At 52.6% G+C, this 127,685-nt stretch overlaps 25 non-coding genes across 25 annotated transcripts; 11 read left to right on the top strand and 14 right to left on the bottom strand.

The window, feature by feature from the left end:
* The first annotated feature begins 34,368 nt into the window (after positions 1 to 34,368).
* TRNAS-AGA lies at positions 34,369 to 34,450 on the top strand. Its single transcript has one exon. It is a non-coding gene; the product is annotated as a tRNA-Ser (tRNA).
* A 1,808-nt stretch (positions 34,451 to 36,258) lies between these two features.
* Positions 36,259 to 36,352, bottom strand: TRNAI-UAU. The gene is made up of 2 exons: positions 36,315 to 36,352; positions 36,259 to 36,294 (listed from the first exon to the last, which is right to left on the bottom strand). It is a non-coding gene; the product is annotated as a tRNA-Ile (tRNA).
* Positions 36,353 to 49,461: 13,109 nt separating this feature from the next.
* On the bottom strand, positions 49,462 to 49,534 carry TRNAF-GAA. Its single transcript has one exon. It is a non-coding gene; the product is annotated as a tRNA-Phe (tRNA).
* Positions 49,535 to 50,753: 1,219 nt separating this feature from the next.
* On the bottom strand, positions 50,754 to 50,835 carry TRNAS-CGA. The gene has a single exon. It is a non-coding gene; the product is annotated as a tRNA-Ser (tRNA).
* An 11,730-nt stretch (positions 50,836 to 62,565) lies between these two features.
* Positions 62,566 to 62,681, top strand: LOC120375959. The gene has a single exon (XR_005586890.1). It is a non-coding gene; the product is annotated as a U5 spliceosomal RNA (small nuclear RNA).
* Positions 62,682 to 64,580: 1,899 nt separating this feature from the next.
* Positions 64,581 to 64,744, bottom strand: LOC120376137. Its single transcript, XR_005587046.1, has one exon. It is a non-coding gene; the product is annotated as a U1 spliceosomal RNA (small nuclear RNA).
* Positions 64,745 to 68,447: 3,703 nt separating this feature from the next.
* Positions 68,448 to 68,563, top strand: LOC120375981. Its single transcript, XR_005586909.1, has one exon. It is a non-coding gene; the product is annotated as a U5 spliceosomal RNA (small nuclear RNA).
* A 1,923-nt stretch (positions 68,564 to 70,486) lies between these two features.
* On the bottom strand, positions 70,487 to 70,648 carry LOC120376201. Its single transcript, XR_005587107.1, has one exon. It is a non-coding gene; the product is annotated as a U1 spliceosomal RNA (small nuclear RNA).
* Positions 70,649 to 74,330: 3,682 nt separating this feature from the next.
* On the top strand, positions 74,331 to 74,446 carry LOC120375980. Its single transcript, XR_005586908.1, has one exon. It is a non-coding gene; the product is annotated as a U5 spliceosomal RNA (small nuclear RNA).
* Positions 74,447 to 76,365: 1,919 nt separating this feature from the next.
* On the bottom strand, positions 76,366 to 76,529 carry LOC120376132. Its single transcript, XR_005587041.1, has one exon. It is a non-coding gene; the product is annotated as a U1 spliceosomal RNA (small nuclear RNA).
* A 3,697-nt stretch (positions 76,530 to 80,226) lies between these two features.
* Positions 80,227 to 80,339, top strand: LOC120376080. The gene has a single exon (XR_005587002.1). It is a non-coding gene; the product is annotated as a U5 spliceosomal RNA (small nuclear RNA).
* Positions 80,340 to 82,255: 1,916 nt separating this feature from the next.
* LOC120376211 lies at positions 82,256 to 82,418 on the bottom strand. Its single transcript, XR_005587117.1, has one exon. It is a non-coding gene; the product is annotated as a U1 spliceosomal RNA (small nuclear RNA).
* A 3,686-nt stretch (positions 82,419 to 86,104) lies between these two features.
* LOC120376071 lies at positions 86,105 to 86,217 on the top strand. Its single transcript, XR_005586994.1, has one exon. It is a non-coding gene; the product is annotated as a U5 spliceosomal RNA (small nuclear RNA).
* Positions 86,218 to 88,129: 1,912 nt separating this feature from the next.
* LOC120376184 lies at positions 88,130 to 88,292 on the bottom strand. Its single transcript, XR_005587092.1, has one exon. It is a non-coding gene; the product is annotated as a U1 spliceosomal RNA (small nuclear RNA).
* A 3,694-nt stretch (positions 88,293 to 91,986) lies between these two features.
* Positions 91,987 to 92,102, top strand: LOC120376000. Its single transcript, XR_005586927.1, has one exon. It is a non-coding gene; the product is annotated as a U5 spliceosomal RNA (small nuclear RNA).
* Positions 92,103 to 94,015: 1,913 nt separating this feature from the next.
* On the bottom strand, positions 94,016 to 94,174 carry LOC120376255. Its single transcript, XR_005587157.1, has one exon. It is a non-coding gene; the product is annotated as a U1 spliceosomal RNA (small nuclear RNA).
* Positions 94,175 to 97,850: 3,676 nt separating this feature from the next.
* Positions 97,851 to 97,966, top strand: LOC120375979. The gene has a single exon (XR_005586907.1). It is a non-coding gene; the product is annotated as a U5 spliceosomal RNA (small nuclear RNA).
* Positions 97,967 to 99,889: 1,923 nt separating this feature from the next.
* LOC120376288 lies at positions 99,890 to 100,045 on the bottom strand. The gene has a single exon (XR_005587186.1). It is a non-coding gene; the product is annotated as a U1 spliceosomal RNA (small nuclear RNA).
* A 3,680-nt stretch (positions 100,046 to 103,725) lies between these two features.
* On the top strand, positions 103,726 to 103,837 carry LOC120376083. The gene has a single exon (XR_005587005.1). It is a non-coding gene; the product is annotated as a U5 spliceosomal RNA (small nuclear RNA).
* A 1,917-nt stretch (positions 103,838 to 105,754) lies between these two features.
* Positions 105,755 to 105,911, bottom strand: LOC120376274. The gene has a single exon (XR_005587174.1). It is a non-coding gene; the product is annotated as a U1 spliceosomal RNA (small nuclear RNA).
* Positions 105,912 to 109,591: 3,680 nt separating this feature from the next.
* On the top strand, positions 109,592 to 109,704 carry LOC120376078. The gene has a single exon (XR_005587000.1). It is a non-coding gene; the product is annotated as a U5 spliceosomal RNA (small nuclear RNA).
* Positions 109,705 to 111,625: 1,921 nt separating this feature from the next.
* On the bottom strand, positions 111,626 to 111,789 carry LOC120376131. Its single transcript, XR_005587040.1, has one exon. It is a non-coding gene; the product is annotated as a U1 spliceosomal RNA (small nuclear RNA).
* A 3,704-nt stretch (positions 111,790 to 115,493) lies between these two features.
* On the top strand, positions 115,494 to 115,609 carry LOC120375996. Its single transcript, XR_005586923.1, has one exon. It is a non-coding gene; the product is annotated as a U5 spliceosomal RNA (small nuclear RNA).
* Positions 115,610 to 117,532: 1,923 nt separating this feature from the next.
* On the bottom strand, positions 117,533 to 117,694 carry LOC120376223. Its single transcript, XR_005587128.1, has one exon. It is a non-coding gene; the product is annotated as a U1 spliceosomal RNA (small nuclear RNA).
* A 3,717-nt stretch (positions 117,695 to 121,411) lies between these two features.
* LOC120376298 lies at positions 121,412 to 121,575 on the bottom strand. The gene has a single exon (XR_005587195.1). It is a non-coding gene; the product is annotated as a U1 spliceosomal RNA (small nuclear RNA).
* Between the last annotated feature and the right edge of the window lie 6,110 nt (positions 121,576 to 127,685).

Genomic DNA, 127,685 nt, shown 5'->3' with positions numbered 1-127,685 from the left:
ATTATTATTATAAATCATATGCATTACCTTAGTGCCTAAGGACCAGCTAACAGTGGATCCCCATTGTGCTAGGCAAAGTACAAACACAGAATAGTAGATGGCCCATGCCCTGAACGATTTACAATCTAACTAGACAAGACAACCACAGAATGGGGGAATGGGGTAGAACCACCAGATAACGAAATAGATCTTAAGATGCTTAAAGAAAATTTAGTTTGATAGCATCCTGTCTGGCAAGAAATCACTTATCAACGGTTGTGGTACCCTCATTTCTGTATTGTTTTATCTTTATGTCCACCACTTTTCTGGTTCTCTAATTGTTTCTGCCTGCGGTATAATTAATTTTGCTGGGTGTAAGTTAATTAGGGTAGTATGTATGTATGTATGCTTCACTCAGCAAAACTGAGATCCTCCCATGGACAGGTGACAATTATTCCCTTGTCTCTGTCGGGTATTCCATTGATGTAGGTTGGTCCCAGCCTGTCCTTAATGACCCATTCATATCACCCCAAGACAGCTCCGTGACAAAACACCTCATGTCTCCTCCTCTTTATAATCATAGCAATACCAACCACAGAGGGAAACTGAGGTGTGTATTGGCATCATAGAAGTATCACCAAAATTCCTGCCTCTATCACACACACACGGCTCACAGCCCCTGGAGAGAAAGCAAAGCACGGGAACTGGATGTTAGTCCAGTGAACACAGTGGAGAACAAGCTGCAATCCTCACACCCTGGTCAAACAGGAGAGGCTGGACATAGAGAGGGGCTGGCTAGAGGCCTGATACCCAAGAGGCCATTGCTTGAGCAGACCATGGAGGCAGTTCAAAGGCTTCGCTACCCCAGAACTGTGACATCGCAAAAGCAGATTTGGGGGAATTAGGAAACCTAGTGACTCAGGTGTAATGGGAGGGAGAATTAAACTCCCCCAGTGTGTGGAGAAGGCTGGGGAATTAAACACTAAAATTCAGAAGCAACAGCCCCTAATTCTTCCGGAAAAGGAGAGTGTAAGAAACAAGAACTGGGCCACGCAAGCTCCGGAGGGACAGGCTCAGAGATCCAAGGAGCCTGGAGGGAAGACAGCTTGTGGCTGCTGCAGATGGGGAGAGGGGGGGACAAGACTCTCCAAACTCTCACTCCTGTTGACCCCGACCTGATTTTATCATCTACGACCACCATGTCTTGTGGGCAATTTTATACTCACTAGAGGGAAAATGTCATGATCACAATATTGCTCGTTAGCTTGGAACATGCGTGGAGGGGCAAGGAGGCGATGCAGGTCTACACTACAGCCAGGATCGACGCTCTGAGATCGATCCACCCATGGTCGATTTAGCAGGTGTAGTAAACACCCGCTAAATCGACTGCAGATCGCTCTCCAGTCGCCCCCTGTACTCTATCCAGATGAGAAGAGTAAAGTAAGTCGACCCCCTGCAGCTTACACCCTGTGGTAACGTGATCTAGATGCGCTGACTCCAGCTACTTTATTCACGTAGCTGGAGTTGCGCAGCGTAGGTCGACTGACTGCGGTAGTGTAAACATAGCCAAAGCTTGCTACAGTTAAGGGCCATATATTAGGTGGAGGCTTTGTGGGAGTAGCTATGCTGAAGTCTGGGATTTATCTGAATAGGCCTAAGGAGAGAATCCCAAGTCAGATATTTTGCACCCTGATTTTGAGAAACTAACGAGTAACCACAAACAGGTGCAACACGCCACAGGATTCTGAAAGCGGGGTGGGGGGGAGGGCGAGGGCGGGCTTTAGCAATTAGGTTGCTATGCAGTATCTCAGCAGTTGGACGCATTCATATATTGGAATTATTAATAACTAAGTGATGTAAATCATGAGTATTAATGCTTGATGCTAAATTATGGACTTCCCAAAGGCTACATATGGGTTGGGGCAGCTATTGACACTATTGTAATCAGAGTAAAGGAGCAGATATGGTATATAGCCATCCTATTACCATAATAAAGTGGATAAATTATCTTTCCGAGTGACCATTTTTTCATTTTGTTGGGTCCCTGAGATAGGGTCAACTGAAGCAGGGCCTCCCTTCTGATGGGCTCCCTTGCCCCTTGATCTTCGTTTCCAACGGTGTCCATAACTGGTAAGTATGCACAGGGCAAGACCCTCTTTACTATATAGTCTAATTGTTACGTGTATTGAGCCTTGCCTATGATTTCAGTTATAACTGTCTGTATTAAATCACGTTTCTGTGTGTTTCACCAAATTTCATCCCCTCAATTAACTTTGAAGTAGCCATCTACAAGGACAAGCTGTACCCCAATACGTCATCCTATAGCCATAAAAATTGTACAGGCTACACCACCACCCTGTGACATCATCAACAAAGTGCCCATTTGTGCCTGGGTAGCGGCCCCGCGATGGGAGGGAGGATGCAGCAAGGACTCCGGATTGGTGGCCAGGGTCGCTGTGCACAGAGATGGGGAGGTTATATGGGGAGGGGGGGAATGAGCGCGAGAGGGAGGTCAAGAGTTAAAATAATAATATTTAGGAAAAAAACGTATAATGAAGCGAAACATGCGTGGAGGGGCAAGGAGGTCCTGGCACAGTCAGGGAATTATGATGTAATTGGAATAACAGAGACTTGGTGGGATGACTCACATGACTGGAGTACTGTCATGGATGGATATAAACTGTTCAGGAAGGACAGGCAGGGCAGAAAAGGTGGGGGAGTGGCGTTGTATGTGAGAGAGCAGTATGACTGCTCAGAGCTCCAGTATGAAACTGCAGAAAAACCTGAGAGTCTCTGGATTAAATTTAGAAGTATGAACAACAAGGGTAATGTCGTGGTGGGAGTCTGCTACAGACCACCGGACCAGGGGGATGAGGTGGATGAGGCTTTCTTCCAGCAACTAACAGAAGTTGCTAGATCACAGGCCCTGGTTCTCATGGATGACTTTAATCACCCCGATATCTGCTGGGAGAGCAATACAGCGGTGCACAGACAATCCAGGAAGTTTCTGGAAAGTGTAGGGGACAGTTTCCTGGTGCAAGTGCTGGAGGAACCAACTAGGGGAAAAGCTCTTCTTGACCTGCTGCTCACAAACAGGGAAGAAATAGTAGAGGAAGCAATAGTGGATGGGAACCTGGGAGGCAGTGACTATGAGATAGTCGAGTTCAGGATCCTGACACAAGGAAGAAAGGAGAGCAGTAGAACAGAGACCCTGGACTTCAGAAAAGCAGACTTCGACTCCCTCAGGGAACTGATGGGCAAGGTCCCCTGGGAGAATAACATGACGGGGAAAGGAGTTGAGGAAAGCTGGCTGTATTTTAAAGAATCCTTATTAAGGTTGCAGGAACAAACCATCCCAATGTGTAGGAAGAAAAGTAAATATGGCAGGCAACCAGCTTGGCTTAACAGTGAAATCCTTGCTCGTCTTAAACACAAAAAAACAGCTTACAAGAAGTGGAAGATTGGACAAATAACCAGGGAGGAGTATAAAAGTATTGCTCAGGCATGCAGGAGTGAAATTAGGAAGGCCAAATCACACTTGGAGTTGCAGCTATCCGGAGATGTTAGGAGTAACAAGAAGGGTTTCTTCAGGTATGTTAGCAACAAGAAGAAAGTCAAGGAAAGTGTGGGCCCCTTGCTGAATGAGGAGGAACCTAGTGACAGAGGATGTGGAGAAAGCTAGTGTACTCAATGCTTTTTTTGCCTCTGTCTTCACAGACAAGGTCAGCTCCCAGACAGCTGCACTCTGCAGCACGGTAAGGGGAGGAGGTGACCAGCTCTCTGTGGAGAATGTAGTAGTTCGGGACTACTTAGAAAAGCTGGACGAGCACAAGTCCATGGGGCCGGATGCACTGCATCCGAGGGTGCTAAAGGAGTTAGCCGATGAGATTGCAGAGCCATTGGCCATTATCTTTGAAAAATCATGGCGATCGGGGGAAGTCCCGGATGACTGGAAAAAAGCTAATGAAGTGCCCATCTTTAAAAAAGGGAAGAAGGAAGATCCAGGGAACTACAGGCCAGTCAGTCTCACCTCAGTCCCTGGAAAAATCATGGAGCAGGTCCTCAAGGAATCAATTTTGAACCACTTAAAGGAGGGGAAAGTGATCAGGAACAGTCAGCATTGATTCACCAAGGGCAAGTCATGCCTGACTAACCTAATTGCCTTCTATGATGAGATAACTGGCTCTGTGGATGAGGGGAAAGCAGTGGATGTGCTATTTCTGGACTTTAGCAAAGCTTTTGATACAGTCTCCCACAGTATTCTTGCCAGCAAGTTAAAGAAGTGTGGGCTGGATGAATGGATGGTAAGGTGGATAGAAAACTGGCTAGATGGTCGGGCTCAACGGGTAGTGATAAATGGTTCCATGTCTAGTTGGCAGCTGGTATCAAGTGGAGTGCCCCAAGGGTTGGTCCTGGGGCCGGTTTTGTTCAATATCTTCATTAATGATCTGGAGGATGGCGTGGATGGCACCCTCAGCAAGTTTGCAGATGACACTAAACTGGGAGGAGTGGTTGATACGCTGGAGGGTAGGGATAGGATACAGAGGGACCTGGACAAATTAGAGGATTGGGCCAAAAGAAATATGATGAGGTTCAACAAGGACAAGTGCAGAGTCCTGCACTTAGGACGGCAGAATCCCATGCACTGCTACAGACTAGGGACCGAATGGCTGGGCAGCAGTTCTGCAGAAAAGGACCTAGGGGTTACGGTGGATGAAAAGCTGAATATGAGTCAACAGTGTGCCCTTGTTGCCAAGAAGGCTAATGGCATTTTGGGTTGTATAAATAGGGGCATTTCCAGCAGATCGAGGGATGTGATCATTCCCCTCTATTCAGCACTGGTGAGGCCTCATTTGGAGTACTGTGTCCAGTTTTGGTCCCCACACTACAAGAAGGATGTGGATAAATTGGAGAGAGTCCAGCGGAGGGCAACAAAAATGATTAGGGGGCTGGAGCACATGACTTATGAGGAGAGGCTGAGGGAAATGGGATTGTTTAGCCTGCAGAAGAGAAGAATGAGGGGGGATTTGATAGCTGCTTTCAACTACCTGAAAGGGGGTTCCAAAGAGGATGGATCTAGACTGTTCTCAGTGGTAGAAGATGACAGAACAAGGAGTAATGGTCTCAAGTTGCAGAGGGGGAGGTTTAGGTTGGACATTAGGAAAAACTTTTTCACTAGTACGGTGGTGAGGAACTGGAATGCGTTACCTAGGGAGGTGGTGGAATCTCCTTCCTTAGAGGTCTTTAAGGTCAGGCTTGACAAAGCCCTGGCTGGGATGATTTAGTTGGGTTTGGTCCTGCTTTGAGCAGGGGGTTGGACTAGATGACCTCCTGAGGTCCCTTCCAACCCTGAGATTCTATGAAACTGAACAGAAATAAAACCGGAGTGTAGGCTCTAAAGCTTGGGTAGGGATTCGGGGTTAAAGGTCTGGGATTCCCCACAGCTCCAGATCCCTAAACCTCTCCTCCCTCCCAGTGACCCACCCAGCCCACGTCCTGGGTGCCCTTCCTCCACACTCCCCTCCTCTTCATCCCATTACTCTCAGCCGGCACCACCTCCTGGCACCTTGGGAACTTCTTGCCTTTCCTCCTCGTCTCTCACCACCTCATCCCTCCCTGCTGCTTCTTAGCTCTAACCCTGCACACACCCTCCCCATGTCCTGGCACCCCAGAATTATCTACTCCCCGCTTCTCCTCCCCTCCCATAGCTCTGTTCTCCCTTCACCCATGGGGTCCTGAATGGCAACATTATACGCTCTCCTATCAAAAACAACAAGGAGTCCAGTGGTGGCACCTTAAAGACTAACGGATTTATTTGGGCATCAGCTTTCGTGGGTAAAAAACTTCACTTCTTCAGCTGCATCTCCTATCAAAAGAGGAGCTCATCTGCCTGTCACACAAGCCAGGCATGAGTCACACACCTATTTACTTTAGAATTCTACAGTCAGCAGATTTTCCTATTGAAAAGGCATCAGAGCTACAGTTATTAATGTAGTTACTAATGTAGCCAATAAGGATGCATTCAATGCAATTTTAAAAGGACTGACAGCACCAAAAAAGGCACATGTCCAAAAATGATACTTATGTATGGGAGATAAGGCAAAAAAGGGGGGCAAGGAAACTTGTCAAGACTTGTATGACAAATCAAGGTATAAAGTTATCACTACTCGGGTTCTTTAGAGACCCCACAGCTTCGAATAACCCAGGGGACAGGACTCCTCACCCAGCAAGACCACCGTCTCATAGTTCTCCTGCATGACATCCCTGTAGAGGGCTCTCTGAGCGGGGTCCAGCAGAGCCCATTCCTCTCTGGTGAAATACACAGCCACCTCCTCGAAGGTCACTGGCCCTTGAAAGAGAAAGAGTCCAACACTCAGTACCTGCTGCCCCACTCACAGTCCCATCACTCACAGAACAGCAGCACCAGGTAAATGGAAGCTCCGCGAGGCACATGTTAACAGAGTCCCACCCCACCTTGTCTAGAGCATCCAGGAGGCATCAGAGAGTAGAAAGAGAGAACCTTTGTGTCTCCCAGCTGACAGACGGAGGCAGGGTCTTCACATTTATCACATACCTACTAGCCAGAGCTTGATATAGGAGATGGGGCTGTCTCTGGACCCTGCTGGTGTCTCCCTGGTAGGAATGCCAACACTCTCCAAATAAAATATATGGAAGAAAGGGGAAGTCAATAGTAAAGAATGAAGTGAGAAGGTCAAAATTGTAGAAAACTGGCTATAAGAAATTAATAGAAATACGAAGGAAGTTTTTGAACGTATATTAAGTACAAAATTAATCCTAACAATGGTAGTGGTAAATTACTAGATGGAAATGGCAGAATTATCAAAAATAATGCAGAAGAGGTAAAAGTCCTCAATCAATATTTCTCTCCTGGATTTGGAGAAAAACAGATGCTGTAACTCATATCATAAGATGTTGACGATGACACTCTTTCCATTCCAACAAGAACTCACAAGGATGTTAAACAGCAGCTATTAAAGTTAGACATGTTTAAATCAGCAGGTCCAGATAACTTGTATCCAAGAGTTTTAAAAGGCTTGGTGGAGCGGGTACCCATAGCAGTGCCTCTGTATGCCAACATCTTTATGGCTGACTTAGAACAACGCTTCCTTAGCTCTCGTTCCCTAACGCCCCTACTCTACTTACGTTACATTGATGACATCTTTATCATCTGGACCCATGGAAAGGAAGCCCTTGAGGAATTCCACCATGATTTCAATAATTTCCATCCCACCATCAACCTCAGCCTAAACCAATCCACACAAGCGGTCCATTTCCTAGACACTACTGTGCTAATACGCGATGGTCACATAAACACCACCCTATACCAGAAACCCACTGACCGCTATACTTACCTACATGCCTCCAGCTTCCATCCACGACACACCACACGATCCGTTGCCTACAGCCAAGCTCTAAGGTACAACTGTATATGCTCCAAGCCCTCAGACAGAGATAAACACCTACAAGATCTCTATCAAGCATTCTTAAAACTACAATACCCATCTGCTGAAGTGAAAAAACAGATTGACAGAGCCAGAATAGTACCCAGAAGTCATTTACTACAGGACAGGCTCAATAAAGAAAATAACAGAATGCCACTAGCCATCACCTACAGCCCCCAACTAAAACCTCTCCACCGCATCAAAGATCTACAACCTATCCTTAAAGATGATCCCTCATTCTCACAGATCTTGGGAGACAGGCCAGTCCTCGCTTACAGACAGCCCCCAAACCTGAAGCAAATACTCACCAGCAACCACACACCATACAACATAAACACTAACCCAGGAACCTATCCTTGCAACAAAGCCCGATGCCAGCTCTGTCCACATATCTATTCAAGTGACACCATCATAGAACCTAATCACATCAGCCACGCCATCAGGGGCTTGTTCACCTGCACATCTACCAATGGGATATATGCCATCATGTGCCAGCAATGCCCCTCTGCCATGTACATTGGCCAAACCGGATAGTCTCTATGCAAAAGAATAAATGGACACAAATCTGGCATCAGGAATCATAACATTCAAAAACCAGTGGGAGAACACTTCAACCTCTCTAACCACTCAGTGACAGACTTGAAGGTGGCAATTTTGCAACAAAAAAACTTCAAAAACAGACTCCAAAGAGAGACTGCTGAACTCAAATTAATATGCAAATTAGATACAATAAACTTAGGTTTAAAAAAAGAGACTGGGAATGGTTGGGTCATTACACTAATTGAATCTATTTCCCTATGTTAAGTTCTCCTCACACCTTCTATGGGCCATCTCAATTATCACTGCAAAAGTTTTTTTTCTCCTGCTGATGATAGCTCATCTCAATTGATTAGACTCTTCCAGTTGGTATGCATACTTCCACCTTTTCATGTTCTCTGTATGTATAAATATCTCCTGTCTGTGTCTTCCATTCTATGCATCCGAAGAAGTGAGCTGTAGATCACGAAAGCTTATGCTAAAATAATTGTTAGTCTCTAAGGGTGCCACAAGTACTCCTGTTCTTTTTGCGGATACAGACTAACACAGCTGCTACTCTGAAACCTATATGACATGTGTAATCCTGTGAATAATAGATAGGGGTGGGTATACTAACAGTATGGGTATTTCTATTACTTAATGAGGGTTTGGGGGGTGTTGTAATGGATGTAGGCGTGTATATACTAACTGAGATAAAAGGAGAGTTACAACCCATCATACCCTACATTACACAAGTCTCAGCAGGTTTGTCACATCCTGTCCCCTCCCTTTCTCCACCCTCAATATTTCCTGCCTCCCACCACCTCCAGCAGCTCCCACCCTCCTATGCATTTACTGCTCCTCTCCCTCCAAGCAGAGCCCACCATCAGCTCATGATAATCTCTTACCTGAGCCAGCTCCATTGCAGCCATTTCCTGCCCCCTGGGAGGACGGGATGATCTGGAGCAAACGTGGACGTTAGTCTGTAGCCTGTCAGGGCGAGAAGGGCAATGTGAGAGAATTCAGACGGGGTTTTCATCCATTCCACAAGCCGATTCCCCCCAGGATTTTTCGCTGCTAATGGACATTTTAGGTTCTGCCACACTGTGAAGAACAGAGTGACCTTATTCCAGTACAGGCCTAGCCCCCTCCCACCAGGTGTAACCCTCTGAGAAATCGTGAAACCCTCCTAGTAACAGTCTCTGTTACACTTATCAAGTTTGTGGACGATATCAAGCTGGGAGGGGTAGCAAGTGGTTTGGAGGATAGGATTAAAATTTAAAATGATCTGGACAAACTGGAGAAATGGTCTGAAGTAAATATCAATAGGGACACCTGCAAAGTACACCGCTTACGAAGGAACAATCAGTTGCACACATACAAAATGGGAAATGACTGCGTAGGAAGGAGTGCTGCAGAAAGGGATCTGGGGGTCATAGTGGATCACAAAATAAATATGAGTCAACAGTGTAACTCTGTTGCAAAAAAAGAAAACCTCATTCTGGGATGTATTAGCAGGAGTACTGTAAGCGAGACACGAGAAATAATTCTTCTGCTCTATTTCACACTGATTAGGCCACAACTGGAGTACTGTGTCCAATTGTGGGTGCCACATTTCAGGGAAGATGTGGACAAACTGGAGAAAGTCCAGAGAAGAGCAAGAAAAATGATTAAAAGTCTAGAAAACATGACCTATGAGGGAAGATTGAAAACATTGGGGTTTGTTTAGTCTGGAGAAGGGAAGACTGAGATGGGGCATGGTAATAGTTTTCAAGTACATAAAAGGTTGTTACAAAGATGCGGGAGAAAAATTGTTCTTCTTAACCTCTGAGGGTAGGATTAGAAGCAATGGCTTTAAATTGCAGCAGGAGCGGTTTAGGATGGAGATTGGGGAAAAAACTTCCTAACTGTCAGAGTGGTTAAAGACTGGAATAAATTGCGTAGGGAGGTTGTGGAATCTCCACCACTGGAGATTTTTTAGAGCAGGCTGGACAAACACCTCTCAGGCATGGTCTAGATAATACTTAGTCCTGCCTTGAGTGCAGGGGACTGGACTGGTGACCTCTCAAGGTCCCTTCCAGTTCTGTGATTCTATGAACCAAAGGCCAGAGAAGAGCAGAATCAAAGGAGTCACTTTGGGGGATTCTCCCTGTCATTGGCCCCAAGGCAGCTGTCTCGGGTTTACAAAGTTGTTGGATGCTCCAGCCTTTATACAGTCTCTCCTGGGAGTGCCCCTTTCATGGGCTGGGCCTAGTTTTAGCTTTTGGCAAGTGTGACCCTGGGGGCTTTGAGACTGGGCCTTGTTGCTCAGTACATCTTGTTTCTTTCTGTGCCTCCCAGCGAGTCCAAATGAGCAGATACTCCTCATACAGACTGTGAACATAAAAATGGCCGACTGCATCAGAGCACTGGTCCATCTAGCTCAGTGGCCAATGCCAGGTGCTTCAGAGGGAAAGAACAGAACAGGGAATCATGAAGTGATCCATCCCCTGCCACCCATTCCCAGCTTCTGGCAAAGAGGCTAGACACACCATCCCTGCCCATCCTGCCTCTGACACTGGCAGATGAGGTGTTAGCTCTTGCAAAAGCCCCCATGTCTTAATTGAACATGGACAAACACATAGATGAGTCAGACTGATTCCAGCTATGTTAGTATTGTTAAAAGAGGTATTAGAATTGTAAGAATGTGATTAGACTTTATTGAATCCTTGTGAGTTGGTATTTGACTAGTTGCTGGGGGTTGGACTAGATGACTTCCTGAGGTCCCTTCCAACCCTGAGATTCTATGACTGGCAGTAACCTGAACATTGCTGTGATTCGTGGGGTAGGGCAGTGGTTCTCAACCAGGGGTCCTGGGCCCGCTGGGGGGACACTAGCAGGTTTCAGGGGGGACAAACAAGGCCACCATTGGACTCGCTGAGGCCCAGGGCAGAAAGCTGAAGTCCCAGCGCATGGGGCTGAAGTCCAGGGCCCTGAGCCCCACCACCCAGGGCTGAAGCCAAAGCCTGAGCAATGTAGATTTGTGGGGGCCCTGTGGCATGGTACCCCGAGAGGGGGAGAAAGTGCCCTGAGGCCTCAGCCAGAAGGTTGAGCCCTGACACACGACTGGCTCAGAGGGTCTCTGCCAGTCAGGAAGGGGGAGCAGCGAGGGAAGCCTGGCAACTGATGGCTGGAGGGGTGAAGAGGTTTGGGGTATGGTGGGGGAAGAAGCATCTGGGACTGGATAACCTGGGGCTGGGCAGTCTCCACAGGGGACACTGGCTCCTTCTGTGCCCTTTCCACACCCTCTTGCCAGTCGAGAATGACCCCCCTGTCCCCACTCCCAGCGGCAGCCGTGTCTCAGGACTCTCCCAAGCTGCACCCACTCTCTTCCCATTTGGGGTCTAGCTCCGGGCAACAATTTCCCACCAAGATGAACCCAGCTGGCTGCTGCCTGTTCTGGTGTGACAGGGTGGGTGAAAGGCAGAACTGCAGCACTTCTCAGGCAGAATTTATTTTCTTCATGCAAAAAAAAAGAAATTCTGCACTGGACGTGAATTCTGTGTGTACACAGTGGCCCAGAATTCCCACATGAGTAACTCACACCCGGCACAAACATAACCTGCTCACTCCCATCTCTTCTCCCTGTGCGTCGAGTCCCAGAGCTGCTGCTGTCACTAATGCACACAGACTTTCACTCCCGTCAGTGCTGGCACGACCCAATCCAGTGACAGGACTGAACCCTTATTCTCTCATCACATGGGACAGTCTCAGCTCAGGGGGAGGTGAGAGGGGAAGCGGGTACAAATGGAAAAGACTCGTTGTAGCCCTGTTGGTCCCAAGATATCAAAGAGAGGGATTTTAATTGGATCTAAAAGAAATGACCTCACCCACCTTGTCTCTCCAAGAGATCTGAAAGTGGCAGAAGGAGACGAACAGGAAGACAGAGCTCAGGACTCTAAATCAAACATTTTCAAGCCCCTGGAAGAAACTACATTTCCCTTCTGCTCCAGGTATGTTTGTGTCCTATATGAGGGACCACCCCATTCCTCTCACAGCAGCAAAGGGAGACTGCAGCCAGCCCCAGATGGTCTTTCCCCAGCCTGGGATGTGTGTTGTGAGGACGTTTGTGTGTGGTGGGTGCATGGGCTGGGTACAGCTAGACCCATCTGCAGACTGGAAAGGGCAACTCTAGCACAGCTTGGGGGCCGTGGGCAGGGGTAGCAGTTTTGGAGCTGGGCCTCTGTCCCCATAGGTCCCATGGCAGATGGCTCTGGCAGCATCAAGTGGGTCCGTCACTGCAGGGGAAGGCAGGGGTACTGTCTGTGATTGGGGTGAGGATTGGGAGGGGGGGTCCATGCTCAAGAATGGGGAATGGAATTCACCTCCCCACCCCTCTGCAGAGCCCAGCAACTAGGGATTTATCCAGGGAAGTTAATTTTACTCTGGGTGACTATGAGCCGGCCACAAAAAGATCCTTGTGCCTTCGGTTCCACACTGGCCCCAGGAGTTTACTAGTTCTCCCTCCCCAGACTGCCGGGGGCAGTCAGGGATAATTAGTGGGTTATGGGAATTAGAAGTTGAAAATCCACTAAGAACAATGATATTTGTGTGTTTATTATTAAATCCCCAGACACCCACCAATCCCCGTCCTCCTTCCCATGAGCTATAAATATCTAAGGGACTCAGCTATTGATCCTGCAGCCAGTTCCTGCCCTTCCCCACTTTCTAAAGCAGCACTTTTAAGAACAGGCCAGGGAAACATGCAAATACTTTGAACCAAATTCCAGAAGCTGCTGAGCATGGACAAGTTACAATGAAACCAAGGTTCCGTCTCTCCAAGGACCTGGCCCCTAGTGCAAAATAACAGACACTCCCCAGAAATATGAAACAGCAACTTCATAACTGATAGATTATTATCTATTGACTTCTGGGAATTACCCCAAAAAACCCCCAAAAAACAAAACAAACAAAAAACCCCTAATGACGGTGTTATCCTGAGGAAAAGATTTCATGTGTCTTTAGATCATACCGATTTGTATTCTGGAATTTTATACAATAAAATGCCTAATTCGTAGCCCTATGGCAATTGCCTGATGTCACTACAGAGCAGAATTAAGGCTGGTGCCTTAGTTGTGAATTTCCATCCCCTAGCATATTGCAATTGCTGTTAAGTGGGTTTGACAAAATTCATTTTGTCTATTTCTTACTTTTAATTTCAATTGATAGCGATATTTATTTTTAAGCCCTTTTTTCAATGTTTACAATTTCAATGTTCAGAGCTGTGGGAAGTTATGGGGGTCGTCAGACAACAATTATTTAATTACAGTAACTTTTGAGATTCCAAAAGCCAAATCATAGAACTATTCAAAGAGAAATTGTCAATGTCACATGCAAAATATACAGTGTAAATATCCTTAAATCAAACTGGACTTTCTCCAGAAGCATTTCTGTATATTACCTATATAAATATTTTTTCATCTGTGTGTGCGTACAGTGAAATCAACATTTACTGCAATTTATTCATAAAAATCCAATCCTTTCAAGCATAATTTTAAGTAATGACGTACTTGAATTCTTTCACTTCCTAGACTGGAATGTTTCATTTCAGGATAATTACACCCTCCCTGTGATGTATTTCACTCTCAGTACTGTAACCCCCTCGTGATATAGCTCCTGTCTGGGAGCTCTGCTGAGGCGAGTGACATTATGATCAGAAGATGACACTCTGACACATGAGAAGAGACACATGGGGGAGGGTGGAGGATGAGGTAACATGGAGGCTTCCAGAGTTGAACGTGGCCGTAAGAGCAAACGCCCTCTCAGCCTCTCCTCTCTCCCACCTCCCAGAGTCAGTAATTCTGAGAAATCTTTCCCTGAAATCTAAATAGCCCCAGTATGAGAGACAGTGATTAACACAGGTACCTTAGGGGCTGCAACGCCAACCCCCTGCCTGGACGAGGAGGGTGAAGAATTGCAGTAGAAATGGGTTAAGGCTGGGAGAGGGCACAGCTGATGTGGGACTGGGAGCTGACTTGACCAAGAGGCCAGAACCCATGGGCGGGGGGGGGGGGGGGGGAAGGGAGGAGAATAAGTAAACAGGCATGGGTAGAGGCATTTCAGTGTATTTACCCCATAAACCATTCTGCCATGTATTTAATTTCAGAAACTTTTCATTCACATCTAAACACCTTGGAGCTAAGCTGGGTTGATGCATTTCCACTTACAGTGGTACAGTTTTAATCATGTGTTTAATCAGATGCTTATGCAACACAAAGCAGTCAATAATGGGTGTGATTTCATGAACTGACTTGTCTGTGTGCTGTGCATCGCTTTGAAAAAAAGATGGTGTGAACGACTGTCAAAATTTTAGGCATTAAGAAATGGTAAGTAGGTGTCAGTTCCTTTCTCATGCGTTTCTCTCATAATTTTAGTGTCAGTTTTGAATCAGTATTAATACCATGTTGTTTTAACAGCAGTAGGGTCCATTTGTATAATTGTTTGGAAGATTTCATTGGATATTGTGACCCAGCCGTCTTCACCTTTTCTTTTGAGATTCCTAAATATAACCCAGCGCACCTCTCCTGACAGACTGCAAGCCCTGGCCGGTGACATGCCCCTTAGAGAGCAAACACCTGACGAGTCCTTTCGCCCTAAAATGCGGATTTGGCTCTGACATTGCTTTATCCGCCCCACCAGAAAACGCTGTAGGTAACCAGGTAATTACAGCCGACCTTCACTAGGTACCGTTCTACTAGCTATGGGCCAACATTCAAATGGTTCTGTTTGTTTATCTATCATTCTGCTTTGCAATTCTTAGATCCCATTTAAAAACTGGAACTGAAATAACCGAAGCAAGTTAAGAAGGGAGTGACATCGGGCACAGGTGGGTGTAAAACAATAACGGGAAAGAACTGACAATGGGAAAACGAACATCGCAAACTATCAGAGCCCCAGACCCCTGCCCAACTGAACCCACCCCAGCCAGGCATATCAAGCTGGGCCCCTGAAAAATCGCCCAGCCCCTCTGGCAGTGAATGCTGCGTGTTCCAGGCGGAGCTATGGTGTGTGCGTCTGCTCTGCTGACGTGCTGCTTTGGTACGGAAGGCACCACGGCCACAGGGAGCAGAGACATGGACTCCTACAAAACACAATCCCAGATACACCTCCAATGCCGCCTCCCCCCTGCCTCCCATCTCCTCCCCCACCTCCACATGGCCATTCTCAGCCCATTGCTAACAGTTCCTTCCAGCCTTCAGCACTATAAATAAATAAAATGTGGTGTTACGAAAGGTAGATGGTGCCAGAGAAACCTGATCTGGATGTCAGTAAGGCATTTGATACAGTTCCACATGGGAAACTAGTTGTTAAATTGGAGAAGATGGGGATTAATATGAGAACTGAAAAGTCAATAAGGAATTGGTTATAGGGGAGTCTACAAGGGGGTCATACTGAACGGCGAGTTGTCAGGCTGGAGGGAGGTTACTAGTGGAGTTCCTCAGATCAGTCTTGGGACCAATCTTATTCAACATTTTTATTAGCGACCTTGGCACAAAAAGTGGGAGTGTGACACAAAACTGGGAGGGATTGCCACTATGGAGGACAAGAAAATCATACCAGAAGAACTGCATGACCTTGAAAGCTGGAGTAATAGAAATGGGATGAAAATTAATATTGCAAAATTATGCACTTAGGGACTATTGACAAGAATTTTTGCAATGACCTGGAGACTTATCAGTTGGAAGTGACAGAGGAGGAGAAAGACCTGGGTGTATTGGTTGATCACAGGGTAATTATGAGCTGCCAATGTGGTGTGGCCGTGAAACAGGCTAATGCAGTCCTAGGATGCATCAGGCGAGGTATTTCCAGTAGACACAGGGAAGGGTTAGTACTTCTGGCCTTAAAGTCTGTGAGTCTATAAACTGTGGCTTGCGTTGCACAGACACTGGTGGAGCTCAGGGCCCCATCGTGCTGAGTATGGCAGAGACCCTGACTGAAATCAGCACCTGCATTGTGCTGGGCACTGCAGACAGAGAGGGACATTCCTTGCCCCAAAGAGATCACAGTCCAAGTAGACAATGGGTACAAGGAAAACAGAGGGGGTTGTGACTTCCCCAAGGCCACCAAGCAGGTCAGGGACAGAGCCAGGAACAGACCCCGTTAATGCCTTAGCCCCATCACCCGCAGCTTGGAAAGGTCCCAGACCCCATTGTATTAGGCTGCAGGAAGAGGTGGTTTATCCATGGATGCACAGGCAGTCCCTGCACACAGCTGGGGGTGGGGGGTGTCCTGGGTCAGGAGAAGTCAGTGTCCAGCCCTGTGGGGCTGTGGTCCTGGCTCATACACCTCACTGCTGCCCCTCCATTACCAGCTGCACTGTTCAGCAAGCCCCAGGCCTCAGAGACATCACTGTCCCCCCACATCCCAAACCTTCAAACTGGGTCATGGTGCACCAGTGCCAATCCGAGTGCACCGGTGTAAATTCTGTCTATACTAAGAGTTTGCGCCACTGCCTAAAACCCCAGTGTGGCAGAGCCCTTCAGTGCCCAGACCAGCAGTACGGGGGCACTAGAACTGGGATCTATTTCTAGCTCAGTCAGGGCAGCCTGGGTGACCTTGGACACGTCAGTGTTTCACCTCCCAACTTTAGGCTATTGACCCAGCTGCCCACTCACTGGGGTCTCCTCTCTCTCCAGAGCTGCTCACCACTCAAATCTGTGGAGGGGTCCCCAGAGCTAAGGCAGCTCAGCTCGGGAATAGTCTTACAAGGGGGGCTGTGGAGTCTCTGTCCCTGGAAGTTTCTAAGAGCAGTGTGACGAAGTGGGGCTGTTCTTAATGTTTCCTCTGAATACTGTGTGCATGCCTCAGTTTCCCCTAGGCATTTCTTAAGTCCCCACTGTGCATAAATGGCCGACACTTTGTATCCTAGCAACAAATGGCTGGGGCCCTTCCCCCTGCAAGGGGATGGCTAAAGGTGAACAGAGAGATCAGGTGACCTCCTGGCCCGGCAAAGAGACAAAGCCCAGAGGGGGAGGGGCTGGAGGGGGTTTCAGTTTGGGAGCTGGCTGGGGACGAGGAGTGAGGGCAGACGTGGGAGTCTGGCTCACTGGGCCCAGAATGGACCCGGCTGAGGGGTCCGGTTCTCTGTACCTACAAGCTCTGTTTTAGCCCGTGTTCCTGTCATCGAATAAACCTCTGTTTTACTGGCTGGCTGAGAGTCACGTCTGACTGCAAAGTGGGGGGGCAGGACCCTCTGGCTTCCCCAGGACCCCGCCTGGGCGGACTCACTGTGGGAAGCGCACGGAGGGGCAGAGGATGCTGAATGCTCCAAGAAGAGACCCAGGAGGTGAAGCTGTGGAAGCTTCTTACCCTGAAGACAGTCTGCTCCGAGGGAGAGGGGGTTCCCCAAAGTCCTGCCTGGCTTCGTGAGGAGCAGTTCCAGAGCATCGCCCGGGGACTCCGTGACACGCAGGTAGGACAAAGCTCTGTCAGAGGGAATCTACATAGACTTGGTCCTGCCCCCGCAGAGAGAGCTGGACTTGATGACATCTTGAGCTCCTGCCCAGCACTACATGTCTCTGATGCTATGAAATAGATACGTATAAAACACAACGTACAGAGTAAAACCCACAACATGTCAGGCAATTCAGAAAAAAAACAAAACCACAGCATACAATGACAATACAAAGGAAAAGAAAACCACACAATGCTAACTAATACACCCTAGGACCAAATTACTCAATGAAAAAGAGCTCAACTCAAACCAGCACGACACAGGCACCAAATACACTGAGGCAAAACAATGCACCATAAAACTATGGAACACAACATGGTGCAGTCACAAATGGCACCATGCAAAACAGCTCAGCATAGAACAGGCACAGCACAAAACAGAAATATTTCAGTGTAGGCCTGGAAGGGATCTTGAGAGGGCGTCTACTCCAGCCCCCTGTGCTGAGGCAGGACCAAGTATCCCTAGACATTCCCAGACTGGTGTATCTCTAACCTGATCTTAGAAACCTCCAGTGAAGGAAATGCCACAGCCTCCCTTGGAAGCCAATGCAAGGCAAACACAGACCCCTTGCTCTCTAGAGAGAAAGGGGGCAGGATGGGAGAGGATAGGGGGGTCCAGAGAACCCCAGCCAGACCATCACTGGCAGGCTGGGAATCCTAAAGGTTCCCCCCACCAAGAGCCCCCAACAGCCCGGGGCCCCCCCCCCAGGGGCCCCCGCACTGGGAATTCAGTCCCTCACTGCCTGCCCAGGATTCCCCTACTGCCTGCCTAGGACCCCCACCTGTCCTCCAGCAGGACCTGCCAGGCCGTTTGCCTGGGACCCCCTGATGCTTTACAATGGGACCCCTCCCTCTGCTTGCCGGGCATCCCGACCTAGCTCCTGGCACCCCCCCACCCAGTTCTGTGCATTGGGCATGACTGAGCCCCTGGCACAGCACCAGGCTCCCTCCAGCCCCCTGCCCTGCCTCCCCAAGAGACGCCCACCCTCACTGTTCTGCACCAACAAGTCCCCAGTGATACCCACCTCCAGGACCCACAGCCTCAGGGCTGGGCACGTCAGAAACCTCCCCCTAAACCTCCAGAACCCACCAATTTGATTAGGGTACCCCCTGCCCAGTCACCCAGAGGCCTCCCCCTCCCACAATGCCCCTTCAGCTCCAGCTGCAATCTCCCCACACAGACACCCCACCCCCTACCCCAGCAACAGTTACCTCACTGTGTCTGCTAAGTGGATAGAAAGTTATCACTGCCCCCTGCTGGCCAGTCACCCGGGCAGAGGGATCCCTGGGCGGTGCTGCTTCAACAGGACAATGGAAGGCCTGGAGGGCAAGAAAGGTCCATGCCCTGTCACTAGCTACATCTTCGCACTGCAGGAAGCAACCCCTCCCAGAGACCATTTGTCATGGGCTTTGAGATACTTCTGGACCCACGCTGCACTCAGAGTGACCTCCTCACCCAGTGCCAGCTGGAGAAAAGGAAAGGGTCCAGCCAACTCTCCTGTTACCAGCTGGGAACCACTGATCCCCCAAACAGGGGGAGGCCTCTGGGTTTGATGGGTATTAAATCCGTTTAGAGAGGAAAGTGGAAAATCAGAGGGATTTTATATCAGTTGTTGATACGAGGTAAAATCTGAGTGTTTCACATCAATATTTGATAACTGAATAGAGAGAAAATGGGCAACATTTGCCAACATTTTATATCCATGTTCAGGAATCTGAGAAAAGGTGTAAATCTGAGATTTTCTTAGTATTTTATAATTAGAGAGACAGGGAAAAATCTCAGGCCATAGTCAATTAGAAACAGACAATTAGAGAAAAAGTGGGGCTTAGGATAATTTTTAGATTTGCAGAGAATACATATCAGAAACTACGCAATTGATAACATAAGAGAAGGGGGAGGGATAGCTCAGTGGTTTGAGCATTGAGCTGATAAACCTGGAGTTGTGAGTTCAATCCTTGAGGGGGCCATTTAGGGAACTGGGATAAAAATCTGGGGATTGCTCTTGCTTTGAGCAGGGGGTTGGACTAGATACCTCCTGAGGTCCCTTCCAATCCTGATAGTCTATGAACACCGCTGAAATCTGAGGGGATTTTATGTTGCTGTTAAATAACTAGAGGGAAAAGCAGGACTGTTGGACTGGATTTGATATTACTATCCAATACATATACACAAAGTGATGGTTCCTCCCACCGCAGCAGGGAGCCCTGTGAGGAGCTGCTTTAAGAGGGCAAAGGGGGTGGGGGAGCTGGCAGGTCTCTGGATGAGGGAAGGGGGCAGCAGGGGGGGATGGGCAGGTGGCTGTGGTGGGAGTTGGGGGCAGTAACTGGGAAACCGGGGTCCGGGCAGCCCCCACGGGGGACACGTGCCCCTGCCACCCCCGCCCTGGCAGACAACCGGCATCTCACCCCAGGGCAGCCACGTGCTGGGGACTGACCCAGGGCAACAATTTCCCACCCGGACAAGGACAAATCGCTGCAGGTAAAACGGGGGGGGGGACCCCCCATCGGGGAGATTTTAAATGAACACTTGAGAAGTATGGAGAGACCAGGGCACTATCGGGGGAGATCAGAGAGCTGATCATCGGGGGGGGGGGATCTCCCTGGATTTTATAGCCACATACGATACCGAGAGAAAGGGGGGCAGGGGCGGCTGTAGGATTTCCCCGCCTGCCGCCCTCCCGCGGGACGCCGCCTCACGCGCGTGCTTGGCGCGCTGGGGTCTGGAGCCGGCCCTGAAGGGGGGAGACTTGACAGACTTTGTATGAGGGAGGAAGTGGCACAAACACGGGAGGATTCAGTGAACTGACCCCAACCCAGGGGAGTTTCCTGGCTGCACACAACAGTTCAAATTACCCGCCCCAATGACCCCCGTGAAACCCCGACTCCCCGCCCCACAGCTCAACTCCCCCAGCCCGGATTGTGCCCGTTAGCCCCCCGCAACCCCGCCTCCAGCTGCCTGACCCCCGCCCCACAGCTCAACTCCCCCAGCCCGGATTGTGCCCGTTAGCCCCCCCCGTAACCCCGCCTCCAGCTGCCTGACCCCCCCCTCAATTCCCTGCTCAGCCCCCGCCCCTGGAACCAGCGCCCGGCGGAACGTTCCGGCTGATACGGGCGGGGGGAAGGGCAGCGGCTTCAGCGGCTGTTACTGAGCATGCGCAGTGCTACGGGGAACGATTTCATACCCCGCCGGGCCCCGACTCCATCCCCCCGTTCCCAGCAGGGCCGAGGCGGCTCCGAGGCTTCTCCCAGGTTCCCCGGGGCAGAGTCACGTGCCCCCCCCCCCGGGTCTCTCACTCACCGGCTCGCACGGAGGCGGCAGCAGCAGCTTTATTCTCCCGCCCCCAGCGGGGCTCGCACGGAGCATGCGCAGTTCCAGCTACTGACCCCTCCCTCACCCGGGCTGGAGAGGGCGGACGCGCCCCCGGGGCAGGCTGGGAGATGTAGTTCCGGGCTCTCAGTGGAGCGGAAGTGACGTCGGCGAGGGAGGCGGGGTGCTGCGGTTCTGCCTGGCTCGCGCGGGGCCGTTGGAGCCTCTCCCGGGCCGGAGAAGGGTTTGTGCCGCTGTGCTCTGGGCATGCGCAGATCGCGGCGGGAGAGACCTTCATTAACCCCGTGCCCGGCCCGGGCCCGCCCCCGCTGCGGAGCTGCAGCCTCCAGGGCCCGGCGCGAGCCCAGGGGCTGGGCCGGGCGGTGACTCCGCCCCAGTGTCCGGGGGGACCGGGCATCTCGCAGCGGGGTCCCGTGGGCGGGGCCGGGCGGGGGCTGGGAAAGGGCGGGGAAGTGTCGGTGCAGCCCGGACATGGCCGGGGGGGGGGGGGAACCGGTGACCCCCGATGAGCGGGGAGAGAAAGGGGGGGCTGAGACCCCCTCGGCTTTACCGCTGCCCCGTGGGGACCCCGCCCCCTTTCTCCCTAGAGCCACGAGCAGCCCCAGGGTGACCCCCCCCCAACCCCTGAGAAGTTCCCTGCCCCGATTGTGCCCCATTTTCTCCCCTTCGCCAGTGCCCAGCTCTCCCTGGGGCTGGGGGGGCTCTGGGGGTGTCTGGGGCCCTGGCCAGGGGCTCTGGGGACTGGGGGCCAGGGAAGATCTGGCAGGACCCTGGCTGGGGCTGTGGGGGTGTCTGGGGCCCCGGCTGTGGGCTCTGGGCTCTGGGTACTGGGGGGTGTCTGGGGGCTGCTGCTAACCCTGATCCTGCTCCCGGATCAGTTTGTGCCACAATCCTGGCTCCAAGCGCGGCCAGGCAGCCCCCAGCCAGGCCCACTCACCCTGATAACTTTCTATCCACTTACCAAACACTGTCAGGTGAAATCACAGATTTTGCTTTTCTCCCCTCTTGAAAACTGCAGGAACTTCTGGTCCCGCAGGGAATATTCATGCCCCCCCCCCCAAGTCCTTGCCCTAGATTTGGGGGGTGAGGGAGGTGGGAAGGGGGCTAGAAATGCCACACAATGGTCTCTTCCACAGCGTTCTGGACTCATTCTTCCTGAAATCTGGTTTCATTGAGACCATCGTTAATCCAGAGTCACTGCATGGAAAGACAAGGAGTGACTCCGGATGGACAGTGGGGCAACTGAGATCAGCAGTTCTCCCTGTGAGGAGGGGCTCTCATTAGCTGCTCTCCCCAGAGAGCTAAAGGAGGGAAGCTGCTCAAAGGCTCTGTCCCTCTCTGCTCAGGATATTGGGGTTCAGCTTCCTGGGTCAGATGCTGCAGCCTCCATTGTGATCTGGGAGACCAGGCTTAGCAGCTGCTGTTCCCCCAGTGGGGCCTCTCTGCTGGGAAGTGACCTTAATTAAAGCTTCTTTTCTGCCCTGCCAAAGTGATGACTTTCTCCTCTCGTCCTAGCCCCCTAGGGCAGCCCTGGGCCCTGTTAATACAAATTCTACCACAGACTCCAGGTAACAGACCTCAGGAAAAGTGCTGGGGACTGGCAAGAAAGTGACTCTGCACAAACAGCCCCCTCCCCCCCATTTCTCCTCCCATTAGTAGTTGCCAGGAGAAAATCCAGCCCTGGGAGATCAAAGCCTCCAGGAATGGGACTGTCCCAGCCAGAGGGGCAGGCAGAGAGGACTGGGGAAGGAGACACTGAAAGGGGCAGTGGGAGAAATGAGTGGGGGGAGAGATTTCCAGCTCTCTAGTCCACCCAGACACATGTATTGCAGCATCCCTGGGCAGAACCACTTTCCAGTGAACAAGAAAAGGCTCAGACAGAGGAGAAATCAGTTCTTGACTCCATATTCCCCCTGCTGGGGTGTGACTGCCCTGGGGTCACTGTCTGAGGGAATCCCCCACAGTGACTCCTTTGGTTCTGCTCTTTTCTAGCCTTGTGTTCAGAGACTTTGTTACAGGGTGAGGGGAGGGAGAAGGGAGGTTAAAAATGTCTCTGTGGGCTTAGCCTGGCAGGAGGGGCCAGGTCTACACTGTAATTAAAGAGATCAAGCATGTTCCCAGCATGGCGGAGTCTACGATGTCTGTGTGCAGGGAAAGGGCCTGGGGGACTCGTGATGTGAAATTAACTAAAGCCTGTTCTGAAACCTCCACAACTGCCCTTCTTGCCCTGCCAGGCTGCAGAATGACGTCCATGTTTCACTCCAGCTCATCCCATCCTCCCATGACACAGGGAAGAGAAATGGCTGCAGTGGAGCCAGCTCAGGTAGGGATTATTTTTTTGAGGGGGGGTTGGTGGGTTCCTACAGGAGGGAGAGGGACAGCAAATACAGCGGAGATGGGAAGGTTTGCACAGTCTGGTTTGGAGGTTGGAGTGGGGCAGGAAATGCACAGGGTGGAGAAAGGGAGGGCAGGGTGTGACAAACCTGCTGGGAGTTGTTTAATAAGTGGCCTAGATTCTAGGAACAGACCCATGAGGTTCGGAGGTGGAAATGCTCTAGTCTGTGGAGCAGAAAATAACCCACGTGAATGGGGCTGGGAAAACTGACCAGACTCATAGTGCTGGAGCCTGACCCGACTAACCAGTGGCTGCTGTGAGATATGAAGGGGGCACCCACCAGTGAGGGTTAGGGGAGATTCCCCTCCCTTCATATCCAGCTCCTCACAATGAGGAGGGTGTTGGGCTTCCTACCAGGGAGCTCTCCCTGGTCCCTGCTAGGGGCTCCCTCTCCTCTATCAGTCTGTGGCTAGTAGGTGTGTGATGGATCTGCTGGGAGAGATAAGGGGCTCTCTCTTTGTCCCCTCACTCTGATGTTTCCTGGATGCTCTGACCAGGGTGGGGGTGGGACTTTGTTGACTGCAAGCCACCCAGGGCTTCCCTTTGATGGGCTCTTCTCCTCACAAGTAGTGGGGCTGTGAATGGGGCAGCAGGTATTGAGTGTTGGCCTTTTGCTCTTTCAGGGGCTGGTGACCTTCGAGGAGGTGGCTTTGTATTTCACCAGTGAAGAGTGGGCTCTGCTGGACCCCACTCAGAGAGCCCTCTACTGGGATGTCATGCAGAAGAACTATTCTAGCACTAGAAAAGGTTCAGAAAAGGGCAACTAAAATGATCAGGGGTTTAGAGAGGGTCCCATATGAGGAAAGATTAAAGAGGCTAGGACTCTTCAGCTTGGAAAAGAGGAGACTAAGGGGGGATATGATAGAGGTCTATAAAATCATGAGTGATGTTGAGAAAGTGGATAAGGAAAAGTTATTTACTTATTCCCATAATACAAGAACTAGGGGTTACCAAATGAAATTAATAGGCAGCAGGTTTAAAACAAATAAAAGGAAGTTCTTCTTCACGCAGCGCACAGTCAACTTGTGGAACTCCTTACCTGAGGAGGTTGTGAAGGCTAGGACTATAACAATGTTTAAAAGGGAACTGGATAAATTCATGGAGGTTAAGTCCATAAATGGCTATTAGCCAGGATGGGTAAGAATGGTGTCCCTAGCCTCTGTTCGTCAGAGGATGGAGATGGATGGCAGGAGGAAGATCACTTGATCATTGCCTGTTAGGTTCACACCCTCTGGGGCACCTGGCATTGGCCACTGTCGGTAGACAGATACTGGGCTAGATGGACCTTTGGTCTGACCCGGTACGGCCTTTCTTATGTTCTTATGAGAATGTGACCTCACTGGGTAAGGGTTACTGTCCCCTCGGTTCTTGGAAGGGGAAATGGAGAGAGAAGATTTACGCCAGCCCCACAATGCCACCTCTACTCTGCCCTGTTTCACCATCACCCCAATATGCCAGTGACACACACACTACCAGAGACCCTCCCCTGCTGCAGAACACTTTGGGAACAGAGCACAGGAGCCGTATCGCACAGTGTCAAATATCTCCTGTTTGCTCAAATAAAACTGAGGGTTAAGTGCAGCATAATCAACAGAAGATTCCTAGGGATCACCAGATGAAATTAATAGGCAACATAATTAAAGAAAAAAAAAGGAAGTTCTTCTTCACGCAGCGCACAGTCAACTTGTGGAACTCCTTGCCTGAGGAGGTTGTGAAGTCTAGGACTATAACAGCGTTTAAAAGAGAACTGGATAAATTCATGGTGGTTAAGTCCATCAATGGCTATTAGCCAGGATGGGTATGGAATGGTGTCCCTAGCCTCTGTTTGTCAGACGATGGAGATGGATGGCAGGAGAGAGATCACTTGATCATTGCCTGTTAGGTTCACTCCCTCTGGGGCACCTGGCATTGGCCACTGTCGGTAGACAGGATACTGGGCTAGATGGACCTTTGGATCTGACCCGGTACGGCCGTTCTTATGTCATGTATGTATGTGTGCATTTGGTGCAAGGCGCTCCTGGCCCTCAGAGACCGTGTGAAGGCTTTGGAGGCCAGGGTGTTGGAACTGGAGGAGCTAAGGGAGGCAGAGAAGTATGTTGATGAGGCTTTCCAGGACACTATAGAATTGTCCCAACTCTGGTCAGACGGCCCCCCGCACTGTTGAGGAGGATGGAAGGCCCAGGGAATGAGAGCAGTCAATGGGAGCAGAGGGAAAGCTTCTCATAGTTGGGACCCTCACCCCAACACTATCTGGAAGAGCCTCTTGCACTGAGGTTACCTCACCAGGGGAGGGAACTCCACTCATTAAGAAAAGGCAGCTGTTAGTAATGGGAGATTCGATCATTAGAAACAAAGATATCTGGGTTTGTGATGACCGAGAGAACCGTATGGTGACTTGCCTGCCTGGTGTGTAGGTTGCGGATTTCTCAAGGCATCTAGATAGATTTATGTGTAGTGCTGGGGAGGAGCCAGTGGTCATGGTACATGTAGATACCAATGACATAGGGAAGGGTAGGTGAGACGTCCTGGAGGCCAATTTTAATCTGCCAGGAAAGAGACTGAAATCCAGGACCTCTATGGTGGCATTCTCAGAAATGCTCCCAGTTCCATGCGCAGGGCCAGGTAAGCAGGCAGAGCTTCGGAGCCTCAATGCGTGGATGAGATGATGGTGTAGAGAGATGGGGTTTAGATTTATTAGGAACTGGGGAAACTTTGGGGATGGGGCAGCCTATACAGGAAGGATGGGCTCCACCTAAACCAAAGTGGATCCAGACTGCTGGCACTTAACATTAAAAAGGTTGCAGAGCAGTTTTTAAGCTAAGAGATGGGGGGGAAGCCAATGGCTGCAGAGGAGCTCGTGGATCGGACAGAGACTTCTCTTAGAGGAGAGTGTAGTGATAGAGATTTTTCTAGTTTTAGTCAGGAAGAGAGGCTGGAAGAGGATAAAGTAGGGGCCAGATCAGACGAGAAGCATTCACACACAAAAGAATCTGACACATCAGAAAAGGGCAGACAAATAAACAGTGACAAGTTTTTAAAGTGCGTGTACACAAATGCTAGAAGTGTAAATAATAAGATGGGTGAATTAGAGTGCCTCGTGTTAAAAGAGGATATTGACATAATAGGCATCACAGAAACCTGGTGGAGTGAGGATAATCAATGGGACACAATCATTCCAGGGTACAAAATATATCTGAAGGTCAGAGCAGGTCATACTCGGGGGGTGGGGAGGGGAGTGGCACTGTATGTTAAAGAAAATGTAGACTCAAATGAAGTAAAAATCTTAAATGAGACCGCATGTTCCATAGAATCTCTATGGATAGTAATTCCATTCTCTAATAAGAATATAACAATAGAGATCTATTATCGACCACCTGTCAAAGACAGTGATAGTGAGGATGAAATGCGAAGGGAGATTAGAGAGGCTATCAAAATAAAGAACTCCATAATAGTGGGAGATTTCAATTATCCCCATATTGACTGGGTACATGTCACTTCAGGACAAAATGCAGAGACAAAATTTCTCGATACTTTAAATGACTGTTTCTTAGAGCAGCTGGTACAAGAACCCGCAAGGGGAGAAGCAACTCTCGATTTAGTCCTGAGTGGAGTGCAGGGTCTTGTCCAAGAGGTAACTATAACAGGACCGCTTGGAAATAGTGATCATAATATAGCAACATTTAACAATGGGCCATCAAACAGGCTAGACAGAACTGACACCAACTTGTCTGGGGTGTTTCCCGGAAGCAGAGCACAAGTTTGAAATACGGGCAGCATAGGGCCAATATTCATAAAGTCAACTACAGAAATAATACACATCTAGAGATAGCATCATTATAATCAGCACCTCTCCATAGACCCCTTACACAACAACCTTTCTACAATATTGGCTGCAAATATAGAACAGTGGTCCCAATGGTGATCTATACAGTTACAGATTATGTCAATAACGTCACAGGAGGTGACACGGCATCAGTGAGACTGATATTGGAATACTGCCTCCAGTTTTGGTGTCCTCATTTGAAAAAGATGTTGTGAAATTGGAGCTGGGGCAGCAAAGAGCCACCAAATGTTCTGAGGGCTGGAGAAAAATGCCTTCTAGTGAGCTATTGAACGAGCTCAACCTGTTTAGATTATCAAGAGAAGATTGAAAGGTGACTTCATTGAAGTGTTGAAGGGCCTTAATGGAGAGAAAAGATTGGGTATTAATGGGCTCTTTAATCTAGCAGAGAAAGGCATAACAAGAGCTAATGGCTGGAAGGTGAAAAGAGACAAATTCATATTACAACTAAGGCACAAATATTAACCAGCGAGGATGATTCACCACAGGAACAAAGGGAAGTAGTGGATTCTCCATCTCCTGATGTCATTTGATGAAGGCTAGATGCCTTTCTGGAATGTGTTTGCCCCCAAAGTAGCTCTTGTGTCATACAGGAGGCCTGTGATATGCAGGGGGTCAGATTAGATGCTCTAATGGTCCCTTCTGGCCATAAAGTCGACTAATTTCTGAAAAATGGAGTGTAGCATTGGGAGCAGCGTCTGATGTTTTCCTATCTAGCCGGCTTGCTGCCTAGAACGAACGCTCCTTGAGTGGGGTGATCCACAGGGAGTAGCTCAAACCTCCAAAGTGCCTGGCCAGGGGCAGGACATTAGCACAGCAAGGAGGTGTGGCAGTGACATCACAAAGGCCTTTTGCAGGACCTCAGACTATTGGTCAAAGGTGGTGGGGAGGTGGTGACCTCACAGAGAGATGCTGACATCAGGCAGGCAGGACAGGGGCGAGGGGCCAGGGAAACCTCAGAGACCCCTGTGGCTTTGCTTCAGCAAGTCTCCTTCTCCAGGTCTCTCTTTGAGGATTGAGAGATTATTCGGGTTCACGGACGTGAGCGCCAGGAGGAACCTCTTTCGAGTTTTCTCCTTCCCTTTTCCTGATTTCACTAGAAAACAGCCGTCCCTGTTTAGAAGGTAAGAGCCTCCTCGAGGTTTGAAACCTGTTTAGTCTGATCCATCAGGTGACAGTTGAATTCTAGGCATGGAAAACACGAGCTAAAGGAGGCAGAATTTTATTCTGCACCTGGGATTTTGTCCCTTAGAATCACTGGGGACATTTTGGTTTCACCTTTTCCTCCATCCATCCCTTCCTCCTTTCTCTTCATCTCTTGCTTCTTTTGTCCTTTCTCCTGTTCCCCTCCCAAGACCAGGAGTTGTGTGTGTGTGTGTTATGGGGGAGCAGTGTGGTTTTTCCCCGTGTAGCCAGCACCAGACCTGGCACCACTCCCAGCTCTGCCCCCTTCCTGCCACTGCAACCCCATCTCACCTCCTGACCCTGGCTGGGCGCCCCTGGCCCCTCGTAGCAGGGGGCTGTGCAGGGGGGTCTCCTTGCAACCATGAGTGGGTGTCTGGTGGGTGCTGTCACCTCCGCCAGAGACCCCCCAAGAAACTCACTAGCTTCCTCCGCATGCGGGGAGGGGCTCCTACTTTCTGTCTTGGGGGGGAGATTCCGTGATGTCAGAGCCTATGGTGAGAGGGGTTCGAATCACGAGTCTGGAGTGGCAGGGCAACCCCCTCCCCCAGTCAGATTCCGCTAAGGGGCTGGGCTTGGATCTGTAGGGAGGAAGACACAGGAAAAAGCAGCTGCCACAATGGAACCCAGGAGTCCTGGCTCCCGGTCCCCGTGCTCTCACCTCTAGACCCCCCCACCTCTGCTCCCAGAGCCAGGGATAGAACCCAGAGGTCCTGGCACCCAGCCTCCTCCCTGCTCTGACCACTAGACCCCACTCCTCTTTTAGGCTCGCTACCTCTTCTATCCACCCAGCCCACCTGTCCATCCCTTTGCTGCAGGTTTCTGGGGTGTCACCCCTGCTCTGCATTCCCCCAGTGCAGCCCAAGGCCTTTCCTTCCCCCAACCACACATCCTCTCCCCCTCGTGCTGGATCATCTGCTTGGCCCCCTGCCCACTCTCAGGGTGCGCTGTGCGGCGTGGCTGGGGATTGTGCAATGGCCCAGCACCAGGCAATGCAGAATGTAAACCACAGGCCCTGCCCTACCCCACCGGAGCTGCCTTCCAAGTGCATCGGAGCCCAGCGCCCTGCACCTGTGCCCTCCTGCCCCACAAGGGGTGAGCTGCAGCCCCACCATGCTCTGCAGAGGGGAGAAGGGTCAAGCCAACCAGCCCATTTAGGATGGGGGAATCAACACCCTTTTTTCTGCACAGCCACTGACCATCAGCAGGATTCCTCCTCCCTCCTGTGCCTCAGTGCAACTAAATCTCCACACCTAGACAGCTGGTCCATCCGCTGCACCTCAATCCCCCATGCCCGAGCCTCCCTGCCAAAGCCCTGCACCTGGCTCCAGAGAATTAAGTCTCACATCTCGCTGGGAACTCGACTTCTTGTGCCCAGAGAGTCTCAACCCCTCTCAGTAGATGACCCGAGTCTGAGAAACACAGTGTCCGTCTTCTCTAAAGAAGTACTTGGAGAGCTTTTCCTTGTGTGACCACGTGGCCTAATGGATAAAGCATCTCACTTTAGATCAGATGATTGAGAGTTCAAGACCTTTTGTGGTTGTGCTTGTGCAGTTTTACTTTGGGCTGAAAGTCCTGCTCCCTTCAGGGCTGGAACCTCTTCTTGGCCGCTCAGGCCAATGCTCTGGCTTCAGCTAGAGCCCCGGGAAGGAGTTGGGGGTTGGGTGTCACAACGGCTGGGGCATGAGCCCCAGGTGCTTCCAGTCTCGCCTTTGCCCTTCCTGACTTGCCAAAGAAAATGGGCGGCTGCCCGGGCTAGAGTGTGGAGCAGTTTCCCTCTTCCAAGTGTGCGCCTGTCCCTGTGCTTGAGGGGGGTGTCTACATAGCCCCTTGGGAGCCTGGGTGTTTCTCTGCTTCTCGCCAGCTGGGGAAAAGCCTCTTGGGGTAAAATCTCCTGCCCCACTGCCAAAGTGAGCACCTGGAGTGGGAACGGTCAGAGGCCCTACCAGGGGGGCTGGCCCTGCTTTCCTACCGTCTTCTGATGTTGGCCACAGAGCATCAGCAGCCGCCCCACATGCTGGTCTGTGGGTGGCCTTCAGTGGGTGTTTGGCATGGCAGGGAGCAGGCTGGCTGGGGGTCTTTGTCGCTGTCTGCTGGCCACACATAGGCATGGGCCTCCCCTCCTCTGAACAGCCAGAGTTAGTCTGTGCTTAGAAAGCAGAGACACAGGAGACTCAAGACAAGAGGGTGAGAAAGATTGAGAAAGGGCCTATGCAGACAGCCCACGCTACAGGGACACTGCCTGGTTAAGGGATGTGGAGGCACCAAATTGCCCCAAATTTCCCGGTGCCCCACGCAGCTGGGTACTGCTCCAGCGGCGACCTCGATCCCCCGACTGGCTGAGCCGGCCAGGAAAGCTGCCCCTGCCCCTGCTCCACCTCTTCCCCACAGCCCCCCACCCCTGGTCTGCCCCCACCCCCGCTCCACTCCATCCACCCCACTCCGCTCCTTCCCCTGAGTTACACCCCGGTGGACGGCAGGAGGGATCAGGCGCACCCGGCACTCACCGAGCGGTGGGAAATGGAACGACCTGGCCCCAGCCTGCTCTGCTCCACCAGCTCCCAGCCGCGCCACTGGTGAGTGCTGGGGGGTGTTTTTCCCCCACCCCCAAGTTCCAAGGCTGGGAGCAGAGTGCAGCAGGCTGGGGCCGGATCACTCCACTTCCCACCGCCCCATGAGTGTGGGGTCAGGCCTGCCCTGCAATTACCGGGCGGCGGGAAGTGGAGTGACCTGGCCCCAGCCCGCTCCGTTCTGCCAGCTCGGGCTGGGGGACAGGGGTGCCGTGTAGGGCACCAAAATGTCTAGGGACAACCCTGAATAGATCATTTTCCCACAGGGGCCGATGGCTGTTAGAATAGAGATATTCAGGCTGCCTGTGCAGGCCTAGACTTTCAGAACTGCGGTGTCAGAGCTGGGAAGGGGGACACTGGGGAACAGACTCTGTCGGTGTATAGAGATAAGCCCGACTGGTGTGAAGGGTTTTGGAATCTGCTTGCTTGGAAACTAACCCCAGTAAACATCCCTTTGTCTGCGCTTCCGACTTCTGGTCTTTTGCTGCTTGCTGCCTGCGTGACAAGAGCCAGGGAAGTGGGCGGGGGAAGGGAAAGCCCTCTAACAATGGCTCCTTGCTCCTCTCCCTCCAGGCTCAGGGGTGAAGGATGGGCAGGACTCCAGGCTCTGCTTGATGGATCCTGGCACAGGGCCGGGGGGGAAGAAAGGATTGCAGGTTCTGACCTGTGCTCTGGAGAGGAGGTAATAGGTGAAGGGGGTGTTTTTGACTCTTCCCTTCCTCAGTGTCCCCTGGGCTGGAATTCTACCTTCCACAGGGCCAAATAAGGGGGTGAAGCCACTTGGCTAATGAAAACCAGGGCTCCAGGTGAGGCTTGAACTCACAGCCTCAGCATAGCTCCTCTCAGCACTGCCCTATAAGTAGTGTGTGCTATCCAATTGCACCACTGGAGCACTTGTTAGTTATCATTTTTTGAGATCCCTAGGTTGATACAGGCAAGGAGTGACCCCCCAAAACATTCTCAGTGGGGCTGAGAGCAGGTAGTGACAAGTGTTGTACTTGGTGGGGTGGATTCTTCTTAAGGGTTCCAGGCCCCATTTCACCCTTTTGTTCTTCCCTGTGTAATAACAGAGCTGGTTAAGACTCAATGGAGAGTCTTGCTGCAGGGAAGAGAAGTCTTTTCTATCCCTGCCTAGCTCCATTGGTCTCCTGTGGCCCTTTCGGCTCTCTGCTCCCCTGTTGGGGAGATGCAGAGACAAGCCCCCATCTGGGTGAGTCACCGAGAGGCTGTGTCCCATGGTGTGGGAGGGGTGGGATGGGGCTCAAGGGGAGAAGGTTGTGTGTGACAGTGTGGGGGGGAGGGGGAGGGTGTGTTCCTTAGGATAGAAATAATGGAAAACACAGAGGCAGTGACAGTGAAGCCCCGTGTCTGAGTGTTATGACCCTGTGTGGTGCCGCCGTTCACCTTCCCCTCCTATGGGCTCAGCTTTCATTGAATCCAGCATTTTTTCACCTGTCCTCACCACAGAGGTGTCCCACCTGCCTCAGCTACCGAGTGTCCCTCTTAGAGACGCTGAGGACTGGAACTGATTTCAGCTGCTGGACAGCTCTGCTAGGTCTTTATTCATTGGCTTGGAAGTAGGAACCCATTACCCTGCAGGGAAACATTCACCCACTGACCCACCCTCACAACAGAGAGTGTCCTGTATAGCCCAGAGCAGGAACAGTTTTTAACCTGGGGGTTAGTAAACTTTATCTCTGTACAAACACCACAGCTTGCAAACTCCCCACCCCCGCTCTGTGTCACCAGAGCACAACAACAACTTTCCTTGGGGCACACACAGATCCCCAGCTCGCTGCCCGTCAGTCTCTCCAGCGTTGCTCCAATCCCTTAAAGCAGGGTCTCAACCTCAATTTACCTTAGGGCCGGTGCCAATCCTCCAGTCCTCCCAGTGGGCCAATAATGTCACTCATACTGCCCAGAACCCGCCCCCCAAAACTCTGCCCCTCACCTGCCTAAGGCTCTGGGAGGGAGTTTGGGTGGGGGGAGGTCTAGGGTGCAGGCCCTGGGCTGGGGCTGGGGATTGGGGTGCAGGCTCTGGGAGGGAGTTTGGGGGTGGGAGGGAATATGTGAGGAGGGGGTGGGGCTGCAGGTTCAGGAAGGGGGTCAGGAGTGTGGCGCTTACCTGGGTCTCCAAGGCAGGGTGGGCTGGGGGTCCTCCGCATGCTGCTGTCCCCAGGCATCACCCCCACAGCGTCCCATTGGCCACAGGGGTGATCAGGCAGAGTCAGTGCGCGGAGGCACAGACCCACCCTGTCCTGCCATGCGGAGGGGCCGGCAGCCACTGGAGCGAGCAGGCAGACACTGCTCAGCTCCGCTGCACTGCCGGGGCCCCTGGGGGGAAGCGCCTGGGGGTGGCAGGTGGGGCCAAGGTAGTGACCCGGTCCCAAAACTGCTGGCGCCCCACGGGCGAGACCTGGGAACCAGGACTGCCAGCCAGACAAACACCTTTAAGAGGAGGCGTCCCTCTCCCTGTCAAAAACTGATCTTCCTCCTTCAGTTCAGTGACAGCCTGAATTGTTCCTTATCCCGCCAGAGCCAGAGGACTGAAAGCAGCAACATCAAACCCCTGTGTAGCTCCCAGGAATGGACATAAACACTCCCTGGTATCTGAGGAGATGTTCAGCTTTGCCCTTGGTCAACTACAAGGCTAAAGGGAAAGGAGGTGGCGCCAGGTAGAAAGAGTGAAACACGACACATCATAGTTATGCCCATGGCGGCTGCAAAACCTTTTGATGTACTTCTTCTTACCAGCCGTGTATTGTTTTCTCTGAAGCCTAGGCCTTGACCAAGAAATTTGTACTTTGCTAAAATAATCGACTGCCCCTGGTGAAGGCAATGGACTTGACACCCACTGGAGTGTCCCTACACAGGTACAAGTACTAACAACAGTGGCTGCCTTTTAGCCATAGATTTTAAACAGGGCAATAAATTGAAACAAACCCCTGTTAGATCATTTCTCAGCCCGAGTCCTTCACCCACATTCCCTAGAGCATTGGACCACCATGTGGATGTTTCATTTCTGACCTCAGTTTCACACAGAGACAAAATTTCCTTTGCACAGATCCATGAACAGCAAAACCTCCCTGTGTCTCTGGTCTGAGCCAGGGCATTCGATGCCAGTGAACCTTTTTCTCCTGCAATGGCGACGGTCACACAGAGGGGTCATGGCACCTGCATCCCTGCCAGGGAAATATTGGCTCGGCTCTTTCTTTCTGCTGCTGTTGTTAGTCCATGAAACATCAGGGATGGAATGCAAGGCTGAGTTCACGCGCCAGCCCTCTGAAAAATTTCAGTGCCCCAGAGAAATCCTGCCCCCTGCTATTGGAACGATGTGCTGGAGATTTGACTAGGAAAGGGACTGTCTGAATTGTCAGAGTGGGGAATGAACAACAATCTACAGCAATGTCGTTCACACAAACACACTCTCATGCTGCTCCAGCCGGAAGGGAAATGGGCAGGAATTCTCGTTGTTCACCCAAGGACACACTTACACTGATGCGCAGCCGTGAGTGTGCTGGGGAAGCTGGTCTGAGCAAACAATTTGAAGTGACAATTCAGTGAGAACAAAATCATCATGCAGTGAAATGGATGCATGTCAAGTAGTTGTGGCCGAGTGGTTAAGGCGATGGACTAGAAATCCATTGGGGTCTCCCTGCGCAGGTTCAAATCCTGCCAACTACGCAAGCGCTGCTGTTGTTATTATTGCAGTCTTAGTGCCTGAGCATCCACAGTGCGAACTGGAGATAAATCTAGTTTCACTCTGTCTACACTTAAAATGCTGCTGTGGCACTGCTATAGCACTTTGGAGTAGACAGTGACTGGAGGGTTTTTCCCATCCCTGTAATAGCTGCAGGGACAGAACAATTCTTCCTTTTCTTTAGCACTATCTAACCCAGGCTTAGGTCACCTTAACTCTATGGGTGTGGGGAGGGTCACACCCTGAGAGACGTCGCTCTGCCAATTCAGTGCTCAGCGTACACCAGCCCTTAGATCCCTCTGGGTATTTCAATGCAGGCACTGACCTGTGAGAGGAAAACATCAGCTCACAAACACAGAGACTGAATTTCCCACATTTCATCTCGCTGCACTTTCCAGAAAGTCACAAAATTCAATTCATTCTTGCTAGGACAGAGAAAAAATAAGTGATACTAAGTTTTTGGCTTGATTAAATACAATTAAGTGTTTAATTAATATAGTAAAAATCTGTCCTGATTCCTCTAACTAACACCACAGCGTGAAATAGGAACAGAGACAAAGCTTGTCAGTGACGACTAATTTCACAAATGATCTTCCCATTATTAATTTCCACTTTGGAGGTCTGGGCATCTCCAGTGTCATTGCTCTGCGTTCACCTTCCCCTAGAATTGTTCTCGGACATTCGACTTCCTCTGCGGCATGGGGCTCGGGTCACTTGCTGGAGGATTCCCTGCACCTTGAGGTCTTTAAGCCACAATTTGAGGACTTCAATAACTCAGACATAGGTTAGGGGTTTGTTACAGGAGTGGGTGAGTGAGATTCTGTGGCCTGCATTGTGCAGGAGGTCAGACTAGATGATCATAATGGTCCCTTCTGACCTTAAGTCTATGAATCTAGTCCCAAATATGGAAAACTGCAGTTCAGCATGAGAATAGTGACCCCGTCTCCTTCCTGCACCTGCTCTACATTGCTCCACAGCAGCTTCTCCACCTGCAGAGTCACCCCAGCACTGCAGTGCAGCTCCAGGGTTCAGCAGGGCCCCTGGCAAGGACAGTGGGTGCAGCTAATAGCCCAGTGTGCCTGGACGTGAGGCAGCTGTAAAAAAGCAACACCACCCCCCAGAAGTACAGAGACTGAATTCCCCAACTTTAACATCATGACCCCCTGTAGAAAGCCACACGTGTCAGTTGTATTTTCACAGGGAGATGCACAAATCAAGTGACACCAATTTTAAGTTGAGTAAATAAAGTTGAGGAGATAGTTATTAACCTCACAAAAATATACTAAAGATCCCTCAACATAACACCTGAAGGTGAAATATGAACAGAGACAAACCTTGTCAGCAAAGGCTCATTTCCCAAATGATCCTCAAAATGTTACTAATTCCCACCCCTCCTCCACAGGAGCTCTGTGCAGTGTCACTGTTCTGCAGGCAGCTTCCCATTCAATGCTGTTGTGGGACATTCCCAGGCCTGGAAATGTACCAAGGACAGAATTTGAAGAGCAAACCTGGCTCCCCGCACCAGGCGGGATTTGAGTGTTTTGTCCCTGTCACTTAGTCTGTGTTAATAGTACAGATGCCATGGGCAGGACTCCAGGCTCTGCTTGAGGGATCCTGGCACAGGGGCTGGTGGGGGAGAAAGGATGGTAGATTCTGACCTGTGCTCTGGAGAGAAGCTAATAAGTGAAGGGGGCATTTCTGACTCCTCCCCTGTCTCAGTGTCCCAGGGCTGGAATTCTACATTCCACAGGGCCAAATGAGGGGGTGATGCCACTTGGTTAATGAAAACCAGTGCTCCAGGTGAGGCTTGAACTCACAACCTCAGCATAGCTCCTCTCAGCACTGCCCTATAAGTACTGTGCGCTAACCAATTGCGCCACTGGAGCACCTGTTAATTAAGATTTTCTGAGACCCCCTAGGCTGATAAAGCCAAGGAGTGACCCCCCCAAAACATTCTCAGTGGGGCTGAGAGCAGGTAGCAACAAGTGTTGTACTCAGTGGGGTGGATTCTTCTTAAGGGTTCCAGGCACCATTTGACCCTTTTGTTCTTCCCTGTGTAATAACAGAGCTGGTTCAGACTCAATGGAGAGTCTTGCTGCAGACCAACAGATCTGAAATCACTGATAACCAGCACTAAGCATTAGTCCTGCTTTGGGACAGTGTCTCTCATGCAACAAACTGCCCAGTCTGCACTAGCAGTGAGGCTCCATCACTAACAGCTGAAATCAGGGAGAGCTGTGTGACGTGCAGGGCCCCAGGGGTGCTTTAACAGGGGGGAAGAACACCCCAGGACTTTTAAAAATGGGAGGGCTCTGCCTTGCCACTTTGTAATGACCGTAAGGGCAAGTGAGGGTGGGGAGGGGACGGAGAGCAGTGAGCAAGAAGTGGGGTGGTCTGGGGGGAAGAGGCAGCATAGGAGCGGGTCCTTGGGGAGAAAGGGTGGGGCAGGGGCGTGGTGTTGAGTGGAAGGGGTGGGGCTACTGTTTGGGCTCCAGTGGCCGCTCCTTTTAGGGAGCCTGCCCCGCTCCTGGTGGGACCACAAGACGTCCCAGAGCAGAGAGGGTGGCCAGCAGAGCGGTGACAGGGTGGAATGGCAAGGGGCCGGCAATGTGGCCAGACAGCGGAGGGAGAAAGGGGCTTTCCCCCCGGGAGGTAAGAGGTGAACTCTGGGTTTTCACTGACCCAGGGCAGCAGCTGTGGGTGAGGTGCAGTGAAGGGAGGGGCACATCCAAAGAGCTTCTGGTGTCTGGATTTAGGAGCCCGAGGCAAAGGGCCACTGCCCAGCGCACTGTGGGGGGGTGTTTTGCTCATAGTGTTGTGTTATGATTGTGGTGTTTTCCCAAGTTAATACAAGGTGATTTTCCTCCTTTTTCTTAAAGTTTCTTTCCTGCACTCAGTGGTTGTGAGTGGGGAAAGTATCGCCTCTTAGAGGCACCCAGCGGCCAGAGTTAGTTTCCCCAGGTTACTGGGTGGGGGCTTAAGCAGATTGTGTGTTGTATTGTTGAAGAGGAGCCCCAAGCACCCAGATAGGGAATTGTAACTTCAACCTTCAGAGTAAGAGCCAGAGGTGCTGCCAGCTGAGCTAGCCAGGCCGCCTAAACGTATTAGCCCCTTTCACCGCAAGAGCAAAGACTGGGTACTTCTGTGCTTCTCAGCAGCTGGGAAAAAGCCTCTTGGGGGAAATATCTCCTGCCCCACCGCCAAAAGGAGCCCCTTGAGTGGGAACGGTCAGAGGCCCCACCTGCTTTCCAACCACCTTGTGATGCTGGCCGGCCGCAGAACGAATGCTGGTCTGTGGGTGGCCTTCAGTGGGGGTTCGGCATGGCAGGGAGCAGGCTGGCCGGTGTCTTTGTGGCTGTCTGCTGGCCACACATAGGCATGGTTCTCCCCTCCTCTTGCCCTGCTCTTGGTTGCTCTGTGGCTTTTAAGCCTTCCCTTGGAGCTGTCAGCACCAGCCGCCTCTGCTCCAGGTGTCCAGAGCAGGAAAGGTTTGTTGGGCTCCAGCCTGGGACTCTTCCTCCCTCCTGCCTAGCCCTGACTATGAAGCCTGGCCCTGGCCCTGCTTCCTTTAAATGCCATGTGGACAAGAGGAAGAGTGTGACAGCTGCAGGGACCAAAGTTGTGGGCATCAGGTGAAGCAGCGAGAAACAACCATATGGTCAAACCACAGGAATCTCTAGCCAGACTGTTAAGTTCTAGGACCCCAACCTATAGCCGCCCATTGAACCAGCTGGACCAAAGACCTATCTCCAGTGGGCATCAGTCACCCAGAGTGAGGGGAAAAAAACTCACTCTAGTTCACCCTGAGAGAAGGTAGCTAAACACATTGAGCTCTAGGGATGTGTAGCAAACCAACATATCTCCAGGAGGTCCCACTGAGATTTGAACTCAGATTACATGATTCAGAGTTCTGAGTGCTGCCCATTACACCATGGGACCTGCTGCTATTTCATTTTCTAGACCCCTGTGACTCTCAGCTGGCTGGTTTGCACTCTGCACTTATTGCTTCCCACCAGCGGCTTCCTCTCGCAGGACTTTCTCTCCTCCTCCAGCAACTATAGTCCTGCTCTACCGGATCCGTGGGTCCTGCCCTGAGACCCCACATCCCCCTGCTTTGTCTCCGTTCCCTGCAGGCTGCAAAAATGTCAGGGGAGGCTGCTCCTCCCTTCACTGGGTGCTCCCGCTCATATCAGCCAGCTGCAGCCTCATCTCCTGGAACTCGGCCAGCTGCCACTTGATCCAGTCATACAGTCACATGCTGACTGGCTCCCCAGCCTGGATGCTCTTGTGGAAATCCCACAGGTGACGCTGCAGGACGTGGCACCGTTGGTTTCTTTAATGTTGTGGTGTTTGCCCGACTGCCGGAACAAAGCTGCCAACTCCTCCCTCACCGACTCCCATCAATCCCCCTGGTTGCCATAGGACCCTCTGATGCTTTCCCATTCTGCCAACACCGCCAGGCCTCACCCCCGCTCCTTTATCTTGCAAGCTCTGGATGTTCATCTCCCAATATCCTCTGCCGTGGGTCAGGTAATTGCTCACATTGAGCACACGGTGAGAGCTGCGTGATCCGAACAGTCCATTGGTACCACCCTGCACTGGGCTGTCGACGTGCTCTCCTTCACGGAAATCCGGTCAATGCGACTCCGGCCTGTCCCCACAGAAAGGTGTATCCCCTCTGCGGCTGGTGTGAGCTCGGGTCAGAGGAATAGAGGTTACTGCCCGCTCTCCACTGGTTCCACTGTGGAGAAACACGTTCTCTAAGCCAACCTCACTACAGACCTGCACCAAGTAGTGCTCATCATAGAAGAGTTTCCTCTGATGGTTGGGAAAACAGGACCAGCAGTCCTCAGGCCGGTGCAACAATTGAAATCCCCCCTGACACCAAACACCGTGCGGTCCAGAGGAAGGGAGTCAGTTCCTTCATAGAACTTTCCTTTTACGCCTTAACTGGGGACCATACACACTAATATAGCCGTAACCAGTGCTGCAGAGCACAAAGCCCACCAGTAATGCTTTCCCTGGTGGGAGCTCCAGCATCTTCTGTACTCGCACCATGAATGTTAAGAACAAGACTCCAACCCCATCATTCTTCACTGGCCTGGAGGACCAGAGAGATGGGCCCTTCCACCAATCACCTTCTGCCCATCAAGCTACCCTAGAGTTGTTAATGTGCATTTCCTGAACACCCACCATGTCCAAGTGCAGCTGCTCCAAGTCAATGAACATCAAGCATCTCCTCCTGGGCCCCCAAATCCCTTCCACCTTCCACATGGCCACTTTCACAGATGCCCCTTCCAGGGCACTGCCCTCGCTCATCTACACAGAGGAGTTTTCATCCCCTATTCCAGCTCTGGGAGGAGAGTGGGTCTAGGGGGTAGAGTGGGGGAGGGATAGGGCAGGGAGCCAGGACTCCTGGGTTCTCCCCCAGCTCTGGGAGGGGAGTGGGGCTAGGGCGGTAGAGTGGGGGACGGCTGGGGGCCAGGACTCCTGGTTCTCCCCCAGCTCTGGGAGGGGAGTGGGGCTAGGGCGGTAGAGTGGGGGATGGCTGGGAGCCAGGACTCCTGGGTTCTCCCCCAGCCCTGGGAGGGGAGTGGGGCTAGGGCGGTAGAGTGGCGGACGCCTGGAAGCCAGGACTCCTGGGTTCTCTTTCAGCTCTGGGAGGGGAGTGGGGTTAGGGGGGGTAGAGTGGGGGAGGTGTGGGGGTGCCTGCTGCCCTCACGGCGACCAGCAGAGCCCCCCCCCTGCAGCTTGCCCCCCAACCACGCGCTTGGTGTGCTGGAGCCGCCCCTGGTTCCAGCCCCTCTGTCCAGGCAGCTCCCCCAGCCTGACACACACACACAGCCCCTGCACCCGCCCACCCCAGGGCTCCTCAGCCCAGAGGGGAGCCCCCCGGCTGAGTGGGGAATCAGAACCCCCCGAAATTACCCTGGGACCAGCATGATCTGCCTCTGCCCTGCCCTGCCCTGCTCCGCATGTATTCGGAGTGAGTCAGTTTCCCTGTCCCAATGTGTGTCCTGCCCTGTGTCTCTTCTCTTCCCCAGTTCCTTTCAAACCACCCCATTTCCCCTGCACCCCAGGCTGGGTCTCTGCCCACCCTCCTGCCCCTAGGGGTCTATGGGGCTGGATCCCTCCCCCCTTCTCCTCTCATTTCCTGCCTCTGGGGGTCTATGGAGATGGGTCGCTCCTCTGCCATCGCCTTATCCTGCCCCCCCATATCCTGCTGCCTCTAGGGGTGTATGAGGCTGGGTCTATCTCCCTGCCCCTGTGCTGCCCCCTGCACAGTATGTCCTGAGAGTAACTGAGTTTCCCTGGACCAACATTTCACATCCCCCCACCCCACATGTCTCTTCTCTTCCCCAGCTCCCTGCACCCCACCCCATTTCCCCTGCACCCCAGGCTGGGTCTCTGCCAACCCCCTCTCCTCCCCTCCTGACCCCAATATCCCCTGCCCCTACGGGTCTATGGGGCTGGGTCTCTCCCTCCCCACTTCTCCCACCATCCCCTCATCCCTTCCCCCAATATCTCCCTGCTCCAGTCTGTCTGTGGGGTGGGTCTCTCCCTGAAGCCCCGCCCCCAGAGCGGGGCTCACAGACAATCCCCGCCTGGCGGCTGTGACGTGCGCTGGGGCTGTGACGTGCGGTGACCAGAAGGTGTCACGTGTCCATGGGCGGGGTTATGCAGATGAGCAGTGTCTGGCGGCAGGACGGAGAGCAGCGAGAGGAACCGAAGGAGCCCGGTGGAGAGAATTCTCTGCGTGTGGACAGAATCTGGTGTGGAGAGTTCGTGCTGTGGGTCCCTGCACCGGAGTCACTTCGGGGCAGTGATTGCCACTGAGCTACATATTGACCAAAGGCGTGTGAATAGAGTGTTGCCTGGCCGGGAGCAGCTCCTGGTGATAAGGAAAGGAGTGGGTGAGGCTTCTCCTGTTTGCCGTGGGGAGAGGGGTTCCAGGATGTCACAGCCCAGGGGGCTGAATCATGATTCTGAAGTGGGAGAGCAACTTCCCCTGCTCCCACTCATTGTCCACTAGGGTGCTGGGCTGGGATCTCTAGGGAGGGGAGCACAGGAAAAAACAGTCTTTCCAATCGAACCCAGGAGTCCTGGCCCCCAGTCCCCCTGCTCTAGACCCCCTCCACTCCCAGGGCCAGGGATAGAACCCAGGGGTCCTGGTGCCCAGCCCCCTCCCTGGTCTGACCACTCGACCCCACTCTCCTCCCAGGGTGGTGCAGGGGTCACTGGGTCCATGTCCCAGCTCTGCTAAGGACCTTGGCTGATTTTCCCAAAGTGCTTCCTTCTGAATCCAGCACATCTGCCCCCCCACCCCCCGGTCGCTGACCACCCCCGTGTGGGGGTACCAGCACTGTGCAGGGTTGTGATGGGAAATTGTCCAAGCTAGCCCAGGAGAGACGTGTGTGTCCCTGCTGCCCCCTGCTGGTGGGGCTGAGCCCTGCTCTGTCTGTGTGTGTGTGGTGGCTTTGCAGGATTTTGTATCCTGCAGCAAGTGACACACACACATATTGACGCACAAAGGGACTCACACAATCCCAAGAACACTCACACACAACATACCCAGAGGGGCATGCTAGCCCAACCCGCAAAGAGAGAAACAATCACACCCCCAGCCACACTCACAATCACACACACACCAGAATATTCACAATTGTGCTCAGAGACACAACCGCACACACTTCCCTCCCACTCCTCCCAACACAAGGACCTCCTGCCCCATTGAAGAGCTGTTGCCATGTTCTCCAGGTTCACCCCTCGGTATGTGCCAGGGTGAGCACCACCAAAGTGCATGGAATTTGAGGGGCGGGGCAGGGCAGCACACGGTGATGGAGTTTCTGTAGTGTAGAGGTTCTCACGGTAACCTGACATGCAAAAGGGCCTCAGCCCAAAACCAGGCAGAAACATACTGGCTTCCTTTTCCCAGCTCCCCATGCTGTCCAGCAAGGCACTCCTCCTTCTGCCACTGGCCTGTCCCTGGGATAACCCCAACCCCCACATGATGGAGGGTGCTGACATCAGTGGACAAAGTACCTTGGCATCAGCCTGGGGAAGCTCGAGGAATTAGGCCAGTCGCCTTTTGAATGCTTGCATCCGAAGAAGTGGGTATTCACCCACGAAAGCTCATGCTGCAAAACGTCTGTTAGTCTATAAGGTGCCACAGGATTCTTTGTTGCTTTTAAATAGATCAAATCCTGAAGAGGTAGTTGAAATAGAGGAAACGAGTTTTCAGATGAGGTAGAACGTGGGCCTATCACAGAGCGAGAGATAGAAGAGGCTATTAGACAGACAAAAGCAAACAGGGCACCAGGTGAAGATAGAATAACCGCAGAAATGCTAAAAGCCGACCTGAATATGAGTGCCGGGATTCTAAAGGAGCTATTCAACAAGGTGTGGGAAGAAGAGAAGGTACCTGAAGCATGGAAGAAAGGTATCATCGTGAAATTACCAAAGAAGGGTGATTTGTCTTTGTGTGGTAATTGGAGAGGTATAAACTTGCTATCAGTGCTCGGGAAGGTTTTCTGCAGAGTTCTGTTACAAAGAATAAGACAAGCAGTAGAAGAGATCCTGAGGGAAGAACAAACAGGATTTAGGAGTGGGAGAGGATGCGTTGATCAGATATTTGTACTACGTACGATCATGGAACAATCTCTTGAATGGAACTCGCCACTGTTCATTAATTACCTCGACTTCGAGAAGGCATTTGATAGCGTCCACCATCCATCTCTCTGGAATATCTTAAAAATATATGGATTCCCTTTGAAAGTGATTAACATCTTCAAAGATATGTATGCCGGCAATAAGTGTTGTGTTCGCCATGAAGGACAGCAGAGCGAGTGGTTCCATGTGAGAACGGGAGTTAGACAAGGGTGCGTTATTTCGCCCATCCTATTTCTTGTGGTCATAGATTGGGTGATGCGGAAAGCCACTGAAGATAGGCCAAGAGGGATCGCATGCGGACCCTCTGGTCATATTGAAGACTGTGACTTTGCGGATGACATCGCCCTGATTTCAAGCTCTCAGACGGACCTCCAAGAGAAGACTGATAGAGTAGGTAGAGTAGCAAGGTGCGTAGGACTTAATATCCATGCCGGTAAGAGCAAAATAATGAAAGTAAAAACAGCCAGCTCAACGAAGACAGTGTTATGTGACATAGAATTGGAGGAGGTGAACGACTTCAAATATCTTGGTAGTTACATATCGGCTGATGGCAATATTCAGAAGGAGATATCTACCAGAATCGGTCTTGCAGCAAATGCATTCTATAGACTTCAGAATATTTGGAGGTCAACCATCTTGCAAATGAAAACCAAGGTAGAGATCTACAGGTCGAACGTCCGCTCTGAGTTGCTCTATGCGGCGGAAACATGGAGGACCAACAAGAAGATAGAAAGTCGGCTTCGGGGCTTTGAAGGAAAGTGTCTTAGGCGAATTCTTAACATACATTGGCCGCAGCGTATCACCAATGTTGAAGTGAGCCGATTAACGGGCATCAACAATATAGTGGATGAAGCCAAACAACGAAGATGGAGGTGGCTGGGGCATGTGTTGAGAATGGATGCTGACAGACACCCTCGTATTGCCCTACGATGGACACCACAAGGAAGAAGGAGGAGAGGTAGACCATTGGGGATGTGGCGAAGGACCATTGAAGAGGAAATGAAAGGTATGGGAATGAAGTGGGATGAAATCTGCTGTCTCACTCAAGAACAAAATGAATGGAGGAGAGTGGTTGGCGCCTTATGCTCCACAGGGAGTGAATAATAATAAGAAGAAGACCCCTACTCTGCACTCCCCCAGTGCAGCCCAAGGCTTTTCCTCCCCCGAACCACACATCCTCTCCCTCTCATGCTGGATTGTCTGGCACAGGCTCCTTCAAGGATTTGCATTTCTTGGTAGTTTTTAACCCCATCACCGCTTCCTGCCCAGCCCCCTCTTGCTGTGCAAGATGGTTCGGAGGGGGATGGGAAGAACCCAGGAGTCCTGGCTCCCAGCCCCACCTGTGCTAACATACGAGACTCCACTCTAACCCCAGCGCTGGGACTGGAACCTAGGAATCCTGACATCCATCATCCTTTCCTCTAACCACTAGACCCCACTCCCACCCTTTTGGGGAGCCAGGACTCCTGGGTTCTGTCCCAAACTCTGGGAGCAGAGTGGGGTCTAGTGGTTAGAGCAGGAGGAGCCAGGACTCCTGGGTTTTATTCTCAGTGCTGCTGTGTGACACTGGGTCTGTTTCTCCTCTCACTTTTTGGGTATGGAGCCTGTAAACTCTCTGTGGCATGGCCTCTCTCTCACTGTGTCTGGGCAGTGACTGGCCCAACGGGGGCCTTGATTCTGTGCCGGTTTCTGTAGGTGCTGCTGTTGTACAGATAAATAGTCATGATACTAAAAGGCGTGGCACCCTTCTCCCTCCCCGATTCTCCACCCTGAGCCCCTTGTGCTGCTGCCCTCATCAATGGCAGTGCAGGAAGCCACCCAGCCCTAGCCCTAAAACAAGAAGATGAGAGAAGAAGAAAAAAAAAAAAAGCTCACACCAACAGGAAACCAGCCCCAGCAATTTGTGACTTCACTTCCCAAAATTAGACGCGCGCACACACACACATGCAGAGCCCTGCTCAAACAGCCCCCTTTGCGAATCTCGTCCAGGGAGGTCTAGGCGGGAAGCTTCATGTGGGAGCGGTGATGGACGGCACCATCAAGGTAGGTTCTGGAGATGGTCCTCCAGGTACGGGTGTCTTGGCTCCAACTGGCACTGGGCTCACACTGGGCTGTGTTCAGTTCCTCTCTCTGGTGTGCGCCCTGGCTCCACAAACGCCCCTGCCCCCTGCTCTTTCCTTCTGGTACCAAAAATATCCTCTTCCTTCGCCCCAGAGAGGGACACCCATGGTGCTGCTCAGCACATGGCTTCCCCCCACCTTCACTCTCATTCCTAGGAGTGTGTGGGAAGGGGGTCAAGACTGGGGCGAGCCCGTGTCCCGAGGGCAGGGTATGGGGGGGGGCTTGCTCCCTCCTCAGAGCATGGGGGTGCCAATAGGCATCTATGGATGGTCCCCCTAAGCAGGGCCAGGATGGGAGGCCTGTTCCCCCAACATGGAGAATCTGGGGTGCAACCTTACTTAACGGGTCAGTCTGTCCTTTCTCTGACTCTCCCATTCCATCTTCAACTAGTGCTTGTGGTTCATTCATTCTTTTTCATTCCTTTCCTTCTCTAGCTTGTATGTTCTTGCTTTCTTTTTTCCCCTCTACCTTTCATGCTCTTGCTTTCTTTCCTTCTTTTTCTAATATATTTTCTCTCCCTTTATTTCTTTCTCTGCCTTTCACGTTCTTTTTGCTTGCTATGGCACAAGTTATTTTTTTCACTTACTCATTTTCCTCGCCCCTTCCGAGCCAAGCGGGTTCTCCTCGCACACAGATTTTGACAGGTTTTCCTCCTGATCAGCAAGTGGATTAAGCACGTCTTCAGTGGGGGTTTGTCATGCCAGGGAGCAGGCTGGCCGGGTGTCTTTGTGGCCGTCTGCTGTCCATGCATAGGCATGGTCCTCTCCTCCTCTGGCCCTGCCCTTGGTTGCTCTGTAGTTTTTAAGCCTTCCCTTGGAGCTGTCAGCACCAGCCACCTCTGCTCTAGGTGCCCAGAGGAGGAGAGGTGCTGGGCTCCAGCCTGGGACTCTGCCTCCCTCCTGCCTAGCCCTGACTATGAAGCCTGGCCCTGGCACTCCCTTCTTCAAGTGCCTGGTGGACAAGAGGTAACATGTGGCTGCAAGCAAAATGGCCAAACTTGTGGGCCTCATGTGAAGCAGCAAGAATCCCAACCACCTGGTCAAACCACAGGCATCAGGGTAACAAGTTCTAGAGCCCCAACCAATTTTGGCCATTCACCACCCAAGGCCTGGCTCCAGTGGGCAAGTCACCCAGCAGGAGGGGAAAGATTTGCTCTATGCACAGCTGGAGACAGGAAAGTTGAGCCCTGTGAGCTCCAGGGCTTTACCACAAGCCAACACAAGGTCCCCCTGAGATTTGAACTCAGATTGTAGGATTCAGAGTCCTGAGTGCTGCCCGTTACACCACAGGACCAGCTGGTGCTGCAGTCTCTGCACAGTGGTGACCCTCATGGGGCTGGCTCGTGTAAGGGACTGTTGGCCCCTTACTAAAACTTAGTGGGGGGTTTGGTTGGCTATTTCCCAGTCCCAATAGAAGGGGGAAGGGCCAATGGTGAAATCAGGCCCCTGAGACTGACAGTCCCCTGGGCAATGGGGAGAGGCCAAAGCTCCAAGTTAGCCGCACTGACAGGCCAGGCAGTGTAATGAGGGAGTCACCAGGCCAGGGGGTCCCATCCTCCGTGGGAGCTGGAACTGCCTGGGCCAGAGTGGGGCAGAGCTAAGGAGAGAGCAGGAGCCCGAGAAGAGCCAGGGAGCAGAGCTGCATCAGCCAGGGAGAACCAGAGCAGATCTGTGCGGGGAGAAGAGCTGCAGCAAGCGGAGCCAGAGGAGCAGCCCAGGGAGCTGGAGGCAGAGCCGCAGCAGCACTGGGGCTGGAGGTGGGTGCAGTGAGCAGCGTGGGAGAGCAAGGGGGACCCTGGGCGGAAGGCCCAGTGCAAGGAGATGCCACCCCTCAAGAGGCCTTGCAGGCCAGACTTTTGGGAGTGGGGGGATCATATCCCCTACATGGGGGCTGACACTGGGAACAAGGGGCCTGTCACCTAGAGCATGTGGCCACTGCCAGAGCAAGTGTCCAGCCCGTGGTGTCCCTGCAGCACAGCCAGGGCCTGGGAAGGAGGCCTGGGACATGTGAGGGAGAGACTGTGACCTGCCCTGACCCTCCAGAGACGCTGGTTGTGATCTCCCTGCGCCACAGAACAGGGTGACGTGTTTTCCTTTCCCATCTTTCCTTATGTTTTACATTGATTGCTGGGTAACAAATGGTGTTTGCTTGAAGCACATGCAATGAGGAGTGGGTCAGGGAAGTGCCCAGAGTGGGGACACTGTAGCCCCATTCAAGTGAGCATGACAAGATTGGGGGTTCAGCCCCCCAGGATTCCTGGGCCCAGCCTTGTTGGGGTTACGAGGTCTCTGCCACACAGGAGAGTAGAAAGAGCGTCCTTGGGGTCAGGCAGCCTCTGGGTAAGGGGGTGGGGAATCAGATCCTTTCTCTGGCCAATTGCACCAGGGTCGTGTATAAACCAGAGAAGTTCCCCAGAATAGCCAGACCTGAACCCCCTGTACACTTGTGCTCTGTCCTCATTGCTTCTCTGTCTCTCTTCCTCTCATCTCTGCTGCTCCCCCTCTGGGCTTTCTCAGCACCTGACCCCACAGCGCTTCCTGCCAGCCAGAGACTGCGTGTTCTAGACCTGCTCCTGTGGATGTGGCCTCTCTCCTGCTTCCTGAGGAAAGGAACCTTTCCAGGAAATGGCCACAGCTTCTGGGAATCCGCATGTGGCTGGCGGACAGCACCAGGAATCATTTGGCTCCTGGCACACAAGGCAACTTAAAAGCTGAGCGCCCAGAGAGGGGCTTGAACCCTGGACCCTCAGATTAAAAGCCTGATGCTCTACCAACTGAGCTACCTGAGACCCTTTTCAGTATTCAGCACAAGAGCGACCAGGCAGGCAAAAGAGAGGCAAAAAGAGTCCCCAGAACCCCTCCTCTTTTTCTGCACAGCCACTGCCTGTCAGCAGGATTCCTCCTCCTCCTCCCTCCTGTGCCTCAGTGCGACTAAATCTCCACACCTAGACAGCCGGTCCGTCCGCTGCACCCCAATCCCCCAGGCCTGAGCCTCCCTGCCAAAACCCTGCACCTGGCTCCAGAGAATTAAGTCTCACGTGTCGCTGGGAACTCGACTTCTTGTGCCCAGAGAGTCTTGCCCCCCCTCAGCAGATGACCTGAGAAACACAATGTCCATCTTTTCCAAAGAAGTGCTTGGAGGGGTTTTTCTCATGTTACCATGTGGCCTAATGGATAAGGCGTCTGAGTGTGGATCAGAAGACTGAAGTTTCGAGTCCCTTGGTGGTTGTATTTCTGCAGTTTTACCTTTGTGCTGAACGTCCTGCTCCCTTCAGGGCTGGAACCTCTTCTTGGCCGCTCAGGCCAATGCTCTGGCTTCAGCTAGAGCCCCGGGAAGGAGTTGGGGGTTGGGTGTCACAAAGGCTGGGACATGAGCCCCAGGTGCTTCCAGTCTCGCCTTTGCCATTCCTGACTTGCCAAAGAAAATGGGCGGCTGCCCGGGCTAGCGTGTGCGCCTGTCCCTGTGCTGGAGGGTACTTGCTACATAGCGTCTTCGGAGCCTGGGTGTTTCTCTGCTTCTCGCCAGCTGGGGAAAAGCCTCTTGGGGTAAAATCTCCTGCCCCACTGCCAAAGTGAGCACCTTGAGTGGGACCAGTCAGAGGCCCCACCATGGGGGCTGGCCCTGCTTTCCTACCCTCTTGTGATGTTGGCCACAGAGCATCAGCAGCCGCCCCGCATGCTGGTGACCTTCACTGGGTGTTTGGCATGGCAGGGAGCAGCCTGGCTGGGTGTTTTTGTGCCTGTCTGAAGGCCACACATAGGCATGGTCCTGCCCTCCTATAGCCCTGACCTCAGTTGCTCTGTGGCTTTTAAGCCTTCCCTTGGAGCTGTCAGCACCAGCTGCCTCTGCTCTAGGTGCCCAGAGGAGGAGAGGTGTTGCTGGGTCACTTTTACAGATGCCCCTTCCCTGCCACTGCCCTTGCTCAGCTGCACAGAGGAGCTTCCATCCCCAGTCCCTGCCTGTCACTGCCCAGCAGCCCTCTGGCACCATTCCTGAGGGTCACCCTGCCTTGCTCTCTTCCTGCCATGTTGGGAAAGACAGCTCCCATCTCTCCTTGTTAAAGGGCAGGTGGGCCAACTAGGGGCAGAAGCCCATTCTATGTTTTCCTACTGCAGAGCCCAAGCTCAGGGACTCACCTTGGGTGCAGGCACTGCTGTGCTCCTAGAAAACAAGCCACCTCTGCACAAAGAGAGATGACAGGGTCTGCTAAAGCCCGGGATCGAACCAGGGACCTTTAGATCTTCAGTCTAACACTCTCCCAACTGAGCTACTTTGGCATACACATGGTAGTATTTTGGCCTGTTGCTTCTCTGTCCGGGATGTTTTTGTCAGCAGTTGCACAGAAAAAGGAGAGGAAAATGAACGGCTGCTCCACACCCCCACCGGAGGAACCCGGCGCCCTTAGCTGTGGGGAGTAAGAAGTGGCTGTTGGCTGACAGGGCCTGTCCCCGAGGAGCTGGTACAGCAGCTGCCACCTCCCCCTCGGCTCCAGGCTGTGGGAAATGCTCATTGCCTGGCTGCATGGGCGGCTGCTGCTCCGTGCTCTGGAGAGCATCTGTATTGCTCTGTCAACCCCCCGTCTTCACTGAGCCAGTCTGGTAAGGGCCCAGGTGCCCCCTCCGGCCTGGCAGCTGAGAGTCTGTGCAGACATCAGCCCCCCTGCCAGCCCCACAGGCAGCAGCAGCGCCAGCCCCCCCAGCACCACAGGGGCACTCAATGCACTTCCTGTGGGGAAATGGCTCCTTGGCGTCCAGCTGCTAGAGTGAGAGCCAGGAGAGAGCAGTGTCTGGCTCACCGTGGGGGAGAGAAGAGACCTGGTGAGTGCGGATCTCCCTCAGCCTCCCCCGCAATGCTGGTCAGTTGTATTGTCACTGTGATAGTCGGTGCTTCCCTTCAGGGCCGGCCCTAGAGGGTTCTGTGACAAAGCCCCCCATATCCTCCCCAGGCCCTGCCCCCACTCCACCCCGTCCCCCAAGCCCCCACCCCTGTCCCCTCCTGCTCCATTCCTCTCCCTCCCCCACCTCTTTCCGTCTCTGCTCCTCCCCCTCCCGCCCAGTGCCTCCTGCACCCCACTGAACAGCTGATCACTGGCAGGTGGGAGGTGCTGAAGGGGAAGAGGAGGAGCTTGTCAGCAAGGCCTGTAGTGGGGGCGGGGGGAGGAGCTGGCTGCCAGTGGGCGCTGAGCACCTATTTTTCCTCTGTTGGTTCTGCAGCCCCGTAGCTCCCATGGAGTCACTGACTTGGCTCCTTTCACACTCTAGAGAGAGGAGCAGAACCAGGGCTATGGCTGATCTATGGGGCACCAGGTGAGTGGCAGAGGCTTCAGGCGCTGAGAGTTTGCCTGACCCCTCAGGGACACAGTGTGAGGTGGTGTCCCGGGGATCTCAATGAAAGGAGCAGAACAGGATTTACTTGGGGTGGGGAGAGAATTGAGAGTGTCTCAGGGGGTTGTACAGAGGTGTTGCCCGGGTGAGAGACTGGCTAAAACACAGGCCTCGCTGTGAGCAGGATTTGAACCTGCGCAGGGGAACCCTATTGGATTTCGACTCCAACACCTTAACCACGCGGCCATCACAGCTGTGAGCACAAAATTGCCCCAATGCCAGAGAAACTGGTAAAGAATCACAATGCCCAGGCGTGAAATCATCTGAACTACAGAATTCCCACCACAAACCTGGCTCCCAAAGCACAGGGGGGATTTGGGTTTGTTCTCTTTGCTTAGCCATGTGCAGTCGCACAGAGAGCGCGTTTAACAGTCTCCCCTCCCACAGAGCGGGAATGGGAAATGATTCTCAACTTGAAGCCTGATGTAGGGTGACCAGACGTCCCGATTTTATCGGGACTGTCCCAATATTTGCTTGTTTGTCCCGCGTCCCGTCCGATGTTTTGTCGGGACACTGGACAAACAAACAATTTTGCCCTCTGCTCTGGCACACAGGCAGAGCCCGGAGGGACACTCGCCCTCCCACCCCCGCCCCCTCCTTTCCCATTGGATCCCTCCCCAAATCCCCGCCCTGGCCCTGCCCCCAGCCCCACCCCCTCACTGCCCCATTGCATCCCTCCCCAAATCCTCACCCTGGCCCTGCCCCCAGCCCCACCCCATCACTGCCCCATTGCATCCCTCCCCAAATCCTCACCCTGGCCCTGCCCCCAGCCCCACCCCCTCACTGCCCCATTAGATCTCTCCCCAAATCCAGCCCTGGAGCCTATGGGGCAGCGCAGTGGTGCTGGAGGCAGTGCGGAGCAGGCAGGACCCATGTGGGCAGGGGGCGGAGACACACGTGGGGCAGACACGCTCCTCCCAGGAGGGCCCAGGCCCAGCTGCCTGGTTCGCCCCTTGCCCGGGAGCTGCAGGAGGGACCTGGAGCGCGGCTCGGCTGCAGAGCTCGGAGCCCAGGCTGGGCCCAGGAGCGAGGGGATGGGGGAGCTGGGGGGTGTATCGGGGGTCGGAGCCGAGAGTTGAGTGGAGATGGGGCTGTGCCACTGCCGCCTGGCGGTGGGGGAGGAGCCTCCGGCTTTTTTTTTTTTTTGCTCCGCCACCCGCGTCCCAATATTTCATCTTTGACATCTGGTCACCCCAGCCTGGTGTGAATGAGGATGTCTGGACCAAGGGGCCAGGGACTGGCCTTTGCTAGAGAAACCACTGTCAAGTTTTAGCCAATTAGGACAAGTCAGCAAATAAGAACAACCTCAGGTCTCAGTAACTGCTGCAGGTAGCAAAGTCCTACAGGGAGCAGTTTCTGGCACTACACCTGCCCAGCTCTGCTCCCTGGCTCTTCTCGGGCTCCTGCTCTCTCCTTAGCTCTGCCCCACTCTGGCCCAGGCAGTTCCAGCTCCCACGGAGGATGGGACCCCCTGGCCTGGTGACTCCCTCATTACACTGCCTGGCCTGTCAGTGCGGCTAACTTGGAGCTTTGTCCTCTCTCCATTGCCCAGGGGCCTGTCAGTCTCAGGGGCCTGATTTCCCATTGGCCCTTCCCCTTTCTATTGGGACTGGGAACTAGCCAACCAAACCCTCGCCCCCCCTCCCCGCACCACACACACACACACACACACACACTAAGTTTTAGTAAAGGGCCAAGAGCCCCCTTACACAAGCCAGCCCCATGAGGGTCACCGATGTACAGAGAAGACAGCATGAGCTGGTCCCATGGTGTAACGGGCAGCACTCAGGACTCTGAATCCTACAATCTGAGTTCAAATCTCAGTGGGAGCTTGTGTTGGCTGGTGGTAAAGCCCTGGAGCTCACAGTGATCAACTTCCCTGTCTCCAGTTGTGTAAGAACCAGTCTTTCCCCCCCTCCTGGGTGACTCACATCTCCTAGAGCCAGGTCTCTGGCTGGGATGGACACAGTGGGTTGGGGCTCTAGAACTTGCTACCCTGATGGTTGGGATTCTCGCTGCTTCACAAGTTGGGGCCTTGTGCTTCCTGCCACACTTTTCCTCTGGCCCACATGGCGCTTGAAAAAAGGAGGGTTGGGGCCAGGATTGATAGTCAGGGCTTGGCAGGAGGGAAGAAGATTCCCAGGCTGGAGCCCCACACACCTTCCCTCCTCCTCTGGGCACCTAGAGCAGAGGCAGCCCAACTCTGTCTGCTGGACACCTCGGCAGCGTAGGTGAGTTCATGTAAATACAGTCTGGTCCCAAAGCCTCCCCCAACCCTGGCTCATCACTAGCTGTCAGGGGAGAGTCATTCACACCTTGCTTCCAAATCATCATTTGAAATTCTGAGGTTGGCCAACATTGCCGAAGCCAATGCACCGACATTGTCAGCAAACACAACAGCTGGGTGAGGAAACCCGGCTTTGTCCAGACTTTTCAAACCTATTTTACTTTCTCAGGTACAAGTATTTTTCATACGTTGGATCTGCTTTTGAAGTGTGTGTTAACGTTTCAATTTCCATTCAAATTTGCAACCAATGACAACATTGGCAGCGCTGCATGTAACTACCTGACCACTGGGGAGGGGGGTTGGGGAAATTCGGGGAAGGGGGTGCACAGCCCCCTGGCTGGGGGGCGTATAGGGAATGCCAGGTTTCACTGAATTGAGTCTCCTACTGCAGCACCTCAGTAGGTTACATCAGAGAGGAGCTGCAGTGTCTAGGCAGTGGGATGCCTGTGCCTTTAAGAGCCCAGCCCTGGGAAGCCCATGCTGAGAGGTGCTGCCTGTGGGAGGGGAAATAGAAAAGCCCCTCTGCTCCCCCCACCCTGTTTTTGCAAACACTGGAGTCTCAGCCCCCCCCCCGGGGTAAATGTTACCCCTCTGCCCCTGCCTGTGCCGGGGTTTAACCCTCTGGCAGCGCCTCCCCCTGGGCTTAACTCTGGCTCCTTCCCCCCTCCCTGACTTTGCCCTTCAGCCCCTCTCCTAACTCTGCCTCCAGCTGCTTGAGCCCCCGACCAGTCAATTTCCACCCCCTGCTCAGACCCTGGCCACCCCCTCCTCTGATTTGCCCCCCTTTGCCCCTCTTTAATCCCTATAAAAAGTAGGGGGGGGGCTGGGTCCCATTCTCGGGGGCGGGGGGTGCTGGGCGCCTGGCCCCTGCCTTTCCAATGCTCAAAGTGCCCCACGATCTTGCGGATGTTTGCCGATTGCTGCAGGGTCACCTGCAGGGAGAGGGAGACAGTTAGGAGGTGATGCAGCCAAGGGTGCCTCACCCAACACTGAGATGCAGCCACCTCTGGGGTGGGTTGCACAAGTTGGCAAATGAATTTGGAACAGGAAAGTCAGTGAAAGGACCGAGGCAGCTGGAGGAGGTGGAGAAAACCAGAAGCCCTGGATCCCAGCCCTGCCCCTCCCCCACTCTACCCCCTAACCTCCACTCTCCTCCCAGAGTTGGGGAGAGAACCCAGGAGTCCTGGTCCCCAGCCTTGCCCACCCCCATATTCCATCCAACAGCTGCCCCAATTCCAGGGCACTGCCATAGGGCACACCAGGGCCTGCCTGTTTGCACAGGACGGGCGACGCCAGTGCCCCAGGGTGGGGAGAGACGATGCTAAGGGAGAAGCAGGCAGCAGACACCCCCACGACAGAGTAAGAAGTGCTAGGGGGCGCCGTGCTGCAAGGAGTGAGGGGGGTTGTCAGGGAATGGGAAGATTTCCCCTCACAGCGGGTGCATCTGTCTCCCCCGCAATTCCTCCCCAGCCCTACCCCGGCCCAGGCTAACCCCGGCCCAGCTACCAGGGTTACATTTGGCCTGGATTCCCCAGCTGCTGGGGGAGGGGCATGGGGCTGGGGAGCATGAGCCTCTACTCCCCCTTCCCCCGACACAGTTGCATGGGCACTGACCAAAGGAGCCTGCAGCACTGCTGCCTAGAGGAAACTGAGGCACCAGCCCGTGACAGACACATCATGGCTCTCCTCATCCTCATCCACTTTTCCAGATACAACCCGGGGTGTGTGTGTGTGGGGGGGAAAACTCAGGGCAGTTGCATAGTTAACCTGTGGAACTCCTTGCCAGAGGATGTCGTGAAGGCCAAGACTATAACAGGGTTCAAAAAAGAACTAGATAAATGAACAGAGGACAGGTCCATCAAGGGCTATTAGCCAGGGTGGGCAGGGGCGGTGCCTGTAGCCTCTGTTGGCCAGAAGCTGGGAATGGGTGGCAGGGGATGGATCACTTGATGATTCCCTGCTCTGTTCATTCCCTCTGGGGCCCCTGGCACTGGCCGCTGGCAGGAGACAGGAGGATACTGGGCTAGATGGACTTTGTGTCTGACCCAGTCTGGCCGCTCTTATGTCTCCATTGGCGCAGCAGTGACACCCAGTGGCCAATCAGGGTAACACACAGAGCATGTTTCCCTTGGAGCAGCAGTGACACCTCGTGGTCATTCAGGGTAATGCACAGAAGGTGTTTCCCTTGGCGCAGCAGTGGCACCCAGTGGCCAGGTGGCGTAATGCACAGCGTGTGTCTGCCTTCTAGGAGCAGTGACCCCCACGGACCAGTCACGGTAATGCACAGAGTGTGTTTCTCACCAATCTGGGTAATGCACAGAGCAGTGACACCCAGTGGCCAGCAGGTGGCATCAGACTCTTCTCGTTTGGTGGGGGACTGAGGTGGGCTAGACAAAAAAATTGGGGGGGGCTGTTCCCTCCCATCACCTGGCCCCACCCTTCACGGGGGCCATGCCTCTCATGCCTCTGCTCCTTCTCACTTAAAGGCCAGGCTCATCTCCTCTCCCCCCCGGCCAGGGTTTAGAGCAATACAACCTTTAATAAAATAAAATAGTAAACAGTGTTACTTTAAATAATTTAAATCTGTCCAAATTTTAGTATTAAATCCAAAGTTCTTAAAGATCCCATCAACAACCAAAACCTAAATGAAAAGTTAAAACCAAAAACAATGCTTAATTTAAAACCCAAATATTAAGAAAAACTTTGTTTTGAAAAATAAAAATTAACAAAGGCCATAAATTGAAAATTTCAACATTTTATCATAAAGGTGTGCTACAGCAGGATGATAAAAATAACATTAAATAAATAAGCCTGACCACTAAAACCTCCTATAAAGGAATTGAATCCTTGAATACTGGCCAAATCTGTATAAAGGTGTTGCAGGTCAACCATTCGAATCCAGCAAATGTCAATTAAAAGCTCCATTCCAACTAAAAAAAAACACCAAACAACCCAATAAACCAAAACAGTCACAGCCTGAAACAAACCTACACAGAAGCAAAATTAAACCTGTGCGAACATTGGAACAAATGATGTAAATTTCTAATTCTAACTTCTTGTTTCTCCCAGGAGGAAAGTGTTTTGCACCCCAATAACCAGGCTGTCACTGCAGCTTTCCTTTCACTAAATAAGATTTTTACCAAATATAAATTGCCCTCAAATTTCTCTAAGAGAAATTGAAATTGTATCTTTGCACTAATATCCCAAGTGTGCAAGTCCATCCCCTCAGAGCAGTCCCACACCCTGAGCCCAGGGGAGACTCCCAACTGGTTTGTGCATTTGTAACCCTGGGGCCTGAAGCTGATGAGAGAAAGGGAAGTGAGCCATCTTGGAGCTTTCTGATACCACCTGCTGGGAGCAGAGGGAATTGACTGAGCAACGTCCTGGCTAATTTTCACCTTGTTCTCTGCCAGCAGGCTCAAGAGTGACTTGACCATGGCAACACCCTATGTACATTTTGGGGCCATTGGGGTGAAATGTGAGTACTTTTGGGGTTGGGACCCACATGAGAAGGGATGTGGACAAACTGGAGAGAGTCCAGTGGTGTGCAATAAAAATGATTAGGGGGCTGGGGCACATGACTTACGAGGCCCTACAGGCCATATCCTGTATCTTAAGCTAAGGCAAAGTGAGCATCTCTATAGTGTGACCTTTTACTCAGAAAGGAAAATTGACCTTTATCTTGTTACTTAAATAGAGAAGTACCCACGCCTGTCTAAGACCTTTACCTAGACCAATTGACAATGGAGAATGGCATAAGGGGTTTTTCAGTGTTGTACCCACAGAATTAACACGTACACCACAAGGGAACTTATGTGCATATGTACATGTCATCAACATGCACAAACATACTAGCCTATGAAGTAAGCGTACCCTAATGTTTTGTGGGTAAGGAATGAAATTTGAGCATAGGAGGAAGGATTCCTGGCGCTTGTGCCCTATAAAAGAGGTAACCCACCTCGCTAGAGCACATCGCTCTGTCATTCTGACTTACATCCTCCACTCTCTATCTACTATCAGTAGGCTGTACTTGTTCTTAAACTTTAAGTTTCAAAGTAACTCGGCTAAGCTCGGTTTCCCTAAGTTTTTATTCTTTGTTTATTAGGATTTGATTTTAAGTTTAACTTAGTCAAGTAAACCCTAAGTAACATTAGCTTTTTCAAAGCACTGCATCTTTCACTCAAGAATTGAAAACCTGAACTGCAAGGCTGGTCCTGTGTCTCTTATCACCAGGTTATCAAGGAAGGGTGTGAGTATATTAACCAAAACTTTGTTGCATATAATGCCATATGTATCTTTTGAATAGCAGTAATGCAACTGTAACTTTATAACTCAATTAAATTAAATAAAATGTAAGCTAATAAATTACATTTTCATCATATTTTCCAAATTAATATTATTAGTACACCCTAAATCAGGCTACATGGGACAGAGAGTTGGAGTGCAGGGGGATGAGAGCACTGGCTAGGGGGTGCAGGCTTTGGGGTGGGGTTGGAATGAGCGGTTCAGGGGGCAGTAGAGTGCTCAACGTTAGGGTAGAGAATTGGGCTGTGAGGGCTCTGGAACAAGGCCAGGAAAAAGAGAATTGAGGCATGCAGGGCCGTCCTTAGGATTTATGGTGCCCTAGGCGAGATTATTAAACTGGTGCCCCTGTGCCTGATCTGCTCTTAGCAACAGAAATATAAGCTTACACTATTGGAAAACTTGCCACATTCACGGTATTAAAACCAGTTTAACTTAATGAAGCACAATGTAATGCTGATGCACTAGCACTAAAGAAGTAGCACTATAGAAAAAATTCTGATTTGACAGAATGATGCAAATAATATAATTTTTTTAATTTGTCAAAATTGTATTGGAAATTTATATGAAGAGGTATTGAAACAAAGATTTTTTTTAATTAAAAGCAATCTTTCTGGCTTTTTTGGCTGCAAAATCAGTTTAATAAGCTGGGTTTCCAAACAGTGGGAAAATATAACCCTAGTTTTACTGCTAGGTAAAGCACAAAGTGACCAAAATGAAGTCAGCACAGAATCATCTCATCTAGATTAAGGTCGCACAGAAATGTTACAGAAGTCCTATTGTGCCTTATTTTTGTTTGGAAAGACATTAGCAATAGCAGCACATTCACATGATAAAATACATGATAAATCACTGCCTCTAAAGTTCCATCAAAAACTGACATTTTCACAGCTCTAGCATGATCTGCTGTACAGATTCTTCACAAGGAAGTGTCCCTGGCCTTTTTAACTCATATTAACAATGTATTTACTTTATGAAAGTTGGAGAAAACATTGTGAAAACGTAAAACATTGGCTGCCCAACTTCTGGGCTGGCAAAAGCTATACTGACTCACAGGATAAAAAAAAAAGCAGGAGAATCTTAGTACAACATATGGTCAGTCTATACCAGGGGTCAGCAACCTTTCAGAAGTGGTGTGCCAAGTTCACTGTAATTTAAGGTTTCTCGTGCCAGTAATACATTTTAACGTTTGTAGAAGGTCTCTCTCTATGTGTATATTATATAAATAAACTATTGTTATTATCTGAGGTCCTACTCAGGCCACTGCCAGCTGAGTAAATGGAACCCCAGACCGGCAGTGGGCTGAGCGGGCCTGGTGGCTGGAACCCTAGACAAGGATCCCAGGCCCTGCTCAGCCCGCTGCTGGTCTGGGGTTCTGACCACCAACTCCTGCCAGCCAGGATCCCGGCCGCCAACCCCCCTCAGCCTGCTACCAGCCTGGGATTCTGCTCACCCAGGCTGGCAGGAGGCAGAGTGGGGCCGGCGGCTGGGCTCCTGACTGGCAAGAGGCCGGCAGCTGGAACCCCGGAGTAGCAGTAGGCTGAGTGCTGCCGGCACCCCAGACTGGCAGCAGACCGAGCCACTCAACCCTCCACCGGCCCTGCTCATCCCGCCTCCAGCCCACTCAGCCCGCTGCCGGCTGAGTGAATGGAACCCCAGGCTGACAGCAGGTTGAGTGGTTCAGCCGGCCTGCTCAGCCCGCTGCCAGTCTGGGGTTCCTTGGGGGGTCCCCAGGCCAGCAGCAGGTGCTGAGTGGGGCCGACGGCCGGTATCCCAGCTGGCAATAGGGCAGCAGTTGGAACCCCAGAGCAGTGATGGGCTGAGCCGCTCAGCCTGCCGCTACGTACCATCAAAAATCAGCTCACCTGCCACCTTTGGGACGTGTGCCGTAGGTTGCCGACCCCTGCTCTATACACCAGTAAGGAGATGAGCATATTACAGTTGTTGGAGGGCTCTTATCAGGAGTAATAGGCTATAGGAAAGTCAGTCGACATTTTTTGTTTCTCTGATGAAAACTGGCCCACTCCCTGCTTCAAACCAAACCTGTCACTAATAATTGTCAACAACTTAATTTTCTGTTTTTGGCTAAGATATTGATTTTTTTTAAAAAAAAATATTGAAATTGGATTCAGGATTGTTAGCAAGAATTTTTGGCAAACAAAGTTGTTAAATGACAATCTAAATGGCAACACAGTACTGCTTTCATGCTTGGCTCACCCCCAGCCTGCTGGTCCAACAGCTGCAGTAGTAGACCCCAAAATCCACCTCTTGGGGTGCAGAATAGCAACAGCAGCAGCAAACCCTCAGGTCCAATCACACGCCAATGGGCACCACCACCAGCCTTACGGACCATGGTGAAGTTAGCCCAGCATCTGATCTCAGGAACAGGTCACCCATGGAGCCACAGCAGCTCATCCTGCCCTGTGCAGCTCCCCCCCGGATGAGATGGATCGGTGGCAGCTGCCAGCCCGGGGGGAGGCGCTCCCCAGCTAGGGTGACCAGATCCAGATGTCCTGATTTTATAGGGCCAGTCCCGATATTTGGGGCTTTGTCTTATATAGGCACCAATTACCCCCACCTAGAGTGACCAGACAGCAAGTGTGAAAAATCAGGACAGGGGGTGGGGGTGGGGGTAAAAGGAGCCTATATAAGAAAAAGACCCCAAAATTGGGACTGGCCCTATAAAATAGGGATATCTGCTCACCCTACCCCAACCCCCTGTCCTGATTTTCCACACATCTGGCTAACCCCATCCCAGCCCCGTGTGACATTCCAATCCTGGCTCACTGCCCAGGAAGTGAGTTACTTTCACTGTCATTCCTCAGCAGGCAGCCAGCCAGCCTCCTCCCCCACACCTACCCCCCAGCACCTCACCCAACCCAGCCCTGATGGAGGGGAGGGAGGAGAGAGAGAGGGATCCTCCTGAGGAGGAGGGAGAAAGGAGGGGGTGCTCCATGGGGCAGGGGAGAAGAATGAATGTTATGGGGACAACAAAGGACACTGGTTCCAGAGCTGCAGAGCCTGCCTCACCTCACCTCAGCCGGGGGGAAAGAGTCACACTCACAGGTGAGCTCCTTCCCCAACCCCTACCCCCTCCCCTTCCCAGAGACCCCAGCAGCCAATCCCCTCCCTCAGACTGTGCTGCATTCGGCTCTCTCTAGGACCCAGCAGCCCTGCTCTTACATGCTCCACTGCTTCCCATCTGTCCGGGCTCCCAGCAGAGCGGTGCCCCCAGACCTAGTGGTGCCCTAGGCAGCTGCCTATGGCTAATGACGGCCCTGGAGACATGAGAGAGAGAGATCAGGCTAGAGCAGAAAGTGGTTGGGGGTGTGTGTGTGAAGGGTTTGAAATGCAAGGAGAAGAAAAATCTTTCTCCTGCTCCCTCTCATCAGAGTATCTAAAAACCAGATGAGAGATACCTCTCCCCCACTGCAACATCAACTCTGGTGGGCTCGGGCTGAGGAAGGAACTTCTCTCCCCAGCAGCTCCAGCACGCCTGGGCTGGGCCATGGACACCTCCCCGCACAGATCTGGTGTGCCTGGCCTGGGACAGGGGAGGGGCTCCTCTCCTCTCCATTGGGGACATGGCGGGATGAGAGATGTGACAGGGCTTTACGGGAAATCATTATTTGCCTGATTCATGTGCCAGTCCTAGTCCTTGCTGACCCAAACGAACGGTTTATCATGCATGCTGATGCCAGTTTGGAGGGCCTGGGAGCACTCGCCTACCAGGAAGTGGAAGATAAATGTAAATCTGTGGCCTTTGCCAGCTGAGGACTGTCTGATAGCGAAACTCGCTATCCCATCCACCAGCTGCAGTTCTTGGCCTTGAAATGGGCCGTGACTGAGAAATTTCCAGACTACTTGTCCGGTGCTCAGTTTCAGCTATGGACAGAGAACAATCCACTGACTTCTGTGTTAACAAGGGCTAAGCTGGATGCTACAGGGCAGAGATGGGTGGCTACTTTTGCTAGCCATAACTTCAGCATTCAATACCAATGAGTTGGTATAACAGGGAGTGTGATGTATCAGGACCACCAATTCTTGGCTGGGGGGGAGGGTGTAAGCAGGGTCAGAATGAACTCTACCCTGCCATCTGTTGGTGATGTGATGCAAAGGCATTTAGTTGCTGATGTGCATGGTCACACCCACCCCGCATTGCATGATGGGGGTGCTTGTCCAAATGGTGATTTTGGCTGCTGTGGGATCTCCAAACTCTTTCTTATTAGGGCAAGAGTAATTAAGTGTAGTAATCCTGGTGACATGAATCAAGAACAGTAGAACGGTACTTAGCAGTTCTTGATTTCAGAACTCACCCAAACCAATATAAAAATCTTTAGACAAGGCACATGGGTTCCAAACAATAGCAAGTTAAAAGAGATTGAAAATCAATATTTGTGTTTTGCACCATGGGATTCTTTAGCAATCTCTAAACACATATTTTATGGTTTTCTTCTCTTTAGTTTAAAAATAGACTTAATTATTATTCTTTTTTAAATAAGGTGTTATAGTATACACTGAAAATCTTCAATGCAGAAGCAGGAATTTTAGTTATACTTAAACAGGTTGTCTTTGATGGTACTTAAAAGCTAAAGTTGGTAGAAATATACTGCTGCATAAGAACCTGGTAGAAAAGTTTTGCTGGAAAAGTTAGCAGAGCGCGATTGTTAGTCACAGGTCAGTGGGTGGGTTTATGGAAATACTGGACTCTTGAGCAGGGGCAGGGGGGGCACACGACTTCTGTGGCATATGCACCACCTCTGCAACTGACGTTTGGTACCTCACTCCCTCACAACACACCTTTTACCTCAGGACTAAATACCCCATGAAAGAGATCTAACGGCATAAGCTTAGGGTGAGCAACTGCAGCACTAACAACAATTTGAAGAGATTCAAAACTGCCTCTGCCTCTGTCTTTCCACAACAGGGACAGCAGAAAGGACATCAGCAGCACCTGCAAGACACCAACAAACATCCATTTCTACCTCCCTCCACGAGCGGCCGTTAGGAACCCATACCCCTAAATGGTGAATACTTTTCAGGAGAGGGTGACGCTCTCAGGCCTCAAATGCCAGGTACAGTTACTCTGTCCTTGATCCAAAATCAACAGGAAAATACACTGGATTACTCCTGCCCCAATAACAAAGAGACTGGGGATATCGCAGCAGCTGAAATGACCGTTTGGACAAGCACTCCCATCATGCAATCCGGGGTGGGTGTAACCATGCAAATGACATCAGCCCCAAAAGGCCTTGACACGGGCTGGGAGAGTAGTCACCCTGACTTTTGGGAGCGTAGGCGGTTGCCCCGGCAGCGCCTCTGCCGCGTGTTCTACATACTCTGCTTTCTCTTCAGTTCGTATAAATCTTTCGCCTTTTACTAAAGATTTCCGTGGAGAGGAATGTTTATGAGTTTGTACCCAATTTTTTAAGGCTTTGCTTTGGCAAGGCTGTTGCCTGTTGTGAGAAAAACAGAAGAGTGCTCCCTGAGCTGGTGTCACTGGCTGAAGCTTTTCTATAGTAGGAAAAATGTATAGTAGGGGGCACCTGGCATTGGCTCCTGTCAGCAGACAGGATACTGGGCTAGGTCTTTAACTTGGACGGGTAGCTGGGAACACGGTAAATCAGACAGAACCCGTTCGACACACCTCTTCATTTCCTTGTTATTGCCTGACTCCTTTAATTCTTTTCCTTTTCCTTATTTCCCAGCAGACCGACTAGCCACCAGATTTGGGTGCTAGCAGAGGGACCTGACGAGCTCCTTCTTTTCGGCAGCATTGAACATGCCAGGGCACAGTCAGATTCTGGATTCTCATCTGAATGTAACGCCTAGCTCTCACCTTTATTTCTGTTTCTTAGCTCTTTTGGGCCATCGATCTTTGGTCTGACCCGTGGGATCCCTGCATTAGGAGAGATGGCTAATTAATGAGCCCATAAACCTTGGAAATCAAATGAAACCTGAAGTCCGTAGAAGACCTCGAAAGGCTCTTGGGGGGTGGAGTGCGAGCTGAGGAAGAGTTCCCTGCACAGCTTACCTCTCCATTCTCGTTTTCCTGTCCTGAGCGGAAAAGCCAGGAAGCAGCTCCGGGTAGGGAGGGGATACCATATGTGTGCAGTGGTTAGACAGGAAACAGCGAGGAACTGGACTCATATGGAGTGAAACTGTAAGCATCTTCTGTATGCCTGATGACTGCAGGTTTGAGAGAGTTATGTGGGAAGTGGAGGCTTTTGGTGGGCTTTCAGAGGAAATGTAATGGAAAGGCAGCCGAAAGTGGAATCCCAGGTTTTTAAACAATCCTCCACTAACACACCAAACAGCTCAGGTCTAGTTACTCATTGAAAATTAGAATAAAGTTACAGCAAGATTTCATCATAAATGAAGTCAAACCCTAAAGATTTCAGAACACAACTGCTACAAGGAGCCACGAGGGAAGCAATACAAAGTCAACCTTGTCTCAGAGAAAGGCAGCTAAACAATTTCTCTTTTTTAAAGCAGCATAATCTCCCCAAATGGAAGGGCACTGTTCCCGGAGACGGGTCCTGGAGAGGGTTTTCCTCGTTGGTGCCAGCCATCCACCTCCCCGAAAGGCGGGAGCTAGGTCGACGGAAGAATTCTTCCGACCAAAGCGCGGACTGACGTAGCCGCGCCGATTTACGTTCCCAGTGCAGCCCAGGCCCGAGGGTCGGTGCGTGCTGAACAGTTAAGTCAAAACAGCTCCGTCCGTCAGAGGTGTGCAAAAGGGAAAACCCGCTCCTGGGCAACGCGGCCATGCCGCCCTAACCCCCAGCGTAGCTAAGGGCATTCGTGAAGGCGGTGGGTGGGCCTAAAGCAACGGAAAGCCCTCCTCCAGCATGGGGTTGTGACAGCCTAGTCTCCGTAGCACAGACAGGGTGGCCACTAAGAGACAGGAACAGACAGCGAAAGCCAAAGTGGCCCCAGGGCAGGGGGCGAGGCTGCCTGTTGGACGAGCGGACCAGGTGGGACAGGCGTTTTGGACAGGCCATCCTCCCGGCAAAGGAGAAAGAGCCTGAGAAAGAGGGCCGGGCAAGAAGGTACAAGCAGCCAAAGAAAACACCAGTCCAAGCCCCCCCAAAAGCAGACTGGAGAGCAGACCAGCTGCAAAAGAGTAGGGAAAACCAAGAGCACACAGAGCCTTATAAGACCCCAGTAAAGTTTAAGAGCTGAGCTTTGCTTACAAGGAGGAACAACAAAGATACTTAGAAGTACAGGGCCTGTAGAAAAGAGCACTCCCAAAGACCCAGAATAACAACTGCTTTCCTAAGAAGCTGCTTTGCAGTGCACTAAGCCTAAACAGCCCACTGTCAGTTGTCTGTTGTTCAAACCAATCAGCAGGGGAGAGCGCAAACGCAGTCCCCCACTACCACAAATTATGCAGTCGAGTTTCCCGCATTTGGGGAAATCGCAGGGGTCAGCACACCCGCAGTGCAATGGATGAGCCTCACCCTGGGAAAACCACCTTCGTGATCATGGTATCTCCCCTGCCAGGTAAGTATGAGTTCCTGCTGCCCGGCCGCCGCCCGGCCGCGCTCGCCCCACACGTCTAACACACGGGGCGGACCGCCGCGCCCCCACCGACGGCCTCGCCCACACCGGCCCCCACTGCCAACAGCTGCCCCGACGCGGCCCCCGGAGACCGTCCCTTCCCCACCCCGAGCTCCCGGTGCCAAAGTCGGGCCCTGCCTGGCAGCCTGCGTCCGCTCCCACGATTCTCTGCTCGCGCACAGATCTGCATACCTGCTCACGCGGCTCCGCCCCTCCGCTCGGGCCCCTCCCCCTGCCCGCCCAGGCCGCCGCTCTTGCGTGCTCAGCTCTTTGAGCTCAGATGGGGTGTAGTGCTCAGATCGAGTGCGACAGACCTTAACTTTGCCATGTGAGGGTCATTCTATCCCCATTACCTGGCTTGCTTATTTATACCTATGACTGTCTTTAACTGTTGTATGCGTGATGTACCCTCACTGCTTGCTGAAGGTATCTTGAACTCACCCACAGTATACCCACATTGGGGACATTGCACACTGTATAAAAGTTATGTGCTGTCCAATACCAAAGTACTAGCATCCCCTATACTCTGTATGTCACCCTGATGACCAGTAACTGATGTTACAAACTCTCTGTATCCCTTCTGGCTGGGAAAGCATTATCTAAATTGTATCTATTCTTAAACATTTTCTAATAAACATTTCAAACTAAAATTGCCCTATGCTCTGTATGTCACCCCCGATGACCAATAGCTGACGTTTCAACTCTCTGTATCGTTCATTTTCAAATATTTTCTAATAAACTTTTAAATCTTGGCCTATCCAAGGCGGTGATCAAGTGTCTTGATGTTTTTGGTCTTTTGGCCTCGAGATGAAAACCTTGTCTGTGTCTTGGGAACCTTGAGGTAAAAAATTATCTAAGTTGTAGCGGGTCCCGTCCCGGGAAGCCAGGCCATCGGAGAGACGACGTGGCCCACCTGCTGCTAGGGAAAGAGTGCAGCTTGCATTTCGCTTCTCTCGCTCTCTCCCCACCGGAAGTTGGTCCAATACAAGAATGACCTCCCTGCCTTGTCTCACGTCAGTTTCTCCTCAGGGCAGAAGGTCGGGTGTTGTCAGCCACTCTCCAGAAACTGGACGGCCACTCGATCCCTTTTGTTACCTGCCAAGTGAGGCTGAGTGCACTGGCAGGCAGCGCCGTTTGAAGAAGTGGAAGATTGGACAAATGACCAGGGAGGAGTATAAAAATATTGCTCAGGCACGCAGGAGTGAAATCAGGAAGGGCAACTCACGCTTGGAGTTGCAGCTAGCAAGAGATGTTAAGAGTAACAACAAGAAGGGTTTCTTCAGGGATGTTAGCAACAAGAAGAAAGTCAAGGAAAGTGTGGGCCCCTTACAGAATGAGGGAGGCGACCTTGTGACAGAGGATGTGGAAAAAGCTAATGTACTCAATGCTTCCCCACCCTCCCCCTTCGTGATTTTGTCTTCACGAACAAAATCAGCTCCCAGACTGCTGCTCTGGGCAGCACAGCATGGAGAGGAGGTGACCAGCCCTCTGTGGAGAAAGAAGTGCTTCGGGACTATTTAGAAAAGCTGGATGAGCACAAATCCATGGGGCCGGATGCGCTGCATCCGAGGGTGCTAAAGGAGTTGGCGGGTGTGATTGCAGAGCCACTGGTCATTATCTTTGAAAATTCATGGCCATTGGGGGAGGTCCCAAATGACTGGGAAAAGGCTAATGTAGTGCCCATCTTTAAAAGAGGGAAGAAAGAAGGAGGATCCGGGGAACTACAGGCCAGTCAGCCTCACCTCAGTCCCTGGAAAAATCATGGAGCAGGTCCTCAAGGAATCAATTCTGAAGCACTTAGAGGAGAGGCAAGTGATCAGGAGCGGTCAGCATGGATTCAGCAAGGGCAAGTCACGCCTGACTAACCTAATTGCCTTCTGTGAGGAGAGAACTGGGTCTGTGGATGAGGGAAAAGCAATGGATGTGTTCTTCCTTGACTTTAGCAAAGTTTTTGATACGGTCTCCACAGTATTCTTGTCGGCAAGTTCAAGAAGTTTGGGCTGGATGAATGGACTATAAGGTGGACTATAAGCTGGCTAGGTCCTCGGGCTCAACGGGTAGTGATCAATGGCTCCACGTCTAATTGGCAGCCGGTCTCAAGCGGCGTGCCCCAAGGCTCGGTCCTGGGGCCGGTTGTGTACAATATCTTCGTTAAGGATCTGGAGGATGGTGTGGACTGCACTCTCAGCAAGTTTGCAGATGACGCTAAACTGGGAGGAGCGGTCGATACGCTGGAGGGTACGGATAGGCTACAGAGGACCTAGACAAATTGGAGGATTGGGCTGAAAGAAACCTGATGAGGTTCAACAAGGACAAGTGCCCGGTCCTGCACTTAGGACGGAAGAATCCCGTGCACTGCTCCAGACTAGGGACCGAATGGCTAGGCAGCAGTTCTGCAGAAAAGGACCTAGGGGTTACAGTGGACGAGAAGCTGGATATGAGTCGACAGCGTGCCCTTGTTGCCAAGAAGGCTAACGGCATTTTGGACTGTATACGTAGGGGCATTGCCAGCAGATCGAGGATGTGGTCGTTCCTTCTCTTCGACGTTGGTGAGGCCTCATCTGGAGTACCGTGTCCGGTTTTGGGCCCCACACTGCAAGAAGGATGTGGAAAAACTGAAAAGAGTCCAGCATAGGGCAACAAAAGTGATTAGGGGGCTGGAAGACATGATTTATGAGGAGAGGCTGAGGGAACTGGGATGGTTTAGTCTGCAGAAGAGAAGAATGAGGGGGGAGTTGATCGCTGCTTTCAACTACCTGAAAGGGGGTTCCAAAGAGGATGGATCTAGACTGTTCTCAGGGGCACCAGATGACAGAACGAGGAGCAATGGTCCCAAGTTGCGGTGGGGAAGGTTTAGGTTGGATCTTAGGAAAACCCTTTTCACTAGGAGGGTGGTGAAGCACTGGAATGGGTTCCTTAGGGAGGTGGTGGAATCTCCTTCCTGAGAGGTTTTTAAGGTCAGCCTTGACAAAGCCCTGGCTGGGATGATTTAGTTGGGGATTGGGTTGGACTAGATGACCTCCTGAGGTCCCTTCCAACCCTGATAGTCCATGATTTGAAGCTGTTCCCGTGTATCAAGGTGAGCTGCAGCTCAGCGAACCCCAAGGATCTGAGCGAGGCGAGCTACTTTGCAGCAGAGGCAGACCAAGCGGCAGGTACAACGCGGGGTCGCACTCGGCCGGCAGATAGAATCTCATGTGCGAGATCCCGGCTCCTGTTACTTTGCAAAGTGTGTGCGTTTGCTCGGGTTTTAGCTGTGGGCCAAGTGCCCTCTGGCTTCTCGTCCGGGCTCCGTCCTCCATGCGCCTGGGCATCAGCGGGACTGTCTCAGGAGAGCAGCTGCCCCATCCCAATCTCCGCCCAGCCGGGGAAGGAGCAGAGGCAGCCCGGAGAAAAGACTCCTTTGAGCGCCGGAGACGGCCGGAGCATCTTATTTGCATAGCCACAGTGCATTGCGTGCAGCGAAGCGAGTCCCTGGTCGAGGGGCTGGTTTTGCTCCCTGTGTCCCCGGTTCCGATGATCCAACTCGGGCTGCCAATCGGTTCAATTCCATTTCCTCTGAAAGCTAGCGGTGTAGCGGGCTGGGAGAGTCGTCACCCTGACTTTTGGGAGCGTAGGCGGTTGCCCCGGCAGCGCCTCTGCCACGAGTTCTACGTACTCTGCTTTCTCTTCAGTTCGTATAAATCTTTCGCCTTTTACTAAAGATTTCCGTGGAGAGGAACGTTGATGAGTTTGTAGCCAATTTTTTAAGGCTTTGCTTTGGCAAGGCTGTTGTCTGCTGTGAGAAAAACAGAAGAGTGCTCCCTGAGCTGGTGTCACTGGCTGAAGCTTTTCTATAGTATGAAAAAAGTATAGTAGGGGGCACCTGGCATTGGCTGCTGTCAGCAGACAGGATACTGGGCTAGGTCTTTAACTTGGACGGGTAGCTGGGAAGACAGTCAATCAGACAGAACCCGTTCAACAAACCTTTTCATTTCCTTGTTATTGCCTGACTCCTTTAATTCTTTTCCTTTTCCTTATTTCCCAGCAGACCGACTAGCCACCAGATTTGGGTGCTAGCAGAGGGACCTGACGAGCTCCTTCTTTTCGGCAGCGTTGAACATGCCAGGGCACAGTCAGATTCTGGATTCTCATCTGAATGTAACGCCTAGCTCTCACCTTTATTTCTGTATCTTAGCTCTTTTGGGCCATCGATCTTTGGTCTGACCCGTAGGATCCCTGCATTAGGAGAGATGGCTAATTAATGAGCCCATAAACCTTGGAAATCAAATGAAACCTGAAGTCTGAAGAAGACCTCGAAAGGCCCTTGGGGTGGAGTGCGAGCTGAGGAAGAGTTTCCTGCACAGCTTACCTCTCCATTCTCGTTTTCCTGTCCTGAGCGCAAAGCCAGGAAGCAGCTCCGGGTAGGGAGGGGATACCATATGTGTGCAGTGGTTAGACAGGAAACAGCAAGGAACTGGACTCGTATGGAGTGAAACTGTAAGCATCTTCTGTATGCCTGATGACTGCAGGTTTGAGAGAGTTATGTGGGAAGTGGAGGCTTTCGGTGGGCTTTCAGAGGAAATGTAATGGAAAGGCAGCCAAAGTGGAATCCCAGGTTTTTAAACAATCCTCCACTAACACGCCAAACAGCTCAGGTCTAGTTACTCATTGAAAATTAGAATAAAGTTACAGCAAGATTTCATCATAAATGAAGTCAAACCCTAAAGATTTCAGAACACAACTGCTATAAGGAGCCACGAGGGAAGCAATACAAAGTCAACCTTGCCTCAGAGAAAGGCAGTTAAACAATTTCTCTTTTTTAAAGCAGCATAATCTCCCCAAACGGAAGGGCACTGTTCCCGGAGAAGGGTCCTGGAGAGGGTTTTCCTCGTTGGTGCCGGCCATCCACCTCCCCGAAAGGCGGGAGCTAGGTGGACGGAAGAATTCTTCCGACCAAGGCGCGGACTGATGTAGCCGCGCCGATTTACGTTCCCCGTGCAGCCCAGGCCCGAGGGTCGGTGCGTGCTGAACAGTTAAGTCAAAACAGCTCCGTCCGTCAGAGGTGTGCAAAAGGGAAAACCCGCTCCTGGGCGACACGGCCACGCCGCCCTAACCCGCAGCGTAGCTAAAGGGCATTCGGGCAGGCGGTGGGTGGGCCTCAAGCGACGGAAAGCCCTCCTCCAGCATGGGGTTGTGACAGCCTAGTCTCCGTAGCACAGACAGGGTGGCCACCAAGAGACAGGAACAGACAGCGAAAGCCAAAGCGGCCCCAGGGCAGGGGGCGAAGCTGCCTGTTGGACGAGGAGACCAGGTGGGACAGGCGTTTTGGACAGGCCGTCCTCCCGTCAAAGGAGGAAGAGCCCGAGAAGAAGGGCCGGGCAAGAAGCTACAAGCAGGGAAAGAAGCAGAGCAGGCAGGTCCCCATAGAGCCAAGGAAGGCACCGGTCCAAGCCCCCCAAAAGCAGACTAGAGAGCAGATCAGCTGCAAAAGACCAGGGAAAGCCAAGAACACAGAGAGACCCAAGTAAAGTTTCAGAGCTGAGCTTTGCTTACAAGGAGGAACGTGTGACAAAGATACCTAGAAGTACAGGGCCTGTGGAAAAGAGCACTCCCAAAGGCCCAGAATAACAACTGCTTTCCTAAGAAGCTGCTTTGCAGTGCACTAAGCCTAAACAGCCCACTGTCAGTTGTCTGTTGTTCAAACCAATCAGCAGGGGAGAGCGCGAACGCAGTCCCCCACTACCACAAATTATGCAGTCGAGTTTCCCGCATTTGGGAAATCGCAGGGGTCAGCACACCCGCAGTGCAATGGATGAGCCTCACCCTGGGAAAACCACCTTCGTGATCATGGTATCTCCCTGCCAGGTAAGTATGAGTTCCTGCTGCCCGCCGCCCGCCCCGCTCGCCCCACACTTATAACACACGGGCGGACCGCGCGCCCCACCGACGGCCTCGCCCACACCGGCCCCCACTGCCGACAGCTGCCCCGACGCGGCCCCCGGAGACCGTCCCTTCCCCACCCCGAGCTCCCGGTGCCAAAGTCGGGCCCTGCCTGGCAGCCTGCGTCCGCTCCCACGATTCTCTGCTCGCACACAGATCTGCATAACTGCTCACGCGGCTCCGCCCCTCCGCTCAGGCCCTCCCCTGCCCGCCCAGGCCGCTGCTCTTGCGTGCTCAGCTCTTTGAGCTCAGATGGGGTGTAGTGCTCAGATCGAGTGCGACAGACCTTAACTTTGCCATGTGAGGGTCATTCTATCCCCATTACCTGGCTTGCTTATTTATACCTATGACTGTCTTTAACTGTTGTATGCGTGATGTACCCTCACTGCTTGCTGAAGGTATCTTGAACTCACCCACAGTATACCCCACATTGGGGACATTGCACACTGTATAAAAGTTATGTGCTGTCCAATACCAAAGTACTAGCATCCCCCTATACTCTGTATGTCACCCTGATGACCAGTAACTGATGTTACAAACTCTCTGTACCCCTTCTGGCTGGGAAAGCATTATCTAAATTGTATCTATTCTTAAACATTTTCTAATAAACATTTCAAACTAAAATTGCCCTATGCTCTGTATGTCACCCCCGATGACCAATAGCTGACGTTTCAACTCTCTGTATCGTTCATTTTCAAATATTTTCTAATAAACTTTTAAATCTTGGCCTATCCAAGGCGGTGATCAAGTGTCTTGATGTTTTTGGTCTTTTGGCCTCGAGATGAAAACCTTGTCTGTGTCTTGGGAACCTTGAGGTAAAAATTATCTAAGTTGTAGCGGGTCCCGTCCCGGGAAGCCAGGCCATCGGAGAGACGACGTGGCCCACCTGCTGCTAGGGAAAGAGTGCAGCTTGCATTTCGCTTCTCTCGCTCTCCCCACCGGAAGTTGGTCCAATACAAGAATGACCTCCCTGCCTTGTCTCACGTCAGTTTCTCCTCAGGGCAGAATGTCGGGTGTTGTCAGCCACTCTCCAGAAACTGGACGGCCACTCGATCCCTTTGTTACCTGCCAAGTGAGGCTGAGTGCACTGGCAGGCAGCGCCGCTTGAAGAAGTGGAAGATTGGACAAATGACCAGGAGGAGTATAAAAATATTGCTCAGGCACGCAGGAGTGAAATCAGGAAGGGCAACTCACGCTTGGAGTTGCAGCTAGCAAGAGATGTTAAGAGTAACAACAAGAAGGGTTTCTTCAGGGATGTTAGCAACAAGAAGAAAGTCAAGGAAAGTGTGGGCCCCTTACAGAATGAGGGAGGCGACCTTGTGACAGAGGATGTGGAAAAGCTAATGTACTCAATGCTTCCCACCCTCCCCTTCGTGATTTTATCTTCACGAACAAAATCAGCTCCCAGACTGCTGCTCTGGGCAGCACAGCATGGAGAGGAGGTGACCAGCCCTCTGTGGAGAAAGAAGTGCTTCGGGACTATTTAGAAAAGCTGGATGAGCACAAATCCATGGGGCCGGATGCGCTGCATCCGAGGGTGCTAAAGGAGTTGGCGGGTGTGATTGCAGAGCCACTGGTCATTATCTTTGAAAATTCATGGCCATTGGGAGGTCCCAAATGACTGGGAAAAGGCTAATGTAGTGCCCATCTTTAAAAGAGGGAAGAAAGAAGGAGGATCCGGGAACTACAGGCCAGTCAGCCTCACCTCAGTCCCTGGAAAAATCATGGAGCAGGTCCTCAAGGAATCAATTCTGAAGCACTTAGAGGAGAGGCAAGTGATCAGGAGCGGTCAGCATGGATTCAGCAAGGGCAAGTCACGCCTGACTAACCTAATTGCCTTCTGTGAGGAGAGAACTGGGTCTGTGGATGAGGGAAAAGCAATGGATGTGTTCTTCCTTGACTTTAGCAAAGTTTTTGATACGGTCTCCACAGTATTCTTGTCGGCAAGTTCAAGAAGTTTGGGCTGGATGAATGGACTATAAGGTGGACTATAAGCTGGCTAGGTCCTCGGGCTCAACGGGTAGTGATCAATGGCTCCACGTCTAATTGGCAGCCGGTCTCAAGCGGCGTGCCCCAAGGCTCGGTCCTGGGGCCGGTTGTGTACAATATCTTCGTTAAGGATCTGGAGGATGGTGTGGACTGCACTCTCAGCAAGTTTGCAGATGACGCTAAACTGGGAGGAGCGGTCGATACGCTGGAGGGTACGGATAGGCTACAGAGGGACCTAGACAAATTGGAGGATTGGGCTGAAAGAAACCTGATGAGGTTCAACAAGGACAAGTGCCCGGTCCTGCACTTAGGACGGAAGAATCCCGTGCACTGCTCCAGACTAGGGACCGAATGGCTAGGCAGCAGTTCTGCAGAAAAGGACCTAGGGGTTACAGTGGACGAGAAGCTGGATATGAGTCGACAGCGTGCCCTTGTTGCCAAGAAGGCTAACGGCATTTTGGACTGTATACGTAGGGGCATTGCCAGCAGATCGAGGATGTGGTCGTTCCTCTCTCTTCGACGTTGGTGAGGCCTCATCTGGAGTACCGTGTCCGGTTTTGGGCCCCACACTGCAAGAAGGATGTGGAAAAACTGAAAAGAGTCCAGCATAGGGCAACAAAAGTGATTAGGGGGCTGGAAGACATGATTTATGAGGAGAGGCTGAGGGAACTGGGATGGTTTAGTCTGCAGAAGAGAAGAATGAGGGGGGAGTTGATCGCTGCTTTCAACTACCTGAAAGGGGGTTCCAAAGAGGATGGATCTAGACTGTTCTCAGGGCACCAGATGACAGAACGAGGAGCAATGGTCCCAAGTTGCGGTGGGGAAGGTTTAGGTTGGATCTTAGGAAAACCCTTTTCACTAGGAGGGTGGTGAAGCACTGGAATGGGTTCCTTAGGGAGGTGGTGGAATCTCCTTCCTGAGAGGTTTTTAAGGTCAGCCTTGACAAAGCCCTGGCTGGGATGATTTAGTTGGGGATTGGGTTGGACTAGATGACCTCCTGAGGTCCCTTCCAACCCTGATAGTCCATGATTTGAAGCTGTTCCCGTGTATCAAGGTGAGCTGCAGCTCAGCGAACCCCAAGGATCTGAGCGAGGCGAGCTACTTTGCAGCAGAGGCAGACCAAGCAGCAGGTACAACGCGGGTCGCACTCGGCCGGCAGATAGAATCTCATGTGCGAGATCCCGGCTCCTGTTACTTTGCAAAGTGTGTGCGTTTGCTCGGTTTTAGCTGTGGGCCAAGTGCCCTCTGGCTTCTCGTCCGGCTCCGTCCTCCATGCGCCTGGGCATCAGCGGGACTGTCTCAGGAGAGCAGCTGCCCCATCCCAATCTCCGCCCAGCCGGGGAAGGAGCAGAGGCAGCCCGGAGAAAAGACTCCTTTGAGCGCCGGAGACGGCCGGAGCATCTTATTTGCATAGCCACAGTGCATTGCGTGCAGCGAAGCGAGTCCCTGGTCGAGGGGCTGGTTTTGCTCCCTGTGTCCCCGGTTCCGATGATCCAACTCGGGCTGCCAATCGGTTCAATTCCATTTCCTCTGAAAGCTAGCGGTGTAGCGGGCTGGGAGAGTCGTCACCCTGACTTTTGGGAGCGTAGGCGGTTGCCCCGGCAGCGCCTCTGCCACGAGTTCTACGTACTCTGCTTTCTCTTCAGTTCGTATAAATCTTTCGCCTTTTACTAAAGATTTCCGTGGAGAGGAACGTTGATGAGTTTGTAGCCAATTTTTTAAGGCTTTGCTTTGGCAAGGCTGTTGTCTGCTGTGAGAAAAACAGAAGAGTGCTCCCTGAGCTGGTGTCACTGGCTGAAGCTTTTCTATAGTATGAAAAAAGTATAGTAGGGGACACCTGGCATTGGCTGCTGTCAGCAGACAGGATACTGGGCTAGGTCTTTAACTTGGACGGGTAGCTGGGAAGACAGTCAATCAGACAGAACCCGTTCAACAAACCTTTTCATTTCCTTGTTATTGCCTGACTCCTTTAATTCTTTTCCTTTTCCTTATTTCCCAGCAGACCGACTAGCCACCAGATTTGGGTGCTAGCAGAGGGACCTGACGAGCTCCTTCTTTCGGCAGCGTTGAACATGCCAGGGCACAGTCAGATTCTGGATTCTCATCTGAATGTAACGCCTAGCTCTCACCTTTATTTCTGTTTCTTAGCTCTTTTGGGCCATCGATCTTTGGTCTGACCCGTAGGATCCCTGCATTAGGAGAGATGGCTAATTAATGAGCCCATAAACCTTGGAAATCAAATGAAACCTGAAGTCTGAAGAAGACCTCGAAAGGCCCTTGGGGGTGGAGTGAGCTGAGGAAGAGTTTCCTGCACAGCTTACCTCTCCATTCTCGTTTTCCTGTCCTGAGCGCAAAAGCCAGGAAGCAGCTCCGGGTAGGGAGGGGATACCATATGTGTGCAGTGGTTAGACAGGAAACAGCAAGGAACTGGACTCGTATGGAGTGAAACTGTAAGCATCTTCTGTATGCCTGATGACTGCAGGTTTGAGAGAGTTATGTGGGAAGTGGAGGCTTTCGGTGGGCTTTCAGAGGAAATGTAATGGAAAGGCAGCCGAAAGTGGAATCCCAGGTTTTTAAACAATCCTCCACTAACACGCCAAACAGCTCAGGTCTAGTTACTCATTGAAAATTAGAATAAAGTTACAGCAAGATTTCATCATAAATGAAGTCAAACCCTAAAGATTTCAGAACACAACTGCTATAAGGAGCCACGAGGGAAGCAATACAAAGTCAACCTTGCCTCAGAGAAAGGCAGTTAAACAATTTCTCTTTTTTAAAGCAGCATAATCTCCCCAAACGGAAGGGCACTGTTCCCGGAGAAGGGTCCTGGAGAGGGTTTTCCTCGTTGGTGCCGGCCATCCACCTCCCCGAAAGGCGGGAGCTAGGTGGACGGAAGAATTCTTCCGACCAAGGCGCGGACTGATGTAGCCGCCGACGACGTTCCCCGTGCAGCCCAGGCACGAGGGTCGGTGCGTGCTGAACAGTTAAGTCAAAACAGCTCCGTCCGTCAGAGGTGTGCAAAAGGGAAACCCGCTCCTGGGCGACACGGCCACGCCGCCCTAACCCGCAGCGTAGCTAAAGGGCATTCGGGCAGGCGGTGGGTGGGCCTCAAGCGACGGAAAGCCCTCCTCCAGCATGGGGTTGTGACAGCCTAGTCTCCGTAGCACAGACAGGGTGGCCACCAAGAGACAGGAACAGACAGCGAAAGCCAAAGCGGCCCCAGGGCAGGGGGCGAAGCTGCCTGTTGGACGAGGAGACCAGGTGGGACAGGCGTTTTGGACAGGCCGTCCTCCCGTCAAAGGAGGAAGAGCCCGAGAAGAAGGGCCGGGCAAGAAGCTACAAGCAGGGAAAGAAGCAGAGCAGGCAGGTCCCCATAGAGCCAAGGAAGGCACCGGTCCAAGCCCCCCAAAAGCAGACTAGAGAGCAGATCAGCTGCAAAAGACCAGGGAAAGCCAAGAACACAGAGAGACCCAAGTAAAGTTTCAGAGCTGAGCTTTGCTTACAAGGAGGAACGTGTGACAAAGATACCTAGAAGTACAGGGCCTGTGGAAAAGAGCACTCCCAAAGGCCCAGAATAACAACTGCTTTCCTAAGAAGCTGCTTTGCAGTGCACTAAGCCTAAACAGCCCACTGTCAGTTGTCTGTTGTTCAAACCAATCAGCAGGGGAGAGCGCGAACGCAGTCCCCCACTACCACAAATTATGCAGTCGAGTTTCCCGCATTTGGGGAAATCGCAGGGGTCAGCACACCCGCAGTGCAATGGATGAGCCTCACCCTGGGAAAACCACCTTCGTGATCATGGTATCTCCCCTGCCAGGTAAGTATGAGTTCCTGCTGCCCGGCCGCCGCCCGCCCTCGCTCGCCCCACACTTATAACACACGGGGCGGACCGCCGCGCCCCCACCGACGGCCTCGCCCACACCGGCCCCCACTGCCGACAGCTGCCCCGACGCGGCCCCCGGAGACCGTCCCTTCCCCACCCCGAGCTCCCGGTGCCAAAGTCGGGCCCTGCCTGGCAGCCTGCGTCCGCTCCCACGATTCTCTGCTCGCACACAGATCTGCATACCTGCTCACGCGGCTCCGCCCCTCCGCTCGGGCCCCTCCCCCTGCCCGCCCAGGCCGCTGCTCTTGCGTGCTCAGCTCTTTGAGCTCAGATGGGGTGTAGTGCTCAGATCGAGTGCGACAGACCTTAACTTTGCCATGTGAGGGTCATTCTATCCCCATTACCTGGCTTGCTTATTTATACCTATGACTGTCTTTAACTGTTGTATGCGTGATGTACCCTCACTGCTTGCTGAAGGTATCTTGAACTCACCCACAGTATACCCCACATTGGGGACATTGCACACTGTATAAAAGTTATGTGCTGTCCAATACCAAAGTACTAGCATCCCCCTATACTCTGTATGTCACCCCTGATGACCAGTAACTGATGTTACAAACTCTCTGTACCCCTTCTGGCTGGGAAAGCATTATCTAAATTGTATCTATTCTTAAACATTTTCTAATAAACATTTCAAACTAAAATTGCCCTATGCTCTGTATGTCACCCCCGATGACCAATAGCTGACGTTTCAACTCTCTGTATCGTTCATTTTCAAATATTTTCTAATAAACTTTTAAATCTTGGCCTATCCAAGGCGGTGATCAAGTGTCTTGATGTTTTTGGTCTTTTGGCCTCGAGATGAAAACCTTGTCTGTGTCTTGGGAACCTTGAGGTAAAAAATTATCTAAGTTGTAGCGGGTCCCGTCCCGGGAAGCCAGGCCATCGGAGAGACGACGTGGCCCACCTGCTGCTAGGGAAAGAGTGCAGCTTGCATTTCGCTTCTCTCTCGCTCTCTCCCCACCGGAAGTTGGTCCAATACAAGAATGACCTCCCCTGCCTTGTCTCACGTCAGTTTCTCCTCAGGGCAGAATGTCGGGTGTTGTCAGCCACTCTCCAGAAACTGGACGGCCACTCGATCCCTTTTGTTACCTGCCAAGTGAGGCTGAGTGCACTGGCAGGCAGCGCCGTTTGAAGAAGTGGAAGATTGGACAAATGACCAGGGAGGAGTATAAAAATATTGCTCAGGCACGCAGGAGTGAAATCAGGAAGGGCAACTCACGCTTGGAGTTGCAGCTAGCAAGAGATGTTAAGAGTAACAACAAGAAGGGTTTCTTCAGGGATGTTAGCAACAAGAAGAAAGTCAAGGAAAGTGTGGGCCCCTTACAGAATGAGGGAGGCGACCTTGTGACAGAGGATGTGGAAAAAGCTAATGTACTCAATGCTTCCCCACCCTCCCCCTTCGTGATTTTATCTTCACGAACAAAATCAGCTCCCAGACTGCTGCTCTGGGCAGCACAGCATGGAGAGGAGGTGACCAGCCCTCTGTGGAGAAAGAAGTGCTTCGGGACTATTTAGAAAAGCTGGATGAGCACAAATCCATGGGGCCGGATGCGCTGCATCCGAGGGTGCTAAAGGAGTTGGCGGGTGTGATTGCAGAGCCACTGGTCATTATCTTTGAAAATTCATGGCCATTGGGGGAGGTCCCAAATGACTGGGAAAAGGCTAATGTAGTGCCCATCTTTAAAAGAGGGAAGAAAGAAGGAGGATCCGGGGAACTACAGGCCAGTCAGCCTCACCTCAGTCCCTGGAAAAATCATGGAGCAGGTCCTCAAGGAATCAATTCTGAAGCACTTAGAGGAGAGGCAAGTGATCAGGAGCGGTCAGCATGGATTCAGCAAGGGCAAGTCACGCCTGACTAACCTAATTGCCTTCTGTGAGGAGAGAACTGGGTCTGTGGATGAGGGAAAAGCAATGGATGTGTTCTTCCTTGACTTTAGCAAAGTTTTTGATACGGTCCCACAGTATTCTTGTCGGCAAGTTCAAGAAGTTTGGGCTGGATGAATGGACTATAAGGTGGACTATAAGCTGGCTAGGTCCTCGGGCTCAACGGGTAGTGATCAATGGCTCCACGTCTAATTGGCAGCCGGTCTCAAGCGGCGTGCCCCAAGGCTCGGTCCTGGGGCCGGTTGTGTACAATATCTTCGTTAAGGATCTGGAGGATGGTGTGGACTGCACTCTCAGCAAGTTTGCAGATGACGCTAAACTGGGAGGAGCGGTCGATACGCTGGAGGGTACGGATAGGCTACAGAGGGACCTAGACAAATTGGAGGATTGGGCTGAAAGAAACCTGATGAGGTTCAACAAGGACAAGTGCCCGGTCCTGCACTTAGGACGGAAGAATCCCGTGCACTGCTCCAGACTAGGGACCGAATGGCTAGGCAGCAGTTCTGCAGAAAAGGACCTAGGGGTTACAGTGGACGAGAAGCTGGATATGAGTCGACAGCGTGCCCTTGTTGCCAAGAAGGCTAACGGCATTTTGGACTGTATACGTAGGGGCATTGCCAGCAGATCGAGGGATGTGGTCGTTCCCTTCTCTTCGACGTTGGTGAGGCCTCATCTGGAGTACCGTGTCCGGTTTTGGGCCCCACACTGCAAGAAGGATGTGGAAAACTGAAAAGAGTCCAGCATAGGGCAACAAAAGTGATTAGGGGCTGGAAGACATGATTTATGAGGAGAGGCTGAGGGAACTGGGATGGTTTAGTCTGCAGAAGAGAAGAATGAGGGGAGTTGATCGCTGCGTTCAACGACCTGAAAGGGGGTTCCAAAGAGGATGGATCTAGACCGTTCTCAGGGGCACCAGATGACAGAACGAGGAGCAATGGTCCCACGTTGCGGTGGGGAAGGTTTAGGTTGGATCTTAGGAAAACCCTTTTCACTAGGAGGGTGGTGAAGCACTGGAATGGGTTCCTTAGGAGGTGGTGGAATCTCCTTCCTGAGAGGTTTTTAAGGTCAGCCTTGACAAAGCCCTGGCTGGGATGATTTAGTTGGGGATTGGGTTGGACTAGATGACCTCCTGAGGTCCCTTCCAACCCTGATAGTCCATGATTTGAAGCTGTTCCGTGTATCAAGGTGAGCTGCAGCTCAGCGAACCCCAAGGATCTGAGCGAGGCGAGCTACTTTGCAGCAGAGGCAGACCAAGCAGCAGGTACAACGCGGGTCGCACCCGCCGGCAGATAGAATCTCATGTGCGAGATCCCGGCTCCTGTTACTTTGCAAAGTGTGTGCGTTTGCTCGGGTTTTAGCTGTGGGCCAAGTGCCCTCTGGCTTCTCGTCCGGCTCCGTCCTCCATGCGCCTGGGCATCAGCGGGACTGTCTCAGGAGAGCAGCTGCCCCATCCCAATCTCCGCCCAGCCGGGAAGGAGCAGAGGCAGCCCGGAGAAAAGACTCCTTTGAGCGCCGGAGACGGCCGGAGCATCTTATTTGCATAGCCACAGTGCATTGCGTGCAGCGGCGAGTCCCTGGTCGAGGGCTGGTTTTGCTCCCTGTGTCCCCGGTTCCGATGATCCAACTCGGGCTGCCAATCGGTTCAATTCCATTTCCTCTGAAAGCTAGCGGTGTAGCGGGCTGGGAGAGTCGTCACCCTGACTTTTGGGAGCGTAGGCGGTTGCCCGGCAGCGCCTCTGCCACGAGTTCTACGTACTCTGCTTTCTCTTCAGTTCGTATAAATCTTTCGCTTTTACTAAAGATTTCCGTGGAGAGGAACGTTGATGAGTTTGTAGCCAATTTTAAGGCTTTGCTTTGGCAAGGCTGTTGTCTGCTGTGAGAAAAACAGAAGAGTGCTCCTGAGCTGGTGTCACTGGCTGAAGCTTTTCTATAGTATGAAAAAGTATAGTAGGGGCACCTGGCATTGGCTGCTGTCAGCAGACAGGATACTGGGCTAGGTCTTTAACTTGGACGGGTAGCTGGGAAGACAGTCAATCAGACAGAACCCGTTCAACAAACCTTTTCATTTCCTTGTTATTGCCTGACTCCTTTAATTCTTTTCCTTTTCCTTATTTCCCAGCAGACCGACTAGCCACCAGATTTGGGTGCTAGCAGAGGGACCTGACGAGCTCCTTCTTTTCGGCAGCGTTGAACATGCCAGGGCACAGTCAGATTCTGGATTCTCATCTGAATGTAACGCCTAGCTCTCACCTTTATTTCTGTTTCTTAGCTCTTTGGGCCATCGATCTTTGGTCTGACCCGTAGGATCCCTGCATTAGGAGAGATGGCTAATTAATGAGCCTATAAACCTTGGAAATCAAATGAAACCTGAAGTCTGAAGAAGACCTCGAAAGGCCCTTGGGGGTGGAGTGCGAGCTGAGGAAGAGTTTCCTGCACAGCTTACCTCTCCATTCTCGTTTTCCTGTCCTGAGCGCAAAAGCCAGGAAGCAGCTCCGGGTAGGGAGGGGATACCATATGTGTGCAGTGGTTAGACAGGAAACAGCAAGGAACTGGACTCGTATGGAGTGAAACTGTAAGCATCTTCTGTATGCCTGATGACTGCAGGTTTGAGAGAGTTATGTGGGAAGTGGAGGCTTTCGGTGGGCTTTCAGAGGAAATGTAATGGAAAGGCAGCCGAAAGTGGAATCCCAGGTTTTAAACAATCCTCCACTAACACGCCAAACAGCTCAGGTCTAGTTACTCATTGAAAATTAGAATAAAGTTACAGCAAGATTTCATCATAAATGAAGTCAAACCCTAAAGATTTCAGAACACAACTGCTATAAGGAGCCACGAGGGAAGCAATACAAAGTCAACCTTGCCTCAGAGAAAGGCAGTTAAACAATTTCTCTTTTTTAAAGCAGCATAATCTCCCCAAACGGAAGGGCACTGTTCCCGGAGAAGGGTCCTGGAGAGGGTTTTCCTCGTTGGTGCCGGCCATCCACCTCCCCGAAAGGCGGAGCTAGGTGGACGGAAGAATTCTTCCGACCAAGGCGCGGACTGATGTAGCCGCGCCGACGACGTTCCCGTGCAGCCCAGGCCCGAGGGTCGGTGCGTGCTGAACAGTTAAGTCAAAACAGCTCCGTCCGTCAGAGGTGTGCAAAGGGAAAACCCGCTCCTGGGCGACACGGCCACGCCGCCTAACCCGCAGCGTAGCTAAAGGGCATTCGGGCAGGCGGTGGGTGGGCCTCAAGCGACGGAAAGCCCTCCTCCAGCATGGGGTTGTGACAGCCTAGTCTCCGTAGCACAGACAGGGTGGCCACCAAGAGACAGGAACAGACAGCGAAAGCCAAAGCGGCCCCAGGGCAGGGGGCGAAGCTGCCTGTTGGACGAGGAGACCAGGTGGGACAGGCGTTTTGGACAGGCCGTCCTCCCGTCAAAGGAGGAAGAGCCCGAGAAGAAGGGCCGGGCAAGAAGCTACAAGCAGGGAAAGAAGCAGAGCAGGCAGGTCCCCATAGAGCCAAGGAAGGCACCGGTCCAAGCCCCCCAAAGGCAGACTAGAGATCAGATCAGCTGCAAAAGACCAGGAAAAGCCAAGAACACAGAGAGACCCAAGTAAAGTTTCAGAGCTGAGCTTTGCTTACAAGGAGGAACGTGTGACAAAGATACCTAGAAGTACAGGGCCTGTGGAAAAGAGCACTCCCAAAGGCCCAGAATAACACCTGCTTTCCTAAGAAGCTGCTTTGCAGTGCACTAAGCCTAAACAGCCCACTGTCAGTTGTCTGTTGTTCAAACCAATCAGCAGGGGAGAGCGCGAACGCAGTCCCCCACTACCACAAATTATGCAGTTGAGTTTCCCGCATTTGGGGAAATCGCAGGGGTCAGCACACCCGCAGTGCAATGGATGAGCCTCACCCTGGGAAAACCACCTTCGTGATCATGGTATCTCCCTGCCAGGTAAGTATGAGTTCCTGCTGCCCGCCGCCGCCCTCGCTCGCCCCACACTTATAACACACGGGCGGACCGCGCGCCCCACCGACGGCCTCGCCCACACCGCCCCCACTGCCGACAGCTGCCCCGACGCGCCCCGGAGACCGTCCCTTCCCACCCCGAGCTCCCGGTGCCAAAGTCGGGCCCTGCCTGGCAGCCTGCGTCCGCTCCCACGATTCTCTGCTCGCACACAGATCTGCATACCTGCTCACGCGGCTCCGCCCTCCGCTCGGGCCCTCCCTGCCCGCCCAGGCCGCCGCTCTTGCGTGCTCAGCTCTTTGAGCTCAGATGGGGTGTAGTGCTCAGATCGAGTGCGACAGACCTTAACTTTGCCATGTGAGGGTCATTCTATCCCCATTACCTGGCTTGCTTATTTATACCTATGACTGTCTTTAACTGTTGTATGCGTGATGTACCCTCACTGCTTGCTGAAGGTATCTTGAACTCACCCACAGTATACCCCACATTGGGGACATTGCACACTGTATAAAAGTTATGTGCTGTCCAATACCAAAGTACTAGCATCCCCCTATACTCTGTATGTCACCCTGATGACCAGTAACTGATGTTACAAACTCTCTGTACCCCTTCTGGCTGGGAAAGCATTATCTAAATTGTATCTATTCTTAAACATTTTCTAATAAACATTTCAAACTAAAATTGCCCTATGCTCTGTATGTCACCCCCGATGACCAATAGCTGACGTTTCAACTCTCTGTATCGTTCATTTTCAAATATTTTCTAATAAACTTTTAAATATTGGCCTATCCAAGGCGGTGATCAAGTGTCTTGATGTTTTTGGTCTTTTGGCCTCGAGATGAAAACCTTGTCTGTGTCTTGGGAACCTTGAGGTAAAAAATTATCTAAGTTGTAGCGGGTCCCGTCCCGGGAAGCCAGGCCATCGGAGAGACGACGTGGCCCACCTGCTGCTAGGGAAAGAGTGCAGCTTGCATTTCGCTTCTCTCTCGCTCTCCCCACCGGAAGTTGGTCCAATACAAGAATGACCTCCCTGCCTTGTCTCACGTCAGTTTCTCCTCAGGGCAGAAGGTCGGGTGTTGTCAGCCACTCTCCAGAAACTGGACGGCCACTCGATCCCTTTTGTTACCTGCCAAGTGAGGCTGAGTGCACTGGCAGGCAGCGCCGTTTGAAGAAGTGGAAGATTGGACAAATGAACAGGAGGAGTATAAAAATATTGCTCAGGCACGCAGGAGTGAAATCAGGAAGGGCAACTCACGCTTGGAGTTGCAGCTAGCAAGAGATGTTAAGAGTAACAACAAGAAGGGTTTCTTCAGGGATGTTAGCAACAAGAAGAAAGTCAAGGAAAGTGTGGGCCCCTTACAGAATGAGGGAGGTGACCTTGTGACAGAGGATGTGGAAAAAGCTAATGTACTCAATGCTTCCCCACCCTCCCCCTTCGTGATTTTGTCTTCACGAACAAAATCAGCTCCCAGACTGCTGCTCTGGGCAGCACAGCATGGAGAGGAGGTGACCAGCCCTCTGTGGAGAAAGAAGTGCTTCGGGACTATTTAGAAAAGCTGGATGAGCACAAATCCATGGGGCCGGATGCGCTGCATCCGAGGGTGCTAAAGGAGTTGGCGGGTGTGATTGCAGAGCCACTGGTCATTATCTTTGAAAATTCATGGCCATTGGGGGAGGTCCCAAATGACTGGGAAAAGGCTAATGTAGTGCCCATCTTTAAAAGAGGGAAGAAAGAAGGAGGATCCGGGGAACTACAGGCCAGTCAGCCTCACCTCAGTCCCTGGAAAAATCATGGAGCAGGTCCTCAAGGAATCAATTCTGAAGCACTTAGAGGAGAGGCAAGTGATCAGGAGCGGTCAGCATGGATTCAGCAAGGGCAAGTCACGCCTGACTAACCTAATTGCCTTCTGTGAGGAGAGAACTGGGTCTGTGGATGAGGGAAAAGCAATGGATGTGTTCTTCCTTGACTTTAGCAAAGTTTTTGATACGGTCTCCACAGTATTCTTGTCGGCAAGTTCAAGAAGTTTGGGCTGGATGAATGGACTATAAGGTGGACTATAAGCTGGCTAGGTCCTCGGGCTCAACGGGTAGTGATCAATGGCTCCACGTCTAATTGGCAGCCGGTCTCAAGCGGCGTGCCCCAAGGCTCGGTCCTGGGGCCGGTTGTGTACAATATCTTCGTTAAGGATCTGGAGGATGGTGTGGACTGCACTCTCAGCAAGTTTGCAGATGACGCTAAACTGGGAGGAGCGGTCGATACGCTGGAGGGTACGGATAGGCTACAGAGGGACCTAGACAAATTGGAGGATTGGGCTGAAAGAAACCTGATGAGGTTCAACAAGGACAAGTGCCCGGTCCTGCACTTAGGACGGAAGAATCCCGTGCACTGCTCCAGACTAGGGACCGAATGGCTAGGCAGCAGTTCTGCAGAAAAGGACCTAGGGGTTACAGTGGACGAGAAGCTGGATATGAGTCGACAGCGTGCCCTTGTTGCCAAGAAGGCTAACGGCATTTTGGACTGTATACGTAGGGGCATTGCCAGCAGATCGAGGGATGTGGTCGTTCCCTTCTCTTCGACGTTGGTGAGGCCTCATCTGGAGTACCGTGTCCGGTTTTGGGCCCCACACTGCAAGAAGGATGTGGAAAAACTGAAAAGAGTCCAGCATAGGGCAACAAAAGTGATTAGGGGGCTGGAAGACATGATTTATGAGGAGAGGCTGAGGGAACTGGGATGGTTTAGTCTGCAGAAGAGAAGAATGTGGGGGGCGTTGATCGCTGCTTTCAACTACCTGAAAGGGGGTTCCAAAGAGGATGGATCTAGACTGTTCTCAGGGGCACCAGATGACAGAACGAGGAGCAATGGTCCCAAGTTGCGGTGGGGAAGGTTTAGGTTGGATCTTAGGAAAACCCTTTTTCACTAGGAGGGTGGTGAAGCACTGGAATGGGTTCCTTAGGAGGTGGTGGAATCTCCTTCCTGAGAGGTTTTTAAGGTCAGCCTTGACAAAGCCCTGGCTGGGATGATTTAGTTGGGGATTGGGTTGGACTAGATGACCTCCTGAGGTCCCTTCCAACCCTGATAGTCCATGATTTGAAGCTGTTCCCGTGTATCAAGGTGAGCTGCAGCTCAGCGAACCCCAAGGATCTGAGCGAGGCGAGCTACTTTGCAGCAGAGGCAGACCAAGCAGCAGGTACAACGCGGGTCGCACCCGGCCGGCAGATAGAATCTCATGTGCGAGATCCCGGCTCCTGTTCCTTTGCAAAGTGTGTGCGTTTGCTCGGGTTTTAGCTGTGGGCCAAGTGCCCTCTGGCTTCTCGTCCGGCTCCGTCCTCCATGCGCCTGGGCATCAGCGGGACTGTCTCAGGAGAGCAGCTGCCCCATCCCAATCTCCGCCCAGCCGGGAAGGAGCAGAGGCAGCCCGGAGAAAAGACTCCTTTGAGCGCCGGAGACGGCCGGAGCATCTTATTTCCATAGCCACAGTGCATTGCGTGCAGCGAAGCGAGTCCCTGGTCGAGGGCTGGTTTTGCTCCCTGTGTCCCCGGTTCCGATGATCCAACTCGGGCTGCCAATCGGTTCAATTCCATTTCCTCTGAAAGCTAGCGGTGTAGCGGGCTGGGAGAGTCGTCACCCTGACTTTTGGGAGCGTAGGCGGTTGCCCGGCAGCGCCTCTGCCACGAGTTCTACGTACTCTGCTTTCTCTTCAGTTCGTATAAATCTTTCGCTTTTACTAAAGATTTCCGTGGAGAGGAACGTTGATGAGTTTGTAGCCAATTTTTAAGGCTTTGCTTTGGCAAGGCTGTTGTCTGCTGTGAGAAAAACAGAAGAGTGCTCCTGAGCTGGTGTCACTGGCTGAAGCTTTTCTATAGTATGAAAAAGTATAGTAGGGGCACCTGGCATTGGCTGCTGTCAGCAGACAGGATACTGGGCTAGGTCTTTAACTTGGACGGGTAGCTGGGAAGACAGTCAATCAGACAGAACCCGTTCAACAAACCTTTTCATTTCCTTGTTATTGCCTGACTCCTTTAATTCTTTTCCTTTTCCTTATTTCCCAGCAGACCGACTAGCCACCAGATTTGGGTGCTAGCAGAGGGACCTGACGAGCTCCTTCTTTCGGCAGCGTTGAACATGCCAGGGCACAGTCAGATTCTGGATTCTCATCTGAATGTAACGCCTAGCTCTCACCTTTATTTCTGTTTCTTAGCTCTTTTGGGCCATCGATCTTTGGTCTGACCCAGGATCCCTGCATTAGGAGAGATGGCTAATTAATGAGCCCATAAACCTTGGAAATCAAATGAAACCTGAAGTCTGAAGAAGACCTCGAAAGGCCCTTGGGGTGGAGTGCGAGCTGAGGAAGAGTTTCCTGCACAGCTTACCTCTCCATTCTCGTTTTCCTGTCCTGAGCGCAAAGCCAGGAAGCAGCTCCGGGTAGGGAGGGGATACCATATGTGTGCAGTGGTTAGACAGGAAACAGCAAGGAACTGGACTCGTATGGAGTGAAACTGTAAGCATCTTCTGTATGCCTGATGACTGCAGGTTTGAGAGAGTTATGTGGGAAGTGGAGGCTTTCGTGGGCTTTCAGAGGAAATGTAATGGAAAGGCAGCCGAAAGTGGAATCCCAGGTTTTAAACAATCCTCCACTAACACGCCAAACAGCTCAGGTCTAGTTACTCATTGAAAATTAGAATAAAGTTACAGCAAGATTTCATCATAAATGAAGTCAAACCCTAAAGATTTCAGAACACAACTGCTATAAGGAGCCACGAGGGAAGCAATACAAAGTCAACCTTGCCTCAGAGAAAGGCAGTTAAACAATTTCTCTTTTAAAGCAGCATAATCTCCCAAACGGAAGGGCACTGTTCCCGGAGAAGGGTCCTGGAGAGGGTTTTCTCGTTGGTGCCGGCCATCCACCTCCCCGAAAGGCGGGAGCTAGGTGGACGGAAGAATTCTTCCGACCAAGGCGCGGACTGATGTAGCCGCGCCGATTTACGTTCCCCGTGCAGCCCAGGCCCGAGGGTCGGTGCGTGCTGAACAGTTAAGTCAAAACAGCTCCGTCCGTCAGAGGTGTGCAAAAGGGAAAACCCGCTCCTGGGCGACACGGCCACGCCGCCCTAACCCGCAGCGTAGCTAAAGGGCATTCGGGCAGGCGGTGGGTGGGCCTCAAGCGACGGAAAGCCCTCCTCCAGCATGGGGTTGTGACAGCCTAGTCTCCGTAGCACAGACAGGGTGGCCACCAAGAGACAGGAACAGACAGCGAAAGCCAAAGCGGCCCCAGGGCAGGGGGCGAAGCTGCCTGTTGGACGAGGAGACCAGGTGGGACAGGCGTTTCGGACAGGCCGTCCTCCCACAAAGGAGGAAGAGCCCGAGAAGAAGGGCCAGGCAAGAAGCTACAAGCAGGGAAAGAAGCAGAGCAGGCAGGTCCCCATAGAGCCAAGGAAGGCACCGGTCCAAGCCCCCCAAAGGCAGACTAGAGAGCAGATCAGCTGCAAAAGACCAGGAAAAGCCAAGAACACAGAGAGACCCAAGTAAAGTTTCAGAGCTGAGCTTTGCTTACAAGGAGGAACGTGTGACAAAGATACCTAGAAGTACAGGGCCTGTGGAAAAGAGCACTCCCAAAGGCCCAGAATAACAACTGCTTTCCTAAGAAGCTGCTTTGCAGTGCACTAAGCCTAAACAGCCCACTGTCAGTTGTCTGTTGTTCAAACCAATCAGCAGGGGAGAGCGCGAACGCAGTCCCCCACTACCACAAATTATGCAGTCGAGTTTCCCGCATTTGGGGAAATCGCAGGGGTCAGCACACCCGCAGTGCAATGGATGAGCCTCACCCTGGGAAAACCACCTTCGTGATCATGGTATCTCCCTGCCAGGTAAGTATGAGTTCCTGCTGCCCGGCCGCCCGCCTCGCTCGCCCCACACTTATAACACACGGGCGGACCGCCGCGCCCCCACCGACGGCCTCGCCCACACCGGCCCCCACTGCCGACAGCTGCCCCGACGCGGCCCCCGGAGACCGTCCCTTCCCCACCCCGAGCTCCCGGTGCCAAAGTCGGGCCCTGCCTGGCAGCCTGCGTCCGCTCCCACGATTCTCTGCTCGCACACAGATCTGCATACCTGCTCACGCGGCTCCGCCCCTCCGCTCGGGCCCCTCCCCCTGCCCGCCCAGGCCGCCGCTCTTGCGTGCTCAGCTCTTTGAGCTCAGATGGGGTGTAGTGCTCAGATCGAGTGCGACAGACCTTAACTTTGCCATGTGAGGGTCATTCTATCCCCATTACCTGGCTTGCTTATTTATACCTATGACTGTCTTTAACTGTTGTATGCGTGATGTACCCTCACTGCTTGCTGAAGGTATCTTGAACTCACCCACAGTATACCCCACATTGGGGACATTGCACACTGTATAAAAGTTATGTGCTGTCCAATACCAAAGTACTAGCATCCCCTATACTCTGTATGTCACCCTGATGACCAGTAACTGATGTTACAAACTCTCTGTACCCCTTCTGGCTGGGAAAGCATTATCTAAATTGTATCTATTCTTAAACATTTTCTAATAAACATTTCAAACTAAAATTGCCCTATGCTCTGTATGTCACCCCCGATGACCAATAGCTGACGTTTCAACTCTCTGTATCGTTCATTTTCAAATATTTTCTAATAAACTTTTAAATCTTGGCCTATCCAAGGCGGTGATCAAGTGTCTTGATGTTTTTGGTCTTTTGGCCTCGAGATGAAAACCTTGTCTGTGTCTTGGGAACCTTGAGGTAAAAATTATCTAAGTTGTAGCGGTCCCGTCCCGGGAAGCCAGGCCATCGGAGAGACGACGTGGCCCACCTGCTGCTAGGGAAAGAGTGCAGCTTGCATTTCGCTTCTCTCTCGCTCTCTCCCCACCGGAAGTTGGTCCAATACAAGAATGACCTCCCCTGCCTTGTCTCACGTCAGTTTCTCCTCAGGGCAGAAGGTCGGGTGTTGTCAGCCACTCTCCAGAAACTGGACGGCCACTCGATCCCTTTTGTTACCTGCCAAGTGAGGCTGAGTGCACTGGCAGGCAGCGCCGTTTGAAGAAGTGGAAGATTGGACAAATGACCAGGGAGGAGTATAAAAATATTGCTCAGGCACGCAGGAGTGAAATCAGGAAGGGCAACTCACGCTTGGAGTTGCAGCTAGCAAGAGATGTTAAGAGTAAGAACAAGAAGGGTTTCTTCAGGGATGTTAGCAACAAGAAGAAAGTCAAGGAAAGTGTGGGCCCCTTACAGAATGAGGGAGGCGACCTTGTGACAGAGGATGTGGAAAAAGCTAATGTACTCAATGCTTCCCCACCCTCCCCCTTCGTGATTTTGTCTTCACGAACAAAATCAGCTCCCAGACTGCTGCTCTGGGCAGCACAGCATGGAGAGGAGGTGACCAGCCCTCTGTGGAGAAAAAAGTGCTTCGGCACTATTTAGAAAAGCTGGATGAGCACAAATCCATGGGGCCGGATGCGCTGCATCCGAGGGTGCTAAAGGAGTTGGCGGGTGTGATTGCAGAGCCACTGGTCATTATCTTTGAAAATTCATGGCCATTGGGGGAGGTCCCAAATGACTGGGAAAAGGCTAATGTAGTGCCCATCTTTAAAAGAGGGAAGAAAGAAGGAGGATCCGGGGAACTACAGGCCAGTCAGCCTCACCTCAGTCCCTGGAAAAATCATGGAGCAGGTCCTCAAGGAATCAATTCTGAAGCACTTAGAGGAGAGGCAAGTGATCAGGAGCGGTCAGCATGGATTCAGCAAGGGCAAGTCACGCCTGACTAACCTAATTGCCTTCTGTGAGGAGAGAACTGGGTCTGTGGATGAGGGAAAAGCAATGGATGTGTTCTTCCTTGACTTTAGCAAAGTTTTTGATACGGTCTCCCACAGTATTCTTGTCGGCAAGTTCAAGAAGTTTGGGCTGGATGAATGGACTATAAGGTGGACTATAAGCTGGCTAGGTCCTCGGGCTCAACGGGTAGTGATCAATGGCTCCACGTCTAATTGGCAGCCGGTCTCAAGCGGCGTGCCCCAAGGCTCGGTCCTGGGGCCGGTTGTGTACAATATCTTCGTTAAGGATCTGGAGGATGGTGTGGACTGCACTCTCAGCAAGTTTGCAGATGACGCTAAACTGGGAGGAGCGGTCGATACGCTGGAGGGTACGGATAGGCTACAGAGGACCTAGACAAATTGGAGGATTGGGCTGAAAGAAACCTGATGAGGTTCAACAAGGACAAGTGCCCGGTCCTGCACTTAGGACGGAAGAATCCCGTGCACTGCTCCAGACTAGGGACCGAATGGCTAGGCAGCAGTTCTGCAGAAAAGGACCTAGGGGTTACAGTGGACGAGAAGCTGGATATGAGTCGACAGCGTGCCCTTGTTGCCAAGAAGGCTAACGGCATTTTGGACTGTATACGAGGGGCATTGCCAGCAGATCGAGGATGTGGTCGTTCCCTTCTCTTCGACGTTGGTGAGGCCTCATCTGGAGTACCGTGTCCGGTTTTGGGCCCCACACTGCAAGAAGGATGTGGAAAAACTGAAAAGAGTCCAGCATAGGGCAACAAAAGTGATTAGGGGGCTGGAAGACATGATTTATGAGGGGAGGCTGAGGAACTGGGATGGTTTAGTCTGCAGAAGAGAAGAATGAGGGGAGTTGATCGCTGCTTTCAACTACCTGAAAGGGGGTTCCAAAGAGGATGGATCTAGACTGTTCTCAGGGGCACCAGATGACAGAACGAGGAGCAATGGTCCCAAGTTGTGGGGAAGGTTTAGGTTGGATCTTAGGAAAACCCTTTTTCACTAGGAGGGTGGTGAAGCACTGGAATGGGTTCCTTAGGGAGGTGGTGGAATCTCCTTCCTGAGAGGTTTTTAAGGTCAGCCTTGACAAAGCCCTGGCTGGGATGATTTAGTTGGGGATTGGGTTGGACTAGATGACCTCCTGAGGTCCCTTCCAACCCTGATAGTCCATGATTTGAAGCTGTTCCCGTGTATCAAGGTGAGCTGCAGCTCAGCGAACCCCAAGGATCTGAGCGAGGCGAGCTACTTTGCAGCAGAGGCAGACCAAGCAGCAGGTACAACGCGGGTCGCACCCGGCCGGCAGATAGAATCTCATGCGAGATCCCGGCTCCTGTTACTTTGCAAAGTGTGTGCGTTTGCTCCGGGTTTTAGCTGTGGGCCAAGTGCCCTCTGGCTTCTCGTCCGGGCTCCGTCCTCCATGCGCCTGGGCATCAGCGGGACTGTCTCAGGAGAGCAGCTGCCCCATCCCAATCTCCGCCCAGCCGGGGAAGGAGCAGAGGCAGCCCGGAGAAAAGACTCCTTTGAGCGCCGGAGACGGCCGGAGCATCTTATTTGCATAGCCACAGTGCACTGCGTGCAGCGAAGCGAGTCCCTGGTCGAGGGGCTGGTTTTGCTCCCTGTGTCCCCGGTTCCGATGATCCAACTCGGGCTGCCAATCGGTTCAATTCCATTTCCTCTGAAAGCTAGCGGTGTAGCGGGCTGGGAGAGTCGTCACCCTGACTTTTGGGAGCGTAGGCGGTTGCCCCGGCAGCGCCTCTGCCACGAGTTCTATGTACTCTGCTTTCTCTTCAGTTCGTATAAATCTTTCGCCTTTTACTAAAGATTTCCGTGAAGAGGAACGTTGATGAGTTTGTAGCCAATTTTTTAAGGTTTTGCTTTGGCAAGGCTGTTGTCTGCTGTGAGAAAAACAGAAGAGTGCTCCCTGAGCTGGTGTCACTGGCTGAAGCTTTTCTATAGTATGAAAAAGGTATAGTAGGGAGCACCTGGCATTGGCTGCTGTCAGCAGACAGGATACTGGGCTAGGTCTTTAACTTGGACGGGTAGCTGGGAAGACAGTCAATCAGACAGAACCCGTTCAACAAACCTTTTCATTTCCTTGTTATTGCCTGACTCCTTTAATTCTTTTCCTTTTCCTTATTTCCCAGCAGACCGACTAGCCACCAGATTTGGGTGCTAGCAGAGGGACCTGACGAGCTCCTTCTTTTCGGCAGCGTTGAACATGCCAGGGCACAGTCAGATTCTGGATTCTCATCTGAATGTAACGCCTAGCTCTCACCTTTATTTCTGTTTCTTAGCTCTTTTGGGCCATCGATCTTTGGTCTGACCCGTAGGATCCCTGCATTAGGAGAGATGGCTAATTAATGAGCCCATAAACCTTGGAAATCAAATGAAACCTGAAGTCTGAAGAAGACCTCGAAAGGCCCTTGGGGGTGGAGTGCGAGCTGAGGAAGAGTTCCCTGCACAGCTTACCTCTCCATTCTCGTTTTCCTGTCCTGAGCGGAAAAGCCAGGAAGCAGCTCCGGGTAGGAGGGGATACCATATGTGTGCAGTGGTTAGACAGGAAACAGCAAGGAACTGGACTCGTATGGAGTGAAACTGTAAGCATCTTCTGTATGCCTGATGACTGCAGGTTTGAGAGAGTTATGTGGGACGTGGAGGCTTTCGTGGGCTTTCAGAGGAAATGTAATGGAAAGGCAGCCGAAAGTGGAATCCCAGGTTTTAAACAATCCTCCAATAACACGCCAAACAGCTCAGGCCTAGTTACTCATTGAAAATTAGAATAAAGTTACAGCAAGATTTCATCATAAATGAAGTCAAACCCTAAAGATTTCAGAACACAACTGCTATAAGGAGCCACGAGGGAAGCAATACAAAGTCAACCTTGCCTCAGAGAAAGGCAGTTAAACAATTTCTCTTTTTAAAGCAGCATAATCTCCCAAACGGAAGGGCACTGTTCCCGGAGAAGGGTCCTGGAGAGGGTTTTCTCGTTGGTGCCGGCCATCCACCTCCCGAAAGGCGGAGCTAGGTGGACGGAAGAATTCTTCCGACCAAGGCGCGGACTGATGTAGCCGCGCCGACGACGTTCCCGTGCAGCCCAGGCCCGAGGGTCGGTGCGTGCTGAACAGTTAAGTCAAAACAGCTCCGTCCGTCAGAGGTGTGCAAAAGGGAAAACCCGCTCCTGGGCGACACGGCCACGCCGCCTAACCCGCAGCGTAGCTAAAGGGCATTCGGGCAGGCGGTGGGTGGGCCTCAAGCGACGGAAAGCCCTCCTCCAGCATGGGGTTGTGACAGCCTAGTCTCCGTAGCACAGACAGGGTGGCCACCAAGAGACAGGAACAGACAGCGAAAGCCAAAGCGGCCCCAGGGCAGGGGGCGAAGCTGCCTGTTGGACGAGGAGACCAGGTGGGACAGGCGTTTTGGACAGGCCGTCCTCCCACAAAGGAGGAAGAGCCCGAGAAGAAGGGCCGGGCAAGAAGCTACAAGCAGGGAAAGAAGCAGAGCAGGCAGGTCCCCATAGAGCCAAGGAAGGCACCGGTCCAAGCCCCCCAAAAGCAGACTAGAGAGCAGAACAGCTGCAAAAGACCAGGGAAAGCCAAGAACACAGAGAGACCCAAGTAAAGTTTCAGAGGTGAGCTTTGCTTACAAGGAGGAACGTGTGACAAAGATACCTAGAAGTACAGGGCCTGTGGAAAAGAGCACTCCCAAAGGCCCAGAATAACAACTGCTTTCCTAAGAAGCTGCTTTGCAGTGCACTAAGCCTAAACAGCCCACTGTCAGTTGTCTGTTGTTCAAACCAATCAGCAGGGGAGCGCGAACGCAGTCCCCACTACCACAAATTATGCAGTCGAGTTTCCCGCATTTGGGAAATCGCAGGGGTCAGCACACCCGCAGTGCAATGGATGAGCCTCACCCTGGGAAAACCACCTTCGTGATCATGGTATCTCCTGCCAGGTAAGTATGAGTTCCTGCTGCCCGCCGCCCGCCTCGCTCGCCCCACACTTATAACACACGGGCGGACCGCCGCGCCACCGACGGCCTCGCCCACACCGCCCCCACTGCCGACAGCTGCCCCGACGCGCCCCCGGAGACCGTCCCTTCCCACCCCGAGCTCCCGGTGCCAAAGTCGGGCCCTGCCTGGCAGCCTGCGTCCGCTCCCACGATTCTCTGCTCGCACACAGATCTGCATACCTGCTCACGCGGCTCCGCCTCCGCTCGGGCCCCTCCCCCTGCCCGCCCAGGCCGCCGCTCTTGCGTGCTCAGCTCTTTGAGCTCAGATGGGGTGTAGTGCTCAGATCGAGTGCGACAGACCTTAACTTTGCCATGTGAGGGTCATTCTATCCCCATTACCTGGCTTGCTTATTTATACCTATGACTGTCTTTAACTGTTGTATGCGTGATGTACCCTCACTGCTTGCTGAAGGTATCTTGAACTCACCCACAGTATACCCCACATTGGGGACATTGCACACTGTATAAAAGTTATGTGCTGTCCAATACCAAAGTACTAGCATCCCCCTATACTCTGTATGTCACCCTGATGACCAGTAACTGATGTTACAAACTCTCTGTACCCCTTCTGGCTGGGAAAGCATTATCTAAATTGTATCTATTCTTAAACATTTTCTAATAAACATTTCAAACTAAAATTGCCCTATGCTCTGTATGTCACCCCCGATGACCAATAGCTGACGTTTCAACTCTCTGTATCGTTCATTTTCAAATATTTTCTAATAAACTTTTAAATCTTGGCCTATCCAAGGCGGTGATCAAGTGTCTTGATGTTTTTGGTCTTTTGGCCTCGAGATGAAAACCTTGTCTGTGTCTTGGGAACCTTGAGGTAAAAATTATCTAAGTTGTAGCGGGTCCCGTCCCGGAAGCCAGGCCATCGGAGAGACGACGTGGCCCACCTGCTGCTAGGGAAAGAGTGCAGCTTGCATTTCGCTTCTCTCGCTCTCCCCACCGGAAGTTGGTCCAATACAAGAATGACCTCCCTGCCTTGTCTCACGTCAGTTTCTCCTCAGGGCAGAAGGTCGGGTGTTGTCAGCCACTCTCCAGAAACTGGACGGCCACTGATCCCTTTGTTACCTGCCAAGTGAGGCTGAGTGCACTGGCAGGCAGCGCCGCTTGAAGAAGTGGAAGATTGGACAAATGACCAGGAGGAGTATAAAAATATTGCTCAGGCACGCAGGAGTGAAATCAGGAAGGGCAACTCACGCTTGGAGTTGCAGCTAGCAAGAGATGTTAAGAGTAACAACAAGAAGGGTTTCTTCAGGGATGTTAGCAACAAGAAGAAAGTCAAGGAAAGTGTGGGCCCCTTACAGAATGAGGGAGGCGACCTTGTGACAGAGGATGTGGAAAAGCTAATGTACTCAATGCTTCCCCACCTCCCTTCGTGATTTTGTCTTCACGAACAAAATCAGCTCCCAGACTGCTGCTCTGGGCAGCACAGCATGGAGAGGAGGTGACCAGCCCTCTGTGGAGAAAGAAGTGCTTCGGGACTATTTAGAAAAGCTGGATGAGCACAAATCCATGGGGCCGGATGCGCTGCATCCGAGGGTGCTAAAGGAGTTGGCGGTGTGATTGCAGAGCCACTGGTCATTATCTTTGAAAATTCATGGCCATTGGGGGAGGTCCCAAATGACTGGGAAAAGGCTAATGTAGTGCCCATCTTTAAAAGAGGGAAGAAAGAAGGAGGATCCGGGAACTACAGGCCAGTCAGCCTCACCTCAGTCCCTGGAAAAATCATGGAGCAGGTCCTCAAGGAATCAATTCTGAAGCACTTAGAGGAGAGGCAAGTGATCAGGAGCGGTCAGCATGGATTCAGCAAGGGCAAGTCACGCCTGACTAACCTAATTGCCTTCTGTGAGGAGAGAACTGTGTCTGTGGATGAGGGAAAAGCAATGGATGTGTTCTTCCTTGACTTTAGCAAAGTTTTGATACGGTCTCCACAGTATTCTTGTCGGCAAGTTCAAGAAGTTTGGGCTGGATGAATGGACTATAAGGTGGACTATAAGCTGGCTAGGTCCTCGGGCTCAACGGGTAGTGATCAATGGCTCCACGTCTAATTGGCAGCCGGTCTCAAGCGGCGTGCCCTGCTGCTCGGTCCTGGGGCCGGTTGTGTACAATATCTTCGTTAAGGATCTGGAGGATGGTGTGGACTGCACTCTCAGCAAGTTTGCAGATGACGCTAAACTGGGAGGAGCGGTCGATACGCTGGAGGGTACGGATAGGCTACAGAGGACCTAGACAAATTGGAGGATTGGGCTGAAAGAAACCTGATGAGGTTCAACAAGGACAAGTGCCCGGTCCTGCACTTAGGACGGAAGAATCCCGTGCACTGCTCCAGACTAGGGACCGAATGGCTAGGCAGCAGTTCTGCAGAAAAGGACCTAGGGGTTACAGTGGACGAGAAGCTGGATATGAGTCGACAGCGTGCCCTTGTTGCCAAGAAGGCTAACGGCATTTTGGACTGTATACGTAGGGGCATTGCCAGCAGATCGAGGGATGTGGTCGTTCCTTCTTCGACGTTGGTGAGGCCTCATCTGGAGTACCGTGTCCGGTTTTGGGCCCCACACTGCAAGAAGGATGTGGAAAACCTGAAAAGAGTCCAGCATAGGGCAACAAAAGTGATTAGGGGGCTGGAAGACATGATTTATGAGGAGAGGCTGAGGGAACTGGGATGGTTTAGTCTGCAGAAGAGAAGAATGAGGGGGGAGTTGATCGCTGCTTTCAACTACCTGAAAGGGGGTTCCAAAGAGGATGGATTTAGACTGTTCTCAGGGGCACCAGATGACAGAACGAGGAGCAATGGTCCCAAGTTGCGGTGGGGAAGGTTTAGGTTGGATCTTAGGAAAACCCTTTTTCACTAGGAGGGTGGTGAAGCACTGGAATGGGTTCCTTAGGGAGGTGGTGGAATCTCCTTCCTGAGAGGTTTTTAAGGTCAGCCTTGACAAAGCCCTGGCTGGGATGATTTAGTTGGGGATTGGGTTGGACTAGATGACCTCCTGAGGTCCCTTCCAACCCTGATAGTCCATGATTTGAAGCTGTTCCCGTGTATCAAGGTGAGCTGCAGCTCAGCGAACCCCAAAGATCTGAGCGAGGCGAGCTACTTTGCAGCAGAGGCAGACCAAGCAGCAGGTACAACGCGGGTCGCACTCGGCCGGCAGATAGAATCTCATGTGCGAGATCCCGGCTCCTGTTACTTTGCAAAGTGTGTGCGTTTGCTCGGGTTTTAGCTGTGGGCCAAGTGCCCTCTGGCTTCTCGTCCGGGCTCCGTCCTCCATGCGCCTGGGCATCAGCGGGACTGTCTCAGGAGAGCAGCTGCCCCATCCCAATCTCCGCCCAGCCGGGGAAGGAGCAGAGGCAGCCCGGAGAAAAGACTCCTTTGAGCGCCGGAGACGGCCGGAGCATCTTATTTGCATAGCCACAGTGCACTGCGTGCAGCGAAGCGAGTCCCTGGTCGAGGGGCTGGTTATGCTCCCTGTTTCCCCGGTTCCGATGATCCAACTCGGGCTGCCAATCGGTTCAATTCCATTTCCTCTGAAAGCTAGCGGTGTAGCGGGCTGGGAGAGTCGTCACCCTGACTTTTGGGAGCGTAGGCGGTTGCCCCGGCAGCGCCTCTGCCACGAGTTCTACGTACTCTGCTTTCTCTTCAGTTCGTATAAATCTTTCGCCTTTTACTAAAGATTTCCGTGGAGAGGAACGTTGATGAGTTTGTAGCCAATTTTTTAAGGCTTTGCTTTGGCAAGGCTGTTGTCTGCTGTGAGAAAAACAGAAGAGTGCTCCCTGAGCTGGTGTCACTGGCTGAAGCTTTTCTATAGTATGAAAAAAGTATAGTAGGGGGCACCTGGCATTGGCTGCTGTCAGCAGACAGGATACTGGGCTAGGTCTTTAACTTGGACGGGTAGCTGGGAAGACAGTCAATCAGACAGAACCCGTTCAACAAACCTTTTCATTTCCTTGTTATTGCCTGACTCCTTTAATTCTTTTCCTTTTCCTTATTTCCCAGCAGACCGACTAGCCACCAGATTTGGGTGCTAGCAGAGGGACCTGACGAGCTCCTTCTTTTCGGCAGCGTTGAACATGCCAGGGCACAGTCAGATTCTGGATTCTCATCTGAATGTAACGCCTAGCTCTCACCTTTATTTCTGTTTCTTAGCTCTTTTGGGCCATCGATCTTTGGTCTGACCCGTAGGATCCCTGCATTAGGAGAGATGGCTAATTAATGAGCCCATAAACCTTGGAAATCAAATGAAACCTGAAGTCCGTAGAAGACCTCGAAAGGCCCTTGGGGGTGGAGTGCGAGCTGAGGAAGAGTTCCCTGCACAGCTTACCTCTCCATTCTCGTTTTCCTGTCCTGAGCGCAAAAGCCAGGAAGCAGCTCCGGGTAGGGAGGGGATACCATATGTGTGCAGTGGTTAGACAGGAAACAGCAAGGAACTGGACTCGTATGGAGTGAAACTGTAAGCATCTTCTGTATGCCTGATGACTGCAGGTTTGAGAGAGTTATGTGGGACGTGGAGGCTTTCGGTGGGCTTTCAGAGGAAATGTAATGGAAAGGCAGCCGAAAGTGGAATCCCAGGTTTTTAAACAATCCTCCTTTAACACGCCAAACAGCTCAGGTCTAGTTACTCATTGAAAATTAGAATAAAGTTACAGCAAGATTTCATCATAAATGAAGTCAAACCCTAAAGATTTCAGAACACAACTGCTATAAGGAGCCACGAGGGAAGCAATACAAAGTCAACCTTGCCTCAGAGAAAGGCAGTTAAACAATTTCTCTTTTTTAAAGCAGCATAATCTCCCAAACGGAAGGGCACTGTTCCCGGAGAAGGGTCCTGGAGAGGGTTTTCTCGTTGGTGCCGGCCATCCACCTCCCGAAAGGCGGAAGCTAGGTGGACGGAAGAATTCTTCCGACCAAGGCGCGGACTGATGTAGCCGCGCCGATTTACGTTCCCCGTGCAGCCCAGGCCCGAGGGTCGGTGCGTGCTGAACAGTTAAGTCAAAACAGCTCCGTCCGTCAGAGGTGTGCAAAAGGGAAAACCCGCTCCTGGGCGACACGGCCACGCCGCCCTAACCCGCAGCGTAGCTAAAGGGCATTCGGGCAGGCGGTGGGTGGGCCTCAAGCGACGGAAAGCCCTCCTCCAGCATGGGGTTGTGACAGCCTAGTCTCCGTAGCACAGACAGGGTGGCCACCAAGAGACAGGAACAGACAGCGAAAGCCAAAGCGGCCCCAGGGCAGGGGGCGAAGCTGCCTGTTGGACGAGGAGACCAGGTGGGACAGGCGTTTTGGACAGGCCGTCCTCCCGTCAAAGGAGGAAGAGCCCGAGAAGAAGGGCCGGGCAAGAAGCTACAAGCAGGGAAAGAAGCAGAGCAGGCAGGTCCCCATAGAGCCAAGGAAGGCACCGGTCCAAGCCCCCCAAAAGCAGACTAGAGAGCAGATCAGCTGCAAAAGACCAGGGAAAGCCAAGAACACAGAGAGACCCAAGTAAAGTTTCAGAGCTGAGCTTTGCTTACAAGGAGGAACGTGTGACAAAGATACCTAGAAGTACAGGGCCTGTGGAAAGAGCACTCCCAAAGGCCCAGAATAACAACTGCTTTCCTAAGAAGCTGCTTTGCAGTGCACTAAGCCTAAACAGCCCACTGTCAGTTGTCTGTTGTTCAAACCAATCAGCAGGGGAGAGCGAACGCAGTCCCCACTACCACAAATTATGCAGTCGAGTTTCCCGCATTTGGGAAATCACAGGGTCAGCACACCCGCAGTGCAATGGATGAGCCTCACCCTGGGAAAACCACCTTCGTGATCATGGTATCTCCTGCCAGGTAAGTATGAGTTCCTGCTGCCCGCCGCCGCCCGCCTCGCTCGCCCCACACTTATAACACACGGGCGGACCGCCGCGCCCCACCGACGGCCTCGCCCACACCGCCCCCACTGCCGACAGCTGCCCCGACGCGCCCCGGAGACCGTCCCTTCCCACCCCGAGCTCCCGGTGCCAAAGTCGGGCCCTGCCTGGCAGCCTGCGTCCGCTCCCACGATTCTCTGCTCGCACACAGATCTGCATACCTGCTCACGCGGCTCCGCCTCCGCTCGGGCCTCCCCTGCCCGCCCAGGCCGCCGCTCTTGCGTGCTCAGCTCTTTGAGCTCAGATGGGGTGTAGTGCTCAGATCGAGTGCGACAGACCTTAACTTTGCCATGTGAGGGTCATTCTATCCCCATTACCTGGCTTGCTTATTTATACCTATGACTGTCTTTAACTGTTGTATGCGTGATGTACCCTCACTGCTTGCTGAAGGTATCTTGAACTCACCCACAGTATACCCCACATTGGGGACATTGCACACTGTATAAAAGTTATGTGCTGTCCAATACCAAAGTACTAGCATCCCCCTATACTCTGTATGTCACCCTGATGACCAGTAACTGATGTTACAAACTCTCTTTACCCCTTCTGGCTGGGAAAGCATTATCTAAATTGTATCTATTCTTAAACATTTTCTAATAAACATTTCAAACTAAAATTGCCCTATGCTCTGTATGTCACCCCCGATGACCAATAGCTGACGTTTCAACTCTCTGTATCGTTCATTTTCAAATATTTTCTAATAAACTTTTAAATCTTGGCCTATCCAAGGCGGTGATCAAGTGTCTTGATGTTTTTGGTCTTTTGGCCTCGAGATGAAAACCTTGTCTGTGTCTTGGTAACCTTGAGGTAAAAATTATCTAAGTTGTAGCGGTCCCGTCCCGGGAAGCCAGGCCATCGGAGAGACGACGTGGCCCACCTGCTGCTAGGGAAAGAGTGCAGCTTGCATTTCGCTTCTCGCTCTCTCCCCACCGGAAGTTGGTCCAATACAAGAATGACCTCCCTGCCTTGTCTCACGTCAGTTTCTCCTCAGGGCAGAAGGTCGGGTGTTGTCAGCCACTCTCCAGAAACTGGACGGCCACTCGATCCCTTTTGTTACCTGCCAAGTGAGGCTGAGTGCACTGGCAGGCAGCGCCGTTTGAAGAAGTGGAAGATTGGACAAATGACCAGGAGGAGTATAAAAATATTGCTCAGGCACGCAGGAGTGAAATCAGGAAGGGCAACTCACGCTTGGAGTTGCAGCTAGCAAGAGATGTTAAGAGTAACAACAAGAAGGGTTTCTTCAGGGATGTTAGCAACAAGAAGAAAGTCAAGGAAAGTGTGGGCCCCTTACAGAATGAGGGAGGCGACCTTGTGACAGAGGATGTGGAAAAAGCTAATGTACTCAATGCTTCCCCACCCTCCCCCTTCGTGATTTTGTCTTCACGAACAAAATCAGCTCCCAGACTGCTGCTCTGGGCAGCACAGCATGGAGAGGAGGTGACCAGCCCTCTGTGGAGAAAGAAGTGCTTCGGGACTATTTAGAAAAGCTGGATGAGCACAAATCCATGGGGCCGGATGCGCTGCATCCGAGGGTGCTAAAGGAGTTGGCGGGTGTGATTGCAGAGCCACTGGTCATTATCTTTGAAAATTCATGGCCATTGGGAGGTCCCAAATGACTGGGAAAAGGCTAATGTAGTGCCCATCTTTAAAAGAGGGAAGAAAGAAGGAGGATCCGGGAACTACAGGCCAGTCAGCCTCACCTCAGTCCCTGGAAAAATCATGGAGCAGGTCCTCAAGGAATCAATTCTGAAGCACTTAGAGGAGAGGCAAGTGATCAGGAGCGGTCAGCATGGATTCAGCAAGGGCAAGTCACGCCTGACTAACCTAATTGCCTTCTGTGAGGAGAGAACTGGGTCTGTGGATGAGGGAAAAGCAATGGATGTGTTCTTCCTTGACTTTAGCAAAGTTTTTGATACGGTCTCCACAGTATTCTTGTCGGCAAGTTCAAGAAGTTTGGGCTGGATGAATGGACTATAAGGTGGACTATAAGCTGGCTAGGTCCTCGGGCTCAACGGGTAGTGATCAATGGCTCCACGTCTAATTGGCAGCCGGTCTCAAGCGGCGTGCCCCAAGGCTCGGTCCTGGGGCCGGTTGTGTACAATATCTTCGTTAAGGATCTGGAGGATGGTGTGGACTGCACTCTCAGCAAGTTTGCAGATGACGCTAAACTGGGAGGAGCGGTCGATACGCTGGAGGGTACGGATAGGCTACAGAGGACCTAGACAAATTGGAGGATTGGGCTGAAAGAAACCTGATGAGGTTCAACAAGGACAAGTGCCCGGTCCTGCACTTAGGACGGAAGAATCCCGTGCACTGCTCCAGACTAGGGACCGAATGGCTAGGCAGCAGTTCTGCAGAAAAGGACCTAGGGGTTACAGTGGACGAGAAGCTGGATATGAGTCGACAGCGTGCCCTTGTTGCCAAGAAGGCTAACGGCATTTTGGACTGTATACGTAGGGGCATTGCCAGCAGATCGAGGGATGTGGTCGTTCCCTTCTCTTCGACGTTGGTGAGGCCTCATCTGGAGTACCGTGTCCGGTTTTGGGCCCCACACTGCAAGAAGGATGTGGAAAAACTGAAAAGAGTCCAGCATAGGGCAACAAAAGTGATTAGGGGGCTGGAAGACATGATTTATGAGGAGAGGCTGAGGGAACTGGGATGGTTTAGTCTGCAGAAGAGAAGAATGAGGGGGGAGTTGATCGCTGCTTTCAACTACCTGAAAGGGGGTTCCAAAGAGGATGGATCTAGACTGTTCTCAGGGGCACCAGATGACAGAACGAGGAGCAATGGTCCCAAGTTGCGGTGGGGAAGGTTTAGGTTGGATCTTAGGAAAACCCTTTTTCACTAGGAGGGTGGTGAAGCACTGGAATGGGTTCCTTAGGAGGTGGTGGAATCTCCTTTCTGAGAGGTTTTTAAGGTCAGCCTTGACAAAGCCCTGGCTGGGATGATTTAGTTGGGGATTGGGTTGGACTAGATGACCTCCTGAGGTCCCTTCCAACCCTGATAGTCCATGATTTGAAGCTGTTCCCGTGTATCAAGGTGAGCTGCAGCTCAGCGAACCCCAAGGATCTGAGCGAGGCGAGCTACTTTGCAGCAGAGGCAGACCAAGCGGCAGGTACAACGCGGGTCGCACTCGGCCGGCAGATAGAATCTCATGTGCGAGATCCCGCTCCTGTTACTTTGCAAAGTGTGTGCGTTTGCTCGGGTTTTAGCTGTGGGCCAAGTGCCCTCTGGCTTCTCGTCCGGCTCCGTCCTCCATGCGCCTGGGCATCAGCGGGACTGTCTCAGGAGAGCAGCTGCCCCATCACAATCTCCGCCCAGCCGGGAAGGAGCAGAGGCAGCCCGGAGAAAAGACTCCTTTGAGCGCCGGAGACGGCCGGAGCATCTTATTTGCATAGCCACAGTGCATTGCGTGCAGCGGCGAGTCCCTGGTCGAGGGGCTGGTTTTGCTCCCTGTGTCCCCGGTTCCGATGATCCAACTCGGGCTGCCAATCGGTTCAATTCCATTTCCTCTGAAAGCTAGCGGTGTAGCGGGCTGGGAGAGTCGTCACCCTGACTTTTGGGAGCGTAGGCGGTTGCCCCGGCAGCGCCTCTGCCACGAGTTCTACGTACTCTGCTTTCTCTTCAGTTCGTATAAATCTTTCGCTTTACTAAAGATTTCCGTGGAGAGGAACGTTGATGAGTTTGTAGCCAATTTTAAGGCTTTGCTTTGGCAAGGCTGTTGTCTGCTGTGAGAAAAACAGAAGAGTGCTCCCTGAGCTGGTGTCACTGGCTGAAGCTTTTCTATAGTATGAAAAAAGTATAGTAGGGGGCACCTGGCATTGGCTGCTGTCAGCAGACAGGATACTGGGCTAGGTCTTTAACTTGGACGGGTAGCTGGGAAGACAGTCAATCAGACAGAACCCGTTCAACAAACCTTTTCATTTCCTTGTTATTGCCTGACTCCTTTAATTCTTTTCCTTTTCCTTATTTCCCAGCAGACCGACTAGCCACCAGATTTGGGTGCTAGCAGAGGGACCTGACGAGCTCCTTCTTTTCGGCAGCGTTGAACATGCCAGGGCACAGTCAGATTCTGGATTCTCATCTGAATGTAACGCCTAGCTCTCACCTTTATTTCTGTTTCTTAGCTCTTTTGGGCCATCGATCTTTGGTCTGACCCGTAGGATCCCTGCATTAGGAGAGATGGCTAATTAATGAGCCCATAAACCTTGGAAATCAAATGAAACCTGAAGTCTGAAGAAGACCTCGAAAGGCCCTTGGGGGTGGAGTGCGAGCTGAGGAAGAGTTTCCTGCACAGCTTACCTCTCCATTCTCGTTTTCCTGTCCTGAGCGCAAAAGCCAGGAAGCAGCTCCGGGTAGGGAGGGGATACCATATGTGTGCAGTGGTTAGACAGGAAACAGCAAGGAACTGGACTCGTATGGAGTGAAACTGTAAGCATCTTCTGTATGCCTGATGACTGCAGGTTTGAGAGAGTTATGTGGGAAGTGGAGGCTTTCGGTGGGCTTTCAGAGGAAATGTAATGGAAAGGCAGCCGAAAGTGGAATCCCAGGTTTTTAAACAATCCTCCACTAACACGCCAAACAGCTCAGGTCTAGTTACTCATTGAAAATTAGAATAAAGTTACAGCAAGATTTCATCATAAATGAAGTCAAACCCTAAAGATTTCAGAACACAACTGCTATAAGGAGCCACGAGGGAAGCAATACAAAGTCAACCTTGCCTCAGAGAAAGGCAGTTAAACAATTTCTTTTTAAAGCAGCATAATCTCCCAAACGGAAGGGCACTGTTCCCGGAGAAGGGTCCTGGAGAGGGTTTTCCTCGTTGGTGCCTGCCATCCACCTCCCGAAGGCGGGAGCTAGGTGGACGGAAGAATTCTTCCGACCAAGGCGCGGACTGATGTAGCCGCGCCGATTTACGTTCCCCGTGCAGCCCAGGCCCGAGGGTCGGTGCGTGCTGAACAGTTAAGTCAAAACAGCTCCGTCCGTCAGAGGTGTGCAAAAGGGAAAACCCGCTGCTGGGCGACACGGCCACGCCGCCCTAACCCGCAGCGTAGCTAAAGGGCATTCGGGCAGGCGGTGGGTGGGCCTCAAGCGACGGAAAGCCCTCCTCCAGCATGGGGTTGTGACAGCCTAGTCTCCGTAGCACAGACAGGGTGGCCACCAAGAGACAGGAACAGACAGCGAAAGCCAAAGCGGCCCCAGGGCAGGGGGCGAAGCTGCCTGTTGGACGAGGAGACCTGGTGGGACAGGCGTTTTGGACAGGCCGTCCTCCCACAAAGGAGAAAGAGCCCGAGAAGAAGGGCCGGGCAAGAAGCTACAAGCAGGGAAAGAAGCAGAGCAGGCAGGTCCCCATAGAGCCAAGGAAGGCACCGGTCCAAGCCCCCCAAAGGCAGACTAGAGAGCAGATCAGATGCAATAGACCAGGGAATGCCAATTACAAAAAGAGTCCCAAGTAAAGTTTCAGTGCTGAGCTTTGTTTACAAGTATGAACTTGTGACATAGATACCTAGAAGTACAGGGCCTGTGGAAAAGAGCACCCAAAGGCCCAGAATAACAACTGCTTTCCTAAGAAGCTGCTTTGCAGTGCACTAAGCCTAAACAGCCCACTGTCAGTTGTCTGTTGTTCAAACCAATCAGCAGGGAGAGCGAACGCAGTCCCCACTACCACAAATTATGCAGTCGAGTTTCCCGCATTTGGGAAATCGCAGGGGTCAGCACACCCGCAGTGCAATGGATGAGCCTCACCCTGGGAAAACCACCTTCGTGATCATGGTATCTCCTGCCAGGTAAGTATGAGTTCCTGCTGCCCGCCGCCCGCCCTCGCCGCCACACTTATAACACACGGGGCGGACCGCCGCGCCCCCCCCCACCGACGGCCTCGACCACACCGGCCCCCACTGCCGACAGCTGCCCCGACGCGGCCCCCGGAGACCGTCCCTTCCCCACCCCGAGCTCCCGGTGCCAAAGTCGGGCCCTGCCTGGCAGCCTGCGTCCGCTCCCACGATTCTCTGCTCGCACACAGATCTGCATACCTGCTCACGCGGCTCCGCCCCTCCGCTCGGGCCCCTCCCCCTGCCCGCCCAGGCCGCCGCTCTTGCGTGCTCAGCTCTTTGAGCTCAGATGGGGTGTAGTGCTCAGATCGAGTGCGACAGACCTTAACTTTGCCATGTGAGGGTCATTCTATCCCCATTACCTGGCTTGCTTATTTATACCTATGACTGTCTTTAACTGTTGTATGCGTGATGTACCCTCACTGCTTGCTGAAGGTATCTTGAACTCACCCACAGTATACCCCACATTGGGGACATTGCACACTGTATAAAAGTTATGTGCTGTCCAATACCAAAGTACTAGCATCCCCCTATACTCTGTATGTCACCCCTGATGACCAGTAACTGATGTTACAAACTCTCTGTACCCCTTCTGGCTGGGAAAGCATTATCTAAATTGTATCTATTCTTAAACATTTTCTAATAAACATTTCAAACTAAAATTGCCCTATGCTCTGTATGTCACCCCCGATGACCAATAGCTGACGTTTCAACTCTCTGTATCGTTCATTTTCAAATATTTTCTAATAAACTTTTAAATCTTGGCCTATCCAAGGCGGTGATCAAGTGTCTTGATGTTTTTGGTCTTTTGGCCTCGAGATGAAAACCTTGTCTGTGTCTTGGGAACCTTGAGGTAAAAATTATCTAAGTTGTAGCGGTCCCGTCCCGGGAAGCCAGGCCATCGGAGAGACGACGTGGCCCACCTGCTGCTAGGGAAAGAGTGCAGCTTGCATTTCGCTTCTCTCGCTCTCCCCACCGGAAGTTGGTCCAATACAAGAATGACCTCCCTGCCTTGTCTCACGTCAGTTTCTCCTCAGGGCAGAATGTCGGGTGTTGTCAGCCACTCTCCAGAAACTGGACGGCCACTGATCCCTTTGTTACCTGCCAAGTGAGGCTGAGTGCACCAGCAGGCAGCGCCGTTTGAAGAAGTGGAAGATTGGACAAATGACCAGGAGGAGTATAAAAATATTGCTCAGGCACGCAGGAGTGAAATCAGGAAGGGCAACTCACGCTTGGAGTTGCAGCTAGCAAGAGATGTTAAGAGTAACAAGAAGGGTTTCTTCAGGGATGTTAGCAACAAGAAGAAAGTCAAGGAAAGTGTGGGCCCCTTACAGAATGAGGGAGGCGACCTTGTGACAGAGGATGTGGAAAAGCTAATGTACTCAATGCTTCCCACCCTCCCCTTCGTGATTTTATCTTCACGAACAAAATCAGCTCCCAGACTGCTGCTCTGGGCAGCACAGCATGGAGAGGAGGTGACCAGCCCTCTGTGGAGAAAGAAGTGCTTCGGGACTATTTAGAAAAGCTGGATGAGCACAAATCCATGGGGCCGGATGCGCTGCATCCGAGGGTGCTAAAGGAGTTGGCGGGTGTGATTGCAGAGCCACTGGTCATTATCTTTGAAAATTCATGGCCATTGGGAGGTCCCAAATGACTGGGAAAAGGCTAATGTAGTGCCCATCTTTAAAAGAGGGAAGAAAGAAGGAGGATCCGGGAACTACAGGCCAGTCAGCCTCACCTCAGTCCCTGGAAAAATCATGGAGCAGGTCCTCAAGGAATCAATTCTGAAGCACTTAGAGGAGAGGCAAGTGATCAGGAGCGGTCAGCATGGATTCAGCAAGGGCAAGTCACGCCTGACTAACCTAATTGCCTTCTGTGAGGAGAGAACTGGGTCTGTGGATGAGGGAAAAGCAATGGATGTGTTCTTCCTTGACTTTAGCAAAGTTTTTGATACGGTCTCCCACAGTATTCTTGTCGGCAAGTTCAAGAAGTTTGGGCTGGATGAATGGACTATAAGGTGGACTATAAGCTGGCTAGGTCCTCGGCTCAACGGGTAGTGATCAATGGCTCCACGTCTAATTGGCAGCCGGTCTCAAGCGGCGTGCCCCAAGGCCTCGGTCCTGGGGCCGGTTGTGTACAATATCTTCGTTAAGGATCTGGAGGATGGTGTGGACTGCACTCTCAGCAAGTTTGCAGATGACGCTAAACTGGGAGGAGCGGTCGATACGCTGGAGGGTACGGATAGGCTACAGAGGACCTAGACAAATTGGAGGATTGGGCTGAAAGAAACCTGATGAGGTTCAACAAGGACAAGTGCCCGGTCCTGCACTTAGGACGGAAGAATCCTGCACTGCTCCAGACTAGGGACCGAATGGCTAGGCAGCAGTTCTGCAGAAAAGGACCTAGGGGTTACAGTGGACGAGAAGCTGGATATGAGTCGACAGCGTGCCCTTGTTGCCAAGAAGGCTAACGGCATTTTGGACTGTATACGTAGGGGCATTGCCAGCAGATCGAGGGATGTGGTCGTTCCTCTCTTCGACGTTGGTGAGGCCTCATCTGGAGTACCGTGTCCGGTTTTGGGCCCCACACTGCAAGAAGGATGTGGAAAACTGAAAAGAGTCCAGCATAGGGCAACAAAAGTGATTAGGGGCTGGAAGACATGATTTATGAGGAGAGGCTGAGGGAACTGGGATGGTTTAGTCTGCAGAAGAGAAGAATGAGGGGAGTTGATCGCTGCTTTCAACTACCTGAAAGGGGGTTCCAAAGAGGATGGATCTAGACTGTTCTCAGAGGCACCAGATGACAGAACGAGGAGCAATGGTCCCAAGTTGCGGTGGGGAAGGTTTAGGTTGGATCTTAGGAAAACCCTTTTTCACTAGGAGGGTGGTGAAGCACTGGAATGGGTTCCTTAGGAGGTGGTGGAATCTCCTTCCTGAGAGGTTTTGAAGGTCAGCCTTGACAAAGCCCTGGCTGGGATGATTTAGTTGGGGATTGGGTTGGACTAGATGACCTCCTGAGGTCCCTTCCAACCCTGATAGTCCATGATTTGAAGCTGTTCCGTGTATCAAGGTGAGCTGCAGCTCAGCGAACCCCAAGGATCTGAGCGAGGCGAGCTACTTTGCAGCAGAGGCAGACCAAGCAGCAGGTACAACGCGGGGTCGCACCCCGGCCGGCAGATAGAATCTCATGTGCGAGATCCCGGCTCCTGTTACTTTGCAAAGTGTGTGCGTTTGCTCCGGGTTTTAGCTGTGGGCCAAGTGCCCTCTGGCTTCTCGTCCGGCTCCGTCCTCCATGCGCCTGGGCATCAGCGGGACTGTCTCAGGAGAGCAGCTGCCCCATCCCAATCTCCGCCCAGCCGGGAAGGAGCAGAGGCAGCCCGGAGAAAAGACTCTTTGAGCGCCGGAGACGGCCGGAGCATCTTATTTGCATAGCCACAGTGCATTGCGTGCAGCGAAGCGAGTCCCTGGTCGAGGGGCTGGTTTTGCTCCCTGTGTCCCCGGTTCCGATGATCCAACTCGGGCTGCCAATCGGTTCAATTCCATTTCCTCTGAAAGCTAGCGGTGTAGCGGGCTGGGAGATTAGTCACCCTGACTTTTGGGAGCGTAGGCGGTTGCCCCGGCAGCGCGTCTGCCACGAGTTCTACGTACTCTGCTTTCTCTTAAGTTCGTATAAATCTTTTGCCTTTACTAAAGATTTCCGTGGAGAGGAACGTTGATGAGTTTGTAGCCAATTTTTAAGGCTTTGCTTTGGCAAGGCTGTTGTCTGCTGTGAGAAAAACAGAAGAGTGCTCCTGAGCTGGTGTCACTGGCTGAAGCTTTTCTATAGTATGAAAAAGTATAGTAGGGGCACCTGGCATTGGCTGCTGTCAGCAGACAGGATACTGGGCTAGGTCTTTAACTTGGACGGGTAGCTGGGAAGACAGTCAATCAGACAGAACCCGTTCAACAAACCTTTTCATTTCCTTGTTATTGCCTGACTCCTTTAATTCTTTTCCTTTTCCTTATTTCCCAGCAGACCGACTAGCCACCAGATTTGGGTGCTAGCAGAGGGACCTGACGAGCTCCTTCTTTTCGGCAGCGTTGAACATGCCAGGGCACAGTCAGATTCTGGATTCTCATCTGAATGTAACGCCTAGCTCTCACCTTTATTTCTGTTTCTTAGCTCTTTTGGGCCATCGATCTTTGGTCTGACCCGTAGGATCCCTGCATTAGGAGAGATGGCTAATTAATGAGCCCATAAACCTTGGAAATCAAATGAAACCTGAAGTCTGAAGAAGACCTCGAAAGGCCCTTGGGGGGTGGAGTGCGAGCTGAGGAAGAGTTCCCTGCACAGCTTACCTCTCCATTCTCGTTTTCCTGTCCTGAGCGCAAAGCCAGGAAGCAGCTCCGGGTAGGGAGGGGATACCATATGTGTGCAGTGGTTAGACAGGAAACAGCAAGGAACTGGACTCGTATGGAGTGAAACTGTAAGCATCTTCTGTATGCCTGATGACTGCAGGTTTGAGAGAGTTATGTGGGAAGTGGAGGCTTTCGGTGGGCTTTCAGAGGAAATGTAATGGAAAGGCAGCCAAAGTGGAATCCCAGGTTTTTAAACAATCCTCCACTAACACGCCAAACAGCTCAGGTCTAGTTACTCATTGAAAATTAGAATAAAGTTACAGCAAGATTTCATCATAAATGAAGTCAAACCCTAAAGATTTCAGAACACAACTGCTATAAGGAGCCACGAGGGAAGCAATACAAAGTCAACCTTGCCTCAGAGAAAGGCAGTTAAACAATTTCTCTTTTTTAAAGCAGCATAATCTCCCCAAACGGAAGGGCACTGTTCCCGGAGAAGGGTCCTGGAGAGGGTTTTCTCGTTGGTGCCGGCCATCCACCTCCCGAAAGGCGGGAGCTAGGTGGACGGAAGAATTCTTCCGACCAAGGCGCGGACTGATGTAGCCGCGCCGATTTACGTTCCCCGTGCAGCCCAGGCCCGAGGGTCGGTGCGTGCTGAACAGTTAAGTCAAAACAGCTCCGTCCGTCAGAGGTGTGCAAAAGGGAAAACCCGCTCCTGGGCGACACGGCCACGCCGCCCTAACCCGCAGCGTAGCTAAAGGGCATTCGGGCAGGCGGTGGGTGGGCCTCAAGCGACGGAAAGCCCTCCTCCAGCATGGGGTTGTGACAGCCTAGTCTCCGTAGCACAGACAGGGTGGCCACCAAGAGACAGGAACAGACAGCGAAAGCCAAAGCGGCCCCAGGGCAGGGGGCGAAGCTGCCTGTTGGACGAGGAGACCAGGTGGGACAGGCGTTTTGGACAGGCCGTCCTCCCGTCAAAGGAGGAAGAGCCCGAGAAGAAGGGCCGGGCAAGAAGCTACAAGCAGGGAAAGAAGCAGAGCAGGCAGGTCCCCATAGAGCCAAGGAAGGCACCGGCCCAAGCCCCCCAAAGGCAGACTAGAGATCAGATCAGCTGCAAATGACCAGGAAAAGCCAAGAACACAGAGAGACCCAAGTAAAGTTTCAGAGCTGAGCTTTGCTTACAAGGAGGAACGTGTGACAAAGATACCTAGAAGTACAGGGCCTGTGGAAAAGAGCACTCCCAAAGGCCCAGAATAACACCTGCTTTCCTAAGAAGCTGCTTTGCAGTGCACTAAGCCTAAACAGCCCACTGTCAGTTGTCTGTTGTTCAAACCAATCACCAGGGGAGAGCGCGAACGCAGTCCCCCACTACCACAAATTATGCAGTCGAGTTTCCCGCATTTGGGGAAATCGCAGGGGTCAGCACACCCGCAGTGCAATGGATGAGCCTCACCCTGGGAAAACCACCTTCGTGATCATGGTATCTCCCCTGCCAGGTAAGTATGAGTTCCTGCTGCCCGGCCGCCGCCCGCCCTCGCTCGCCCCACACTTATAACACACGGGGCGGACCGCCGCGCCCCCACCGACGGCCTCGCCCACACCGGCCCCCACTGCCGACAGCTGCCCCGACGCGGCCCCCGGAGACCGTCCCTTCCCCACCCCGAGCTCCCGGTGCCAAAGTCGGGCCCTGCCTGGCAGCCTGCGTCCGCTCCCACGATTCTCTGCTCGCACACAGATCTGCATACCTGCTCACGCGGCTCGTCGCCTCCGCTCGGGCCCCTCCCCCTGCCCGCCCAGGCCGCCGCTCTTGCGTGCTCAGCTCTTTGAGCTCAGATGGGGTGTAGTGCTCAGATCGAGTGCGACAGACCTTAACTTTGCCATGTGAGGGTCATTCTATCCCCATTACCTGGCTTGCTTATTTATACCTATGACTGTCTTTAACTGTTGTATGCGTGATGTACCCTCACTGCTTGCTGAAGGTATCTTGAACTCACCCACAGTATACCCCACATTGGGGACATTGCACACTGTATAAAAGTTATGTGCTGTCCAATACCAAAGTACTAGCATCCCCCTATACTCTGTATGTCACCCCTGATGACCAGTAACTGATGTTACAAACTCTCTGTACCCCTTCTGGCTGGGAAAGCATTATCTAAATTGTATCTATTCTTAAACATTTTCTAATAAACATTTCAAACTAAAATTGCCCTATGCTCTGTATGTCACCCCCGATGACCAATAGCTGACGTTTCAACTCTCTGTATCGTTCATTTTCAAATATTTTCTAATAAACTTTTAAATCTTGGCCTATCCAAGGCGGTGATCAAGTGTCTTGATGTTTTTGGTCTTTTGGCCTCGAGATGAAAACCTTGTCTGTGTCTTGGGAACCTTGAGGTAAAAATTATCTAAGTTGTAGCGGTCCCGTCCCGGGAAGCCAGGCCATCGGAGAGACGACGTGGCCCACCTGCTGCTAGGGAAAGAGTGCAGCTTGCATTTCGCTTCTCTCGCTCTCTCCCACCGGAAGTTGGTCCAATACAAGAATGACCTCCCTGCCTTGTCTCACGTCAGTTTCTCCTCAGGGCAGAAGGTCGGGTGTTGTCAGCCACTCTCCAGAAACTGGACGGCCACTCGATCCCTTTTGTTACCTGCCAAGTGAGGCTGAGTGCACTGGCAGGCAGCGCCGTTTGAAGAAGTGGAAGAATGGACAAAAGACCATGGAGGAGTATAAAAATATTGCTCAGGCACGCAGGAGTGAAATCAGGAAGTGCAACTCACGCTTGGAGTTGCAGCTAGCAAGAGATGTTAAGAGTAACAACAAGAAGGGTTTCTTCAGGGATGTTAGCAACAAGAAGAAAGTCAAGGAAAGTGTGGGCCCCTTACAGAATGAGGGAGGCGACCTTGTGACAGAGGATGTGGAAACAGCTACTGTACTCAATGCTTCCCCACCCTCCCCCTTCGTGATTTTGTCTTCACGAACAAAATCAGCTCCCAGACTGCTGCTCTGGGCAGCACAGCATGGAGAGGAGGTGACCAGCCCTCTGTGGAGAAAGAAGTGCTTCGGGACTATTTAGAAAAGCTGGATGAGCACAAATCCATGGGGCCGGATGCGCTGCATCCGAGGGTGCTAAAGGAGTTGGCGGGTGTGATTGCAGAGCCACTGGTCATTATCTTTGAAAATTCATGGCCATTGGGGGAGGTCCCAAATGACTGGGAAAAGGCTAATGTAGTGCCCATCTTTAAAAGAGGGAAGAAAGAAGGAGGATCCGGGGAACTACAGGCCAGTCAGCCTCACCTCAGTCCCTGGAAAATCATGGAGCAGGTCCTCAAGGAATCAATTCTGAAGCACTTAGAGGAGAGGCAAGTGATCAGGAGCGGTCAGCATGGATTCAGCAAGGGCAAGTCACGCCTGACTAACCTAATTGCCTTCTGTGAGGAGAGAACTGGGTCTGTGGATGAGGGAAAAGCAATGGATGTGTTCTTCCTTGACTTTAGCAAAGTTTTGATACGGTCTCCACAGTATTCTTGTCGGCAAGTTCAAGAAGTTTGGGCTGGATGAATGGACTATAAGGTGGACTATAAGCTGGCTAGGTCCTCGGGCTCAACGGGTAGTGATCAATGGCTCCACGTCTAATTGGCAGCCGGTCTCAAGCGGCGTGCCCCAAGGCTCGGTCCTGGGGCCGGTTGTGTACAATATCTTCGTTAAGGATCTGGAGGATGGTGTGGACTGCACTCTCAGCAAGTTTGCAGATGACGCTAAACTGGGAGGAGCGGTCGATACGCTGGAGGGTACGGATAGGCTACAGAGGGACCTAGACAAATTGGAGGATTGGGCTGAAAGAAACCTGATGAGGTTCAACAAGGACAAGTGCCCGGTCCTGCACTTAGGACGGAAGAATCCCGTGCACTGCTCCAGACTAGGGACCGAATGGCTAGGCAGCAGTTCTGCAGAAAAGGACCTAGGGGTTACAGTGGACGAGAAGCTGGATATGAGTCGACAGCGTGCCCTTGTTGCCAAGAAGGCTAACGGCATTTTGGACTGTATACGAGGGGCATTGCCAGCAGATCGAGGGATGTGGTCGTTCCTTCTCTTCGACGTTGGTGAGGCCTCATCTGGAGTACCGTGTCCGGTTTTGGGCCCCACACTGCAAGAAGGATGTGGAAAACTGAAAAGAGTCCAGCATAGGGCAACAAAAGTGATTAGGGGGCTGGAAGACATGATTTATGAGGAGAGGCTGAGGGAACTGGGATGGTTTAGTCTGCAGAAGAGAAGAATGAGGGGGGAGTTGATCGCTGCTTTCAACTACCTGAAAGGGGGTTCCAAAGAGGATGGATCTAGACTGTTCTCAGGGGCACCAGATGACAGAACGAGGAGCAATGGTCCCAAGTTGCGGTGGGGAAGGTTTAGGTTGGATCTTAGGAAAACCCTTTTTCACTAGGAGGGTGGTGAAGCACTGGAATGGGTTCCTTAGGGAGGTGGTGGAATCTCCTTCCTGAGAGGTTTTTAAGGTCAGCCTTGACAAAGCCCTGGCTGGGATGATTTAGTTGGGGATTGGGTTGGACTAGATGACCTCCTGAGGTCCCTTCCAACCCTGATAGTCCATGATTTGAAGCTGTTCCCGTGTATCAAGGTGAGCTGCAGCTCAGCGAACCCCAAGGATCTGAGCGAGGCGAGCTACTTTGCAGCAGAGGCAGACCAAGCAGCAGGTACAATGCGGGGTCGCACCCCGGCCGGCAGATAGAATCTCATGTGCGAGATCCCGGCTCCTGTTCCTTTGCAAAGTGTGTGCGTTTGCTCCGGGTTTTAGCTGTGGGCCAAGTGCCCTCTGGCTTCTCGTCCGGGCTCCGTCCTCCATGCGCCTGGGCATCAGCGGGACTGTCTCAGGAGAGCAGCTGCCCCATCCCAATCTCCGCCCAGCCGGGGAAGGAGCAGAGGCAGCCCGGAGAAAAGACTCCTTTGAGCGCCGGAGACGGCCGGAGCATCTTATTTCCATAGCCACAGTGCATTGCGTGCAGCGAAGCGAGTCCCTGGTCGAGGGGCTGGTTTTGCTCCCTGTGTCCCCGGTTCCGATGATCCAACTCGGGCTGCCAATCGGTTCAATTCCATTTCCTCTGAAAGCTAGCGGTGTAGCGGGCTGGGAGAGTCGTCACCCTGACTTTTGGGAGCGTAGGCGGTTGCCCCGGCAGCGCCTCTGCCACGAGTTCTACGTACTCTGCTTTCTCTTCAGTTCGTATAAATCTTTCGCCTTTTACTAAAGATTTCCGTGGAGAGGAATGTTGATGAGTTTGTAGCCAATTTTTTAAGGCTTTGCTTTGGCAAGGCTGTTGTCTGCTGTGAGAAAAACAGAAGAGTGCTCCTGAGCTGGTGTCACTGGCTGAAGCTTTTCTATAGTATGAAAAAGTATAGTAGGGGCACCTGGCATTGGCTGCTGTCAGCAGACAGGATACTGGGCTAGGTCTTTAACTTGGACGGGTAGCTGGGAAGACAGTCAATCAGACAGAACCCGTTCAACAAACCTTTTCATTTCCTTGTTATTGCCTGACTCCTTTAATTCTTTTCCTTTTCCTTATTTCCCAGCAGACCGACTAGCCACCAGATTTGGGTGCTAGCAGAGGACCTGACGAGCTCCTTCTTTTCGGCAGCGTTGAACATGCCAGGGCACAGTCAGATTCTGGATTCTCATCTGAATGTAACGCCTAGCTCTCACCTTTATTTCTGTTTCTTAGCTCTTTGGGCCATCGATCTTTGGTCTGACCCGTAGGATCCCTGCATTAGGAGAGATGGCTAATTAATGAGCCCATAAACCTTGGAAATCAAATGAAACCTGAAGTCCGAAGAAGACCTCGAAAGGCCCTTGGGGGTGGAGTGCGAGCTGAGGAAGAGTTCCTGCACAGCTTACCTCCATTCTCGTTTTCCTGTCCTGAGCGCAAAAGCCAGGAAGCAGCTCCGGGTAGGGAGGATACCATATGTGTGCAGTGGTTAGACAGGAAACAGCAAGGAACTGGACTCGTATGGAGTGAAACTGTAAGCATCTTCTGTATGCCTGATGACTGCAGGTTTGAGAGAGTTATGTGGGACGTGGAGGCTTTCGGTGGGCTTTCAGAGGAAATGTAATGGAAAGGCAGCCGAAAGTGGAATCCCAGGTTTTTAAACAATCCTCCACTAACACACCAAACAGCTCAGGTCTAGTTACTCATTGAAAATTAGAATAAAGTTACAGCAAGATTTCATCATAAATGAAGTCAAACCCTAAAGATTTCAGAACACAACTGCTATAAGGAGCCACGAGGGAAGCAATACAAAGTCAACCTTGCCTCAGAGAAAGGCAGTTAAACAATTTCTCTTTTTTAAAGCAGCATAATCTCCCCAAACGGAAGGGCACTGTTTCCGGAGAAGGGTCCTGGAGAGGGTTTTCCTCGTTGGTGCCGGCCATCCACCTCCCCGAAAGGCAGGAGCTAGGTGGACGGAAGAATTCTTCCGACCAAGGCGCGGACTGATGTAGCCGCGCCGATTTACGTTCCCCGTGCAGCCCAGGCCCGAGGGTCGGTGCGTGCTGAACAGTTAAGTCAAAACAGCTCCGTCCGTCAGAGGTGTGCAAAAGGGAAAACCCGCTCCTGGGCGACACGGCCACGCCGCCCTAACCCGCAGCGTAGCTAAAGGGCATTCGGGGAGGCGGTGGGTGGGCCTCAAGCGACGGAAAGCCCTCCTCCAGCATGGGGTTGTGACAGCCTAGTCTCCGTAGCACAGACAGGGTGGCCACCAAGAGACAGGAACAGACAGCGAAAGCCAAAGCGGCCCCAGGGCAGGGGGCGAGGCTGCCTGTTGGACGAGGAGACCAGGTGGGACAGGCGTTTTGGACAGGCCGTCCTCCCGTCAAAGGAGGAAGAGCCCGAGAAGAAGGGCCGGGCAAGAAGCTACAAGCAGGGAAAGAAGCAGAGCAGGCAGGCAGGCAGCTCCCCTTAGAGCCAAGGAAGGCACCAGTCCAAGCCCCCCAAAAGCAGACTAGAGAGCAGATCAGCTGCAAAAGACCAGGGAAAGCCAAGAACACAGAGAAACCCAAGTAAAGGTTCAGAGCTGAGCTTTGCTTACAAGGAGGAACGTGTGACAAAGATACCTAGAAGTACAGGGCCTGTGGAAAAGAGCACTCCCAAAGGCCCAGAATAATAACTGCTTTCCTGAGAATCTGCTTTGCAGTGCACTAAGCCTAAACAGCCCACTGTCAGTTGTCTGTTGTTCAAACCAATCACCAGGGAGAGCGAACGCAGTCCCCCACTACCACAAATTATGCAGTCGAGTTTCCCGCATTTGGGGAAATCGCAGGGGTCAGCACACCCGCAGTGCAATGGATGAGCCTCACCCTGGGAAAACCACCTTCGTGATCATGGTATCTCCCCTGTCAGGTAAGTATGAGTTCCTGCTGCCCGGCCGCGCCCGCCCCTCGCCGCCCCGCACTTATAACACACGGGCGGACCGCCGCGCCCCACCGCCGGCCTCGCCCCACCGCCCACACTGCCGACAGCTGCCCCGACGTGGCCCCCGGAGACCGTCCCTTCCCCACGCCGAGCTCCCGGTGCCAAAGTCGGGCCCTGCCTGGCAGCCTGCGTCCGCTCCCACGATGCTCTGCTCGCACACAGATCTGCATACCTGCTCACGCGGCTCCGCCTCCGCTCGGGCCCTCCCCTGCCCGCCCGGCCGCCGCTTGCGTGCTCAGCTCTTTGAGCTCAGATGGGGTGTAGTGCTCAGATCGAGTGCGACAGACCTTAACTTTGCCATGTGAGGGTCATTCTATCCCCATTACCTGGCTTGCTTATTTATACCTATGACTGTCTTTAACTGTTGTATGCGTGATGTACCCTCACTGCTTGCTGACTGTATCTTGAACTCACCCACAGTATACCCCACATTGGGGACATTGCACACTGTATAAGTTATGTGCTGTCCAATACCAAAGTATTAGCATCCCCCTATACTCTGGATGTCACCCCTGATGACCAGTAACTGATGTTACAAACTCTCTGTATTATCTATTCTTAAACATTTTCTAATAAACATTTAAAACTAAAATTGCCCTATACTCTGTATGTCACCCCCGATGACCAATATCTGACATTTCAACTCTCTGTATCGTTCATTTTCAAATATTTTCTAATAAACTTTTAAATCTTGGCCTATCCAAGGCCGTGATCAAGTGTCTTGATGTTTTTGGTCTTTTGGCCTCGAGATGAAAACCTTGTCTGTGTCTTGGGAACCTTGAGGTAAAAAATTATCTAAGTTGTAGCGGGTCCCGTCCCGGGAAGCCAGGCCATCAGAGAGACGACGTGGCCCACCTGCTGCTGGGGAAAGAGTGCAGCTTGCATTTCGCTTCTCTCTCGCTCTCTCCCACCGGAAGTTGGTCCAATACAAGAATGACCTCCCTGCCTTGTCTCACGTCAGTTTCTCCTCAGGGCAGAAGGTCGGGTGTTGTCAGCCACTCTCCAGAAACTGGACGGCCACTCGATCCCTTTGTTACCTGCCAAGTGAGGCTGAGTGCACTGGCAGGCAGCGCCGTTTGAAGAAGTGGAAGATTGGACAAATGACCAGGAGGAGTATAAAAATATTGCTCAGGCACGCCGGCGTGAAATCAGGAAGGGCACCTCACGGTTGGAGTTGCGGCTAGCAAGAGATGTTAAGAGTAACAACAAGAAGGGTTTCTTCAGGGATGTTAGCAACAAGAAGAAAGTCAAGGAAAGTGTGGGCCCCTTACAGAATGAGGAGGTGACCTAGTGACAGAGGATGTGGAAAAAGCTAATGTACTCAATGCTTCCCACCCTCCCCTTCGTGATTTTGTCTTCACGAACAAAATCAGCTCCCAGACTGCTGCTCTGGGCAGCACAGCATGGAGAGGAGGTGACCAGCCCTCTGTGGAGAAAGAAGTGCTTCGGGACTATTTAGAAAAGCTGGATGAGCACAAATCCATGGGGCTGGATGCGCTGCATCCGAGGGTGCTAAAGGAGTTGGCGGGTGTGATTGCAGAGCCACTGGTCATTATCTTTGAAAATTCATGGCCATTGGGGGAAGTCCCAAATGACTGGGAAAAGGCTAATATAGTGCCAATTTTTAAAAGAGGGAAGGAAGAAGGAGGATCCGGGGAACTACAGGCCAGTCAGCCTCACATCAGTCCCTGGAAAAATCATGGAGCAGGTCCTCAAGGAATCAATTCTGAAGCACTTAGAGGAGAGGCAAGTGATCAGGAGCGGTCAGCATGGATTCAGCAAGGGCAAGTCACGCCTGACTAACCTAATTGCCTTCTGTGAGGAGAGAACTGGGTCTGTGGATGAGGGAAAAGCAATGGATGTGTTCTTCCTTGACTTTAGCAAAGTTTTTGATACGGTCTCCACAGTATTCTTGTCGGCAAGTTCAAGAAGTTTGGGCTGGATGAATGGACTATAAGGTGGACTATAAGCTGGCTAGGTCCTCGGGCTCAACGGGTAGTGATCAATGGCTCCACGTCTAATTGGCAGCCGGTCTCAAGCGGCGTGCCCCAAGGCTCGGTCCTGGGGCCGGTTGTGTACAATATCTTCGTTAAGGATCTGGAGGATGGCGTGGACTGCACTCTCAGCAAGTTTGCAGATGACGCTAAACTGGGAGGAGCGGTCGATACGCTGGAGGGTACGGCTAGGCTACAGAGGACCTAGACAAATTGGAGGATTGGGCCGAAAGAAACCTGATGAGGTTCAACAAGGACAAGTGCCCAGTCCTGCACTTAGGACGGAAGAATCCCGTGCACTGCTCCAGACTAGGGACCGAATGGCTAGGCAGCAGTTCTGCAGAAAAGGACCTAGGGGTTACAGTGGACGAGAAGCTGGATAGGAGTCGACAGCGTGCCCTTGTTGCCAAGAAGGCTAACGGCATTTTGGACTGTATACGTAGGGGCATTGCCAGCAGATCGAGGGATGTGGTCGTTCCCTTCTCTTCGACGTTGGTGAGGCCTCATCTGGAGTACCGTGTCCGGTTTTGGGCCCCACACTGCAAGAAGGATGTGGAAAAACTGAAAAGAGTCCAGCATAGGGCAACAAAAGTGATTAGGGGGCTGGAAGACATGATTTATGAGGAGAGGCTGAGGGAACTGGGATTGTTTAGACTGCAGAAGAGAAGAATGAGGGGGGAGTTGATCGCTGCTTTCAACTACCTGAAAGGGGGTTCCAAAGAGGATGGATCTAGACTGTTCTCAGGGGCACCAGATGACAGAACGAGGAGCAATGGTCCCAAGTTGCGGTGGGGAAGGTTTAGGTTGGATCTTAGGAAAACCCTTTTTCACTAGGAGGGTGGTGAAGCACTGGAATGGGTTCCCTAGGGAGGTGGTGGAATCTCCTTCCTGAGAGGTTTTTAAGGTCAGCCTTGACAAAGCCCTGGCTGGGATGATTTAGTTGGGGATTGGGTTGGACTAGATGACCTCCTGAGGTCCCTTCCAACCCTGATAGTCCATGATTTGAAGCTGTTCCCGTGTATCAAGGTGAGCTGCAGCTCAGCGAACCCCAAGGATCTGAGCGAGGCGAGCTACTTTGCAGCAGAGGCAGACCAAGCAGCAGGTACAACGCGGGGTCGCACCCCGTCCGGCAGATAGAATCTCATGTGCAAGATCCCGGCTCCTGTTACTTTGCAAAGTGTGTGCGTTTGCTCCGGGTTTTAGCTGTGGGCCAAGTGCCCTCTGGCTTCTCGTCCGGGCTCCATCCTCCATGCGCCTGGGCATCAGCGGGACTGTCTCAGGAGAGCAGCTGCCCCATCCCAATCTCCGCCCAGCATAATCTCCCCAAACGGAAGGGCACTGTTCCTGGAGAAGGGTCCTGGAGAGGGTTTTCCTCGTTGGTGCCGGCCATCCACCTCCCCGAAAGGTGGGAGCCTAGTCTCCGTAGCACAGACAGGGTGGCCACCAAGAGACAAGAACACAGAGAGACCCAAGTAAAGGTTCAGAGCTGAGCTTTGCTTACAAGGAGGAACGTGTGACAAAGATACCTAGAAGTACAGGGCCTGTGGAAAAGAACATTCCCAAAGGCCCAGACTAACAACTGCTTTCCTGAGAATCTGCTTTGTAGTGATTTAAGCCTAAGCAGCCCATTATTGGTTTTTTGTTGTTCCAACCAATCATCAAGGAAGGGCATCAACGCAGTCCCCCACTACCACAAATTATGCAGTCGAGTTGTCCGCTTTTGAGGAAATCGCAAAGGTCAGCACACCCACAGTGCAATGAATGAGCCTCATCCTGGGAAAACCACCTTGGTGATCATGGGATCTCCCCTGGCAAGTAAGTATGAGTTCCTGCTGCCCGGCCGCCGCCCGCCCTCGCTCGCCCCGCACTTATAACACACGGGGCGGACCGACCGCCGGCCTCGCCCACACCGGCCCCCACTGCAGACAGCTGCCCTGACGCGGTCCCCGGAGACCGTCCCTTCCCCATGCCGAGCTCCCGGTGCCAAAGCCGGGCCCTGCCTGGCAGCCTGCGTCCGCTCCCACGATGCTCTGCTCGCACACAGATCTGCATACCCGCTCACGCGGCTCCGCCCCTCCGCTCGGGCCCCTCCCCCTGCCCGCCACTCTTGCATGCCGTGTAGGGGTAGCCTGGTCCCGTCCCGTGAAGCCAGGCCAGCAGAGAGACCACGTGGCCCACCTGCTGCTGGGGAAAGAGCGCAGCTTGCGTGTCGCTTCTCTGGGCTGGTCTACACTAAGGGGGAAAATCGATATAAGATACGCAACTTCAGCTACGTGAATAACGTAGCTGAAGTCGAAGTATCTTATATCGATCACTTACCCGTTCTCACGGCGCGGTATCGATGTCCGGGCCTCTCCATGTCGACTCCGCCACCTCCGTTCGCGGTGGTGGAGTTCCGGAGTCGACAAGAGCTCGTTTGGGGATCGATATATCACATCTAGATGAGACGCGATATATCGATCCCTGGAAAATCGATCGCTACCCGCCGATACGGCGGGTAGTGAAGATGTATGCTCTCTCTCTCGCTCGCTCGCTCTCTCTCTCTCCCCACCGGAAGTTGGTCCAATACAAGAATGACCTCCCCTGCCTTGTCTCACCTCAGTTTCTCCTCAGGGCAGAAGGTCGGGCGTTGTCAGCCACTCTCCAGAAACTGGACAGCCACTCGATCCCTTTTGTTACCTGCCAAGTGAGGCTGAGTGCACTGGCAGGCAGGGCCGCCCAGAGGGGGGGCAAGAGGAGCAATTTGCCCCAGGCCCCGAGCCCCACAGGGGCCCCCACCAGAGTTTTTCGGGGCCCCTGGAGCAGGTTCCTTCACTCGCTCTGGGGAGCCTGGAAAACTCTTGCGGGGCCGGGCGCAGGAGCTTCTTCCGCTCCCAGTCTTTGCCAGCGGCTGGGGTCCTTCCACCTCGGAGACCCCCCAGTTTCAGGCGCCAGGCCCAGCCCCTGCCCTGGGCCCGTGGGATCCGGGCTGGGGGGGCACGGGGCAGAGGCAGCGTGGAGTGAAAGGGCTTCACCCCCCCCCGCTGGGCCTGGGGGGCAGCAGCGGGAGGGGGCTGAGCTGCCTGGGAGCAGCCCCACAAGCGGCAGCCTGGGGCCGCGGGGCCTTCAACCCCCCCCAACCTGCCCCTGCAGTGTCCCCCCCCACCTGTGACCCTCCCGTCAGCCCTGCCCCGGCGTCCCCTCCCCACCCTGTCCGCTCTGCCCGGCCTTTCCTTCGCCCCCCATGCTCAGCACCCCGACCCCACCCTCCTCCTCCCCGTCCTCAGTGCCCTGCCCCTAATTGCCTCCAGCCCATTTCTCCATGGCTGGGCCCCACTTTCCCATCCCCCCACTGTCCCAGTCCATCCCCAGGGTGTGAGTTTCCTCATCTCCAATCTCTGCTACCCCCCAACCTGCCGGGTTCCCCTTTTCAGCCACTGTGGGGTCCTCCAACCCGCCCCCACCTCCACTCTGGGCTCTCTAAATCCCACATTCCCACAATGCACCTTGGTAACCCCACCTTCCTCTATCCCTAATCCCCCTAGTCCCTTCTCTTGGGTCCTCCTGGACACCTCAACCCACAGTCAGGCCCCCACATACATCCCAGTCCCTCATTCACACGCTGAGCTAGTTCTTCAGGGACCCCCACAGCCCCCCAAACTCCTCCATCCATGAGCCCCGTGGGCCTGTGGCCGGGAAGTGGGGGAAGCTCCCACTTTGGCTGGGCTGGGTGTGGGTGTTAATCTTTTCCTGGCTTGTGTGTGCTGAGCTCACAAAGGGTTTTTGCTCCCTCGGGGTGGGGGGTGGTTTTGGCCGAAGGTGACATGGTTTGGTAGCCCTGTGGATGCTGTGTGGTGTCTGGAATGGGGCGTGTGTTCCCATCATGCCCCTTCCCCTCTGCCTGCAGAGCTGAGGACAGACAGGTCTGAGGAGCAGAGCAGGAGCTCTGGGAAGGAGAAGAGCAATATGAAGATGGAGTCTAAGATGAGGCCAGGTGACTTCTGTGGAGGGAGACATGCTGGACAGCGCCAAGGATTGGGGAGACAACCAGGTGTGAGCCCCGGGCTCAGATTTCTGATTGTAGCTGTGATGGCAGAATGGGAGGAGGGTTGAAGCCGGAGCCCTGGGATGCGGGAGTAGCGAGAAGAGGAGCCTCGCCACCATTGCTTTTTCTTTTCCTCTTGTGTCGTGTTTCATACCAAGGGAAAAGAAGTCGCGGGGACGGAGTCCAGCCCCGAGGTGAGATGGAAAGTGAGCGAGAGCAGTGACAGGGTGAATCCTGTTGATGCCAGGCAAGACCTGCCCAGCTGGGATGAGAGTAGCTGTCTCTGTCGGTGAGAGAAGTATCTGGTTTGGGAAGGGCTCTGGTCACAGCCCCCCTGGCTCCAGGCAGGGACGTCCCGTTACCTGGGTGTGGGTTTCTGGACTAGCTGTGGCTTCAAGGGAGATGATGTTGCCATTTGCGGGGGCTGATCATCTCTCTGGCCAGGAGTGGTGTGTGCTCCCTAGCAGAAAGTTGGATCCATGAGGGTGATTCCCTGTTCTGAGTTTCTTTCTTCCTCCGAGGTTTCTCTCTCTGTGTTGGCCAACTTACACTCAAACTCTCTCTCTCCTTTCATGGACACCTGTCATGTTCAGTTGCCTTCATCCTCTTCCTCTGCTTCTCCTCCCCCAGTCTCCTATGGGCTCAGCTGGGTCTATCTGCCCATGGGCAAAGTCTCTGCTGTACTGGGAAGGATGTGTCCTGCCTGCCAGGATAAGGGGGTTGCTCCTCCCACCCCGTATCTTCGGGGAGACCTCATTGCTGTAACTGGGTCACAGCGTGAGTGGCCAGTCATGTCTTTGGGGCTGTGGGGTCTGAGACTGAGAGGGGTGGGCTCACAGTCATGGCTTTGGGCACAGGATTAGAGATGCCCAGAACCCCCCTTATCACCTGCTAACTCCATTACTGCATCACCCAAAAGCCTCGCTCAGGGTCCACTATGCCTCCTTGTGCTGGGCACTGCAGGGACAATCAGAGGGACAGCAGGACGCATGAGGAAATAGATGAGTGTGTGAGGCAGATGGGTGAAGGGGGGTGTGTGGCGTACATTGGGGATGGATGGGAGGTTGAGAGTTGGATGGACAGCGGGACAGATGGAGAGCTGCAGGGATGGATGGTGACGTCACAGGCTGGACTTGTGATGGGTTCAGCTCATGGCCGCTGGCCCTGTCATCTCCTGCCCCCATCTGCCCATCTGACTCTGCCCCTGTCTCTCGCAGGCAGCACTCAGCAGGGTCTGGCCCTGTCGTTACACTGGTGCCACATCCAGCGCACACCTGTGTGTTATGTGCTCCTGGAGAGCTCAGGCAGGGACAAGCGTGCGGCTCACGGCTGCTGAACCAGCTACTCCAAAACTGCCACAGATCTCCCCCTCCTTGGGCAGCAAGACCCTGGCCGGGGGGTTCCCTGTCCCTACTCGCTGCCAAAGCAGCCTGCTCAGCACAGAGACCGAGGTCACCTGCCTCCACCCAGCCTCCAGCTGGAGCTGCTCCAGCCCCGAATTGCTGGTATCCAGCCTGGCCGGAGCTGGTGCGATGTCCTAGCGGAGTCCGTTCTTTCTCCCGGTAGATGACGATTTTCCCCACTGCAGTTAGTTGCTCTTTCTCTGCTTCCCCATAGCCCCTCCCCAGTGATAGTGACCCCTGCTGGCCTTCTTGTAGGAGCAGTGACTCCTGGTGGCGGCAGGCAGCAGTGCCTGGCATGTATCCCCCCTAGCATTGCTGCAGCGCCCCCTGGTGGCCACTGATGGCAGTTGCCTATGTGACCCCACCACTGCCATTGCACCTGTGAGCGCTGGTGGGTAGGTGAGGCAGGGCCCTGTATGTATATCAGCCATTGGGGCAGTGCCCTCTGCGTATCCCACTCTCATCTCGGTGACTCGTGTTGCCCAGGTGGGGCAGTCCCCTGTGTGTATTTACTCCCCCCAAGCCCTGCATTGGGCCAGTGAGCACTGGTAGCCAGAGGAGACAGTGCCTGAGGTGTGTTCTTCACCTCCCCCAAGGTGGCAGGGTGCCTGGGTGGCCGTGTCAGGCAGTGCCCTGGGGATCTTCCAACCCCTTTGTGGCAGTGAGCCCTGCTCCTGGTGTGTGTCACTCCCCCACTGGGGATGTGCACTGGTGGCCAAGTGGGGCAGTGCCCTGTGTGTAGCCCCCTCCTTCCCCCCACCCAGGGTGACCAGATAGAAAGTGTGAAGAATCGGGACGGGGTGGAGGGAAATAGGCACCTACATAAGAAAAAGCCCCGAATATCAGGACTGTCCCTATAAAATCGGGACATCTGGTCACCCTATCCCCTCTACCCCTGTGCCAGGTATGGCAGGCACTGATCCCTGGCATCCCCGTGGGGCAATACCCTCTGTATACCCCCCAATTGGGGCAGTGACCCCTGCTGGTCAGGTGGGGCAGTGCCCTGTGTATGTGTGTCCCCTATTTAGGTAGTGCCCCCTGGTGGCTAAGTGAGGCAGTGGCCTTTGATTTCCTCTTCTCTCCCCAGCCCCCTCTCTCTGGGGTAGGGCCCCCAGGTGGGGCACTACCTGATGTGTATCTTTACTAATTGGAGCAGTGACCTCCCCGTGGTGCCCTGGTGTGGCAGTGCCCTATTTGTATCTCCCTCCCCCTCTCCCCACACCATTGTGGTAGTGGCCATTTCAGGCAGTGGCCTGTTTATCATCCCCCCCCCACCATTGTAGCAGTGCCCCCTGGTGGCCATGTGCGGCAGTGCCCTGCATGTATCCCCCCGAGCATTGCTGCAGTGACCCCAGGTGCCCAGTTTGAGTAGTAGCCTGTGTGTACCTCACCTCTTGGGGCAGTAATGTGTGGGGCCAGCTAAGACAGTGCACAGTCTGTGACGTCTGGGGGCCACGGAGGGCAGTGGCCTGTATGTACCATCTCCTCTGGAGCAGTGACCACTGGTGTCTTGGTGCTAAAATGCAGCCACCTCTGGGTTACATGGTGGGGCTGTTTACAGGACAATGGGGACAGGCCCCCCCCCCGTTCCAGGAAGTAGGGGAATGTCTGGTGTTCGGGGCAGAGCGTACCACCTTCTATTGAACTGTGATGCTCTGAGCACCTTTCCCCTGCATGAAGAAGACCCTGTGTGGCTCCAAAGCTGGTCCAGTAACAGGTATCACCTCACCTGCCTTGTCTCCTGGTATTCTGGCCAGTGTCCAACTTCCCCTTCACTGTTGGTCCTCAAACCTCCTCCAAGCAACCCCCCCCAGTCCCTTAAGATGCCAAACCTCCCCTGGAGCCCATCCCTGGGGGGGAGCACCCCACTTGAAAACCCTATGGCATGATGGGAGTGGTAGTGTCCACTGCCTCCATCTCCCACCATCAGGACAGGCCCCACAGCACCATGGGAGTGGTCGTGTCTCCTGCTTCCATTTCCTGACAGCCGCTGCCAGGCCCGGCCCAGACTTCCCATTTCTGGTGCGAGTCCGGAAGCAGATGCTGCCATGAGGCGGTGCTGGGAAGGGTGGTGCTGGTGTCAGGAGAAAGCAGGAGGAGCAGGTGGGGTCTGTGCTGCTGCGGGGAGGTGCTGCCCTTGCTGTGAAAAGGCCCCGCCCTTAGGGGAGATGTCATCTCCCTGCCCTGCCACGCTCTGCACCAGCCCCTGCTTGTCACGGGAGCAGGGCTGGCTCCAGGCACCAGTGTAGCAAGCAGGTGCTTGGAGCGGCCAGTTCAGAGGGGCGGCCCGTCCGGTATCGGGGCAGCACGTCTGGGTCTTTGGTGGAAATTCGGCGGCAGGTCCCTCATTCCCTGTCTTAGTCTTTGAGCTGCCGCCGAATTGCTGCCAAAGAGGAAGGGGGGGAGGACTCGCCGCTGAACTGCCGCAGAAGCAGCAGTGTGGTTGAGCTGCCGCCGAAGAGCCACAGCTTGTCCTTTTCCCCCCTCCTGCTTGGGGCGGCAGAAA

This window comes from Mauremys reevesii, linkage group 12, assembly GCF_016161935.1.
Source record: "Mauremys reevesii isolate NIE-2019 linkage group 12, ASM1616193v1, whole genome shotgun sequence".
Taxonomy (NCBI): Eukaryota; Metazoa; Chordata; order Testudines; family Geoemydidae; genus Mauremys; species Mauremys reevesii.
The sequence above is the reverse complement of the archived record's forward strand: the minus strand, read 5'-3'. Positions and strand labels throughout refer to the sequence as shown.